At 39.7% G+C, this 127,872-nt stretch overlaps 3 protein-coding genes across 9 annotated transcripts; all 3 read left to right on the top strand.

Annotated features, from left to right (window-relative positions):
* Positions 1-18,431: 18,431 nt before the first annotated feature.
* On the top strand, positions 18,432-69,986 carry glceb (glucuronic acid epimerase b). Its single transcript, XM_034115993.1, is given in 8 exon segments — positions 18,432-18,601; positions 27,328-27,457; positions 43,513-43,618; positions 52,043-52,572; positions 60,274-60,374; positions 60,376-60,520; positions 68,251-68,543; positions 69,120-69,986. Coding segments are annotated over 5 exon segments (1,788 nt in total). The 5' UTR covers positions 18,432-18,601; positions 27,328-27,457; positions 43,513-43,618; positions 52,043-52,055; the 3' UTR covers positions 69,852-69,986.
* A 17,418-nt stretch (positions 69,987-87,404) lies between these two features.
* On the top strand, positions 87,405-94,415 carry paqr5b (progestin and adipoQ receptor family member Vb). Of its 2 annotated transcripts, XM_034115996.1 has the most exons (8): positions 87,405-87,620; positions 88,275-88,402; positions 90,495-90,700; positions 90,819-90,945; positions 91,758-91,802; positions 92,128-92,218; positions 92,981-93,125; positions 93,488-94,415. In XM_034115996.1, exons 1-8 carry the CDS (start codon positions 87,567-87,569, stop codon positions 93,766-93,768), a joined length of 1,077 nt encoding a protein of 358 aa, XP_033971887.1. In that variant the 5' UTR covers positions 87,405-87,566; the 3' UTR covers positions 93,769-94,415. The 2 variants fall into 2 exon arrangements, with proteins under 2 accessions (XP_033971887.1, XP_033971888.1); XM_034115997.1 differs by lacking the exon at positions 91,758-91,802 and having other exon boundaries at positions 87,408-87,620.
* A 387-nt stretch (positions 94,416-94,802) lies between these two features.
* On the top strand, positions 94,803-114,275 carry LOC117471167 (kinesin-like protein KIF23). 6 transcript variants are annotated; one of them, XM_034115969.1, is made up of 24 exons: positions 94,825-94,895; positions 96,111-96,177; positions 96,728-96,856; positions 98,321-98,426; positions 99,651-99,787; positions 99,899-100,011; positions 100,129-100,299; positions 100,570-100,611; positions 101,789-101,901; positions 103,374-103,495; positions 103,673-103,775; positions 103,902-103,981; positions 104,114-104,233; positions 104,626-104,785; positions 107,434-107,598; positions 107,771-107,937; positions 108,062-108,235; positions 109,161-109,364; positions 111,138-111,494; positions 112,512-112,745; positions 112,958-113,046; positions 113,272-113,332; positions 113,549-113,589; positions 113,721-114,275. In XM_034115969.1, exons 1-24 carry the CDS (start codon positions 94,882-94,884, stop codon positions 113,734-113,736), a joined length of 2,985 nt encoding a protein of 994 aa, XP_033971860.1. In that variant the 5' UTR covers positions 94,825-94,881; the 3' UTR covers positions 113,737-114,275. The 6 variants fall into 6 exon arrangements, with proteins under 6 accessions (XP_033971863.1, XP_033971860.1, XP_033971862.1 ...); XM_034115972.1 differs by lacking the exon at positions 100,570-100,611 and having other exon boundaries at positions 94,803-94,895; XM_034115971.1 differs by lacking the exon at positions 111,138-111,494.
* The last annotated feature ends 13,597 nt before the right edge of the window (positions 114,276-127,872 follow it).

Below are 127,872 nucleotides of genomic sequence, written 5' to 3'. Positions count from 1 at the left end.
TTGCTTGGAGTGGAGTTTACGAGTGGATCGTTTGAAAGCTTTTCTGAGAAACTTTTGAGATCAGTTGTTAGTTTTTCACTTGCCTGAGAGCTGCAGAGTTTTCTGGCTGGAGTTTGTTCACTTTCCCTTGATGACAAACACTGGATAGTATTGTGTACAAATGTTGGTTAACTTGCCAGAAAAGACAAACAAGATGTAAGATATCTTCTGTGTGTATTTGCCAGACTGCTAGCCTCACTATGCTGCCTGGAATCATGTGGGGAAACATTTCAGGGTGGTCTGCTTAAACTAAGGAACTTATCTTGAATACTGGAACACTAGAAATGTTTCTGTAACATCATTACCACTTGACACATAGCAGACTACTTCCTGATATCTGATTGCTTTGTTTGTTATATGAATTGACTCACAATCAGTTATTGTGTCAGAAATTGCTGCAGTGAAACCATTTTTGAAAAAAGGGTTTAACATGCTTGAAGCTGTTCATTGTCACAGGAGATTCATTCTAAATCCAAATTACCTCAAATGTATTCAGCTCATACCTCAAGTAGTTGCTGCTTGAGGACGCAGACACTAAAAGTACACGTGTCAATAATTCAGTTTGAATATTCTGATTTTCGATGCAGGCAGTCTCTGCTGAAAATGATTCGTGTTCTGAATTTAAATTGTAATCTTCAGATAGCAATACATCTCATTCAAGACAGAATCTGGAGACTTGTTTTTTCAGGAAATGTCCGATGGACACTCAGCCACTTCCATATTTAAACAATTTTTATGAATTCAAGCTTTCTGGTGGAAGTATAAGAATCACTGTTTTGAAAACACAGAAGTTATTTAAATGAATAATATACTGTACATTGCATTTAGAATGTCTCTATGAATAGCAGTTCAATGTTTGATCATGCAGTGTTAAGATTGTTCTGTCTTCTGTGTGGATGGTATAGTTCAGGGGTCGGCAACCTTTTTGATATGAAGTGCCATTCTAAAAAAATGTTTTGATCAGCGTGCCGACGATCGTGAATTATCAACGGGGGGGGGGGGGGGGGGGGGGGGGGGTGTTGAAGAGCTCGACGAAAACACTCGTGAAAAGTGACGTTTAAAACTCAGTTAATGTGGCTCATTCACTGCCGCTTCCACAAACAACAACCAACATAATTGTTACATTCAAATGAAGTACATTATTCAAGTTTACATTAACTTTGGATAATAACACGGGAGAAATTAGCGGAAGCGCTCTCTTTTCCTCTCTCCCCCTCTCTCTCTCTCCTGACAGCCCGTCAGTATCTCATGCAGCTCACTGATCCAGTAATGAGTGACAGTGAAGAATAAATATATTTATAACTAGTTCCAAAGGTAGATCAAATAGCTAAGTGTGTTAGGTCTAACTCTTAATGTGTGTTCTGCTCCGCTCACCGGTCCGTCACAGCGGGTGGAGCTGCAGGATTTCTGCTTCACACACGTTGCATACCGCTATTTTATTGTCTTTTTCGGACACCTTAAAATACTGCCAGACTGGTTAAGCGATTTTGGCGAGCTTGTTTTGCCGCACACAGAGAAAAGTGTCATGTATGTTACGTCTCGCGATCAGCCTTTTTAAAGAGAGTGGGGCTGCGTTGCGTGCATGGCTTCCTTCTGCAGGTAACGGGGAGACACGCTCTGGCGGCGGTCTCGTTCAGGATCCGAAAATAAAATAAATATTTTGTACACTTATTCCACTTATTCCTAGTGTGCCACTGGTTACGGTGCCGCGTGCCATTGGTGGCACGCGTGCCAGGGGTTGCCGACCCCTGGTATAGTTCATGTATATTTTAGTTTTTTAGTTTATTAGACAGGGACTATACAGCCCAGCAACAGATGTGAGGAACACCGGTCTTTAAATATCGGTCAGGCTCAGGGTAAAACAATCAATATAAGTGGAAAAAATTGATTTAGGATAAAAACAAAATAATTGATAAAACATAAGACTGTATGCATGTATTTTGGTATATAATAATAAACTTTATTTATATGGTACCTTTCATGCTAGATGCAGCCTAAGTGCTTTACAGAGTAAGACAAGATAACACATAAAGAGTGAGGAACATAATTAAAAACAAGTTATAAACAAACGGAAAGAGTTATACCACAGAACAATAAAACAATTAAACCACTAAATGTACCCAAAATTAAAAGCCAAATTAAACATATAGGTCTTTAATTCACTTTTAAAAACTCCAATGGAGTTTGCTGTTTTAAGATCCAATTGGAGGCTTTTCCACAGTTTGGGGCCATAAAAACAGAAAGCAGCCTCCCCAGACGTCTTGTAAAATACTCTAGTTACTTCTAAAATAAAGACATTGGAGGATCTCAGTGTCCTTGTAGGTTTGTAAAAGGAAAGGCAGCCACTGATGTATGTAGGGGCAAGGTTATGTAAAGCATTGTAAATTATTAAAAGCATTTACTTAAAATACTTAATAAAATCTGAAAGACACCGGTAACCAATGCAGTGATGCAAGCACAGTGGAAATGTGAACCCTTTATTAGGTGTTTGTTAAGCATTCTGAATTAATTGTAATTTCTTTAGAGATAGTTTAGTATACAGTCCCCTCCAAATCTATTGGAAAAGCAAGGCCAATTGCTTTATTTTAGCTTTACACTGAAAACAATTAGGTTTGACATCAAAAGATGAATATGAGTCAAAAGGTCAGTATTTCAGTATTTCATCTGGATCTGATAAACAACTGAGAAGATAGCACCTTTTGTTTAAACCCACCCATTTTTCAAGTGAGCAAAAGTATAGGAAAAGAGACTTAAAATAGTGTGAAACGTGAATAATTATTTAAGTATTTAGTTGCAAATCCTTTGCTTGCAATAACTGCATCAAGCCTGCGACCCATTGACATCACCAGACTTTTGTATTCTTCTTTTGTGATGCTTTTCGAGGCTTTCACCGCAGCCTCTTTCAGTTGTTGTTTGTTTCGGGTGGTTTCTGCCTTCTGTCTCCTCTTTAGGTAAAATGCACGCTCAAAAGGGTTTAAGTCTGGAGATTGACTTGGCCAGTCTAAAACCTTCCACTTCTTTTCCCTGATAAACTCCTTGGTTGTTTTGGTATTGTGTTTTAGATAGTTGTCTTGCTGCATGATGAAGGATCTCCCAATCAGTTTGTTTGCATCTCTCTTTAAATTAGCAGACAACATGTTTCTGTAGACGTCTGAGTCCATTTTGCTGCTGCCATCATGTGTTTCATCATCAATGAAGATCAATGAGCCCGTCCAGAAGAAGCCATGCAAGCCCAAGCCATGACTTTACCTCCACCATGTTTCACAGATGAGCTTGTGTGTTGGGGTCCTGAGCAGATCCTTTCTTTTTCCACACGTTAGCCTTTCCATCACTTTGGTAAAGGTTGATCTTTGTCTCATCTCTCCATAAAAATGTGGCCCAGAACTTTTGAGCCTCGTCTCTGTACTTTTTGGTAAATTCAAATCTGGCCTTCCTAATCTTAATGCTAATGAGTGGTTTGCATCTTCTGGTGTAACCTCTTTACTTTTGTTCCCAAAGTCTTATTCCGAAGTCAATCTGCTAACGGTGGATTGCGATACCTTCACTCCTGCCCTCTGGAGGTTGTTAGTGATGTTTCTTTACAGTTCTCACAATGTTTCTGTCATCAACTGCTGATGTTTTCCTTGGTCTACCAGTTTGAAGTCTGATGCTCAGTACACCAGTGGTTTATTTCTTCTTAAGGACATTCTAAATGGTTGTACTGGCTATGGCCAATGTTGGTGCAACGGCTCTGATGGATTTTCCATCTTCTCTCAGTTTCAAAATTGCTTGATTTTCTCTCATAGGCAGCTCTCTGGTCTTCATGTTGGTTACACCGTTTTAACTAAAAATGCAGTCTGCACAGGCAAAACCCAAAGCTAAAACTGAAAGTAGACATGCAGTGCTATCTATTGTTTGAATAATCAATGTAGCAGGGCACATGGGCAACAAAAAACACCTGTCAGTAACATGTTCCTATACTTTTGCTCACTTGAAAAATTGGTGGGTTTAAACAAAAGGTGCTATCTTCTCAGTTGTTTAACAGATCTAGATGTAAATACCTGGAATTAAAAGCTGAAATACTGACCTTTTGTCTCATATTCATCTTTTGATGTCAAACCTAATTGTTTTCAGTGTACAGCAAAAATAAAGCAATTGGCCTCGCTGTTCCAATAGTTTTGGAGGGGACTATATATATTGTGTGTATGAGTAGTCCATACATGAAGGTGTACGTATACTTGTGTACTTTTACAGTCAAGGAAGACTGACCAATAGGTGTTGTGCCATAAAATAATGGATGTGTGCTCTGTTAACACACGTAGTCAGACCTTTGATCAGGACTGAGTGGGCGTGTACACACTGAGTTTGATTGAAAAATCTCTCTCTTGTCTGTGCACATGTTTCATTGTTATTGGTAATAAGTAAAAATCCCATAGTAGCTTATTACTTTTTTCAATGAAGCCCGTTGACTTTTCACAGTAAAGTTATAATTTTATTGTTTTTTTCATTTGAACTTCTGTATTCTGGTCTCTATTGCAAAAGAGATCTATTTCTTAATGCATTTACTAATTAAATAAAGATTAGGCCTTAGCTAATGCTATATTGAAATATATGGGATTTTTTTTATTAAAAAAAACCCACTGTAGTTAAACATTGTTTTACAAATATTGCAAATAAAATTATTGTTTTAATTATTTTGAGGGCCACCTGTGTACATTGGATTGGGGAAAAAAATAGTGGTGAAGACTAAAAAATGTTCTTGTAAATGAGTTAACGTACCACAAGAGGGCGGTGTTTGTTAGGAAGAGAGGATATGGCCATGTTGACGTCTAGAAAATATCTGTTGTTGATGTATGATTGTATTGTGTATTAAATTACAATAGAAACACCTCACAAAAAGCCTCAGGGCACGACTGAAGCACATGTTTAAAGACAATAATACAAGTATTACATCTTTAGCTATGTTTATATTCCCCTGCTAAGAGAAATTAAACACATTCAGTGATCTTCAGATGATCATAAAACTCTTACATCTTTAAAACAAATGCATTATTCAATGATTTAAAGTGAACACATGGTTTTCGTGGCTCAGTGATGGTAGGGAGGAATATTTGCTGTAGAATAGGCTCTTCCACTTTTCTCCACATGGCAGCACTTTGTGCCTGTGGTAACCCTCATCTTAAGTGCTCACACACGGGTGCATATTTCATTAAATCTTTCTCATAATGTTACTTAGTTGTCAGTTGTAATTAACTCGTCTCACACCAGCAGACGCCTAAGAAATAAAACCGAATACCTTTGATTAGAGTGGAGGTTTTCCTCCATTGGAGTTTAAAGCAATTTGGCAGCTTTCCTGGGCAGCTACAATGTTTTTACAAGCAGAAATGAGGCAGGTGTGCTTATTTATACTGTGTTAAATTTAAACAGAAGCTGCACTGTCAAGACTTACTTATACTATGGAAGCACAAGAATCTTTCTGGTGTCAAAACAAGGACATAGACATGGGAAAATATTGCATTGATGTGGCAATAAAAGACAGAAAAAGTGTCCAGACTGTTGGTCTGTTGGTACATACGATTTATATTCCAACATAATATGTTCCCCAGTGGGTTACATTAGAAATCACTTTTATTATGAGGCTTTTTCAAACAAGCGAGTTTAATATTGAGTCTTAATCTGGGGCTGATATTGAAACCTACTTTTCCACGCTAAGATATTCTGAGATCACTCAGATCATCATCTCAATTGTACATGTTTTGCATGCACCCTTACACACCTCATACTATCTGGAGCTCCATGTTTATCCTGCTGTTTGGTACAATTAATCACCAACTCCTTAATTGCTCATTGAGATAAAAGCCAATAATGGAAATGCTAGATCGATTTAGCTTCATTGACCTGCAGAGCTGCAAAAACAAACCCCAACTAATGAATTCAAATGTCAAACAGTGCAGTTCACATGTTCAAACATGCTACTAGTGCTACTAGTTTAAAGGAAAGTTACACCAACCCTTTAAGTTAAAAGATAAATGATTTTAATTTACCAACATCCGGGAGTCTGTGTCATATTATGTGGATCAATTTCAAGATTGTCAAGATTTCAACGCATGTCCTCAGAAAAATCCCCTTACATTTATTGGCGTTCTGAATATGAATATAATGCCAACTGAATTAAAACATTTTTCTAAGCAAATAGTTGAATCTGTTTGAAATCAACTATATGTTTAACAGCATATTTAATTGGCATATTAAACAGCTAACCCAGGAAAAAACTGTTCAAATGCAACAAAAGAGTTGAACAAGATTTAGATCTTAATTTCCATTTCCTTTTCCTTTCCTTTTTCCTTTTTGGACTTCAAAGGGTCAAGGGTGTACACCTTGAATGTCAATTATTTACAACAGAACAACCAACACTACAACACTTACAACTAATATCAATTTCAATGAATTGTTAATAACCTTTTCCCCTACTTCAGGGGAGTGACATATGCAAAAATGATACACCCATGTTGGTTGGATGATCGCTTTAGCAACACACAAGGACAAGTTTCAAGCAACGTGATAGCTCATTGTTTGAGAAGTAGTATTGATATGCACATGACATACACTAATGGGTTCACACATAACGTTGGGGAGTTATAGCACAACGTTTTTTAAGCCATGTTAGTGGCATTGCTCTGTGTGGCAATGCACCACTTCTGTACGGACTGAAATATCTCTGCAACTGTTGAATCGATTGAATTTCGTGGTCCTCAGAGGACAATCTGAGTTTTCCTTTAGTAACATCAGCAGGTCTAGTTTTCAACATCTGTTTGATAAATTAGCACAAACGTCTGGTATTTTACAGATGATTACTCCTAATCACTTGAAATATCCCTTGACTTTTCATCTAGTGCCAACATGTTTATGTGCCCATTAGGTTCATGAAGAAATATTTGCAAAACTAATGACAATCCTTTAAGCATCAGCTGTTCTATTTTTGGTGCTAATTAGCAAATGCCAGTATGCTAACGCTAGGTTAACACTGTAAACATAATACGCTACCTCTTTAATCGTCATTGTAAAGTCATTAGTCAACTACCATTTTAAACTTACTCAAGCTACTTTAATTGCTTACTAATTTGACTGTTAATGATAGATTTATTTTTACATGACTGGTTAAATACATGGAATGCTGACTTCCCGTTGGAGGGGTGCCGTAGAGCAAGAACCCCCCAGAACCGCTCCAGGGGTGCGGCCCCCTGACGCTGTGCTATGACCCCTCTGATGACGCATGTGTGTGGTGTAATAAACAGAGGGAACATGCAAAGAGATGTATTCAAATTGCCTTGCGTGATTCACGAATAAAGCTTATTTTATTCTTCCTTTTTTAAATGTCTGCTGGTTCTCAAGGACCACTGGTTTGTGCCTACGGATCTATTTAATATGAGGGAAGAGTGTAAAGTGGTCTTTGTGAGGTGAGTATCCCAGTGATGTCTTTTGATTTCACTCAGTGGCTCAGTCCACATGAGGTAACCTTCTTTTCCATTTTTAGCAGCAAGGATAGTTCCTGTTTATCTATCGTTACGCTTGGCAGCGGGTGACTTTGTGGTGTGAGCATTCATTCCTTTATCCATAAAACAATTAGCTCTCTTCCTGCAGAATTGAACCGCTCTGCATGTGCAAGAACAATAAGAGCTGGAACAAAATGAATTCTCACAACCAAAAGCGTCAGTCGGCATTCATTATTCATATTAATTGATTCTGGCAGTTTGGAGACAATACCTTGTAATGCAACACGCCTTCCAAGACAGGAAGACGATAAACACACACTGATCTCCTCCTGTGTGCTGGAAAGGCTGCTTCCTGCTCATGTTGTTTCTTCTCACATCGACCTGTAAAGAGAGGTGTGACTCAGGATTTATTCTTCATGCTGGAGTGTGATTTGGTTTGCCGGAATCATGGTGCTTATTGTGCTTGTACATTTAAATTTAATTGGAATATTGTTCATGTTGAAACACCTATCAGGAACCAAACCCTTTTATGAGGAGTTTGGGTGTTGTGTATCACTTGTTAACCGAGCTACGGAGATCTTTTGTTTCACATCTGAAGCAGATTCAACACTTTGTTTTGTAATTCACTGCAATGCTATAAACATAAATTCTAATGCATCAACACATGAGAACAGTTTCCACAAATCCCACAAACACAAATTATTCTTGTGGGATTCTGAATAGCTTTTAAAAATCTTAATGGTGAAAATGAACCTGTGAAGTCTGTGTTTTCTCCATAACCCTTTCATTTAATCACATGGCTGTTAATCTGACAAGAGTAGAGGCGATATAATACAAACTTACATTTGGTAAAAGTAAAAGGGGAAAGAAAGAGGGTCATATGCATCTTGATGTAGATGGCAATGCACTCAGCATCACGCTGCAATTAAAATTTAATGAGGCCTCTCCATTCTGCTCAACTAGAGCAGTCAGATGTTACTGTGCAGACTCTCTGCTCTCCAGCCTCTCCCTTCCCGTCACCTGCTCCTTTTTTTACCACAAGCCTGCAATTTCACAAAAAACCAAATGAAAAATAATATTCCAGTATCTTTAAAAAGCTCTGATTGATCTTGATCTACTGTATGGAGACGGTGCTTGTGTTTCATCTGCTACAGGCAGATATTTCTTTATATTATCTCTGCAATATCTAGTGCACACAACACAGGAAGATTTAGACCTACCCCCCTTGGATTACTGTAGCTAATCAGGGAAAGAACACCCTTTCTGGTATTGATAGCATCGGAAGTTGTTCTTTAACCCTGAATACACAACCTGTTCTGCTTCATCCTTTTCAAACACACCTCTTATCTTTACTGTTTGCCTTTGTTCACCGTTCTGAGATTCTTTCAGTCACCAGTGTTATTGTGCATATAGATACTAACAGAACACACTTACAGTTGGTCACATCCATCTCTATGTCTATATAACTCTCACACACCCTCACACACACACACACACACACACACACACACACACACACACACACACACACACACCACACACACACACACACACACACACACACACACACACACACACACACACACACACACATTCATAAAAAACCTCCCAGCCTCTGCCTAATTATATTTCAACACGGTGGATGATGCATAATTACATATTTGCCGAGGACTAATCTGCTGCAGTGTCCTCGTGTTTATAATGAGGTGGAGGAGCATTTGACACAGATCTGATAATCTGGAATTAGCCAATCGGGAATTAGGCAAAGAGGCTTAATTACAAGTGACGAGGCATAATTTCATAAAGCAAGTGGTTTCTGCAGACTGTATTTACATTAATATTTTAGTCAAGCTAATGGCAAGGCAGCTCTATAAATAACGATTTCAGTTGAACAGTTTGTCCAGACTAAAATGTATAAAAAATTATTTGAGAGATTTCCGTGTCATTTTGTATACATCTGACACGTGGCCTCGCATAATCCTGGACCCATCAGCCTAATATGTAATGGTGATTCACAATTTAACACAGTTTTTGACTGCTGATTCCTCACTTCTATTAATCGGCCAGTAGGGCTACAAGTGATCAATATCTGTTTCAGTTGAAAATGCATTTATAGCATTCAGCCACTCTAATAATCCTCCTTATCTGGTCTGTTCCAGGCCCCTGTTTGGCCTTTGTCATTGCACAATAACTGACACCGATTTAGACCATAGCATCAGCAAATTAATTCAATACCAATATGTTATAATCCACTAAAGGTGGGATTCTTTATCTTATCTTCGCTGCCATCGTGTCTGTAAAAGATCCAGAAGGGACATTAAAGTGAGATTTAACTATTCTTTGTTTGGGAGGCAATGCACACCTGGCACTTTTCTGAGGGATGTTTTGTGGTGAAATGTCTCAACAACTATTGGATGGCCAGGAAATGTTGGTACATGTCTCCATGGAGCTGAGAGGATAAATCCTAATGACTGTGATCCTCATGTAGCTTCACCAGTAGGTCACTCAGTCAAATCTACTAAATGGATTGGTAAATCGTTTTGTAAAGACATTCATGGGTCACAGATGATGCAACTGATGCTCTGACTTTTTCTTCTATATCATCACCAGTCTCAACAACGATTGGACAGATTGTCATGATATTTTGCGCAGAAACTAATGTATTACTTTTATAATGTCAAACCCCTTGGTATTGACCAAACACCTTAAAGGTAAAATGACAAAATCTCATCTTTCAGTAGCATAGCTGTGTTTTTTTATTTGCATACTGTAAAGACCTTGTCGAAACAGCAGTTACATGATTGACATTCGTGAAGGCAACCACTTGTTCCTCTCAGGAAGAAGCACAATGTCCTGGAGGCGTGTGGCGTAGTGGATTAGTGCGTTGGTGTTCGGATCAGGGGGGCACAGGTTCAAACCCCACTGCAGTCAACATGTCGTTGTGTCCCTGGGCAAGACACTTCACCCCAAATTGCTCCTGTGGGGATTGTCCACAGTATTGAGTATGTAAGTCGCTTTGGATAAAAACGTCTAGTAACATGCAATGTAATGTCCTCAGTCTCCAGAGAGAAAAAAAGTTTCAGTTGAGTTACTCTTAAAAATAGCGACGCTGTGGGGATACATCAGACTATAATTTGTTCTGGTATAAAGAACTTTTGCAATTTTCACAACTCGTCCCTGTGTTAATGTTTTTTAAAGTCTGGGCCTAATTTGCATAATTCCCATTATCCCATAAAAGCTTCATAAAGCTTCTTTCCTTTCTTCCTGTCCTCATCAGTTCTTACTCCCCTCTCTGAGGGAAATGGTTTGCAAACTTTGTTTTATATAGATTATGAAGAAAAATGAATATTGGTCAGAACAGCCCATGTTTAGAACAGAGTTGTTGATTGTCCCATAGTGTCAACCCTCCCAAAATCTTGCATCATATACCAAAGTACATGTGGTGTGTTCTCCTGCTTTGTTATCATCATCAAGCTGTTTAGTGGTTTTCCAAAGTCATTCTTTGTGGAAATATTAATTTTGCATTTGATTTAGGAGATATCTACAATATATAAATTATGAAAACAACATAAGAACAGCAGATTTGATTGCCAATGGTCTGAAATCTTATTCTGTCCTGAAGCCATTTCTCCTTTAGTTTTTAATACATTTTTCTTGATATCTGCATACTGTAGTTTCAACAATGGCAGCTCTGTGAGTATTGGACACACTTCCTGTGTGAGGTAAAGACACAAGCAGCCATTGATAGAGAACATTTGATAGCACTGACATTCTTATTGATGAAAATGGATAAACCTGCCAGAAAAAAATTCATGATAAATGAATTCTGCCTTTATTGTTGAACAAACAAATGTAAGGCAAGGCAAGGCAAGGCAAGGCAAGGCAAGGCAAGGCAAGGCAAGGCAAGGCAAGGCAAGGCAAGTTTATGTATATAGCACCTTTCAACACAAGGCAATTCAAAGTGCTTTACAAAAATGGAAGACATTAAGATGTAAACATGTAGCATACATTACCTCAATGTCAGTTTGCTAAGAGAATCCATACAAATGTAGGTTTGTCCATTGAATATTTTATTACTTTATGCTAATCCAGGTTAACAAGCTGTAGCCTGGGGCAAAGAGCTTGTCATCAAACCATTTGTAAAAAACGAATCAGTGTAATTCCCAAAATATAAAAATAGTCCTACCAATAAGTACCTGTACCATTGTCATACTCATTGCAATGGACAATACAAAGATCATAGATGTTGTAGATATTGTCAATTTGATCCAAGACATTGACCATCCTGGCTATATTACCAAAAATGCAACCCGACCCACAGTAGTCTTGTCTGACGTGTGGGTGTCTTGTGCTAATATCCTGTAGCCTTAAGCATAGATGAGGAGCGGGCTACAGAGAAAAAAAAAGTGCATCCACGAACATCTTCCATTCCCCTTCTCTTGCAAACAAAAATCACTAGAATAAAAAGTGATATCAATATACATGAATGATTCAAGCAGCTGTGTGTGTTTTAGGCTCTGCATACAATTAAAAGGTAGTTAGTAGTCCAGGTCATCGGTGTGTATTGACTGGTCTGTGAGGGGGGTGGGGCCTGCTGACAATGAAGCATGGTTGAAGTGATCCTCCTACCAACCAACTGCAACCCCTTCCCCAACTACCAAACTATCCCCTTGAGATTATCAGCACAACTGTAACTGTTTTACTGCACACAACCCCCACTCTCTATTTCTGAGATTATAGATATTTTTAATATAGTGCTGACTGCTGAGGTAAGGTGAGGCAAGTTGACTTCACTGACTCCAGATTGGCTCTTAAAACAAAATCATGACAGGTTCCTTTTCGGTGAAACTGATTGATACAACATATGCATCCAATGAAAAGTGCACAGACTCAAATTTGTCAAAGTTCGCTTGAGCTCAGTGATGGATTGCAACTAAAAAAGCTGAGCTTTCATTTGGCTGTCAGGAGGAGCTGCCTGCTTCAGCAGATATAACCTCTTTAAAATGAGCTGCTTTATGGTGATTGCCACAGAAATATTAAAGGTACAATGTGCAATAATTGTTTTTTCAAATAGAAAAAAGCATGCTACCCAGCTAGCCCCAGCCCATCAGTTTTGTAATTCCAACTTTTCCTCGAAAGACAATAGTGAGTATAGCACCAGTCTGACCCATAGTCTGACCTCGGCCAAATATTATATTATTGTTATTATTATAAACAATACATTTAAAAAAATAAATGTTTTCAAGAAATATAAATCAGAATCAGAATCAGAATCAGAATACCTTTATTCATCCCACAGAGGGGGAATTTACATTTCAATTAAATAAATATACAAAAAGAACATAATAATAAATGACAAATTACGCATTAAAACACAAAAAGGATCAATGATATTTTAAAAAGATCCAAAATGGATAATTAGACAGCTGTGTTACTTTGACCATCGTTTCAGCAGTTTGCTCAAATGGGATGTATTGTTGCCATGCTGTAAGAAGTAGGATGTAGTTTTAAACAACCTTGGACGGTCCATATGGCACCTGTAGTAGAGGGGAAATGCTGCCCCTAATTATTTGGAGCAGGTGGCCAGGCAGTGCACATTGCACCTTTTAAAATACTCAATAACAAAATGGGTTTTTGATGGATATTTTACATGTTAAACAAAAGCAAGAAATCTTTTTCATGTTAGTTGGGTCAACAGCTTTGTCACGCAAGTGTTGAATTTAACCTTGATATAAAGGACTTTTAAATGACCCGCGATTTTGATAGCATTTAGGAACATTATTCTTACAATAGCACCTTTTGTACGCAATTTTATATGGACAGTCTTACTCCTATACCAGCTAACACATATTTATTTTTTCACAAAATGGTGTCATATCATTTAAGTATTACAATAACAATAGGTGTCTGATCTCTGATTCTGTTTTGTTAGCCGCCCTGGAGATGCTTATGAATACACTCACCTTCACAACTAGTACGTTTGTTCGCATACATTTAAAGTACGAGCAGAAGGCGTGGGAGTAGATTTGCATTTAAAAATGTATTTATTCTCAAGTACTTTGGTGTAAAGAGTTTGTTTTCCTCATTCATGAGCCAGCTTTCTATCCCTTTGTTTCTTCGGGTGCTTGAAAAATATCTATAAAATCAACACAAAACCCTGTCCCTCTCATGGTGTATTTCTGCAATGCTCTACTTAAAGTAAATTAAAAAACACTGGAAGCCACAGCACATGAATCTTTTATGACCTTGAGAGAGCCGCTAAAGTGGAACACAAGAGAAGCTCAGGCTCATGGCGCACTCTGCACGGTCAGATCAATCAAACATCGGGCAGACAGACTCATCTCTGTGAGGAATCTTAATCTGAGCGTCCGTGACTCAGTCAGGCCTTTCAGGAGAGACAGAGTGCTAACGTGCTGTTGTTACAAACTGATTTTATAAGTTGCTTTTGCTTAACTGCAGAAATGTAAGGATGTTATTTAACTGAAGCTTTGTTAAAGACAGTGTTTTCCACAAATCCTTTAAGATGTTTTTTTTACCAACAAAATGATGAGTTACATATTTAGACTGTGGAATAATTTCACTTTGGAAAAGACTTGTTGTTGTGTCTGAAAAGAGACTGATCTTCAACTGGGACATTTTGTATCTTGATAAGTGATTCAAAATCATTGTTTTGTATAATTCATTTACTTTTGTGCTAATCAATAACAGATGTACAATTTGTATAATGCTCAGTACAAAATGTTCCTAATGTACAAGGAAAGATGGTCTGTCAATGTCTGGTACAAACCAAAATGATCGATATTTTGTCTGATAAAAACTAAATTGAGCCTCATGTGAAGCAGATTAAGACAGAAAGTAAAAAAAAATGGTGTGCACAGTAATGTTAGTATTAGCTGAGACAATTTTGTTTAATGAAAGACGTTATCTTGTTGTCTGGCAAATCTTCAATTACTGTAACATTTTTTGTTGTCTGGCAAATCTTCAATTACTGTAACATTTCTTGTTGTCTGGCAAATCTTCAATTACTGTAACATTTGTGTAAAGGCTTACAGGTCTGAGAAAACTTGTATGTGCATGCCACAATGAAAACATTAACTTCCTTTAGCTAAACAGATCCCATCCTGCACAGTCTCTGTCTAACTTGACCGCTGCACCCTGTTAAACACTTTCCTACACTTATTCCCTTTTTTCTTATTTGCTGTTGATACATTTGTTTCAATGACATCTTGCAGGGAATTCATTTCTAAAGCAAATTGCATCCAGGCCTGTGTCAGTTATGACCCTTGGTGCTTTGTGTGAAAATTAGCATTTCATTATTTCCCTTTGCTCTCCCTTTTGTCCATTAGCAACACAACATTGCTGTTCTCAATAACTGAGAATGTAAATTAAGTTACAAACTGTTACCAATCTGAATGGTTTCTGAGGGTGTTTGTGCATTTTAAGGAGCTGTTAGAACACTCTTCATTAGTGCAAATGATATCACACTCTGAAAAGCTTAGTTTTGTGCAAAATATTATTTTGTTTGCTTGTTTTGGTTAACTGGAATCCCAATTAGGTGTTGCCTTAGTAACAGCTTCTCTTCCTAGGGTCTGTTATGTGAAGAGAACGTCGTCAAAATAAAGAACACAAATCACTGAGTGACATTCCAAGCTTTGGAAAAGAAATGGTTAGATGTTATCACATTGATAAAGCTGTATAAGAGAGAAGTTTATTTCGAATATCTCCATCCACAGTGACACCCCTACCCCACTCTATCTCTGTCCACATAGGGCTGTCACTCAGTTAATTTCTCTTTCATGTGCCTGGGGTTGATGTCAGATACGTAGAGCACCACATTTAAGTGGCGCAGCTATCTCCTTTTCCAAAAGCTGAAATGAGAAACAGACTTAGAATACCAATAGCCATAGATCAAATAATGGCAGGGATTTAAAGCGCCTTATCTCTCCCAGTCAGTCAGTTTTAGTTGGCGGCAGATCCAAAGACCCAGAGAGAGGACTGTGACCTCAGAGATCCTCCCAGCTACCCCTTTGGCTGCAGGGGACACAGGTTCACCTGCACACACACATTGCATTCAATTTCGCCTTTTTATTATATTTATTAACTTTTTAGAAGATGTTTTCTATTTTCTACTTATGCTGTATTTTGCCAATCCTCTACTGACAGTAATTTCCAAGAAATGTTCATCCGACTCATTCAGTTTGTGCAGCACTTTTAAGGAGGGAATTAGATTTTTGAGACAGAGCATTAAGCTTACTAATCCCTAAAAGTAGGACTGGTGTTTAAAGCTCTTTTTAAATATCTTTACATAGTCCACATTTTGAACGTGTAGGTAAGCATAGACTAATCTCTTCAGCTGCGGTGTGGTTGCATTTGTATTATTTATATTTTTTATTTTAAAGAGGCAGTTAATATCACCAAATTCCTGAGTTAGTCATGAGTGAGTAGGGTTTGATTGAGGACTTTGCTTGTCAACTAGAAATGAGAAATAAATTATCTGCTGACTGAAGATGTCTTTATCAAAAGCAACTCACTGATTCTCTTTCTTGTTATGTTACACTTGAAGGAATGGAATGGGAAATAGTCTGCTTTGAATTTCCTTTATATAATCCCAAATTCATTTAGATGAGTCTGTACTTTAGCTACAGTAGCACTACATGCTCCTTTCACAGCGCAGTATATTGCTTTGCAAAAGAGGACAGGATTTGCATGCTGTATGCATCAAATGAGCTGTGACATTTCCTTTTCATTTCAATCTCTCATCAGTTCCCATTATCCTCACAGCTGTTATCACTTGAAGTGATATTACAGTGTTTCAATAAATGCTGTTATGTTTCTCTTTATGATAAGCTTCTGGTTTTGAATTAACATAAGAACACACTAAGCTAAATCACAGTATCATTTCACAAAATTACAGTACACAATACATTACCTTCTGCAGCTCATCTTGTCTGTTCAATCAATAATTCTGTTCAGAGATTTCTACATTGATTTGGAAACCTTATGTCTCAAAATAACTTTCCAGTGGCTTTGGTTCCTTGTAAACATTACAGACAAGAAAAAAAGCTCTCATTAAAAATACACAGTCCCTATGTAAGTTGTTCATTATAAGTGCACAATCCTTGACACTGAAAATAAAGCTCTACATGACATTTAATTCCAGTTATTTTCACACAATGCTTGAGGAAAATATATCACCAGGGGTTTACTTTCTTTGTAACAGAGGAATATTAGAAGAAGACATATTAAAAATAATCCTTAAAGACAATTTCCGCACAAACAACCCAGTCAACATAATATAAACTGTAATGATATCGGAGTTCATACATGTACCTGACACAACAACCTTTCTGCTCTCTAAGGCTTTACATGTCATATCTAAATGCTAACAATGCGGTCGGACATCAATAGAGCCACACTACAATATGGTTAATCTAGACAATATCTTAGATCTGACTTACACCTTAATGTAACACAAATTCTCCTAGCTTTGAAGAAGTTTATTAAGTTTTAACCCTTAGATGCACAAGTGACTGGACCCTACACTCTTCCATAAGTGTGTTTTTATGCCATTTTTGTCATTTTGGTTAAGAAAAATCACTTGTATTTAGTATTATATTTTGGTTCACACTAGAAATATTTTTATATTACATTTTTCACTATTTAGAATTTTACAATTTTTTTTTACATTTTTGACCCACTTATGGAAGCTTGGGGTAGTAATACAAAATCTACAATTTCTTAAAATGTATACAATTTAAATTAAAAATGTGAATGGCATGATATCCAAAACATGTTTTTTGAGGAATAGCTGGAATATGAAATGATAAAAAAATGTAATTACAAAGATACTCTAAGAAAACCACCTCACCGGGTCAAAAAAGACCCACTTATGCAGGGTTAAGAAAGTTTATTGTGAATAAAGGAATGTCAGACATTTCTTTTGCAGCATATATTTAACAGAAAAAAAGTTCTAAAAAATACATGCAACATTTACTTTGAACTATTCCTAACAGAACACCAATGTGGTGAATCTCTACTTTTTAAATGAGAATCCTCGACAATATCTACAGCTTCCACGACAACCAGTCCTCTATGGGCCTGCATGAAAGTGCACCACTTTTCAAAGAGAGATGTTGCTGTCTTGCATCAGGCGAATGCTCCACCCTAAGTTCAGTTTGCCTGTGATAATATCCTCTACTTTTATTATTTTTCATGGTGTATTTCATAAGATTTGACATCAGCATTAGGAGGGCAATATCTTTAAAATCTACTCGTGAAAAAGACATTACAGCTCAAAGAAAGCTTGAAATTGCACTTTATGTAACACATTTCAGCAGTGTTTCCTCATTCCACTCAAAAAACACTGCAGCACACTCTGCCTGAATCTTTAAGAATAACATCAGACAAGAGCTTTTATTTTTTTCATTCTTTTTCAGGGTTACACAGAGGAATCGGTTAGATAGAATAAAAAGCAAAGGAGAATATGGGCCGGTTACCAGCTGGTTCAAATCATGGATTAATTATATATCCATGCATCTCTTTGAAATCACAATAAGAAGAAAAATCCGCCCTATTGGCCAAGGATTTGTATCATTGGCCCTCAGTGTTCTTACAAAAACAGAACTAACAACACAATGACACTCAAATCAAGAGCAGCAAAGCCAAGCAAACAAAAACATATCATCTGCAGAAGGAGAATATAATCTTAATTTATCCACTGAAGATCTGTAATCAAACATTTGAATTTTTTGTATTTACTTGAATTGTATATTCAGCCTTTTCCACAGAGCAACAACCATGGCACAAACAAAACAAATACTTGGCTCCAGTCGACACATTTGATTGGTTCGTACATATCTCCAAGCTCTCGTCCTATCTCGCGATACGGCATATGCTTCCACTGAGAAGCAGACCCTGAGCTGTATTCAGTCGCTGTTGTGGCTGAGAGGCAGCACACTCAGCCAGTCTCTTTAGTTGATTCAGCCTGAGGTAACACAGGACTCTTTTAAACTCACCGACCAACCGAAAACAACTACTTCTGGTGTCCCCTGAACAAACTCCCGCTCTGTAAGACAGCTTTTATTCTGCAGGTAAGGTTGCTAATGTTAAGTCTTGTTGGCTCCCTCTGTCCAGACACTCGTATGCAGTGCTGCTAGCTGATATGTTCACAGTTTAACATCAGCGAACATTTAAACCGCACCAGTCGTGTGTTTCCTATTCTGTCACATGTTATTTTTGTGAAGCACTTAACCGATAAACGTCTAATACAACCTCAAGCTTGTCGGCTTCATAACGGAACCGGAGATGGAATGCAGGAACTTCAAAGCTCTGTGTTGACTTGTCTCTGGAATGCAATACCTCTGTTAGCTTGTATGCTAACGATACATCTGCTTAGTATAAAGTATGCTGTTGGCTGGCTCACTAGCTAGCTGGCTAGGTTTTCCTGCCAGCTCATCACCAAAAGTATCACCGTTTACTGCATTACTGTCATGCTGGACAGGTTGTGAGGATGTGGCTACGCGAAGAAGTCATGACAAGCCTTTTTTTTATGAATGGACCAGATCAGAAACTGAAAAACTTAACTTCTGCCACCGGTTAGCTAACGTCCAGACATCTTTGGGTTTTAAATGCTGTTGTTTTTCAGTAAAGATTTATTTTCAACTCTCATGACGTGAGCCGTTTCAACAGAATAGCTACTTTCCATTGCTGGTTTACTCAGATACTCATCGGTGGAAAAAAGAAAGATGTATCTCTTTCTAATGTGCAGTAACTTCTCCACCATTGTAAGATCTGTGTGCCACGCACTACTGTAGCTGTCCTGTTATTAGGTTGAAGACCACTTTTGTGCAATTGTGTTTTTGGAATTACAGCAATCATAGATGCAATGACCCTCGATTTACTTTTTAAGAACAACGACTGCATACACTTTGAATTGTCTATTCACACTAGACCTTTGCAGACTAATCCCTTTATGTTTAGGTATTAACGACACAGCTGTTAACAAAATGCATTGTTTAGGATCCGATTTAGTTGACATTAGGCTATTTAAAACATATTGACATTGAGTTTCGTTACCATTTTGCAATGCATACCAAAGAACATAAAATGAGAGCTATATTCCTATTGGTAGTGTTGTTTGTGTGCTTGATGCTTGATATACGTGGTTTAATAACAATACTGTTTGCTTAAATGTACTATATGTATGTAGATTGTTCAAATACAGGTGTAATGTGTTAATGACTGTGGATTAGGATTACAATGTTCCGAATAACAAGCAATGAATTAACCTAATGGAAGATTTAATGGTATATAGTATTTATTTGAAATGAAAGGAAAACACAGCTTTTTTTTTTTTTTTTTTTTAAATAGCTTTAATAGGAATATAAAGAGTGCACCGAGTTTGAGGTATATGGTAATAATCCCTTGTCAGTGTGAGCGGCGAGAAAAGCATTGAACACTAAAAGCCAGTGGGAGGAAGGAGCTCTTCTGGCACTAATGGTGCACCTTCGTTGTGTCAGTCTAATGCTGGGGTAGGAAAAGAGGAAAAAGCTATAGCCGCAACAAAAAACGGTTTGCTTTCGACTTGTGACAGAAGTGAGATCATTATAAACTTAAACAGACTTTATTATATTATACATCAAATATCGGCTGATTGGAGTTTTTCAAACATTAGCACATTAAACACGAACAGTTTTGATAATGATCCCTTTTGATGTTGTTGTTATGATTGGTTTGTGAGGGGGACAGTTTACAATAGAAAAATATTCGTCATTGTAAATAAGCTCGACTGTGTATTGAAGAGATCTGATAAAACATTTCCCATATGTTTATTATATATTCTAAAATAATGTGATTGCAATAATCATGGTATATTAGAGGAGAGTTTTTTTCATTTGTTTTAGTTGCAGTGCTTTTTACGTCTGCTGCACTTGCTCTGTGTGATCTCTGAATCTGTGAACTTCTCCGTATTGTCCCGTATATCTCTTCTATCAAAAAGCGAAATGTCTAAAGAGGTACCTTTATGGCTGGTTTAGGCCGAAGTGCTATTTCAAATTGTAATGATATATGTTGCACATTAGGTCTTTTTGCAAACTGCTATGATTTAGATGTTATATGTCAAACTGCACCACTGGCTATACCAAGTCGTTTTTTATTACTGTGGCTGACTGTCAAATACCTTAAATAGTTCATATTTTGCTCAAGAGCCAGCTGAAACTTGTTTGAAGGTTACACTAATTGAAATGCCTACGTCTTTTCTCCTACATGCATTAGTATGTGTAGCCCATATGCACAATATTTACATGATATAAATCAGTTCACTTTATACTCTGACTTTTGAAATTGTAATGTATGCCATAGTCTGATTACATATCTGAACTGTGTTGGACTTCTAATCTGTTTTTGCTAAACCCCATTACACACCTGTATGCTTGCTTAGTCGCTGAGTTTGTTTAGCATGTAAGTGTCTGGCAGGGGTCAAGACTAACTTTGTCCGCATTTGGAGAACATCAAGCATTACATATATTCTGGTTTGTGCACCTTCTGTTGGTTAAAAAAAACAAAACCTTTAAAAATAGTATGTTTGGGGTCAGCAGTAATCATAGTATCAGCGCAGAGGCTGCTCCACCCAAATGAACCAAAAGCTAAAGCTTGAAAAGTAACAACACTTAAATAAATCAGTAACTGAGAGGACAGTTGTCAACACACTTAACAACATTGCAATTAGAATGCTGAAAATTAGGCTTTTGCTAATTCAGAAACAATATATTTAGTTAAAGTTTCGCTTTGCGTTCCACATCAAGCCATGCAGTAGGAAATTATTCCTCATACTGAAATGCACCATTTAACTCTAGGGTTAATAACTACAGTACAAAAGTTCCTTGCTGTAAATATTGAGCAATACCGTCGGATGATTTTTGTATTTCTTCTTAGTTTTAGGGGCTTCAGTTAACTGGTTATATGTGGTGTGATTATCCAGACCTATTTTTTCTCCAGTCATAATCAATGACTTTATGGCAGCCATTCTGTCAACTTTGGCAACCAACATCGATCGGTGGCAGCCGGCCTGGTTACCATTTCTAAAAGACGCTGCTGGGCGGATGCAACGTTTTGTGAAGCGGATGCAACGTTTTTTCCCCTGGTGGAAAGTGAAGTGAAGACTTATTTTAGAGACGGAAGCGAAGAGCGGTTGTTTTAATTGTATGAATAAGAAATGCGTTTTCATATATTTAGGTTGAACTCTTCAAATTCCTTGGGGACATTAATATGTTTTCCATCGAGACATTTAGCACTATGATCAAATTCAAGTCATTGATGAATTGTGTCAGTGACTGGGAAGGCTACAATCATCTTAATGAGCAGCTTCTGTCTGGATTTAGTTTTCATATTTACATGCTAGTTACACTGTGTTCATGATGAGTGTTTTTTTGTATCCAGGCGGGTAATTACATGATAAAGATACAATTAATGTAACATTTTACTTTAACCATGTGTGTTCATCGTACCGTCAAACTGTTTTACATCACCATAGATAATTTGTTTCTTTTAGTTTAGTTATGTCATTTGTTTAATACAGTAAATAATTTGACATTCATTTTCTGAGGTTCATTTAATACGAGTATGGTGCTATAGCAGTTTTAAAATACATGTTTTAACTAATTTAACCCTTTGCTTTTTCCCTGGTTTGTTTTTTGGAGGTTGGTTTTGCCGAATTACTGCTTTAAACTACTTACTAACTAAAGCTGCTTATAATGAACTGATGCACTAGATTGTACAAGGTGGGTACAGGGGAAATATCTGTAGACCAGGTTTATATAATACTGAATTCAAAATAAATCTCAATTAACAGAAAGAAGAATAAGAACTTTGAGGATGGTTTCATTGCTCGGCCTCCCGAGCTATCAGGCTTCCAACAAATTTGCTATAAAACAAAACCCTGTTCCATAGAGTGTGTATTTGTACTCTTTCTGAGTGGTGGCAGATTGCAATAACACTGGCAGAAGTTGGCAGCTTGCTAATTAGGCTGTCAGCTAATCTGAGCACAGAGTTGATAGGAACACAGAGAAAAGCAGAAGACAGCATAAGCACTCTGCAAAATACATTTGAACCCTATTGCATAGTTAGTACAATACTTTATTAGAAGAAGATTCTGAATTAAACTTGGAATACCAGCAACAAATTTATTTTAGACCCAAACAAAGAGCTTTGAATCCATAAATCTTAGCACCTGCAAAGTGATCCTTTAGTCACTGGTATTGATCAACAGCTCTGCCCGCCTCTTTAAGATCTATTAAGGCCATTTCCTACTGTGGTGCAAAATGTATCTTTTCAAAACTGCAGAAAGCAGCGTGTTGGTTGTTTTATCTAGTTTCACTTTAAAGTTCTGCTCTGGAATACTTTATTATATTAGAATAGGCGCGTTCACACCGGAGTACTTTTACCCTTACTTTTCCCGTTTAGTTCCGTTTTTTTTGCGAATTTTGCGTTCACACCAAAAAGAGTACTTAGTTCCGAGAACTTTTTTTTTTTTATGGAGTGATGAGGAGGTGTCGGCGTTCTGGCGATTTACTCGGAAGGCTTCAGCAGCTTCTACTGAAGCCTTCCGAGTAAGTCCCCAACTCCGGGGACTTCCGGCCGGGAACTTCGGGTGTATACGTGAAGTGGTTTGCGGCCTGCCAGTAAACCCAAAGCAGAAGAAGAAGAAGTGACGTCAGTGGCTTCATTTGCGTAATCTTCCCTCAGGGAACTTATTCCGGTGTGAATGCGATCTGTACTTAGACCCCATTTACACGAGGACGATACGGGTTGTATCTGCATAGTTTCTCTTGCGTATAGCCCTTTGGTTTACACGAGGCCGTAACAAAACGATAGAAACGGACCCCGCAAACGATAACAGGTCCCAAGGTGGATAGATCTGCAAACGGAACGCTCTGGGGGGTCAAACGGCTCAGTGTGTAAGCCTCTATACGATCATTTTCTGATAACGATGAAATAGCCCCGCCTCCCTCTCCCCACGTCTCCTGCTCAGAGATCAGCTGCTGGGCTATCAGAAGAGGGGGAGGAAAAGAGAGGCTCATTATTCTTATATTATTATATAGAGTCGTTATCAATTTGTTTTAAAGCTCAATAAATAATAAAGAAGACCTCTGACCGGCACTTTCCTAATTTTGTCAGGAAGATTTTAACTTTAACGGACATGTTGACCGGTGAAAAAAAATGTTAACGGAAACTCTGCCGCACGGTTCCCTCGTCCCTTGGAAGAGGCGGAGAGGTGGGTGTTTTTCATCTGCTGGTGAACTACCGGAGAGATTTACAGCAGGAACACACGCCGTCCACCGCGGAGAATAAACAGAAGGGCAACCATGCTCCGGGGTCTTCTTCGCTGCTTTTGGTGTATTTTGTGGCGGCAGCAGCGCCACTTACAGGCCCGGCATATGTACTACAGCGTTTCCAGCGGTCTCGTGTGAACGGACACGTTAATTGAGCCGAATGCGTGTGAACGGAAGACTTTTTTGAAAACGCATACGGTGCGTAAACGCAAACGTTCCCGTGTAAATGGGGTCTAAGTACGGCAAAGTACTTGGTGTGAAAGCGGCTATTGTCACTGCCTATTGTGATGAGCTGTGTGTTGGTGTTGGAAGACACTTAGTACTTCGGTTTAGTCACACCTAGTCCCCCATATAACAGCTGAAGATGGTTCCTCTGACAATGGCTTCATCACACCATCACACCATCACACCTTTTATGTGCATGCTTTCACATATAATTATGTTTGTGGTCATATAGACACACAGCCCTGTGTACAGCTCTGATTCCTGAACATGCTGTTTGTTGGGTGTCTTTTAATGGCAAATTCTACTTACAAAATGTAAACCGAATCCTCATGATTCTGTGGTATTATCACAGTTCTAGTCTTGAACCTGTGATTCCCCATTCAGTTTATCACCTCCAGAAAATAATAAACATAGGGCCCTATGTAGTGTTATCTGCTGAACTTGCCAGAGTGCTGTTTTATGTCTCTGTCCTTTGATTTGTCGTTGATATATGTCCTTCCAAAGCCAGGACGATAACGGTCGTATCTGCTACAGTTCACTATCAGATAGACGGTTCGGCCACACGAGGCCGACATGGAAATGCAGAAAACAATAACGATAACGGGTCCCAAGGTGGGTAGATCTGCAAACGAAACGCTCTGGGGGGGCAAACGGCTCCGTGTTTACGCCTATACGATCATTTCCTGATAACGTTGAAGCAATAGCCCCACCTCTCCTGCTCAGAGATCAGCTGCTGGGCTGTCAGAAGAGGGGGAGGAAAAGAGAGGCTCCGTTTTTTATTATTATATAGAGTCGTTATTCATTTGTTTTAAAGCTCAATAAATAACAAAGAAGACCTCTGACCGGCACTTTTCTAATTTTGTCCGGAAGATTTAAACTTTAACGGACATGTTTACCGCAGAATAAAAATCTAACTGAAACTCTAACTGCCGCACGGTTCCCTCGTCCCTTTGAAGAGGCGGAGAGGTGGGTGTTTTTCATCTGCTGGTGGACTACCGGAGAGATTTACAGCAGGAGCAAACGCTTGCCTCGGGGAGGGAGAAAAAGAGCCAGAGCGTCCACAGCGGAGAATAAACAGAAGGGCAACCATGCGCAGGAAGTCTTCTTCGCTGCTTTTGTGGCAGGACTACAGCGCCACTTACAGGCCTGGAATATGTACTACAGCGTCTCCAACGCTTTCGAGCGGTCTCGTGTGAACGGACACGTTTCTGGTGCCTGTTGCGTGTGGACGGACGATTGCGGTCCGTTTGCGTTATCGTCCTTGTGTGGCTCCAGCCTTAATCAGCACATTTCACCACACTGCATGAAACAGTCAAGTGGCCTTGTGGCTGAAGTTCTCTCTTCTTGTTTCAAATGTGTGGTCCAAAAAAGTCGAGGAGTACAGGACAGAAAGCAGTCAAATGGTAGCAGGGTTTTATATTGAACTTATTTTGTATCCCCTTTCTGTGGTACTTGTATTGCAAAATAGAAACCAGACATGCAACTTTTAGCATGCCCAATCTTTTGCTGTGTGCACTGTTACTAGTTTAAACACTTGAGACCATTGCTCTTTCATGTGCTCTCTGAATGTCTACAAATACAGCAGTCCCTATTATTATACTGTAATGCCTAAGCATTTTACCAAGTCTAAACATGTCTTATGCAACAAGAACCAAACGCATAAACATCTAAGTCCAGGCTTGATTAAATATTTGAATATGAGCATGACGTCTTCTACCTACCAGCTTGAATTCCCAAAGCATTGGTCACTTTGTGGTACTTGTCCCTGCATGGTCTTCTGAGCAGCATCTGATGAGAGGGGGTCAACACAGCTTCAGTATGAATCCATCCCTGCTTAAGCCAACAGATAATGTGGTCGTCCTTGATAATCAGGTAGCTATTACTTACTTATTTATTTAGTAAGACTCCGAATATTCCAAATTGTGCCTTAAACTCTCCATTGGTGAATATTATACATTTTGGATGATGCAACAATTATGTTCCTCAGGTATTTATGCAAAGCAAATGTAACATTTATTTTTAATCCATGTTTACAAGACCTATTTTTGGAGTGTGTTTATCATTATAATTTAGCTCTAAAGGTCTGCGTAAAGCTCAGTCTTTTCTCACACTCTTGAGGCTTTCCTATCTGTTTTCTACCAGCAGCAGAAAAAGGGGTAAAGATGCCAAATTATTAGCATTGTAGGTTTACTGACATTTTTGGGAGGCAGATAAGATTTGGCAAAAATACAATACCATGAGACGATTGGGATTTTTAAGCCGGTACAGATTTTATTTTTTATTTTCTTACTAATCTATCTATCCCTTAAATGTCTTTTGTGTTAGACCATTGTTGGCAATCTTGCAAATTACTGATCAGGACTGCTTTATTGCCATATGGCTTCAGGTGATTTTTGCATCAGTGTGATGAAGTAGCTTGATTTGTCAAGTACTTGTTTTACATGACTATAGCCAAAAAAAGACTGCCTATTTTATTGTTTCTCAATAAAATTTCCTGAAAATTCCTTAGAGACATTATATTACTATTATGTTATATATACTATCCATATTGCCTATACTTGGTAGCCAAAGAGAGATTATCCGATGTGAGTTGTTGTGACTGATCCTGCAGATGGCAGCTCTGCTGTTGCTCTGTTACTTGCAGAAGTTGACCAGAAAATCCCCTTTAAATTAACAATTTTCTTCTTTTTGTCTATCAAATCCCACAATCTAGCATTTTAGAGGTAAAAGCTGCCATCTTGTGTATGTTGGTCTTTTATTGCTGTGATTTACTTGAATCACTTGCTGAGTTGCTGTTGGGTATTGATAAAACAGGCTAGTTTTATATCCACTTTACACTGAGATCCTTTATTTAGATAGGATTTTATTCCCAGCCGTGGATTTACCCATCTGGGCCTCTTCATTCCCCCTGAGATCTGATAACCTGTGCAGGGAGTTTCCAATTTTTATAAAGAGCCAGTCAGATAGGAAAATTGTCAACTATAGGTTGTCTTCAGCAGCAAGAAACACATTTCTACCACGTGTTTTAAAAAAATATGACAACTGTAAAATGTAACAGTCTTATAGATTGAAGTTAAATAGTTAAATTGTTAAAACATTTACTTTCTAAAGAGTAGTTCTACTGCTAAAAATGTGGACACCAAACCACTCCTAACTTGGACCTGCTTGGTGTCAACTTTCCTTTAATGTGTTGACGAACAAAGGAAACGAATAGAAAACTGCTCCTTAAGCTTGCCTAAATGTCATTGATGTCTCTCCTACAGAAAGCAGTGTGCACCACTGCTGTAGCTGCATGAAGCTTCTCAGGCTGAGCTTTGTGTTTAAGGCAGCGGAGCCAGGTATCCCTATGCTTGATAATACGCTGAAGGACACATCATTGATGTTACTGAGCAGGTGAGGATCATCTCACAAAAACTCAACATTCAACTAGGATGTTTCACATGAATATTTTTATTGTTTTATGCCAGGACAAGATTTAACAATATTTTTTCCTTCCGAGATAATTGCGAGCAACTCAAAAAGTGGCCTTTTCATTGCTCCTACGAACACTTCTTGATCTGTTGGGTCAGGTGATTCTCCGGCTGATATCTCATAGTCTGGTCTTGACATTGGATTGCAGCTGTCCGTGTTAAAGTGTCTACCCCTATGTTGGTATGTCACAGGGTTTGCAGTTTTTCACCTGCCATCGCCTAGCCCCCCCGACAGCCCCCTCTGCGCCTCCTGAAAGGACAAAACTAAATATTTTATTTACTTTAATATGCACTCGTTTTATTTCAGCTCAGTGTGTTTATTTCTTTGCTGTCATTTAATGTGTCTCTAGTTTCTCTCCTCTCCTTTTTTCTCTCTTCTGCCATTCGCAGAGTGTTGGCAGCCTCTTGCAGTATCTACAATGTTCACTCCCAGATTCTCCCTATTTTTAGGGCACTGTGTCTTTACGATTGCAAACACTGCATCCGTCACAATGAATGTACCTTCTTCTATTGTCGACAGGTATTGTTATGCTTTATAAACGGCTTGGCTTCAGTCAATAGACCTTCATTGTTTTGAAGTTACTTCTTTCTGAGGACTCAAAAGTTCACAGCCCAACAAGCACTTCATAATGGTTGCTTTGTTAGTTTCTCCAGCTTTCATTCTGTGTTATAGTTTGGCAGTGCGTTGAGGGGTTGGATGAGTCCAGGTTCTCTGTGGGACACTGCTGTTGTAAACCCTTGCACTGTGACCCACAAAGTACAGCCAACCTGCTTCAAAGGCAACACGCAGACAGCTTATGTCTGCATACTTTGGAGCCATAACCCTCCCCCAGGCACGTTCCTCTATACCCCTCCTCTGTACTAAATACCAACCAGCCGCCTACAACAAAAGAATGGCCTTGGTTGCCCCTCAGTCACTCAGACAACAGCCATGGACATACGCTCCCATCTCATTGTTCTCCATACTTTTTGGCTTTCAGTGATCAAGTCTTACAGAAAAATGGTGTCTAACACTGATTTTGTATCGTGGATGTAGCCAGGATTAAGAGCTGATAAGTCCAAACAGGCTTCCCAAGGAGTTGTAACACTCTACGGGGAACACGGCTCTCTGGTTGGCTGGCTCATGATCATGTGTGGAGGGCTTGTTCCTTTGCCTCCTGTCCTTTCTGTCACAGTGTCACTACCAGAACCTATTAATAATACAATTTAAACTCATTTTAATCATATAACCTTTCAAAACCCAGTTCAAAAGTGCTTTACAATAAAGACACGAAGAGAAAAAAAGGCCGAAAACTAAACGCATGATACCCAGAGAGGAGAACAAAGTAAAATGTCCTAAACAACATTCATTTTATTTTTTTAATAATGTGGTTAGTTATTTAAAAGATGAGATAACGTTTCACCCAAAGTGTCATGCCCCATTCGTACACATCACACATTTAAGCTAATAATGTAGTGCTGTTCTTCTCAGCAACAACCATATATAGCGGCAGTCTGACTTGCAATAGTCTATTCAATGGCAGGGAATAGAGATGCCTCTGTGTTGAATCTTAGCTTATGTTCTTTGCTACGAAAGTTCATAAGACTTATTTGTTATACTGACAAGCCTCTCACTCACGATAGACTTCCTGTGTTTTTGCTTGTTTGTCAATTCCCCTCCATAATGGAATTGAGTGTTAAAAACACTTAACTTTGCCGTCTACTCTGCTGCAGCGGCGAGCAGCAACGAGCCTCGCAACGAGCCTCGCAACGAGCCTCGCAACGAGCCTCGCAACGAGCCTCGCAACGAGCCTCGCAACGAGCCTCGCAACGTCCCGACCAATCAGACCACACTGGGCTCACAGGGAGGGGGGGGCAGGAGCTCCAACAAGCCGTTTAGGGCAGAGAGTGAATACCTGGTGAATACACATACTATACAGAGATGCTGTATGAGAAACCAATGCGATTTTGGAAAATTGCACAATTTAAATCTATTCTAGTATACCTCAACAATGGAAATATGATCAGTAGAAATGGCCATGACATGGGACCTTTAACTTTGCCGTCTACTCTGCCCTTGGTTGTTGGCGTTTCTGACAATAGACCTTTTGTTGGGTTTTGTTTTTCTGCTTTTCTTTATGCATTTAAAAAAACATGTCTGTATTTTAATTCATGGCCATTGTGACTATGAGTCATACTGACAGTGGACTCACCACCTCTGTTGTAGAGATGTGCGAAACATGGACTCCGGCAAAAACAGCGTCTCTCGAAAGGTTGCTTCAGTTTTACATAACGCTGAAACTCATCTTTTGGTCAGACCAAAAGTAAACACAAAAAGAACCCCCCGGTTTAGTTAACTATATAGAGATTCACTTCAAAGACGAGCCAAACCGAAAATACCTGAGTAAAATGCAGTCAGTTCTAAAGATAAAATTGTACTGGCACTACAGTATGTTTCTTTAAAAATCTTCCGGTAGCTCGCGTTGACCCATTTAGAAAGTTCACCACTTCAAAATAGACCCACATCCATGTTTGGCTCTGAATAAATACATTATAGTTTTATTAAGTCTACTTTCCTTAACCTTCGTTCAGTATGAATTTATTGCATGTCATTTCAAAGCCATATTAAAATTGGTACAACAATATATATAACCAGGAACAAAAACTCGAAAAAAGATGGAAAAAGCACAAAGACGTAAAGCAAGAAGACCATACATACAAATATTTCATTAATATTGAGACAATTTATCATAGAGCTGGAACGAGTGAGATAATCGATCGGCAGGAGATTAAACTGCAGCAGTTGTGATACTCATTTCTCAAGAACAAGTGCCAAACCGGCTTCTCCTATCTGAAGATTTGCAGCTGTGCTTTGTCTTGTATGATAGTTAACAGAATATATTAACACTTTTGACTGTTTCTCAAAAAAGCAAGTATTAGGATGCTTTCTTTCACATCTCTTTGTCATTTGATAAACACAATGATTGATCGAGAACATAATTGTTAGTTCCAACCCTACTTCATCACAGCTCAATAACCCCCATCTGTCACACGAACATTAAAGTTGGAAACAGTAAAAGCTCCAAACGACACTGACTTCTGCATAATGTAGGAACACATGCACATCTGAGCAGTTGACTGTGATGTTGTCGCAGCTTCGTTGAGGACAGTCACAGTGATGCTCCCATGCTAAAAAAAAGTGTGTGCTGCTATACTGTGATTTGTTTTATTTATTTATGTTTTTTCGTAAAAGCAGGAAGGTAGTTGGCAAGAAAAAGAATTGAAGCCTACAAATGACGTTATATTTCCATCCAGTTTGACGATTGAAGCGATCAGTGCATGAAACTTGTGTAGTGAAATGTCCCTGGGCTGCCATTTCACTTCACTCTCATAAGAGCCATCCACTCTTACTACCCAATATAGAAAGATGTCTTAGTTAATTGTTTTAATAGCCATCTCTACAACTCAACATACTCAAATACTGCAAAACTGAGCCACTCTGAAAGACCACTTATCTTTCCTGAACAAAATTAGCCTTCCACCACCCTCCTTCGCTTTGCCTCAGTGACATTCAGACTTGATTAGGCTTGCAAATGAAGTTTTCCTTCTTTTAAGGTAGGAGGTGCGACCTTGGCCCCAGAGACCGGTTATGTCTTTATTGGATTGGCTGGACATATTAAGCTAGGATTTCCCAGCAGAGTTTGGCTGCAGCCAACAAACCTGCGTCATCAGCACTTGTTTCAGCTGTTCTTCATAGCTTTTTTGTAGCCTCTAATAACTTGAGATAAATATTAACTCCTTACGGTCAAAAAATCCCCTATTTGTTAGTTGATTAAAACTACCTAATCTGTTAGCCACTTCACTCAATACAGCTTACTGACTAATGTCAATGTAACAAAGCTATCCTTTTAAGTTATTCTTTACACCTGAGCTTGCAGTAGTATGTAATTCATAGACTGAGAAATGTTATATTTTAAGTAAGGCTCCAAAAACATTTCATGGTTATCCAACATTTTGAGTTATACAGAGTCTTATTAATGTGATCAAGGAGTAAGCCATTACATGATTTACCAGCAGACATTTCGAACTGTCATCAGTTTCATATTTTAGGGTCTATCATCTTGTCGGATAAATTATGATGTTGAGCTAAAATCACTGCCTGGATATCTTTTTGCCCTGAAATTAAGCCTACCCAGTATTTGACTTCCCTTTGAACTGAATAGAAAAAATATCCTGAATCTGTTAGAATTGTGTATATTAATATATAAAAGCACTAGTACTAATTGCAGTTTTTGACAATGTCCTAAAACACCGATCGAATCTTATCTGGTTAATTATCTGATTTCTGGAAAGTTTCTTAAGGGTATTTATTGACTTTTTCCGATCATAGATTAGCTAACTTATCTTCCGTTTCTGTATTCTCTCCTACAAAAGCACAGGACTTATTTTGTAATTTCCGAACAGAAGCCTCTTTGCTAATGAGCTATACTGCTCAAACTGGCAGGACAACGGGGATTTAAGTTGGAGCTAACTGGTTGAATTCAGACAACTTTATTTAAGCTTTACAATGACATTTACAGCACAATGGCTCAGTGGTTAGCTCTGTTGCCTCACAGCCAGACAGCTAGAACCTGCTGGTCTTTGTGTATAGAGGTAACCTTTCCCCCCCGGTTTTCAGTGGTTGCTTCTGTTTCCTCCCACAGTAGAAGACATGTAGGTAGGGTGAAATGGAAACTCTCTATTGCCTATAGATGCCCCTCGCAAGCATCACACATTCAATAAGAGATGAAAGCGTTATTCTACTTGGAAGGCTCATCAAAGTCCCAGATGAATGATGTAAATCAGTGCTGGATGTGCGTGGTAGAGGAGATGTAAAATGTCCTTTTGTTATCACATTTTTGAGTAGGCTTTAGTTGATCAGTCAAACCAAAAGAGATTGCCTTCAAAAGAGTTGAAGGTATAACATGTCTTTTACATCATACTGGAAGGCTGGGAATGATTTTAGAATGTGTCTTTTGATGGGTCAGAGCACATTTTAAAGCCCTTCTCCTTCAAATTAGTGATTGATGGAAATATTCAACCCAAGATTCAGTCACTTTTTAAGTATTGGCCAATCCACAAGTAGAAGCCACAAGTATACATATACTGGAGTGTTGAACTAGGAGACTAAAGCTGTTAACGATCATTTATATTTACATGTTAATTTAATCATTCCTCTTTCACTTCTTTTCTATCAGCCTTCTCATGAATCCCACTGAAGTCTTTAACCCTTGGGAATGTGGACTGCAGTAAAGGGAGTGTTGCTGTCTCTGTAGAGCTCCACATATGAAGAAGTGCATCTGAATAAATAGTCTTTGCTGTACCATCAAAGCACATGTCTCCTCTGCTCTGCTTCCCCACCGCCCGCACCCCCTGTATACCCCATCCCATGCCTGAGCAGCACATTTGCCATTCAGCTCAGCTCTGACAGCCTGTGTAGGAAATGACAAATTTGATGGACCATGGCTATCTCAATGTCATATCTTCAACCTGCTTTATCCATCTAATGTAAAAAGGACACTGATAATTCAACCAAGGGAAGAGCCTTGTTTTTCTGGGATGATATAATGGAAAGATATGATGCATATAGATGGGGTTTTATAGATAACGATTTCTATAGATAAAGAAAAAAAGTAATCAGGCACAATGGTCACTTAATAGATTTCAAGCTGTGGTTTGTTGTTTAGGGCTTTGTTTAATGGACCTTTGGACTCGCTTCTTTTGCTTTAGCATCATTACCTTCTACAGAGGAAGGTTTGTGTCGTCAGGTAGTGAATGAGATCATTAATGTTCAGAACTGCAGTAAAGACGAGCATGCTGCACAACTCTGTAGGTCTCTAGCTTCTCCATATGTAATACACATTCAATATTTTACTCTGTAGGAGTAGAGATTTTTTGATACTCATGAATCATTATTCATTTGCATAATAACTGACAGTTGTGGTGTTGCAACACTGTACATTTTGCATCTATAAAATACAATGCATTGCATTGTGGCGTGAGTATTAGATGGTTATGCAATGTGCACAATCTTTTCAATCCATTTAAGGAATTTTAAAGGGCACACAGCATTAAAATAACCCTTCACAATTAAGCCAATCAAATAGCGGAGTGTAAATGTAGTGCACTTTCGCTTACTTTATTCGCTACACTAAAAGTGGTGTTATACTGTACGTCATTATAAGAGGTGTTTGTCTAATTATTTATCCCCCCTATTTACTTAATTGAGGTTGGCAGAATATGATAAAACATCTCACAATTGAATGCAATCCATTACAACACAACTAATGGCATCAATGCTAAAACGTATACCTAAACAGACTGCGGCAAAATGTATTAATTATATTTCATTAGTTTGCACAGGAGGAGTATAAGATAACAGGGACAAATTTCAGTCACAGCCTAAAATGTGTTTTCCATGTTGCCTTCACGAATGTAAAATAACAGTACACAATAAAAAGTGCTGTCCTTCTTAACCTGAAATTATGTTGTAAACAAGTCTTCCGGATGTCTTAATGGCCACCAGGCAGGAAAACAGGGAAGTGCCACGCCTCTGCCGAAATCTATGCACAGAAAACATGCATACCCCATTTTGAACACATTAACTAGTTTTCTATTAAAAACCCAGCATGTGCTTGTGTGTATCTCGCACACTCTTCTTTTAATGTGTTCCCACTGTTCTGAAGGGCGAGCCAACGGGGACATGATGGGAGAGAATAAGATCCTTTTACCTTAATTAGCACTGCATGGTTTAGTTATGAACACTATAAACTAAATCATTGATTACCTTTTTATGTTTGAATGAGATATCAGTGTTCATAATAGAATAAGGGAACATTTGATGTTTTATTGATAATGTTAAATAATAATTTGGGTGCTAGAAAAAGCCATATTCATGTGCTATAATTAGTGTATTGGCAGAAGTATTGATGTGCCACCACGTAATTACGGTTGTGTCATATGGCTAAAAAAATCGGACAAAAGGTAATATATGTTTTTATTTTTGTTGAGTTTTAGTCGTGAACCTAACTTCAACAGGTTTACCTGGCCCTTTATCTATAATGGCCACAAAATGAATGTGTATGATTACATTACAGCTAACTAATCACACACAGAGAGAGAAAGAAACTACTTCAGACTCTTCTGAAATGTTTCCATTGGACATTTGGACCGTGGCAGAAGTGTTAAAGCCAAGCCACATGGACGTTCTTGGTTACAAACTGAGTAACATGCTGATAGACTTGTGAAAAGTGTCAAAGACTTGACATGGCCTTGTTTTACAATCTGTAAAACTAGAAAGAGATTTCCGAATCACCAAGTATAATAGCTTTAATGCCCTTACCATATTCCTGTGATCATAAAGACATTTGACTGAAGGATATACTGAAAGGAGAGGAAATGGTCTAAGAGCTACAGAGACAGCTGTAGGACATTTATACAAGAGCAATTACAGGGTAGAGAGAAAATATAAGATGGACAGAACACTGCCGCCCTGACTGGAGTAATAATTTGCTTAGAAAGGCCACTTAAAGGTAACTCTGTGGATTACAGCAAACACAAGGTCAGCTAGAAAAGCCTTTTACCGCTCTCAATGCCAGACAACCTGGATTTCTGGTAAAATCTTCACTTTGTTGAACAAAGGTGCTTTACATATTATTTCTCAAAACAGACCTTGTTTGTCTTGACTATCACTACTCTGCATCACAAAGCTTTGGGTTTTCTTTCCCAAATTAAATATGCAAGTCTATGTTTTTCTATTCTATTAAAACCTCAAGGGCAACACCCTATTTTCGTGATAATGAAGGGAGGCTAAATGTTATCTCTTTGCAAATTGATGGTTAATTTTCCCACTGTGCCATTATTTAATCAACATGTTTGGCTTGGAGTCACACCAAGCTAAAAGCACAGTGTGTGTTCCTTGAATCTTTCATCAGGAACTTGCTGTTCCTGTAATTATTCCTGCAAAGACCGCTGGTGAGCCCATAATTACATTAGGAACCTGACCTTAGATTCCTCTGGAGAGAATCAGATGAGACGCTTCCTCTCCCACACTGAAATCATAACAAAGATGCCTCTGCCTGCCTCTGCCCCCTCCTCTTCTTCATAAAGCCCACGTCACACTGTCCCGAAATTGACACCAGATGGACACACGGTAAAGGAAATGTTCAAATTCGGCTCTGATCGTAACATCGGGCCATTCGTGAGGGCATCTTAAGCCATCGTATGACTTAGGCTCCGGCAGCAACTTCGTGAGCGGTGGCAAACAATTTGCCGAAAGACCTTGCGAAGGTTCATTTTCGTGTTGAATTTGTGTGTCCATTTTGCCCTTCGTAAGGCCATCCGTGAGGGCATCTTGTCAAATCGTGTCATCTTCGTCTGATCATCGGTGCCATCGGGCATTTTTCGCCTCACGAAGACAATACGAAGGAAACAAGAAGCTGCCCGATTGTCTTAGGAAGGCAACACGACTACGTGAAACCCTCGCAATGCCGTCGTGTAGCCATCGTATTATAGTACGATGACATCGAGATGGGACCACGGTGTCGGCGAAGACAGCCGAATTTGAGTAGCTCAAGCATTTCCCATGTGTCATGTAACGTGGACATATAAAAGGCCAGCCTCAGAGCATCTTCCTCAGTCAGTCCTGAGCAACTCTCCAGAGCAGAGGCGTGTGTAACTCCCAAAGCTTCAATCACAATTAATCACAATTCAGTTCCTGCAGAATGGCATACTTTGATGATGAGACAAACAGGAAAAAGAAGGCAGCAGCATTGCTTCTTTTGATGCACCTCAGAGAACATGATGAGCAACTCTTACAGGCCCAGCACCTCCTCTTACAGGTAAAAATGGTCTTATTTCACTTTGTCATTTCTTGCTATTTGTGACCTGCTCTATCGAAATCAGTAGCAGTGATGATACCTGTATTAAGCAGGTGAAACAGGAGCATGATGACACGGTGTGCTATGTTTCCTTGCAGATCGCTTCTCTGGTTGTTTTATTGCACAACAAAATCGTGTAAACATAGGTTTTATACCATCGGGAGGTCACGTGACGCCTTTGTGACCTAGTTCGAATGCATCGTACTCTCAATACGATGTCGTGTAGCCATCGTGTGTCCTGCGGGTATAAACTACTATAAAAATTCACATCTTCGTGTTGCCTTCGTGTGTGGTTCGGGTGCCATCGTGTGGCCTTCTGTAGGCATCGTACTTGCTTTGGCTGTTGACCAAGTTCGGGGCCATCTTCGTGCGAAATTCACAATTCCATATTCATGTGTCAATTTCGGGACAGTGTGACGCCAGCCTAAGGAAACCGTATCTAGACATTCCCACACCTCTCATTTCTGCCCCCTCACTCCCAGCAGAGGATAGACCCAGAACATTTCAGTACATTTGGGTTTCATATCTACAGACTTTTTTTTTTTCGAGTAAGGAAGCTGTGGTGCCAGGCATGTCATTTACTTATTAATGCTCTAAATGTGCTCTGCATTTGGACATTTCTGGAAGTGAGACAACCACATTACTTGAGTGTGTCTGTTATGAGAAATGACCTGAAACATTATGGTGTCCCACTTTCCTCATTTTTCTATTTATGTCTCTCCCGTGCAGTCTTCTCAGTCAGATAGTCTTGACATTTTAAGAGTGAGTCGCTCTCATTGAGGCATTATGATATATGCATATGCGGAATTGTGAGAGGAACCTGATCCTCCCCCCTCTCTCAGAAGCACTTTGTTCCCCTATCTTTATTTCTTCATTCTGTCATATCTGCTAGAGATTGAGAGATATATACCATCAAAGCCTTTTTTGAAGCTTCCCACTCTCTTGCAAAATCCTTTTGATTTCCGACACCATGAGCTGCTTAATATTCCAAACTAGTCGGTGGCCTTTTCAGAGAACTAACAAGGTTCTGAAGATGCAAGTCTTGTCTTCATGTGAAAGGCAGCTGGGGCACAGCCCTCTGCTTTTTCGGAGCTCACACACCGAGGTGTCTGTGCTGCCGACAAGTTCACAGTTGTTCTCAGATACACAGAGGCCGGCTGGAGATGTTCTCATGTCAGGTGTCTCTGTACTTGTTCTACACGAGCGGCCATCTTCTGGAGTCTCAAAGACAAAATATATTTTCTTGGACATTTTTTGGTTGGGGGAGTTGGGAAGTGACAGTTTGTTTTGGTTTACTTGGGTTCAAACAGACCTGATTCATTTAAAGAGATTAAAGATGTCATCAATTACATGATGAACTGGAAATTAATTAGCAGCTATTTTGGTATTTCATTAATTGTTTTAGATTTTCTCACATTCACTGGTTCTTGTTTCCCAAATTAAAGATTTGCTGCTTTTTTCTGTGTTCAAGTGAATGCTTAACTGAATGCTTTTGGTTTTTGCAGTCCCTGTCGGACAAAACATGCAAACTCATCCTTGTAAAATACTGCTTGGTTTACCCTATTTTCTTGAACTCATTAGACAAAACAAATTGATTTGTGATGAACAAAAATAAGTTCCATCCATACACCATTTAACCAAATTATGATTTTTAACTCTAGGCTTGCAGCAACATGAAACATCTGGGGTAAATTAAGTCTCATGTGAACGGAAGGTTGGTGGATATAAGTTTACAACTTTTCTTTTGCATAGTTAATGAGATAATAAATAATTCCTGCGCCTTAACCGGTTTAGTGCTGATGCTAAGGGTTGTTGTGTGTGTATGTTTATTTTCTGCTTCTGTGACTTATTGCTGGAATCCGATGGTAAAGTCTTTCCATTGCCAGCCCCTGCCTCCAAGCATGAAAGCAGAGTTCACTACAGAGAGCACCGAGTCTTGACAGACACCAAGGGTATTTACTCAGCTTCCAAAAACTTTTAAACTCTGCTTTACTTTCATCTTGCCTCCCACTCCAAGTCATATTTTTTCATCAGTTTTTTTTTTCCCGTGAAGAGTCGTATTGCTAAGCAGGAGTGGCTCTTGGAGACGCTTCATTTTTCAAGTCCCTGTGTTTGGTACTGCGTTAGCGCCCTGCCTCCGCCTGCTTCCCCAGAGCCTGTTAGTGCTTGTTGCCTCACCCTTTAAGTCTGTCACTCTGAACTGATATTACCATGATCTATTGCCTGAGTGCAAAACGCAGCTTTAAGTGTATGTTTACCTTAAGAGTAACTAACTTATGAAGCTACGGGTGTTGTGTGGAAGTTTTTTATAGTGATTTCACAAATGGAAAAATTGTTTCTGCATGGGAAAGAAGAGAGCAAACAGTGAGTGAACAGCTGCACCCAATCTGGGCGTGAGATGCTGCAAAACATTTTCACAGGCACAAAAAGGGAGCGACACAGCCCCTTAAATATATGCAAAGCACCACCAAATAACTTCAGAATCGACTGTCTACATCCCTGAACACTTGTGACAACCACAACGCATCTCCCAGCATGTGATGCAGACCCACTGAAACCCTCTTTGTTCTCTAAATCCAGTGTGAAAATTACCCTAATGTGTTCAGAGTTGGGAGAGGTTGGCAGTAGGCCCGGTGCTTTGGGAGAATATGCTTAGCATTGGGGACTATCTTTGGGCCCCCAGGTTTGTAACTTTTGTAAGGGGATGAAGTGAAGATTTTGGCTTTGTATTGATTTTTGTTCTTGCAAACTTCTTTGATAAAATTACCCCAGATTGTCTCCTTTTTATTGCTTTTGACTAATCTTTATGAACCTGTTGAGTAGTAATTTAAATGTCCTTTTCCAAAGGTGTATGTTTTATGTTACCTCAGGTCAAAAATGCATAACATCAATTGGCCTGAAAAGAGACACTTTTATCACAGATTATATCTTTTAAATGCATCTTTTTGTTTCTTTATTTTAACCTAAACATACACAACAGAATATACCGCACACAATCTTTTTGACAATTCTTGATGTATGAAAGAACATCACTTGGCAAAAGAGCAGGCATCATTTATCCAGCAGCTGCCTTAGCACTGGCTTGTAATAAAACTGCAGAAATAAGTTGATTAATTAATTAAGAAAAAAAACCTGCAGATTAATTTATAAAAAAGTTGTAGGTTGCAGCCCTAAACTCTAAACTGTGCCACTGGTTTGTGTGTGTATGTGAACAGGCAGAGTTGATGAAATGTGAGATAAGAAGTGATCACATTTAATCAGTTCGCTCCGGCTCTGCAAGCAGAAATCTCGATTGATTGAGCTCTCCACTTTGCAGACGTAGACTTCTTGGAAATGGCTTTGGGCATCAGATGGTCAACGATTGCTGGCACCATGGTGGCATCAGTGGTGCGATCGTTCAGTGTTTGGCCAGCCATTGAGTCCCTTGAGAAAATGTACGTATAATGAATGCCCAACAGATGGGTCTCCATCTCTCTTTTTACCCCAACTACAAGTCTTGATAGATGGCTGCTTGTGTCAGGATGGCAGCAAATGAGGAGCAACTAGAATAATTAATGACCTAATATCATTCACAGTCAAGCTGCCATAAAAGAGATATCCTCAGCCTAATGTTCAAAATGTATTCACAGGAGAGAGCCATAAAGTTGATGTTCATGATTCATATGCGAGTTGTCAGCCCTTTGCTTAAGAAAGGTCGATTGAATGGGAGAGTTTGTAAAGGCTATGAAAATGGTGTCAGCGCAGTGTTAAGCTCGGAGAGCCACATGCTAAGCCACCTTGAAGAGGAGCTGGAGTGTTTCTTTCAACACCCTTGATAACACACCCTTAAGAGATTAAGTCTATAATTCATACTTGGCCCTGGTTCAACTTCAACTTTGTAAATTAGATGTCTTTCATAATGTTTGCGAATATGTTTTTTTTGTTGCCATAGTTATTCTTAACAGTAGTTTACACCTCTGAAACAGAAGGAGCTTATTCCTTGTAGAATATGTAAGTAATGTTGGACCTTTCTATTTTAGATAGATAGATAGATATATACATACTTTATTGATCCCAATTTGGGAAATGATTGTGTTACAGAAGAAGCATCAGTGTGTTCAGACATTAAATTAAAACACCATCATTCGTGATGATAAGGAACATGAAGTCCTAACCAAAATATTTTTTTTTACATATTGTCAATATTATACATATGTCATAACAAAAATACAATAAACAGGCAAATTAAAAATCTAATTTTAAGAGTCATTTTTACTCAAAAATATCTTGCTATATGCAGGTTTTTGTTCCAGGTTATTGGTGAGCAGAGTTGCTAATCAATCACCTGCTGCAGACAGATGCTGATGCATTGCGTCTCATTATGAATGTAGTTACAAGATGTCTAAACAGTCACCTCACTCATTAAATACATGGCCTTTGCGGTGTGATGTATCACCACTGCATCACACAGAGCTGTCAGTGTATTAGGTTTAACTTGGCTAAAACTAATGAAGTCTAATGCATCAATTCTGCAATAAGTCTTACCTCGATGAACAATATAATATTCTGCTCTGAAGCTGCTCTTTTACCTGAATCATCATTTAGGAGGCTGTTTGTGATGTTGTATTTCATTATACTTATAATGCTTTCTAATAGTAACAGCGCCACAAACTACATATCCCAAAATGATCATAAAGTTAAATCAGCACTTCTTTTAAACCTTTTCAGTCAAAACTTTACAAAGGTAAGATGTTTTGCAGGTCTCTTCAATGCATTGTACCTGAAAACGGAATGCTTTTTTTTTTTAAATGTTGTTGCTTCAAACATATCAGAATCAGAATCCCTTTATTCGTCCCACAGAGGGGAAATGTGCATTTGTTACAGCAAGAAAAGAGCCAAAGATAGCGTAATATTAACCAAGAAGCATGCATAAAAAAAATATGAAAGATACAATTGTCTTTTTGGAAATTACAACATAAAAAATTATATATGCATACTCTCAGATAAATAAGTGTATCTCTGTTGCATTCGAAGAGAAGTGAAGAGATATTCTTAATTAAGAACCATAATGGTACATTCACAGACTCAGCTACAGGGACTATGAAGTGTTTAGTAGACCGCAGATAGCCCTGCCTGTGTGAGGGTCCGTTGGTTTTACACAGATGATCATTATTTTGAATGGCCCAACATAACAGCATGCATAAAATAATATGTTATTCTTGACTTCTTGATTGTGGTCTCGGTATAAGTGCATGCCTTTTCAAGTGCTCAACTTCGATGTTTCTTAAGCCTACACCTTTGGACAGAGGAGATATCGAGAATGAAATGTCGCCTAGAAAATGCAAAGATAGCAGGAGCGGTGCAGGATAAGCCCCAGGAATAATGAGCTGCTCTGGGCTGATGTTTACTCTCATTTTCTACTTCTCCCCATCTGCCTGCAGCACACCTGCCTGAGAGCAGCATCAGTACGCCCATACAGGAGCCGGGGAATATTGATTAAGACTGCTGACATTTCTACTTCTTTTCACTCCGTCTGGGTACAACATGTGCTGTTTTAGAGATGAGGGCAGGTTACATGAACACAGAGCATAATTACATCAGTAAAATATTTAATTTATCTTGTTTTTCAGAGCTTCTACAGTACAAATCGTATATGCGTAATGTATCTACAGGGTTAAAATATATATTATCTTAAATCATTTGCTTATTTTGCAACAGGTGGAGCACAGAAAATCTGATAAGAGACCAAAAGACTGGAAAGCTTTTTGCTCATTCTGTAGATACTTATATGTGGCACACAAGCTGTTGCGTGTTGATGGCGTGTAGATGGAGTTTTTGTCCAACTAGGCACCAGTACTCAGTTTTATTTTACTGTCACCAGTATGCATTATTTTATAACATGTTTTGTCCATTCCTTCCTGCCCTTTTCTTCACATTCTCTCTACCTACAGTACTTCCTCTTAAAGCCTTGTAAAACTGAAGGGGTCCATGCACTCACAGAAGGGGCCCAGCTGGTTCTATTTCTACAATATCTAATTTTAGTGCTTTGTCAATACGCACATTTCATAAAAAAATCTATATTCTCTATTTGATGTGGCGATTTAGCACTTTCTTTACTTTAATAGCCTGTTTCAACAGGGGCTAGAAATATATTGGTGAGATTAATTGCAGAGTAAAGTGTCCGTGTCACTCTCAGCGCATTTGCACTGATTGATCGGTTGTACATTAATGATCCTGCTGTCAGAAATTCTATACATTTATCGCGGCTGCAATTACAATTATCAATTTGTTTCCTCATCTCATTTACAGAGCATCAATGTCACAGAGTCTATGGATTGCTGTTTAAGGTTATAATCAGCTACAGTGGGAAATCATTGCAATTTTTTCTTTTCAGATGTCTTTTTTCCCTTTGAATAATCTGTGTTGAAAATCTGTGTGTGCAGGAGAAATCAATCATAATTAACCTCCGGAAACATTGAGTGTGGTAAAGGTTTCCATGTGACGGATATTCAGCCTTATAAGAAGATGATCAGATTACTGTTGATTTGATTATCCTGTATTATTGTCTAATTCTTTAAATTGAATGAGTATCATAAACATGCAAAAGACCAGCAACACTGTTTCTAATTTTCTGCTACTTAAAAGGTTCAAACAAAACAATCTGAGAAGGAAAAAATACGAATGTATTGAACTGCTCCTAACTCATAGACAAACAACTTGACACGAGCGGGAACAAGAAGACATTTTAATTTAGGAAAAAACACTAAAAAGGGAATCAATGGTCCAGGGGCGCAAGCCAGAACTTCAGTCTTGTTTAATGACAAATGATAATACTTGAGTAATCTTATCAACTTCAATACAAGTTTAAGAGATCATTTATAGATGAATACGAAGGGAAAAGATGCTAAAATGTTAAATACAATATCTTTAAATGTGTAGGTTTATATTAAGGCAAATATGCAGTATCTTTTAAATCACATGCCTACACTAAGATTGTCTGTTGTCCATGCAAACAACAGATTTGTATTGATGTTCATGTACCTTTTTTATAAACCTTTAAGCCACGATAATTGAATTACTCTTTCTCCTCTGTCCCCTTTAGGTGCTGAGCAAACGGCCAGCTAAAAGTACGAGCTGTGGAAAGACTCGGAGGTGAATGACGACAGAATGTCAAGCCAGTTGACTGTTTCTTTGTGAATGGATTAGAGGTCAGTGTAAATCTCATTACAGAATAAATAACAAAGTGTATCAAAAGCACAACCTCTTCTGCATGCCAATTTGTCTCTGTTAAATCTTACATTTTCTGCATGCTCTAATGTCTACCGTGGAAAATGGCCCAGTCTAGCTTGCACGATGAAATGATAAGCGTTGATGTTACAAGTCCCCCAAAGCCCTGCATTCCTCCTCTCGTCATCACTGAATCATCTTTGGTAGAACGAGGAGAGATGGACCTCTTTGAACTAACGGGGTTCATTATCTTATACAACACGGGTAAATGTGTGTGTGCATGAAGGGGCACACACCCCCATACAGCACTGTTATATTATCTGGATAATAACACACCACTATCGTGGCTGATATTTTAAACAGCTGTGTCACGGGGTCAGTGTGTTTTTAATCATCTGAAATCATCAACAACCAGAGTGTGACATAGTGTTCAACTTTCTGGGTATCATATACTCATTACTTACATATGGCACAATTTATTTTACAATCTGTTTAACAGTCATGCTTTAAAAATGTACATAAATGCAACATGGATTGCAAACATCCCCCTTTAAAATGATTCGGTCAGTTATTTGCTTGCTCATTAAATCCATTTCACATAATATTGAGTGATCTGATTCTCACTAAAGAAAGAAATAGCAGAGATATTTAGTGCATAAACACAGTAATTAGAATGGAGGGATAATTAAACCTCAAATGAACTGTTGTACGGTGTCATTTCCTCCCTGCTGGAGATTATTCTGTCTGTATTCCAGTTGCAGTACTTTTATACCATGTGCCACTAACTTCTACTAAAGCAGGATTGCTTCTAAGCTTTTTACCATCCTTTGCCAATCCCTGTTTCTTAGATCCACATTAGTTTCCTGGTGTTTGTAGGACAAGCAGCTGGCACGGCTGCCTCTAAAACGATTCAGAAAGGTCTTGTTTATATGTCTCTCTTGTCTCCTCTCCATTTGATTAGGAGTTTGCTTAATCCCTCAGTAGGCCTCAGTTATAAGCTCTTTGGTAATGACCTGCTTAATCCTCCTACTAGAGATAAAACGCACAGGCGCATTCACTTCAAAAGCAGTTTACTCACTTCTCGTCTGCCTCTAAAAAAAGCCCTATTATCGAGCAGTGATGCAACTGTACTTCTGTTGTGTTGGTTTCGTAATCTGAGCATCTGCCTGTCCTTAAGGTGACGGAGAAAGGCAGGTGGACATAACCGATTATAGACCAAGCTCAAAATCACTGCATTGTGAACACATTTGCCTTTGTCACTCAAAAACAAAATGTTGGTTAGTCATATAAAGTCCCTTTTTAAACAACTTTTAAAAGTGAGAAGTGACTACTCTTTGTCCTCAATGTTATTGTAAACTGAATATTTTTAGGTTTGCGGCTGGTCTGCAACAAGTCATGTGAAGGCGTCACATTGACCTTTAAGAAAAAGCAAGTGCCAAAATAAGTCATTGAATAATTGAGAAGATACTTTCCAAATGACTTTGTTATGAGAACAAGTGATAGTTGCAGTATTGGTGTCATTCGTTTTGGAGACTTTTAGGATCATTTTAGCAACACTATTTTAAAAACGAGTCCCAAATAAATACATCGAAATAAAAACAGTCTTAAGTTAATTCATAGAAAAATAGTATTTCCAACCAACCATACAAGCTGTGTTCACATGCCTGCACACAAATATAGTAATCAATTGATCTCACTATTGATAATACTATATTCAAGTTTGTGATTTGCATTGAAGTGACTGGTAAATTAAAGTTTGATGATAAAGCAAAATTGCATCTTTAGAAGATGCAAAACACGACACAATTGTGTATCACGATGTACTTTATCACAATCTGATTATTTTAAAGGACAATAAATAATTCAGTCCTAATTATGAACGTTCAAAAAAATTATAGCAACTCTACGTGCATAAATGGCTGTGGCATAAAGATGAAAGCTGTTTTTCCTCCTGTCAGTTGTTGCTTTGAATTCACCCTGAAGAGCTGAACGGTATCATACTCAGAACCACAACAGAAAAACACACACACACACACACACAAACAGAATCCCATCTCCACAGGAGCTAACATGGCTCACAGCTTCAGCATAAGCGGATAATTTAGAGGCAGTCTCAAACCTCTACCTTACTTCACCCGTGGAGAGGAGCAGTGAAAATGTCAGGAGTTTAGTTAGGGCTACAACACCTGCATCTCTCTCATACACCGGGCTTCTGCTCCAATAGCTCCCCAAGGGTGGCTCACGAGCACTCAGCTTTTATTGCTGTGATGACTGCTCATGATTTTCACGCCAGAGGACAGCAGGATATAAAAAACAACTCCATTCACCCATCCCTCCGCTCGCTGCAGCTGCAGCTTCCACATGCTGTAAAGACGAACATTCGGCACTGTAGACCAGGATAGAGATTAGCAGCTGGTTTGACTTGAAGTGCGTTTAACAAGGTCACAATGCTGTTGTAGACATTTCAAATCACAAGTCTCTCTTCAAAACATCTTTTCCCATCACTGTAAAACAATCGTAGTATTTAGTGCCTGCTTGAGTTTTTTCCCAGCCTTGTACCTGGGGCTTTGGGGGATAAAGACATACAAATATTTGCAAGTGTTGTCTGTGTCAGGGAGAATTAATACGCATATATTTAAGCCAGTGGATCACATACTGCATTTTAAAAAGCTACATTCAGGGCACCCAGAGGTTTCTCATATAGTCCATCGCAGATCAAAGGCAACTGCTCACAATCAAAGTCCAAAGCCTTTGCCGATCTGCAGAAGCAGCAGAAAAGACCTCGGGAATTCTGTTTTTCAGTAAAGCTGACGTTCTTTCACGGAGCTTCTGCATAGCGCATAACTGTCAGCAGTATTATGTAGAACTTGTCAGCTAGAGACCATTAAGCTTTTACAGAATTTCATTGAATTTGCAAGCCGTCTGTAATTGTTAGCTTTCTACACAATTTGTATGTAGCTTTTAGTAGTATGAAACACAAAGACAGTGCCCTAAACATTATTTTTTTACACGAGAACTGCAAGTTATAAGTATTGTCATCATTGATTCATCTGGTGCTTCATTTCTCAAATGCTTAATCATTTAGTCCATAAAATATATTAATGATCACAGGTCTGATCAACAGTATAATGCTAAATGAGGCCACATGGGTTAGGGTTTCTGCCCTTCCCTCCTATCTTTATGTTAACAAAAACATAGCCACACAAACTCTGTGAAAGTGTGGCATGCCTGTAAATAAGTCAATTGAAGAACAGTTTAAAAAACACATTCCAGGATTGTTTTAAAATGTCAAAATATTTATTATAACTTCCCTTTAAATAGCAGCTCAGTGAACGCCAGGTCGTTCATCTTATGCTTATTCTGGAATTGGAAGAAATCATCTAGCCCGAGCTTCCCTAACATTATTCCTGCTCATAATGAGGGAGGAGAAAATCACACGATGTAGTCACATCTCCACATTTTATGTCACAAAAGTTGAATACGAGTATCTGGATGCAAAAAAAGTACTTGATATATTTAATTAAAAAATCTCACGCCAAAGCTTTTTTGAAATGTGTTTTTCTGCCGTGTATGGTTTGATCATTCAGGTTTTCACAAAGAATATGCCAGCATGGAAAAATCTAAATCCTCAACATGTCCCTGTTATTTCAGACACTTTTCAATTTCCTGAGGCGGGACACTGGGAGCACGTAAACTGAAAAGCTGCTTTTGTTTTCAGTGCCTTTTTCCTTAATCTGTCAACCATGGAAGACTGTTATTCCCCAACACGATTGTCCTTCACCTTCTGTCCAGTTGCTTCTGTGTCTTTTATATTTTATATGTCAGTGGAGTCTTCTTTCCAGATCAAAACAACATTTTTACCAGAGGGATTATATCTGCAACACCTGCTGAGTCGAGCTGATAACAAGTGGATTACACAAATCCATATCTCATAAACAAGTCCTCATACCTTAAAGATAAAAAAAAGATACATGAGTCTGGTTCAAAGCCTTTTTCTGATCTTTCATCTCTGTATAGATCATCTAAAAAAACATACTTAAAGGTTGTGGTTAAGGTAGGAAAGGATTTACTTTCTGAAATAATATAAATAAAGTGGGTGATGGTAGGTAACTGTATGATTACATTTCGACACGTTGTGTTCTCCACTATCCACTGACCTCTTCCCAACAGTTTCTGTGTTCATGTAACACAACACACACATCCTCTGTGTGCTACAGCTCATTCAACAACTGAAAAGGTTGCTTGTCAGGAAAACCAAACACAAGTAATCATAAACTTTCAACAAACAACCGGTGCTGTTGTTTTTCTGGGGAGAACAGACTCCAATAGATGTAAATGAATTTGGGTCAAAATGCATCAGAGACAAGGCAGCCACTGTATGAGCAACTAGCTAAATGCCACTTGTTTGTCTCGCAATTAACTCATGCGTTCGCAGATGTGATTTCCAAACTTCCTCATTTGTGGAAACACATTATAGAGGACATTAATAATAGTGTTAAATGTCATTGTTTTTGTCAACCAATTTAACAGCACATACAACAACATTTTACAATGTTATATGTTGGATAAAATAGGAGGTTGTTGGCTCTTCTGCTTAACGAGGGATTCAGACCAATAACAGCGCTGCATTAAAACGCAGGGGGCTGTGTTGGTGGGGGGTTGGCTTTCCAAGGACCAGGAATCCAGTTGGGTGAAACGATTAATGCTTTTAAAGGTTTATCAGATGCCAAAACCTTTCCTATGCAGTTAAGGATTTTACAACTCTGTTAAGTCTTGATGGCAGCAACTATTATATCTTTCGTCGCTCTAATCACAAGCTAAACTTGAAGGGCACTCGAATAACGTAAACCTCCGCCAAGTCCATTTCCATAAGTGAATAATAATGTGTGTATCCACCCATTGATTTGGATATGCTCCAAAATGTAATGGTTTATTTCTTGACCTGTGCTTCACAATTCCACCAAGTTTCATTAAAAGAAGGCCTTCAGTTTGTCTGTAATCATGCTGACAAACCCAAACAAAAACAACTTCCTTGGCAAGGTACCAAAAACGTTCAGGTTACAAGTCCACCAGGAATGTGGGCAGGCGCATATTTGACCAATCTTTCGAATAAATATTATTATTTTTCGGACTCCGTATTGTTAATACCAGTTTTTTTACAAGCGTCTGGTTTCATTGCTGTCCTTTAATCTGTATATCATGTTTTCCCCATAAACTCTATTAAATATAAAAGGGATTCAAATAATATGATCAGCACAAAGTATAAATCAGCCAAGTTCAGACTGCTTTCAACTCCCTGGTTTAGAGCCCGCACCGGTTTACAGGCTTAGTTTAAATCAGGTTTAAGATGGTCTCAGGTCCGAGTTCACTGTCCCGTTGCTACATGGCTACGAGATGATCAGTCCCTATCTTTTCAGTTTTTGTCGTAATAACCCATTTTTAAGTGTCTTCCAAATACATAAATAATTAATACATACATTTTTATTTCTCCATTCTTCCCAAAAAATACAATGTTCTTCAATGTAACAGTCTCTCTCTACTGCACGGTCTCTCTTCTCTTGCTCTTCTTTAAATGACATTCTAGTTTTAGTGGAAGTTTCAACCTCTAGAGCTAGTTTCAATCAGGTGGTTAACGGGGAAAGGCTATGACTGTGCCAGCATAGAAAGATATGATTTTGAACCAAAAACAAAAGGTGAGTAACCCTTTTCAATGGAGACATGACATTCCTCTTCCCATGTGCCTAATGTTGTGTGTAAATACATTCTTGAAGGGACATGGCTTTAAACTTGTCTTGTATTCAGTGCGTGGCTTTACGATACTCTCCGTACTGCAGTGCTTAAGCCCATGTCTATCCACCTTGAGCCTGAGCTCAACAGCAGCAACGAATCACTATAAAAAGAACCAATTATTTATAGTCGCTTTGTTGACAAGGGACGGTCCTACTTATCTTCCAGGGTGCAGTCCCCAGGCCCTCTGCCACGCGTTTCCAGCATTGTCAGAGCTCCTGTACGCCCAGTCCTTCATCACTGCACTAAGCAGCAGCAACATTTCTCTAAATATCCGCGATGTAAGACAATCATTAATCAGAGATGCAGGTTGTTTTTCACCATTTACTGGAACAGTAGATAGATCTACATTTTTGGTCTTTTGAAAAGGGTTTAGTTTTCATATGGGAATTTTCCTTTTTGCATATATGGGTGGACACGCGAAGCCCCATTCCTACAAAATCAAACTCAAAAGTCAGTGTTTAGCTTTACCAGTTGACATCCTAGAACTTAATATAGCAGGAGGGTATTTTTCATCTACAACTTGCACTTCCTCAACATATACTTGTTGAAGCAGTTTTTAAGTTAACTTTCCTATGTAGTAAGAGACATTCACTTTGTTCAAGAGGCTGCTAGCACTATAATTTGACTCTGCAAAGCTGTAGGACATTTCTATCTTCCAATTAATGCACATTCATTGAGCTGACCTTTGCTAGTGTCTAGTTTAAGGTGGGATATTGAAACGAACTTGGGGAATAATGATTTATCTCCCCCTCCCTCTTTCATCAGAGGACCGGAGTGTCGTCAGTGTAATAGTGAATTCTTTGAGCAGTGAGCTGTAATTAGTGTGGAGGAGGCGACCTCGGTGTGTGTATTGATTTCCAACTGGCTTGGTGAAAATGCCAAAAACACAGAGGACATGAAAACATGGATCAGGACTGAGTCATCCAGTTACGTGTCTCTTTGCATTGTTAGAAGTCTTCATTTATATACAATTAGGCCATCGACAACCTATAAATAAAATCGGAGTTTGTGCAATCTGAGCAAGTCATAACACTCCAATATTAAATGTTGAATGCTCTACCTAAAGTTTAAAAAGAGTCCAGAACATTTCCGTGAAAATGAATAGGGGTATAAATTGAAAATGCACAAAACATATCATCTGATATAGACGGAATATAAACGATCATGTTGTGACAGTAACCTTTATGTAAAGGAAAATGTTCGGGTTTGGAAATGTCAATATACATTTTAATTGCAAGTTGGAGTGTAGACCTTTTGAAAGGGTAATTGGGACGATGTAAGGGACCTGGGCTCAGCACTTAAAAACAATGTAATAGTTCAAGCTTTAGTGGTGCCTGTTGGTCGTTTTTGTATTACCGTTGGACATAGCAGGGTCTGTCTCTAATTGTTTTTGCCAGATAGAAGAGTTTCTGATCAAAAGTGAATTCCGAGCGCCTTCAAACAAGAAGTAAAAAATGAAGGACGAGTAGATTAGACTAATTGCAGACGAGGGTTGTTTGTTGGTTTACAAATGAGAGACATGCGCACATGCTGGCAACTAATGCACAGTCCTAAGCCTCTAATTGGCTAAAAACGTGCCATTTAGTGGGACGGACCACACTGAGTGGCGCTGGTTTCCTGTCTTCATGTGCTTCTGACTCATTTTCATCTAGACAGACTTCTCACCAAACAACAGCGAGCAAAAATGTGTTTTTGACACAAATTACAACTTGTCATCTATTTTGAGAAATGTTCTCCAAGCAGCATTCTCTTGGGTTTATGTAATTTTCCACGAAATAATCACTAGATATCACTTGCACTGTATGCTGTTGCTCAGTGTAATTTCCATGTAGCTAATTTAGATGTTTATTTTGGTTGTTCTGAATTATAATTGATTACTACTGTCCTTGTTTAGTATAATCACTATTATTATGAATCTACTCTCACTGATATAGAAAATAAAATTAATAGTAAAAGAGCAGTGTGGTTATGTCACTCATACACTTATCGGTCTAGTCTAGTCTAGTCTAGTATGGGATTAACGATTCCCCAGCTAGATCTCTCCTGATTTATTTGTATATGGATGCATGTGCATAACAAAGACTTCAAACATGGCCCGGCTATAACACGATGAAAGGACATATTCTTCGAAAACGATTTTATTCAAAGCCTGACCAAAACTAAAACTGACACTAAGTGGCGTATTGAAGTCTTAATGAGTCCGTTTCCACTGCTAAACATTTGACTCTTTGTGAGATTCAGACCCATTGTAGCTGAAAGAACAAGCTATGCACTGTGCACACTGTGTTAGTCCAAATCCTCCCACAATAAAAAGTATCTTGTAAAGTCATGGCTCCAGGTCAGGGGTAGAGGAGTAATATGATCTGTGAGGTGAAGGCAGATTCAACAGATAAGATGTTCTTCATGGATTTTACGTCACTGTATTTACATTTGCACCTTTTTCCCATCACATAATAATGATTAAGTAGGATATGATGAGTCAATACTGTTTAAATGGCTTTAAAAAAAAATGTCTTCAAGCTCACGGTGCTGAGTTATAGATTGCATGGTAATGGGCCCGACATATAATCAATGCTACATGCTTCTAACGTATCCCATGTGTTTGTGTCATGCAGGCGAGCTGTCACCATGCGCTGCCTGGCTGCTCGGGTGAACTACAAAACCCTCATCGTTATCTGCGCCCTCTTCACACTCATCACTGTGTTGCTATGGAACCGCTGCACCAGTGACACCTCGCTTCACTTCCTGCCCCGTGCTGCCGTGGTGGCTCCAAGTCCCAATGTGGGGGATGCTAGCATCAGCAGCCAGCAACACCCCCCACAACCCCCGGAGCCCCCGCCTGTTGTCGGTGTTGCCGCGGGGATCAAGTATGAAGAGATCGACTGCCTGATCAATGATGAGTCTACAATCAAAGGCCGACGAGAGGGCGGAGACGTTTACCTGCCCTTCAGCTGGATGGAGAAGTACTTTGAGGTGTACGGCAAGGTGGCGCAGTACGACGGCTACGATCGCTTTGAGTTCCAGCACAGCTACTCAAAGGTTTACGCACAGCGGGAGCCCTACCACCCCGATGGAGTCTTCATGTCATTTGAGGGATACAATGTGGAGGTCCGCGACCGTGTCAAGTGTATAAGTGGAGTGGAAGGTGAGACTTTTATATATAATTATCTTCTTTATATAGATATTTGGTGATACACCCTTCTTCGATATTACATTTTCACACTTACATACTTACAGTTTGAGTCACTGTACATCTGAATATTCACATTCTTTAAGAAACTTCTACGATCTGTCTAAACGCCTAAAGATCTGAAAGAGTTCTTGCTCTTGAATCCATGCTTCTTGAGAAACAGTGTCAGGTGTGTGTAGCAAAGATCAACAGTCCATCTCATAGGACGACATTGCTATCACTTTGACAAATAAGAAGAGGATCTAAAAAAAAGTGAACGTGATCATAGAACAACTTAATTTGTTGCAGATACAAATGGGTTCTATTTATAAATAGTATTTTCCTTTTTAGGGTGCCGAAGCTACCAAACTATTGGTTTTTCAACTTTGAATATGTCGATGTGGAATATACGATTTACTTGAAAAGGTCGTTTCTAGCTAATCTAAGGGATCATCCATCAATGCTTGATAAACAAGCTAGATCAAAAGCACATACTCAATCTCTGCCAACCAAATGCTATCAGTCTTTGTTTACCGCTACCAAACAAGATGTGTGTGCGTTCAAACGGTGTCTTTCCTTTACTCAGACACTCATTTCTTTGAATAGATATTGTATAGATATCTTGCTGGACGTTTGTTCTCCCTGTTACTTCACACTTTGAGTCTAACCCTCAAAGTAATTTTCTCGTCAAGGTTCCTTTTAAAATAATGATCAGGAAGGATCAATATCTCATTTTAAAGGCTATTAGTTCAACCATATTGTCATCAATATGATTCTGTTCCCAGCTCGCTTGAACAAATGACCCTGTATACTTTACTTCAATTGCAAAATAAATATTCATCATTTGTGTTTTATTGTCACAAAATATGGCAAACCGTAAAAAGAAACACTATAACACCGGCAACTTAAAATACAGAGGTCCTTTTTAAATTCTCCAAAACGTTTCCTACAGATTCAAACATGTTATCAGTGAAAAGGACACGCTTTGGATAAAAGCGTCTAACAAATGGCATGTAAGTAAAACAATCTTAGTTGTTTTGCCCTAGCCTATTTCCTCTCAGGAAGCAAGCTTTTGTTTGATCTGGGAGATGTAATAAAAGGTGATATATTCACTGGCAAAGTGTCAGTTGCTGAGGTTAGCCTGATGAGTAACGAGGCAGTGTCTCTGAGAGCAATTTGCCAGCAGTAAATAGGTATTTTTGCAGAGATGGATTGCACAATTTCCCCGCATTGGCTTTTTTTAGTGATACAAATCTGCTTTTCCGTTTATCCCACCAACAGAACAACACACAGTAGTTTCCTTTATAGTAAAAACTTGCAAGAAGTATATGTGTCATGCTTTCAGAGGCTTTGATATTCATATGGATGCAGAGAATACCAAATTACAAGGCAGGTCATAAAACACATAGTTGATTACTTCCAATGAGTTTGGCTGATTTTCAATAAATGTATTCCTTTTTTTCTGAACTGCAGTCCTACTAAAAGACCATCTGTAACACATGTAGGGAGTAAATATAGCAGGAAATGGGTCAGACAGTAATCCAGCCAAATGTGAGCAGTGGGGAGCCGAGTTATTCTCACCCTCTCATTTCCTGCACACGGTTTCTTTTAGTACAATATAGAGGAAACACTTCTATGGCTAGACGCTTGCATGCCCACTCACACACTTTAACAAGGTTCATTAATTAAGCCCAAGGCTCTTTCCTATTTAGCTCTCCTCACGCCCAAGCTTACACGCCTCTCTTCAACTTGCATATTTTTATAGGTGAAAATAGCACTTTATTAATTAGCTTGTCACAACCCAAGTTACCAAAGGGCTTACACAAGGTCATGGGAGGATTTCACTCCCAAAACACCATGTTACCCATGGAACAGTTATTTAACCCTCAGGATTATTCATTAAATATGGTTTACATCGCTCTAGCCTCTGCCATATTCTGTCAGAACATGATGTAACTTGTGTCAGGAGTCAAAGCATTTGACACACACTTAAATTAAGCAGTCAATCGCTTATTTAAAGGCACAATTTGTATGATTTCTCCCTTGCGATTTCTAGAAACAACACTTGCAATGTGGTACCAGTGTGTAAAAGCCTTGCCCAGATTCACTCTAGTTTTGAAACCTTGGCTTTTAGCCTCGCTATATTTGAGTTTTTTCTTCGTAGCTTCCTTTGAATGCATACTTAAGATCTAACACCTGGTCTTATTACAAGGCTTGACGCCTAAAAACATCTCAGACACACAAAATGAAAGGAAAAGAGAAATCAAGGCAGAGCAGAGTTGCTGCAGATACAGACACCATCACACACTCTTAGTGCGTCATAAGTGAAGAATGACAGGTATTATTTTTCTATTAAACTATACATTGATTCTAAAGAAAATCCTACACATTGTGCCTCTTAAACTGTGATACTTTTGGGATCCAAAACAATCTTTAAAGGGGACCTATCATGCAAAATGCACTTTGGTACGTCTTTTATACATGAATATGTGTCCCCGGTGTTCCAGGGAACTCACCAAGTGTCAGAAAACACAACCCTCTCTATTTTCCTCCATACCCAAATCTCTAAAAAAGGGGCTGCAACGGATCTGATAAAAACTGATCCAGATTTGAACACTTTCCTGACGTCAGGACGGTGGCGCTACGGCTATTGGGCCAACTCCACCAATCAGGAGGAGACAGCCACGGCCATTGCCGTTCGAAAGCGCTGGAGACGCCAGAGGTGGGAGTAAGTCCTACATGTGCAAGTCATGAGCAAGTCTCAAGTCTTGACCTACAAGTATCAAGCAAGTCCCAAGTCACTGTGGTGAGAGTCAAGCAAGTCAAGTCAAGTCATTGCTCAGGTCAAGTCAAGTCAAGTCAAGTCATACGAAATTCTGATGAATAAGCCCAGTTTCCCCATTTAAATCAGTTAAAAGACAGTGGTTATGAAAATGGATTTAACCCACACTATGATCTTCATTACATACACAGTTAATCATTTGAAATCTAATTTAGACCGATGACAATCATATTAGATTAATATTAACCCTAGAACTGCAGACAATATAGCTAGGACTCAATCAAAAAGTCTGTTAAAAAAGGCAGAATTCCAGGTAAGAAAATCGTATATGGCATTTGCCATTACACATATTTAATTTAAATGTCTGTTAACACTAGAACCGCCAACAGCGTCAGCACCTACATAGATATCATTTTCAAATCATTTAATTTGTTCCTCTTCATAATTTCCTTATAAACTAAGTAGGACGATTTAAAACTCACTTAATTGGGTTAATTTAGAAATGGCTTCAGTTTATCATCATAACAGATCAAAAAGTTCAGATTCATTTTACAATAAATCAAGGAATGATGACAAACTACAAACAAAAACAACATAATTAAAACATTTAAACAAACTACTAAAAGTAGATGAACTACATTATTCAACAGTTTACAGTAACTTCTGATAATAACACAGGGGAAATAAACGAGGCATCTCTTTTCCTCTCTCTCTCTCTCTCCCTCTCCTGACAGCCCGTCAGTATCGGGGTTAGTACAAATGAATCCCTTGGTGGTTCTAGTGTTCATTTACCGTTTTGTCTTCTCTTTGTAATGCTTAATCGATTTGAAACCAAGTCTAACGTAGCTTAAACTTAACGTTAGCTTTCTAGCTAACACAACACATTCACGCACCTTTCTCTGTGGGGTTTTTTGTAGTGACGAATGAAGTTGGATGTTGTGGTGGTCGTGTCACTGATCTTTATGCTGCAGACCCTGCATACCGCTGTTCTCTTCTTATTAGCGTCATTGACAACATAATCCTTGAATCCAAACTTCACTATTTGTGGAGTAACGCTAGCCGCTGCCATGTTAACTGACAGTCCTGCCGTCTAGTGGGTTGCCAGGTTTGCGCGCACGGCGCTATAATCACCCAATCACATTTTTCGAAAAAACTAAACGTAATATCTCACTACAAAAACAAACGCAAATATTTAATTTTAAACAGACAAGTCCTTTCAAGTCATCTGTCTCAAGCTTAAGTCAAGTCTCAAGTCATGAATACCAAGTCAAAGTCAAGTCAAGTCTTTTATCAATGTTAGTCAAGCAAGTCTCAAGTCCAAAAATATGCGACTCGAGTCTGACTCGAGTCAAGTCATGTGACTCGAGTCCCCACCTCTGGGAGACGCTGTAGTACATATGCCAGGCCTGTAGATGGTGCTGTTCTCACTGAATCTGCCCTTGCAAAAACAGAGCTAAAAAATGTCAAATTGAGCAAAATGAGGCATGGCTAAAATGCATGATCTGTTTGGTATTTTGAAAAAAAAAAAGTATAAATATGCCTGATATAGGTATATTCCTACACTATATTATTCAAATATAGCATGATAGGTCCACTTTAAATTGAGAGCGTTTCACATCATTCCTCCTTAAAATCACAACCAGTCAGAATACAGAAGTATGCTCTCAGGGTTTTTTCCTAGATAGTCATAAAAAAGCAGGACTCTGTGTCATTCCTTGTCACAAATCTTGTAGAGCTTGTAGTTTAATAGTCGAGGGTAAGGAATGGAGATCTTACTTTCTCTTCTTGCAGCAGTGCTTCCATGAGACAAAGAACAAAAGTTGAAAATAATGAAGCTCCAGCAGCCGGAGCGCTATCATTAGTGGACGTAGTTAATCCTCTGTAACAACACCCTCTTAAATCAAACTCTGTCTCGTTTTATGTTTCTCTCGCTTTTCCTTGAACCATCTTTATCTTCACACATACACTCAGAGCCCTAAAACACATTCGTTCAACTTAATTGGTTGATAAAACACATACTGTCCCTAACACTCTTGGTGCAAATGTATATATGAGGCGTGATCCATCAAACACCTATACACTAAAGGCCCTGACACACCAGGCCGAAATCGGCCGTCTTCGTTAGTCGGACGACGAAGCGTGCCCTGTCGCCCAAACACAATTTGGTGTGTGCCGAACCGTCGGCCGTGACACGCCTTATTTGGCCGACGCATCGCCGATTCAACATGTTGAATCGGCCGTGCGTCGGCCACAGGCAGTTGGACCAATAAATCACTCTGATTGGCTGTTCAGCTAGCGAAGCAGTGCATGAGAAGCGAAACGGTTGCTTGAGAATGTCTTCCACAAGCAACACTCCAATGGCTGATAGCTCCAGTACCGCACAAAACATGTTTTTGATGGACGAGAGTGAAAATGGAACGCACACGCTATTTGTTGTTTGTTTAGATCACGCAGTCTGTTCTTCTTCTCTGTCTTCCGGTTGTTGCCTCTGAATGACGAATACACACTACCGCCGCCTGCTGGTAAGGAGAGTTATTGCCACTCACGCATGCGCAGTTCGTACGTGCTCGGCTGAAGTCTTTGCGGTGTGTTCCAGTGCGACACATGGCCAAGACGCAGGAGAACACGGCGACGCAACAGTCGGCGTCGGCGAGTTCTCTGGTGACTGCTTGGTGTGTCAGGGCCTTTAAGGTGGATTTGGATGAATAGTCTGTCAAACCAAGACACTGTGGCATACTGTTGGAGTTGCAGCTTGGTCACAATGACTCCAAATCACAAATATATTTAAATAGACAACATCTCAAACCAATGAATAAATAAAACTTCAGTTTTCAGGCATTATGCTTCATATCTATCCATTAGGCTTCGTGTATAACTTTCGCTTTTCAAAAATATGGTGCGAGTTGTTTTGCTTAAAAATACTTCAGAGAAACTGGAAGTGGCAAAGAACAGGTTGGTTCCTAATTCTCAGCACAAATATGGAAGCTTTCATGTCACGTTATTCATTTTGGTTTAATATTAAACATGTTGCTTAATGCCCTTTAATGTTTACTCACCTTCATGCAGATGTTACAGTCTGCTGACCTACAAAAACAAAGCCTGCATAATAATAAGATGGTGGAACAGTTTCCTGCTATAGAAACTTCAGTAGGCTTAGAGCCTCCTGTAATTGGTAGAAGACCTAGTTTTTCAGATTGTTAGAAAAGTCAGCTCTCTGGAGTCATGACATATGTTGAGGCTTAACAGTCAATTCCACATGGATTACTGGGTGTTATTCAGTAGCACGGCATTACAGTGTTGAGATTTTGACAGTCATTTGACTTAAGTTGTCTTGGGAGACGGCAGTAACGAGGCAGGCAGGGAGACAAGTCTGGCACTTTCACCTCGAGGGGAGTTGCATTGACATCATCAGGGGAAATGAAATGGCAGATCTGACGAAGAGAAACAATAGCTAGTAATAAGTCAATGTTTGTGTAGTTTGTGTTGTTTTAAAATCCTCTGATTCTGGACCATTCATTCAAAGCATGTTCTCGAATGCAAAACACATCTATACCAACACATGGCATTCTGTGTGATTGGTCTATCCATTTAAGCTCTTTGCAAAGGAACATGTTTAAATTCAGAATGACTTCTGCTCATCAGTGTGACTCTACAGTTTAGAGGCCATGATTGTTTTGTGTAATGAATTTGGTCTGTCTGAAATAATTCTTCACAGTAATGCACATGCAGTCCATAAGAATGAGGGGATCAGGAGTGGACGGAAGTGTTGGTTAAGCTCTCGCAGAAAGGGTGAAAAGGGACTTAGTGTTTAAACAACGCCACGAACAACGGTAGATGTCCCAGATTGGTAGGCAGATGTAGAAACAAACTCTACGTGTGTGCATATTCACAACTGTCAAACATTTATTACATTATTTATTAATCATTGTTTTTATCGTTTTTTTCTAATTGTGTTCTTTAAAGAATGAATGATGTAATATAATATGAAGCCCTAGACAAGCCATTACTAGCTAAAACTCTCTCAATGTTCTTATATTGTCCATAAGGTAGATTGAAAACCCTCCTTTCGTCATAAAAACAAAGTGTGCTCTGTTATGTCAGTCACTGTCACAGCCTGAATCTTTGTGTGAAATGTGTCATATTAGGAAAAGAGAACATAAGTGATCACCTCAAATGCAGTTGTTATTATTTTTAGAGGAGCAGGCACGTTATTACCTCCATAGTATGAGTGTGTTATGATGTTATTCTCCGAGGGACAGGGTGTAGGTTGCACATGTGCTCTCACTGTCAAAGGTCTTTAAGTGAACTATCTGTTAATCAGACTCATCCTCCTGCCTAAGCTATTTCTGGCTGCGTGAACAGGGAAGCTCGCCTCTGGTCAAATGCAGTAGATTAGCTTGAATATTACCACACCATCCAATCATTCACCTTAGCTGGCGCTCTCGGTTTAAAAAAACAAACTTTTCCTGCTTCTTTTTTGTCTTCCGTGTCTGCATTTATAAAATAAGCCCAGATCTCAACCTTTTCAATATGCTCGTTCCGTTAACTGGAACGTTTTTAAATGTGTGTGTTTGATATTAATATTTATTGTTAGCCCAGATTTATTGTTATGACCGTGCTTATAACCTCTATGTGACACCCACTGCACCACAATAAGCTGTTATGACAACTGCTATCTCAAAAGGAGCATTTGCTTGAAATAGACTGCAAAGAGCCTAAAATAAATATCTTCTTTTAACAAGATGATCACATTATTTAAAGCATTGCACTTTTGAAAAGTAATAATTAGAAAAAGAAAACCACAGGATTAAATATCTATATTATCTTGCATACAGGAAGGTAATAGTCTATATTTATTCAACATCATCCTTCTCTACCTCCGTCTTTTCCAACAGGCGTGCCTCTGTCCACACAGTGGGGTCCTCAGGGATACTTCTACGCCATCCAGATCGCTCAGTATGGCTTGAGCCACTACAGCAAGAACCTGACGGAGCGCCCCCCCCCACGTGGAGGTCTACGATACGGCCGAGGACAGAGACAGCCGGGCCAGCTCCGCCCCCTGGAGCGTGCCCAAAGGGTGCGTCCTCAGCCGTGTCCACGACAAGACCCGAGCCTCTTCCGTGCGTCAGTTCAGTGCTCCAGGTATGTGAAACTTTCCATGAGCGTGCACAACCTCGGGGCGCGGAGCTTATCTCCTGGTAACGGTGACTGTAGGAGACCTGAGATACAGCTACACCCTCAGGGGGGGTGATGGTCTGCAGTGAGTCACAGCTACAGCGCGACCATACACACTGTTAGAGCCATTTTCATTTTGTTATGGTCTGAATGTTAGGCTTAATAATAATATAAAGATTAAACTCTTAATTAATCATGTATTTTTGTGAGTCACACTATGGTTTAAAAGATATTCATTTAAGGCTCACTCATTTGTTATGAAATGTGCGTCAGGTATCACGTGCATGGCTAAATGCCTATATATGGCAGGTTAATAGGACACAGCTGATTGTGATGAGACGGCGAAGCGGTAAAGTATTTTGATCGTGTCCTTTTTGTTCTTTTTGGATACTGATAACTTTTATTTACTATGAAGCGAAGAAATGTTTCCTGTTTCTATGCCGTCTGGACCAATGAATAAAGCTCATCTGATTCAACAACGATCTCCGCTAAATTTGTTTGAAAACAAAGAGAGGCGCGTCAAAACCCACAACCCCGACAGAGGTGGCTATTAAATGTAGACAAGGATTAAAACGCCACCACACACCAGGGCTGCTCAATTAATCGTATTTTAATCGCAATTACGATTTTGGCTTGCAATGATTATGAAAACAACATAATCGAAATAAAACGATTATTTATTTATTATTATTATTTATTTATTTTAATTTTCTTTTTTTACATTTTTAATTTTATTGGTTTTTCAGTTGAATTATACTTAAAGTTCAGGGTAATCAACTGTTAAAAACATACTGTTCACATTTTGTTTTTCAATAAATGGATGTTTTCAAAGTAATAGTTTTTAATAATCGTGATATCAATTATTGACCCAAATAATCGAGATTATGATTTTTGCCATAATCGAGCAGCCCTACCCCACACACAGACTGCTGGTTGACAGTGGACCCACCACACAAGGAGAAACTCTGAGAATGTGATGATTTAAGAACATCACTCATTTCATCCTGTTTTGTTCACTTAGTCAGACATTGTCAATGCTGTCTACAGTAAATGCGTTCACGCTGGTCCTACAGGCACAAACACCTCCCGTCGACATTATTTCCACAAGAGACTTTTATCCAGCGTGAATATCAGCGGCTGAAATTAATTCATCAGCTGGAGCCAATTACACTTAATTGTGTTTGTTGGTCAAAGGACAGAATAAATCTCTGGCTGTTAGAGCTCTTTGAAAGCCATTGTGCCATATGGGCTTTAATGACAGATATTTAACCTGTGCCTTTTTGTGGTTCAGGAACACGTACAGTGTGCCGAGTCTCTTCAGGGGAACAATTAGTTGATCGTTTCAGACAGGACATAAGATGTCAATCTTTGAAAACTGTGTTTCAATATTTACTTTCACCATCAAAAAATGCTAAATATTTCCTAAAACAGATGGAGAATGCAGTTTCTAGCAAACCGATTAAATAGTCCATTTGTTTCGGACACAGTTGGTGTTCTAGTGAGCATTTATGGCAGCAGTGTATGTTAGATTGACTGTGAAAATAACAACATGTTATAAAGATACACGTCACCCGAAGCAGGCAGCTTTAACATTATCAAATGTGATTTACCTGCATTTAAATAGTATAACTCGAAGTTTGATTTTAAAGGGGACCTATCATGCAAAATGCACTTTTGTACGTCTTTTATACATGAATGTGTCCCCGGTGTTCCAGGGAACTCACCAAGTGTCAGAAAACACAACCCTCTCTATTTTCCTCCATACCCAAATCTCTAAAAAAGGGGCTGCAACGGATCTGATAAAAACTGATCCAGATTTGAACACTGTCCTGACGTCAGGACGGTGGCGCTACGGCTATAGAGTGGCGAAGTCCCTCCCACTTACTTCCGGGGTATGGGACCTTATTTCGGAAAAATTATGCATTGAAGTCAATGGGGAGAGAAAACTTATCTTTCGATCCCGTTTGAATTGTGCCATGAATTACACATATGATGTTTGTCAATCTTAAAAAATCATTTCCATGTCAAAAAAGTCACAGTTTGTCTTAAAACTGTTGAAATATAAGACTTTGAAAAATACGAAACTAGAAAGACTACAAATCCCAGAGTCGCGTAAGTGATGTCACAATTGAGACACTACGATACACGTATAATACCGTATATATACGATCAGCGCCATATAGATAGAATCTATCTATATGGCGCTGGCTAAGATAAGATAACTTTAACAAGATGCCTGTGTGCTTAGTACCAGGTTGTTATTATACCAGCAATGGGTCTTGCTTGTTCTTTCGCTTCCCGTCTGATGAAAGAGGAGTGTGTAGATCAAGTTAGCTACCTAGCTAGTAGCTAGCACGTTAGTTAGCATTACAGCCTTTTCATTTTTATTAGCCTTAACATGAAGTAACATTAAGTAACCCAAAATGTTAAACAGTAAGAGTAGTAGTCATATTTCGTGAACCCTTTGAATAGTACTGTCACCGGTGTGATCATTCTATAATACACAATTTAAGCCCGGGGGAGAAATGCTAACGCTAACGCTAGCGATCTTCTCTACTTCATGCTATCTGCACAAATGGTTGACATTAAACATTAAAACGACCGGGCAGTTCAGAGAGAATCAAAGGAAGGCAGGCAGGCAGCTTTGCATGACATTCTTCAGGACGTGTTTCATTGTGGTGATAGTGTGAGGGTAGCCAATCGGTTTGTTGACAGTAGTGACGGCCATCTTGGTGACGTGTGTTGTTCTGTGAGACCAGAGATGTAGTTCATTGAGCGGTTCACACAAACAAATGTGTTACTTCACAGTTTTACGACACATTTTATTTTTTTTGACTTGCAAAATTATCTTTTAAATTGACAAACATCATATGTGTAATTCGTGGCACAATTCAAACGGGATCAAAAGATAATCTTTCTCTCTCCATTGACTTCAATACATAACTTTTCCGAAATAAGGTCCCATGGAGGTCCACCGGAAGGGGAGGGACTTCGCCACTCTATTGGGCCAACTCCACCAATCAGGAGGAGACAGCCACGGCCATTGCCGTTCGAAAGCGCTGGAGATGCTGTAGTACATATGCCAGGCCAGTAGGTGGTGCTGTTCTCACAGAATCTGCCCAGAGCTAAAAAATGTCAAATTGAGCAAAATGAGGCATGGCTAAAATGCATGATCTGTTTGGTATTTTGAAGGAAAAAAAAGTATAAATATGCCTTATATAGGTATGGTCCTACACTATATTATTAAAATATATCATGATAGGTCCACAGTGAACATGTTTCATCGACCCATTTTCAGTTGCAAATATATAACAAGAGCAACATAAAAACAGTATTTGAATAGAAGTACTTACAAGATAAGACGTTTTGCTAATAGGCCCTGTGTAATAAAACGGTCTGAAGCAATGTTCCCAAGTCCAAGGTATATCTAAATGTATCCACCTCAATGGCTTTGTATCTATGCTCACATCGTACTGAGGGCACTCAGACTGTATAGTGGTTCCTTGTGTGCAGCCTTCTTCTCCCTTATGCGTCCAGAAATGGCTCCATAAAGAGGGAAAATATGAAATGAAAAAGGAAAAAATGGACCGTCTCCCTCTTCACTCATAATGTCCTTTTCATTATGTCCCAAACGGAATTGTATTCAGGGCTGCTGTCTGTGTGTGTGTGTTTGTATGATGGACTGAGCCAGATAAGATTTTAAAGAGTGCAAGTTTTCAAATCACAAGAGCGAGTTAGAGTTTAATATGGTGAACATTTGTATCACCAGCTTTAATGACTGTCTCATTACTCAAGGGTTATCAATTCATGTTCATGTTGTGATTTTGCTAAGAAGAATAACAATCATGGGCCATGGCTACTGCTGGTAAATATGCTGCAGACAGACCAACAGAGTGATGAGTTTTTATACATCATAGTCTGGTGGTTTACCTCACGTCAATTTCAGACTAGTTTACAGGTAGATGACAGTCAAGTGCAACACTAATAGCTGCTGAACGTTGTGAGAAAAACCAAGTTAATCTACTAAGCATATGACTTTTTACATCTTGTAAATATCTTCATAAATATATGAATATATGTGTTAAATCTGTCATATTTCAACAAAATCTCTTACTCAAATGGACATATTAGGGGGGAAAAGGACCAGAGGACCTCAAAAGCAACAGCAATATTTTACAAGTATGTAGAAGCAATAGTTGTTTGATATTTCTTGTAATATATTCAATGCAGCTGCAACAATGGTCTGACAATTGCAATTGCTTATTTTCCTGAAATTGTTCAGCCAATAGGCAATTTACAGATGTTGTTCTTCTATGTTGAACATGTCTTAGTGATCTAAGTATAACTCTTAATCAAATCTGACTGTTTATTATCATACAGCTGCGAAATGACCAAGGCGCGGAGATATTTTGCAGAGTTATTTTTGGATTTGGAGAAGTCAGAATCTTGTGCTGACTGTGAGAGGTCTTTATTCTCCTTTGCTCTCCTGCTGATATTTCCAGGACATTCTTTCTCTCTTTGTGTGTGGGTCCTTTTGTTGAGCTGCTGCCTCTCCTGTAATTTCCCCCTCCTCCTAATTCCTCCGCTTTCAACCTATCATCATCGACAATTTATTTTCATTCCGACGCCGCACACTTTTCTCTCTGTCTCTGCTCCTCGCTCACCGTGCCTCACAGCCTCGACTTGCCATCATCTCTTTCCTCGACATCATCATGTTTTCATCATCACTCCTCAGCCTTCCCTCTGCAGTCTTCATTCTCCATTCATCTTGGTCATCCATCTCCGGATTTCAGTCACTTTTCCACCTCTCTTTATTCATCTCCACCCCCTTATCCCCCCCCTCAGCCCTCTTGAGCTTGCTAAACATTGCAATCATATTACGCACTATCCATTTAAACGCCTTATTCTGCTCTGTGTTACAAACTTTTCCTGTTTTCTTCATTTTCTGTCAGTTTATCTTTCCGTATCTTCCTCCCTCCACTCCTCTTTCTCTCTGTTAGGGTATTTTTCCTCCTTATTTTATCTAGGGCACTGGTGGTGAACAGCCTCTCAAATCAAGTGGATCAATCGTGTGTCCCCTGATAATAACCTACCATCTACCATCTGCACATTCTCACACAGTGTCCTCCTCTGAGCACCTTTTCTTTTCTCAATCCCCTCCTGGAAATGCATTTTGTTCAAACCTGTCAGAATAAGCGAGGTGATCTGTGTATGGAGAAACAGTTGAGTGACAGCCGTCAACACAGGCAGTGCCTTTTAAGAAAACAGTGTTCACCACAACTGGAAGTTTTCATTTTATTGTCTCATAACATTGAAACAAAGTAGACTTTTTTTGACACTTTTATAAAAACCAACTGGAGTGGTTAATAACGATGTTGCCAATCATTTAAACTGTTTCCATTACTCCCTTGCAATAATAAAAAATCCTGTGAATCGCGGACTACTAATACAATTAGTTAGTTGTCTTTTGATTCTCATCAGTGTCAAAAAGACTAGTAACTCTACTTTCATACAACGTTGTAAGACAATCAAACATTCTGTGATGAATCAGAAACTAATATCAATTTAGTTGATGGACATTCACTTTAATTGCCTGCTAAATATGTTATATTTTAAATTGCTGTCTATTTCCAGGCCAATATGCCAATGATTTGAGGATTTCTGCATATTTAAAGTGGACCTATCATGCTATATTTGAATAATATAGTGTAGGACCATACCTATATAAGGCATAGTTATACTTTTTTTTTTTCAAAATACCAAACAGATCATGCATTTTAGCCATGCCTCATTTTGCTCAATTTGACTTTTTTTAGATCTGTTTTTGCAAGGGCTGATTCTGTGAGAACAGCACCATCTACAGGCCTGGCATATGTACTACAGCTACTTTCGAACGGCAATGGCCGTGGCTGTCTCCTCCTGATTGGTGGAGTTGGCCCAATAGCCGTAGCGCCACTGTCCTGACGTCAGGACACTGTTCAAATCTGGATCAGTTTTTATCAGATCCGTTGCAGCCCCTTTTTTAGAGATTTGGGTATGGAGGAAAATAGAGAGGGTTGTGTTTTCTGACACTTGGTGAGTTCCCTGGAACACCGGGGACACATATTCATGTATAAAAGACGTACCAAAGTGCATTTTGCATGATAGGTCACCTTTAAGTGTTGCACTGCTGCCGCTACAACACAAGCAATTCACCCTGGGCTCTGGGATATTACAATGGGCATTTGCTCTGTCATTGACAAAGAAAAGACATTCAAAATATGATTTGCTGATTAATTGATACAAAAAAATACTTTTTGTTTGCAGCGGAACATGAAGACTTCCCAAGCGGTTTAATAATGTTCGTAGGCACTATATGCCGTGATGTAGTTACTAGAAGATGTTAATGATTAATAAAAGACTGTTGCTTGGATTCTTTTGGTCTCCGCACATGCACAACACGCACTGAACATATGTTTGCGTCATGCTCACTCGTGTATACAAGCATTGTTTTGACGCTGACGTATGTGCAGCTACATGTCGTCTGTGCCTGCTGCCTGATTGTTAACAGCAGAGCAGAGGAGGTGGAATCTCGTCTATATTCCCTGCCCATCCTTTATTGATGCCAGAGTAATCACAGGGCCAGAGTACAAATCCACTTACTCTCTGCATTGCCTTAAGTAATGGATTTATGAGTGCATTAAAGAGCTGTAGTCTTGCAGAGGCCCCTGCCAGACTGGCTCTCTCCTCCATTCTCCTCGTGATCAACTGTCTTTGTGTCTGCTTCTGCTTCCTCAGCTCAGTGTCATGTGGGATCTGATTCTCAATTGTCTTCTCAGTATTGGCTCATTTTCACTCTCTCCGCTCCTTGGCTGGCGTTAAGGGCACTTGAGGCCACCCATCCTGCCATTATCCTCCTTTTTTCTTGACTACTGCATTTTTCTCTTTACTCCTTCGGGGACCTTCATTATAAACGTTTTTTTTTTGTTGCTGTGCACACCACGTAACAAGGGCAAAGGAGAGATGGTTCCAGAAGCTGTTTATGGTTTAGAGAGTTGACATGCATTCAGAACAGCAACTGAAGTGGCTGGCACTTGAGTTGATGGGTATGGGAGCAGTGGCAGTGTGAAAACTGAATCTCTCCTGAGTTTCTGACTTGAAGCTTTGTGTGGAAGAGATGTGGAGATGCAAATGGAAAGTTTCTACAGTCCATCAACTTCTTCTTTCACTCTTTTTTTCCATCTTCCGACATGTCTGTTTTTTCTTTTTTTTATTCCTTTCTGTCCTTTGCCTAATTAAGCTCTGTGCGCAGTGACTCATCCGTACCATACTCCCCATGAGAAGCTTGTCTCTGCTAGTGTTCAATGCTCTGACACACAGACACACACACACACACATAACGACAGAAGAAAAGAAGGTTTTTGACCGCAGAATGTTTCTGACTGTAATTGATCATTTGAGAATGTGACTACAGACTGAGTTTGGGGAACGTGGGAGATAAGACAAGCTTTCATTGAAACACAACATCAATGGATACAAAGTAAAAAGCTTTCAGTCAGTCTGATAAAAATAGTCCACTGTCATCCGGTAATCGTCTCAAGTTTATAAAATCAGTCAAATGAGGTTAGTCAGGTTTTTCCAGACAAATTCCACTGGAAGAAATGTTCCATCTTCACCTTCAATTTAAGCACTTAACATGTAACCTCCCCCCACCACAGAGTCCTCAGAAGGCGTGTCCCTCCAGCTGGGTAACCCCAAAGACTTCATCCTCAGCTTGGACATCAAGTTCGTCTCCAACGGCAGCGTGTCTGTGATCCTGGAGACCACGGAGAAGGGCGCGCCGTTCACCATCCACTACGTGACCAACACACAGCTCATCGCATTCAAAGACCGGGAGATCACGTACGGCGTCGGGCCGCGCACCGCCTGGAGCACCCTGACCCGGGACCTGCTCACCGACCTCAGGAAGGGCGTCGGGCTGTCCAACACCAAGGCTGTGAAGGCCACCAAGGTGAGTGACTGCCAGACATTCAGGGTGGACAGCTGATGAGATCTAATAAACATGTAGCTGCCCCAGAGTGAATGATTAGTTTAATAACAAACTAACTGCTGTATCTTAATAATTCAGTGATGTTAGTTACAAGTAGTAAATGTTTTGTGTTTCAGATCCTCAAATGTGAGGAAATGCTGTTTGTTTTTTTCTTCTATTCTGACGTTTTTGGGTTTTGGACAGAACAATGTAGCTATTTTCTGACATTTTATAGACCAATATATTCATATATTAATCAAGAAAACAAACAGCAAATGCACCCAGTTATTTAACCTCTTGAGCCCTTAACGTGTTCCTAGATATGTAATAATAATTAGTTTCACATCTTAAATCTACATAACAGTTGGTGGTATCAACAAACTAATACCATTATGATTTTAACAGATATTGAAAAATGTGTAAATATAGATAAAATGTAGATTTTTGTAATAATAGGTTATTCCTTATTTTGTTAATTCGACACAAAACATGATCATAGAGATTTAATTCTTGCCAAATCTTCATTCCAGTTATAATATTACTTCTTTCTGTTCTCAGATCATGCCCAGACGGGTGGTGCGGTTAGTCCTCCACGGGCGTGGCTTTGTTGACAACGTCACCATCTCCACCACCGCCCACATGGCCGCCTTCTTCGCCGCCAGCGACTGGCTGGTGCGCAACCAGGACGAACGGGGGGGCTGGCCCATCATGGTCACCCGTAAACTGGGGGAGGGCTTCCGGCCCCTGGAGCCCGGCTGGTACTCGGCCATGGCTCAGGGCCAGGCCATGTCCACCCTGGTGAGGGCCTTCCTCCTCACCAGGGAGCAGGGCTACCTCAGCGCTGCCCTCAGGGCGGTGGGACCCTACAAGGTGCCTTCAGCGCAGCACGGGGTCAAAGCTGTGTTCATGAACAAATACGACTGGTATGAAGAGTACCCCACCACCCCCAGCTCCTTTGTCCTCAACGGCTTCATCTACTCGCTGCTGGGCCTCCACGACCTGACTGAGACCGCGGGGGAGAAGCTGGGCCGGGAGGCGGGGCAGCTGTTCAGCCGCGGCATGGACTCTCTGAAGGCCATGCTGCCGCTCTTTGACACGGGGTCTGGGAGCATCTACGACCTGCGCCACTTCATGTTGGCCACAGCGCCCAACCTGGCACGCTGGGACTATCACACCACGCACATCAACCAGCTGCAGCTGCTGGCGTCCATAGACAACGCGCCCGTCTTTAAGGACGTGGTGAAGCGCTGGAAAAATTACTTAAAAGGGATTCGTGCGAAGCACAACTAGACAAACTGTAACACACGTATAGCATACAGCTGATAGAATGACTGAAAACAATGAATATACTGAAAATGATAGAATGTAAGGCAGTGATGGTGTGTGTGTGTGTGTGTGTGTGTGTGTGTGTGTGTGTGTGTGTGTGTGTGTGTGTGTGTGTGTGTGTGTGTGTGTGTGTGTGTGTGTGTGTGTGTGTGTGTGTGTGTGTGTGTGTGTGTGTGTGTGTGTGTGTGTGTGTGTGTGTGTGTGTGTGTGTGTGTGTGTGTGTGTGTGTGTGTGTGTGTGTGTGTTGAGGTTCATTAAGCCGCAGCTCGACACTAAAAGTTCATTGTATGCTCTGCTGCAGGTTTAATATTACCTGCAACACTGACTGTAGCTCTCCTCCAAATTATGCACAGACCTATTTTCAGAGTGTTTGTGTGTGTGTGTTTGCGGGTGTGTAAAGTAACAATATATGATGTTAGAGAAAGATGAAACTCTTTTAGTTTGAGTCATATTTCCAACGTTCTTTGATGCATCCACCACTCCTCTCCAATTGTATTTTTGGACCATTTTATCCCAGATTTACAAAGGTTATAGAAACAACAAACTACAACGTATATATTAGTAACATATGTTATGTTTTGGATGACATTTTGGATTGAATTCCTCCACTGCAACCTTTTCTATTCCATAATCCTCAAAATGAAATTGATAATTTAACGTTTTACATCAAGACGTTTTCTTTTTACACCCAAGTTTACACTTTTAGGTAAGATAAATTAGTTTGGCTTTCATGTCTTTACAGAAAAGCTTCATGTTTACCACCGGTCGTCTCCCAAGTCTTTTTCTGACTCTCTTTCCCCTGAAACTAATTACAAATATTCGGGGAAGGATTAAGATGTAATGTCTTTCAAATACATCTCAAGTCATTAGGTGCCTGCCAGGCTGCTATGAAAAAAATAAACACAACAAAGCAACATTTCTGATTTCAGATGGTTAAACCTACTCCACTACAAGCACCTTGCTTCCTACCCACAATTCCCCTGTGTTGAGCGGAGCAGAGCGGAGCAGAGTGGCCACATCCGATCAGATTCGACTGCATCTTCAGTTATGTGATGTTGTGTTTCAGGGACGCGCTGCCACATCATGTTCCTGTTACACTCCCTCAGATAATTAATAATGTATCCTAATTAGCCGCTGTAATGCCGTTACCTTCATGTTTTAATGTTTTAATACGACAAACTGTGTGCTACCTTTCTCGGCTGAGTGCAAGCCTCACTAAAGTCTCTCAGTTGGTCACAAAACAGTAAATAATTCATGTTCTACTGCAGACAACAGCTACAAATAGTTAGTTTGAGTTTTAGAGGTTCACTGTCTCATTTGCACAGTTTTGAGTAAAAGATAGAAATAAGTCTGGATTTTGATTTAGTCAGTTAACCAGATATATTGAACTTGACTTGAAGTGGACGAGGGTAATTTCTTACATACTAGTAAGATGAGCCTTCTCTCAGTAATGTTTTACCTTTACAGATATGTTCTTACTATTCTGACAACAGATATACTTGGGCACATTCAAATGTTGAATAATTGACCTGGTAAAGAAAAATACAAATAAAGTCTACTAAAGCATCCTGGAGATCAGTTTAAGAAAAGGCCCAGTCATTTTGAAGCTGCCTTCACCTTATAAGCAATATATACTTTGAAACAACTATGATATACTTTTCTTAAACTTGATTTAAATGACACATTTTAGCCTCTGATGAATCGCTTGACCTGTCGTTGTGAGACATGAGAATCTTCATATCCCTTTTTTTTCGCTTGGTTTGAACATCAGCACCATTATCTAAACTTCTATTCATTTCAATTCCCCGCTATTGACCTTTATTGGAAAGCTCTTGTTCTATAGCTCACACTTCCAGATGATGACTGCAGGAATCAAGTGTAGGAGGTGGGACATGCATGTGTTGTATTCAGGTAGAAAAGAGTCGCAGCTGTCTCGCTAACATCTCACTTTATTATAACGTTTAAATAGACAATGCCAGGAGAAGTGAAGGTCGGAGGCTGTCAGTCCCAGCAGGCTCTCAGTCCCAGCAGGCTCTCATTTAATCTCTGCTTTCGGAGGGGGGGGGGGGCATGAACTCAGCGCTTTTAATCTGAGCGCTGACCTGTTGACCGCTGTGCGAGGAGAAAGAAAGCTCGCCAAGATACTAATAATTCACCCGGCTAATAGGAGAGAGCTGGAGAGCCTGAACACACAGGCGCTAGTCAGGGATGAGTCAGCACTCGCAAACAAAACAAAGTGGAGCCTCAGCATCAATAAGGCTTTCATCCATCTACCTGAAAGATTATTAATGGAGCAGAATCAGACCGCTTTGTTCTTCAACATGTGGGGATGGGACATTTTCCTCTGGTCATTTTCATGTAAACTTGGAGATGAAAACAGTTCCTCTGCTTTCAGGTTGTTGTTGTTGTTGTTGTTGTTGTATGAGCTTATAAGACTCAATCAAAGAAGCTTTCAATCATTTCAATGTTACGTTGGATAAACACGAAGTCATACTTTAGATCTCATCTTCTTTTCTTCGTCTCACAGCTTCATCTCTATCTTCAATTCCTGGATTCAGAAATCGTGAAATAGTGTCAGTATTTCCAAGTATTAGGGCCACAAAACGAGAATTAAATGAAGAAGTTGTAATATTTCAAAGGTAAAGTCCTAAAATCATCTGGAAAATAGTAACAATATTGTGAGGAAAACTTGTAATTGTGCAATTCAGTATAGTGTATATATGCTGTATCGTTGAGACATTACTACTTAAGCTACCCAGTTTAATAATCATATCCTACATTTTGTTATCAAAGCAAAGCATGCTATGACTTTATTCCTGTATTTACTTTGTGTCTTCAACCATGTCTTTCTCTCATAACATTATGCCTTTTTTCTCCAGTTTACATTTTTGTCAGATTATCTTGATTTTTCCAATCTTGCATAGGTTTACACTGTGGATGGAAGGAATTATTGTAATATTCAGTTTTTTTTATTGAAAAGACAAACATCCTAGAGAAGAGGTATGAGTGCACATTTAAAACCTGTTTTGTTCCTCATTTCCTGGTGGTATTTTCGTCCCATGAACACTTCAACAGGAATGGGAGTTTTGTGAGTGAATAACTGTCATTATTTTGTTTATACCAAAGTCATGGATTCAAGTTTATTTGAATGTTTCTATTTTTGTGCAAACCGGTTTCAATTTAGCATTTACTGATGTAAGTATCTTCGGAGACGTCACAGAGAGACACTGCCTTTTGAGAAATGTTGGTTTTTCACATGTAGGTTGAGTAGATGATAGTCATATAAGACGTGCTTATCGTAAAGGGGATGTGTGCAAATAGAAATAGCATTTAGTCAGCTACTGTTTTAAAGGGAAAAGAACCAGTAGCTGCAAATATCTATACACGTTTTTTTGTCAGTTTCATCATTTGTTGGTATAATTTGCAGAGGAGTGAGGTGTTTGCTAGATAGTCAAAAGCACAACTGGCGTTTATTCTTTTTTTTGGTTGCGTATCTTTTGGATTGCTTTGTTTTTTTCTACGCTTAGGACAATTAGCAAGGCCTTCATTAAGAAAGCTGCTGATGTTGTTCTCTGTGTTAAAGGTATGACAGCTTCTTTTTCCTCATTTCACTCTTTATTTTCTCTGTGTTTCCACAATCTGTTCAACAAATGACCGGTGAGGTCAAATGTGATTTATGCAATAAAATGTTTACTGGGGTCGTGAACACCACAGGAGACCCAGATCGGATGTAAAGACTTTACAATTCAAGCACAATGTGCAAATGCTACCATTTTTTAGTCCAAGTAAGAGAGTTGTTTATATACAGAGTAAATCTTTGTGCTTTAAAAATGTGCTTTTTAAAGGTGTACAAAATAAATGCATTTTTCTTATAAACTGCTCGACAGATCTCTTCCTCACAATCTGAATGCATCTTCTTTTTATTTTAATCATTGATCTTTGATTTTTTACATTTAAGAAAATATGCAAAAGAAATATGTTGTCCACCTCCCCAATAGTAAATATTAACAGATTGTCTTTGTCTTATGTGATCAAAAATATGTTAGTGTTTTGTTGGTCAGAGAAAGCAAATACTTTGAAGGCGACATCAAACTTTTGATAAGTCTTTTATATAATTATAATAATAATGCATTTTATTTACAGAGTGCTTTTCTTGAAACTCAAAGACACTTTACAGATTACAAATTCATAAAAACATAGTTAAAATATATCAAACACAACATTAATTGCAGATTAAAAGCAGTTCTGAAAAGGTGAGTTTTGATTTGTGATTTGAATATTGTGAGATTGGGGCAGTCACGGATGTGTTTGGGTACATATCCTTACATGATATCCTTCAAAATCGAATCCCCCCCCCTGTATTATTTAATGATGGGACTAATTATTAAACCCTCTCTCCACTCTCCTAATAAGGGGCCTCAAGTCATTGTTAATTTTACATTTTAAAGAGGAGGTTGATTTTAAACCATTTCCTGGTTAATTATTTCCATTGCTGTTATCCACGTGGTCCTTCCCAGATATGAGTGTATATATAGAGTTATTTCAGGTGATGTTTTGCCTAAAATCCCACGTCTAGGTTCAGCTGCTCCTGTCCATTGTTGAGCCACTCTCTCTGCAGTAACAGTTTTTTCTTACTGAACGTCCTCTCTGGGAAACTGCTCAGAAGAAAAACAATCCTGATAAATAATTGATCCTAATTAGGCTATTCTGATCCGGAGAGGAGCCCAGACACCTGAGAAGGACTGAATCTCCTGCCACCCGCTTGCATTTTTCATTACCTTCTGCTGTTTATACTGTCCAGTCATAATTTCTCCCTCACAGCCACACATTCCTCTTCTTCTCTTCTTAATGACACAACCGTCCCTCCTGACAGCCCGTCTGTCTCCCCGTCCTGTAATTAGCCCCACATAAACCGATAAGCTGCGTCTCCTCTCGGCCCCTGTGCGCCCCCCCCCCCCCCCCCCATCTCATGCCATTCAGATGCCTTTGAGATGGCCCTGATGACATTACAGTGAATCCTCCGTCCTCCGCCGTCCGGAGGCCACCCGCTTCACGGTGGCCATAAATTTACCCACTTGATGAAATTAACACTCCGTTGAACCCTGCAGTATTTGATTTGCTTGTGTGTTGTTAGGGGGTCTCATAGGAGGAGGGAGAGGATGTGGAAGCATCCAGTGAAAACTAAACCGATACACCTGCATATGACCACTGTTACATCCCTGCAGGTTCCTGAGGTTTGTGATCTGGTTGAGAGACTCTCTTACAAAGTTTGAAAAGTTTAATATTTTGTGGGAATACAATTTCCTCTTTACTTAATTTTTTTAAGAATATTTGAATTGCAAAATATTGGTGTTTAAAACAATGCATCAGTAAATAAAAGCATAACACATTTCAGCTGATAAAACAACATACAATTGTAGTTATTTGGAAGATTTGTTGCATATCAATGTAAAGGCATGGTGCAGTGTGTAATACAGAGATAAGCTCCTCCCTTCGTCTCCACAGTGTTCCTGCAATTTATTTTCACACATGCAGTTTATTCCTGAATTGATCAGGAACATTATTTTCATTGGGTTATGTGTGATATAGAGCAGGGATCCGATTATTATTATCATTGATTGTAGGCATTAATATTTGTATGGATTAAACAAACCAATTATGAGCTTTAAAGTATTCATTTTCTCAGCATATAAGGGAACAAGGATATTTTCTTAAATGTGGAAGAACATCTTTAAAACTCTGCCTCATTATCCGCTACCTGAGCAGTCTGCTGTAACACTTTTCTAAATCAGCTCTGCCTCCAGCCATCACTTCTTATCGGGTTTCATTTGTGCTATGGAGCAGACAGTGTTATCACATTCAGCTCAGTCACATCCTCTCTTCAATTAACACCAGACACAGAGGAACTGTCATTACACCCAAATAAAATATAAATATCCTGCTTCAGTTTCCAAACCTGGTAATTGCTGTGTTTTGCTCCTTTGTGAGCAGCTTGCACACTAAGGTTTTTTGCAGTAGAGAGAATAAAAGTCTTGGAAAGAGAAATCAGTAACCAGAGTCAGACATGCTGTTACTGGAGAACAGCGAGGAGACCGAGCGGCAGGGGGGGAGGTAAATAGGCAAATGATATAGAGATGTAAGGAGGAAAAGCAAGTCTGCGGTGGGGGATCAGCAAGGAGAAAACGCTTTGAAATCTGAAATTCCTTAGAGAAAAAACAGTGCCTAGAGTGTAACAACTATTAATCAGGTTGACTATTAATAATGTATTGGGGGGGAGACACAAATGACACCTCATCAACCAAAACACGAGGGAGGCACTAACTATTACTACTAATAGTAGTAATAGTACTAACTCCTGTTACCACACAGACACCACAAACTCACACGTTCATTATTATCATTATCAGAAAGGTATGAAAGTGATTGTTTAATGAAGGGAACCAAGAAGAGAAGAAAAAAAGATGATTGGGCATTTTTATGATTATACCTGAAATTGTATTATTTACTGCTTTTTTATTTTTATGATGACATATTTGTAGTGATGAATTGCAACAATGTACAATTACATAACTACTGAACTTCAATACAAATTTGATATAGCCGGACCAGGTTTGTCTTTCTTACTTCCATTTAAATGCCCCAAAAAGATTTCCCTAAGATTCCCTTTCAATGAGTGATGGCAGCCTACAGTTGGAGATGGGACTGGAGGGACATTACTCTCCCTAAAGTAATTCTGTTCAGAAGATAATAACTGTCAAATACATCTTCTGCACTTGAGACAACCATTCCCATCCTGGGGTTGGTTGTCTCTAAAACACTGGGGAACGAAAAGAACATGGAGGTTCAACAAGAACCCAAAATGTAAACATGTTGTAACCTATAGCTATTTAAGAAAATACTTAAAGGTCTCCTATTGTACTTTTTTTAGGCATATATTATAGGTCTCAGATATATAAAAAACATGTCTAAGTGTTGCTCAAAATACCAAACAGATCCCCAATTCTAGCCATGCCTCATACCCCTCTATTTTAGCCCTGTTAGAGAAGTGCTGATTCTGGGTCTGTAGCTTTAAAAAAAGAAAGAGGAGAGCTCATGCAGGAGAATCAGATACTCAGCTAAGTGCTGCCGTGATTAAACGCCATCATGTTCCAAACACATCAAGGATTATTTCTGAAACAGTATGGAGCTCAAATGCTTTTTCTCTCACAGGTTTACCACAAGGTGAGTACCTTTTTTTACCCTGCTTTTTTACACACTCTCTCCAGTACAGCGTTAGCTCTGAGTGCTAGCGATGCTTGCTAATGTAAACAAAGACCATATTACTTCCAAAACACATCCTGCATCGTTTCTGATAGCAACGTTTCTGATAGGGCCGTGGGTGTAAAGCCAGCCCACATTTCCGATATTAGGTCATGACCACAGCAAATCTGGATCAGCTCTGTTGTACCCCCGTTTTTGAGATGTGGGTAAGGAGGAAAAGAGAGAGGGTTGTATTTTCGGACCCTTTGTGAGTCTCTTGACACACCGGGGACACATATTTATGTATAAAAGACATCAAAAAGTGCATTTTGCATAATAGGGGACCTTTAAGTATAGCTCTGCCTTATACTTTTTAATGCTAATGATTATTTTATAAATCCATTGTATATAACCCTAGAAGAGAAACACATACACGTGATTTTGACATGTAAACCACTTAAAGCACTCTCACATCACTCCTGAGTTGACCCTACAGATGACCTCGGGTTACAATCCTGAACAGTTTAGTACCAACTTTTTTTTGTTGTTGCTTTGCTACAGTATTTCCATTTGACGCTCATGGCGCCTCCACAACATTTCAGAGGGACATCTTTTACTGGAGAGATTAAGATTTGCCATACAAAATATACAGTACGAGAATCTTATAAAATATGATTTACTATTTTGTATAATACTACCCTACAATAAAATCAATAGTAGAAATATGCTACAACTCAATCAACTACAACGTTAAAATGTCATAAAAACCGGAAAAACAGTAACAATTAAAACTGCGGTCACAGTCGTGCGCAGTTGTGGACGGGCCCTCGCATCTATGCACCTGTCGGGGAGGGTCGCCGGTCGTCTCGGCGTCGAGTCGACGCACACGAGTCCTCCGAAATGAGCCGTTTGTCATTTCTCTAATTTTTGCGTCCTCGACTTCTCGGCCCTCCATCAGCAACCCGGAAACGGATGTCGGCGCGCCGTCTCGAAGGAAAACAAATGTCTCTAAAGGCTCAACGAGGATCGATTATCGAGGAGGCTGTCTGGAGGATACGTAACCGAGGATACACTGATTTAGAGGAGAGAGGAGAGAGGAGTCTCTCTGGAGGAGCTATAACCGAGGGTAACAGCCAACAGTGATGTTTAAGAGAGGCGTGACGCATGGCTGGACTTATGTCAACGAAGCACAGCTCTGCAAACTGTTCCCGTTGTGATTATAAGTTATAAGCGTGCGTGCGTGCGTGTGTGTGTGCGTGCGTGCGTGCGTGCGTGCGTGCGTGCGTGCGTGCGTGCGTGCATGCGTACGAACCTGTAGGTAATGTTAGCCAAAGTTGTGAGAACGTTCCCCGCTAGCTGGGGAGCCCCTCTTCCAACACACACGAACGCCCACATGACCAATGAGGGCACGAGATAAGTTTGTGCACAGATGGAAGGCTGACAGGCAGGTCGGCCATCCAGTTATTTTAGCCGGGCCGGTTAAAATGATTGGTCGTGCTTTTTACAGCGCTACGGCTTCCACAGATGACATTTTTTTATGTATTTATTGTCAAAGCATTTAATATATTCATTGCTATCGGGATGTTAAGAGCATTCCATGGAATATAACAAAAAGTGTTTCTGAAATAAATGACATACCCCACCTTTAATCAGAATCTGCAAAGTAACTAAAATAAATGTTGTGGACTAAAAATACCAGGTTAACCTCTGAATTCTAGTCGAGTAGAATTACGAAGTAACAATAAATTGCATGTTGTACATGCTGCTGTAACAAAAACATTTCCCAACTTGGGATCAATAAAGTATATCTTTACAATCTTAAGATGATCGATGGCTACTGCCATATTTGCAAAATTTGCCTCTGAACCTTGACAAGTGCATGTTGCAGGCTTATCAATTAACAACAGGAGGGGTCACAGACATAAGACCAGCTATTAAAGGGCCCATGTCATGGCCATTTCCACTGATCATAATTACATTGTTGAGGTATACTAAAATAGATTTATACTGTGCAATTTTCCAAACTCACATTGGTTTCGCATACAGCATCTCTGTCAAGCATGTGTATTCAGCAGTATTCACTTTCTCCACTAAACGACTCGTTGGAGCTCTTGCCCCCCCCTCCCTGTGAGCCTAGTGTGCTCCGATTGGTCAGCTCGGCCACTCGTTCTGATTAGTCAACCACCAGAGAGGCTGCGCCCATGTCTAACAGTGCTTTTCCCGGCTGCTCTCAGCGTAACATCAGTCTTATCATGGCGTCGGCACAGCCGTATATTTTATATACATATATATTTTTAACTGTTGTTATAGAAGAGTGTGACGGCCCCAGGGCCTTTGTCTTACGATGGGGTGGAGCTGAAGAGGCTAATCAGCACGATCACGGACACCTCCGGACACTATGGCCCCAGTCTCTCTCCAAAGCGGCTGCAGGAAGACTAACTCTGCGATCCTCTCAACCACCTATCTGCATTTACCACAATAAATGTGCCGTGGTTTTGTAAACTCGTGTATGTCTCCTTGTCTTTGTGGCCTACGAGCCGCTCATAACAAAGAGTAAGTTATTTTTACCCGTTATAAACTACTACTGTTTGATGAGAAATCAAATCATGGTTTGCTATATATGAATTCAGGGAAGAAAGGATAGGCCTACTAAGTATTTCCATTAAACTTTATTTTTAGAAATGTACAAAATGAACATAAATATACATATATACACGGTATATCATCCATTCCTCCTCCTTGCATCTTGCCTGCGCACAGTCGGTGCGGTGCCTTTTAGCACGACGCCTCAGTAGTAGTAGAAGTGTCTTTTAGCACGTCATGGATTGTCCGCCAGGATCTGGCTGGACGAAATCAAATGCAAATCACAAAATATTAGAGAAACTTAGTTGTTTTAGATTCGTTAGTAGTAGTTGTGTAATGAACAGCTTGCCTGCTAATATGCTAACCTAGCTTTGTTTACCTTGGTAGCTAACACGATATGAACGTTAGCTTGGAGGAAAGGCAACTATAATGCAGTGTAATAAAACTACTATGAACAAAAGCTAGTGGTTCATATTAGGCTAGCAATAACGTGTTTATAATTGCAATCGTATACGGGTATTCTGCTACCATACAATGTAACTTGCATGAATACATTGTTTTGCGCTAGCATACAGCTAGCCTCGTTAGCTACATGCAGTATATGTACGGTCACAATGTACGGTAAATCACAGTACAGTATACTGTATGAGTATTCCGTGTGTGTGAATGCAGACATTCTCCTGCCATGACAAACATGTAAGGCCATCTGCTGACATTGTAGTTGATATATTTAAACGCTAGCAACGTAGCATCACAAAAATGTTTTTCTGACCAAAACTAGCTCAAGCTCCGTGTGTTAGATCGCTACGCCAGCTATAATGTAATTACGTTTCGCGACTGACCGGCAAATCACCCGCAGTATACTGTCAATAGGTATTTTGTGTGTGAATGCAGACATTCTCCTGCTATGAGATACATGTATGCAAGGCCATCTGCTGATATTAGAGTTGATATATGGAAACTCTAGCAACTTAGTTAGCACAGTTAGCACTGTGTCAATGGCTTAGCAGTCCAACACAGTTTACACATTTAAACAGTCTTGTTTGATAAATACACAAATAACAATGCAAACTTACAGGTTGTATACCCAGATCTTCCCCTGCTCCAAACGGTCCAAACAAGCTGTGCATATCCGGCCTCAAACTGGGCAATGTTTTGGAAGCTTTCATCTGTGAAATGCCGGTTCTTCGAACCTCTGGAGGAGGAACACGCCGCTGCTGGTGTGGCCATAGCTCTTCGGGATTGGTCCATTTCGTTCCGGGTACCGCATGACATCAGGCGGTACCCGGAACTAAATGGAAGACTCAAATGGGCAGTGACGTATCTCCAACGAGGCGTTTTGGGGAGGTATTTTCTGTGTTAGAGTTTTACTCGCTACAGGGTGTACTTTGAGGGTTTTGACTCTGCACACCGTTTACATGCATAAAAACCTTCATAACACACAAGGGGACGGGTAATAACCGGAAATGCATGACATGGGAGCTTTAAATAAAGCTCTTCTGACCTTAGCTGTCATGTGGGTATATTAATGCTGCCCATTATAGACACAAGCAATTTTCACCCATTTATTAATGATATGTTTTAAATTTGATAACACCAATGTGTTTCCCTTCCCCTAAACTTCCAGGGATGTATACAGTTTAATACTGGCAACTTCTAATTATGGGAAATACGAAAACGTCTTTTAAAACTACAATTCCCAGACGTGCCATAGATAGAACATGTTGCGAAACACAATTAGCCAGCATGTGTAGTTCTGGGGGGAGGGGCTGGACCCGTTCGAGTCCAGTTTTGGATAGTCTGCCGTGGTTTCATTCCATTTCAAAGAGCTGTTTGACGCTCGGCGTAACCTTGGCGCACTGCCACTCCAACATCCAAACACAGAGCTTGAGGACTAATCACGGGGTTTGTCAAGCAAAGCGGATGTTGTAGTCCCAAACGATAGGTGAGGATTATGGGTAGTGTACTGTCTTCGGCCATCCTAAACTCAGAAAAAAACTATTTGTTTCTCCGAATCGAAGGTTAAAAACACAAAAGCATTGTACACAATTTAAACCAATCAATGTTGTGTAATTAACAAGGATAAACTGATAAATACATCCGGTTTTATTATGAAAACTTCGAGACCGGAAATACTGTTTTCACCCCGTGAGGGTTGACCAAGCCCCCAGGAAGTGCGCCGGACACTGAGGAAAATATTCGTTGTGGCCAAACGGCGGTACTACACTTCCGTATCAGTCGCTGGGCCCGGAAAGACTTTTTCCCGTTGACTTACATCGGGAAAGAGACGTCTGTAAATCGTTGGATAATTTCTTTTAAACTAAATAAACTACCCAGTATGAACATTTGTATAGCCCTTATTAAAAACATTCGGTCCTCAAGTTGTAAAATGTGCTAATAACGTTATTCTGAGAGTTATTTTCCTCTGCATTATGAACGTGGATCTAACCCACGGGACCGCGCCGCCCGGCACGTTCATGTGACGTGTTCCGTACTACATGAGTTTTACCTTTACCCATGGATGCACAATAAGAACGGATTATATGATTATATGGGTTCGTGACGTTTCGCTCTCTCAAAAGTTGGGCCATTTTGTCTTCATGCGCCAATGAGCAACTCTCGTAGGAATGAACGAGGTCCCGCCTCCCACGCTGTTTCCAGTTCTTATTATACATCCATGGGGTTGACGCCAACTTTACATGGACGCTGCCGTCAATAGAAATGAATAGGGGAAAGACGTAGTATATGTTCTCCTGGCGAGACCTCAAATCATCTTCGTAATATCTATCAAACTACACATCCACTGGACCTGGATTCTAAAAGTACAATATACACTTCTCACTAGAAATCTAATCAAAAAGCATTTTAATGGCCAAACTATTCTACAATTTAGGATTTTCCAGAGAGGGTTTGTGAATATACAACCCACCGTAGCGTTTGCAGTCAACGGGAGCATCAGCCCATATGCCGCAAATTGTTGTTTCTTACACGACCAATAGAGGTGCTAAACTTTAAAACGTGACTATAGGTCTTTATAAGCTGCTGAACAATCAACCTATTTGGTCGTTTTTTGGAAGAGGACAGCCTGAAAAAAGCAGTCTGAATTATTTATATTATAATAGTTGATACGGTTACATGCATGCAAGAAGCATTGTCAAAGTTGTAGATGGTTAAAGGTGGAACCAATTAAAACTGCTGAATCTACAGAGTAACAGCTGTCAAATGTAGTGGAGTGTAAATTGGAAATACTCATTTAAAGTACAGGTTACTTCCCATCACTCTTTATATGTACATTAATAATTGCTGTTCGTTCTCAAATGTAATATTTGTGCTATAATCCTTTGGACAATCTTAAAGTCATCTGAGGTAAACAATGTGCTCCCTATATTAAAGAAAGCGATGTTTGCATCGTCAGCAGCCACTCAATGAATGCTTAATGTGAGAAGCTCCTCAGTACTTGTGCTGATGTTACACAAACATTCAGGACTCAGGAGGCTCAGTTTGGCTCCAATAGTACAGAGTGCTATGGCCTGAAGCGAAATGTGTTACTTTTCTCATTAACAGTCGATAAAGGAAGCACGCAGAGCGACAGGACCTTTCTATCCCTGCATTGTGCTCTTTAATTCACTATCTGTGCAGCCCAAGGTCACAGCATGATAAATTAATTCCTAGAAAAAGAAAATCAAAAGCAAGTCTTAAGAATCTAAGTATGATGAGTATCTAACTGGGTACGTTTGAGGACTCAATTAAAGGTGGGGTATGTAATTCATTTCAGAAACACTTTTTGTTATATTCCATGGAATGCTCTTAACATCCCGATAGCAATGAATATATTAAATGCTTTGACAATAAATACATAAAAAAATGTGATCTGTGGAAGCCGTAGTACTGTAAAAAGCACGACCAATCATTTTAGCCGGCCCGGCTAAAATAACTGGATGGCCTACCTGCCTGTCAGCCTTCCATCTGTGCACAAACTTATCTCGTGCCCTCATTGGTCATGTGCGCGTTCGTGTGTGTTGGAGGAGGGGCTCTGTAAGGAAGTCTGAAGGAAGAGGCAGATTTTTTCCGGTTCTAGCGCACTCGAGCTGGTTTCTCCAAAATTACATACCCCACCTTTAAGTTTAAAAATAAACCACTAACAGACATTTCCTTCTCCGTGTACATCTTCATGATTAAAGTGAGTACCTGTGCAGGGCCACACCTGTGCGGCTTCTCTGTGAGAGCACTGCCCCCCTGTGGTGAGATGGAGTAGTAAAAGTGTCAGCAGGCACAGGAGCAACAAGGACTTGTGACTCAGATTGTATTCTCATTATTATGTTTCATTCATATAGATGGATGGCAAAGTAAAGGAAACAAAATGTGTCCCCTAAAAGTATTGGATTCTTCGTAATGATATTTCCTCATGCCTTTGTTGAAGTATCTGCATTTGTGTTCATAAATAACACTGATACATTTATTTTATTATTATTTCCTTTACTGTTGAGTATAGTGTGTTTAATCAGGTCATAACCCTGAAACCATTAAATTGGTCATTTTGGATTTCAGAAGACCAAGTTGATAAGACACTGATATAAAACACACAGCTGTGAATTATTACTCAATAGATGTATTCATGGACAGTAATTAGGTTAAATTAGGTATGTTATGGCTGAGTATTTCGATTTTATACATGATTATATTTCAGGGGGAATTATATTAATTTTACAAAATGTACTTTAAAGCTTTATTTTTAAAGTATATTATAATTTTACATAAACACATAAACTTCAATTCAACTTAAAAATAAGATATGCTGTTTCATTGTAGATTTTTCTTATACAACAGTTTTACAAAATAGGAGGGAAATTAGACCTACTAAATATTATTACCTGCAAATAATACACACAAATAGCTTGGAGTTAAAGCAGTGAATGTATGTTCTTTAAATATTATTTCTGTTGACCTCCCAAGGTCACATTACTGTTGCTTTCGGTGAAATCGATCTCTAACCTCTGGGTCAGAAACGTGAAGCACATGCACAAGTGGCTTAAACCTGCATCATTTCTAAAGCCCAGAAGGGGGCGACAACATGGGTTGCATAAGATAGTCATGACATATGCAGACATGATATACGTCTATGAAAAAAAGCAGCAGGACAGAGGTCCAGAAAAGTTACATATATGGCATAAAAAATCTGCTATACCTGTGAACTAGCTGTTCAAAGTTAGCTAAACCAGCCATTGCAAACCAGAGCTGTTTGAATCAGTTGTGTGAGTAGCGAAATGTGCTATGTCATTGGGTGTAAATCACGCCCGACCTGCATTCTCTTGAACGATGCTGATACTGGGGGTGTTTCTCAATCGCGAGTAAAGCCGCTGCAGAGCCACTATTTCAAGCATACTACGTCATCGAGTGCCGCCGAAGTACTGTTCCAATCACCAGCATACTTGGTAATCTACCGAGCCCGGCGTACTCCGTTTGGAGAAATATCGAGGCTGCACATGAGTAGACTCCGCGGTCTTAAAATCCCCACAATGCTTTGCGCACGGACCAATTTCCAAAATCTGTGGCGGAAAATGTAAGGCGGGGCCTCTCATATGACGCACACCTGCACACTTGCTAGTCACTTCCTTCAGAAGCTAGGCAAGAATCCTTCCTGGCATTCTGAAAACGAAGAGTGGAACAGGCTAGCAAGTGTGCAGGTGTGCGTCATATGAGAGGCCCCGCCTTACATTTTCCGCCACAGATTTGGGGAAATTGGTCCGTGCGCAAAGCATTGTGGGGATTTTAAGGACGCGAAGTCTACTCATGTGCAGCCTCGAAATTTCCCCCAAACCAAGGACGCGGCCTCGGTGGAATTCCAAGTATGCTGGACATTGGAACGGTCCTGCTGCGCCACTTGATGACGTAGCATCCTTGAAATATTGGCTTGGAAGCCAATATCCTCGCGATTGAGAAACGGCCACAGTTCCTCAGAGCACATTTCTAACCCCTCCCGACCACACCCATCAGTAATGCTGCAGTGTGTGGTCGGGTGGGGTCAGTATAGTGTAACAGTCCTGAAACAACCTGAGAGGGCAGTGAAGCTTCGTCTTTCAACCCCGTGTTAACAGATTTGTTAAATGTAGTGTTGTGAGTAGGCCATAAATGGTCACACCAATTTTAAAAAAGCAACACTTTGAGATAACTATAAAACGAAAAAGGTTTGCTTATATTTTCCTCTCAGCTGAGACTTTTTTCACCATATTCCTAGAAATTCTTGTCACTTGACCTTGTTTTCTATCCTCTTGGCTCCCCCAGTTCACAGCGCTCTGCACTTGACTGTGTTTACCCTGTGGTCACATAATGTCTTACTGACTTACATATTAACTAACCGACTCCAAACCAAGCCAAACAGGCTTTTTTCTTTCAGCTCTGCTCCTCTGAGAGAGCTGAATGAGATCCCATGGTGCTCTGCTGTACTACAGTAATAGGTCATGGCACTGAGCTGCTGTGATTGAAACTAACAACAAAACAAGTTGGGTTACTGGAATAGTTTTGGAGTGAAGCACAGCTAAAGGTTTTGAGATGTCTTTGGTGTTACAAAATCAGAGTTTGAACTAAGGATTAGCAACATGCTTTTAGAAGAGTTTGAATGAACTGAGGGCTAAGCATTTCATTATAATTTAGGTTTTCTATCAAACGAGATAAAGCATTGATTTCTCTTTTATCTTCAGCATGACGTTCAGTTATATATTAGAGAGATCAAAACAAAAGAGCATTTGTATCAAGTGATGTCACCAAAGTAAGACCAAACTTAAACATTTCCTTTTCCTTTTTTTATGACATGAAATCTCAAACAAATCACAAACAGCATTTCCTTTTTTTATGACATGAAATCTCAAACAAATCACAAACAGCATTTCCTTTTTTTGACTTCCTAATTCTTCAGTGGCGGAAAGGCAAATTTGTTTTCATTGCATCGGAGTTTGAACAAGATAACCTGCCGGGGAGGTCTGCAGGGCGTGCCGGCTGCTGTTGGCATGTGTGGGCAGACGTGACACAGCAGTTTAACCAGGAGAGGAGCAAGAAAGTGCCTGAAAGGAAAGCTGTTGACTTATCATCCAGACCAATTCACACCCTTCAGTCACATTGTGAGGCTTTATCTGGACTGGCTGAAACTCAGACAGCACTTGTTAGGTTCAGCTCCTCGGCTGAGTTTCTGGCAGGAAAATGGTTGAAAATATCAGCGCCAGTTGCCAAACGTTAATGCAAAATCACAGCTCTGAAATCCTTTTGATCGATCCCGCCTAACTGGATTGCCTGTCATCTCTTTGTGTGAGGATCATGCAATAACATTATGGAGAGCTTTGCTTCAGAAACAACATTCCTACTGTAAATGGTAATCTCAAGGTGTGTTCTAGAAGAACTTGACTTCTACTTATAGAATGGTCTTGTTTGTTTGTTTGTGTGTGTGTGTGTGTGTGTGTGTGTGTGTGTGTGTGTGTGTGTGTGTGTGTGTGTGTGTGTGTGTGTGTGTGTGTGTGTGTGTGTGTGTGTGTGTTTTTTTTGTGTGTGTGTGTGTGTGTGTGTTTTTGTGTGTGTGTGTGTGTGTTTTTGTGTGTTTTTGTTTGTGTGTGTGTGTTTTTTGTGTGTGTGTGTGTGTGTGTGTGTGTGTGTGTGTGTGTATACATGCCTTTCTGTACACCTGTGTGCACATACCCTTTACCTCTAGAGAGGCAGCAGGAGGGGGAGGAGTGGCACAGGTATACTGGATATTCTCACTGGGTTTGAAAAGGGAGGGCAGCATGGCAACACACACCTTTAAAGACAAAGACACGCGCCTCCACTGGCCTCACTACTGCTCTCACTCTGACAGCAGCAACAGGAATAATCATGTTCAGCCTCATCAAATTACCGCAAGTCTTCACCATCAATCAAGTGCCCAAAGTAAGTTCATCTTCATTTTATCTTTACTGAACATTTATGACACTTTGGCTTCCACACACTGTGACTCAGTTCAGGTTAAGGTTGGTAGGTAGACTTAAATAACCTTAAGTCACAGAAAGAAAACTGTCACACCTTTATTTACAACTTGTTTTTATTTCTAAAATCTTATTGATTAGTTTTACCTGTGAATGCAGGTTAAAGTTTAACAACTGCCAAAATAAGGTAAATAAGTATTCTTAAATCAGCTTTTCTAGCTTTTTAAGCTCATAACCCCCGGTGAAACAAATCAATGTCTTCTCACCAAAGTTTAGAGAGTGATTTCTCCTTCACAGATTGTTTGATTTGCAAGATATTTACGAACCATAAAAGGTTCAAGTTAATTGGTTATAGAAGAAATATATATAAATACATTTCAATGTATTTATATATATTTCTTCTATACCTTTAGTCACCTTATGACCCGTCATTTTTATCTTTGGGGGGATCCCACACCCCGCTCCCAAACTTGCAACACTTGGTCCACTGAGCATTACCTGATCTTATGTATTTGCAATGTATTTGGAGATTTATTTTGTGCCCAGAGCAGGAGAAATGTATGTTGTAACAAACTCGTCAAACTGGCTGCAGACTAAACTAAAGGTTTTCTCTCTAAAGGTTTTCCACGAGGACGGCATCGTCTCTGGATACCGACACCCCCACAGCTCAGCCACTGACTGCATCCTGAGCCTCTTCCAGCTGACCAATGAGACGCTCAACATCTGGACCCACTTCCTACCCACCTGGTACAGATGACAAATATTCTTTCCTTGCTGCTATGCATTGCAATTATAAATCGCATAAACATGTGTTTGGAAGACACACATGTGACACACCTGAGGGCGTGTACAGTTTTTTTTCCTTTTGAGCTGTTGTGAAGTGGCTTAATTTATGTAAGAGGTTACCACTCATCAACCAAGAACAATCTTAATCCCAGAGAGGAAAAGTGTTATCCCAAAAAGTCAACTCCCTACAGAAGAGTTAGTAAGTTAAAGTATCTTTTAAAAATCCTTAGTGATTTTGAATTTCAGCTGGGAGAGTTTTCTTTGTCCTGCTTCGTGTTGAAAGGACTCTTGTTCAACTTGTAGGTCAGAGAGTATTGCAGAATCTCATTGTGTGGTTTTATAGTTCAGTTCTGGTACATTACCGTCTGAAGACTACCATTAATTTTTACAGCTCATACCCACAGTTACAGTATCTGTCTGCTCGGCATTCATAGTGTATGTCAGTGAATACATTCCGGCGAATATTTATTACATAAATGAACTCTTCAAGTAGTTAAATGGATGCCGGGAGAGCAGCAGACTTTACATACGTCAGTAATAAAGCCGTTGGATATGGTAGCAACAGCTTCAAGTAATATGAGAAGGATTATACATGAAGACAGTGTTTAAGGTCATCCATCCCAGCAACCATGTGGGTGCAACAGACCTCCTGCAGTGCTTTCTAGTGTTTGTGCAAATGTACTCTCATAGTACAGCTGCATTCATACAGTTGATTTATTCTTTAATCAATTCATAATTCTACTTACGCTTTCTGTTGGGAATATCCCCCTCATCAAATTAGACATCTCCAGGAAGCGTTGTTTTCACTAGTTTAAGGAAAGTTACAGTGGATGTCTGTTTGGAAAAGAAAGGACTGACTTTATTGTAAGTGCACACATCGAACAAAGACATTTTCTGTGCAGCTCCTGAAAAGGAATTCAATATTCCATACAGTCACACACACACACAGTTATTGCACACTTCCTTTAGTTCACAGCTTTAGTGATGTGCTATGTAATGGTATCACAACCTTTGTGACCCTTGTATGATCAACTTTTATGTTACCCATACAAAACAGTTAGCGTTTATGTAAGGTTACATTTTAATCTAAGATTACACAATACCTGCTTCTAAAATGTATTAAACTCAGGAAGACTTTGCAGTTGTTTTCTCAGCTTCTTAATTTTTACCTAAGATGCAACCCCTTCAGGTGAAGACAGGGAAGTTAAAGTGTCAGGAAGAAGAAGGAAAGAGGCTGAAGCTATTAAGTGCAAGAATGAGGATCATTTTATTTATCTACCGACTCCACATCTCAACACAGTTAGTTCATTCTAACTGAAGCTCCATTAAAGCAACACGTCAGCTGCTCAGCTTCCTCCCTCAGCTTAGCATCTCCTCTCTTTTGTGACAAGATTGAAAGTAAAACACATGATTTAACTCAGGCAATTATTTCATTGTGCATGTCTGTGTGTTTATGTAGAGTAGGTCTCCTGATGTACTACTGAGGTTACTGCTCCCATGAGCCCTGCTGAACTTCCTCCTGCTGAGATTAGTTGCTTTGACTGTATGGTTGACGGAGAAAGTGTGTGTATGTGTGTGCGTGTGTCAGTGTGTGTGTGTGGTGTGTAGGGTTGTTGAGCATATGCTGCGGTCACATGGGTGTTTGTTTGTGTCTTGGGGCTCGGTGTACCTACAGGCAAGCCGCTAATGAGCAGATCTGAGCTCGAGGCTTTCATATGAGTTGTCTCAATTAGTTAACTGCTCAGTGACGGGGAAACGCACAAATAATGTTGATTTGTTAATGAGATGTGTGGAAACAGACACACAAGGCAAACTATAGCCCCTGATAACATTCACTTGGTGTGGTTTGTGTGTTTTCTTTTTTATATCAGTCATGTTTAGACATTCATTCGCTTATCCTTTTTGTATTGCTGCCAAATGCTTGACGTTGGATATGATGATTAGGTTTCCAAAAGTGATTTTAAATGACAGAATTGCGACAAAGACACACACAAAAACTCAGAAATGCACCATCCAATATAATCATCTCGGTGTTATTTGTTTCTCCCTGCAGGTATTTCCTATGGAAGACAGGGACTGTGGTGCTGATGCTGACAGCGTGGCAGGACCTCTTCACCTGGCCTCTGGTCATCTTCCTGCTCTCCTGCTGCTTTTACCCGCTGGCGTCCAGCTGTGCTCACACCTTCAGCAGCATGTCGGAGCGGGCACGCCACATCTGCTTCTTCTTCGATTATGGCGCCCTTAGTTTCTACAGCCTGGGTAGGTCCACACACAATGTTGTTACCTTGATTCAAACTGGTGGGAATAATTGCATTCAGTTTCGCTTAACAGCACAATGCAAGTTTACAATTGCTTACTGTCGTGTGTCCTGCTGCAGGGTCTGCAATCAGCTACTCAGCTTATGTTTTCCCGGACGAGTGGGTGAACAGCCTCTTCCACCAATGCTACGTCCCCATGGCTGTGCTCAACACTGTGGTGTGCACCGGCCTGGCCTGCTACTCCAGGTATGTTGAGATCAGTAACTTTACACAGAGAATAATCAATCTAAATGTTTTCAATCAGAACAAAAGTTGAACATAATGAGCCTGCATTTTCCTGACAAAAAGCTAACATCAGTTATCCCCAATTTTAAGTCACAGAGCTTAGCGTTTGTTTGTCTGAATGGTAAATGACTGAAGGCTTGTATAGGAAGGGGTGAGTGGGGGTATTCAATTGTTTACAATCTGTAAATGCAACGCTACATCCTGCCAAATCCTGTACACTGTCTCTTTAATTAAAAGTAGCAATAGTACAGTGTAGAAATACTTACTAATGATATTACATTAATAATCTGAATATGCAAAGTAATGTGTACCTAAAGGTATCAAATAAATGCAGTGGAGTAAAAATACTTTTACAATGAGTGGAGAAGATATATAAGTAATCAGAAAATCTAAAATTGGATATTGTACCAATGTTTTACTTAAGTATTTTGCTTTTCACCACTGTCCTATTGTATGGCATATTTTGTTACTGGTTTCAGATATTTGTGAATTCCTGTGTGAGATAAATCCCACCATACCTTGGTTGGCAAAAAAAGCAAGACTGGGTGAATGGCTTTCATCAAGATCAAGAATTATTTTATTATACAATGAAACTGGGAAATTGGGAAATCAAAACTTTGTGTGACCTTTCTCACCCATTCAGTATCAATACAACACCCTCTATACTCAACAACCATTGTCACATTCTCCGCACTGTTATCTCTTCTCTGAATGATTGTTTTCTCAGTATAACTAATTTATTGATCTTTCACTCATCTCTCCCCGCTGCTAAGGCTTGGCTTACCATTTCTGCAATATAATAATGACATCGTAAAGAGGTAAAGACAATGCATTTGGCAAGAATTCTGCTCATCCTATAGTTTCACTATTCCATCTTAATGTATGTTGATTGAGCATGTTGATTTAACACGTGTGAGTATTGACATGTCTTCAGATGGACTTCATCCCAGAGACATTGTTGACTTTCATGAGTTCTCTGTTACAAAGGGTGCACCCTATCGTGACTACAGTATAGAGACAACCCCTAAACTGATTCCCCAATTATATTTTAGTTCCAGCTGAGCCGGTTAGCGTGGCTGAACATGTTTTTTAACGGGTTAAACTGACTGTGTAATTAACAACAAATTATTCAATTCTTTTCAGATTTCCTGTGAGTCCAAAGTTCAGCAAATACCTCCGTGTTGTTGCCTTTGCCTACCCCTACCTGTTTGTCAACATTCCTCTGTTCTACAGGGTACGTCCACATCTCTTTACCTCACACATGTGTCTTTACAAAAGACAAACCTGAAAGGATTTGTGTCTCTAAAGTGTCAGAGATAAAACTCATATTTAACAACATGGTTAATCTTTAACTGGAATGACATTTTCGCTAAACATTAAGGACCTACATTTTTTTCATTCAGGGCAGATCATCGACTCTAGTGCTCAATGCTTACACTTTCATATAAATTATAGTGTGTTAATGCCCATGGCAATGGTTATTTATACATTCATATCATCTGATATAATTTAATCACTGTATGAGCAGCAGGTTTGCATTTTTTAAATGCACATTGGAAATTACGTTGTTATGATATTAATCCAGTCTTACAGTGAAAAAGTTAACATTTTATTTTTCAGCATTGAGACAGGAGGCACAGTTTTATTGTTAAAGATGCATTTATTGTCGTAGTACTGCACAGGGTTTAGAGTTGTTTAATGTTTCCAGTAAGGACTCAGGATGCTTGCTATTGCTCCTTGGAAAACGCTAACACGAACTTAGATAAAAAATGTTACCTTCTTAAGTGTCTACATACCTTTCATACATGTCCTATTGATTCTAATCAGCCTGAGGTTTACTTGTGAGGAAGTGTGGTACTCAAGTGCTACATTTCAATCAGTTTCATGGGAGAGAGAACTAGCAGCTACTTTTTAAAGGAGTTTATGCCTCATGGTGAAGAAAATAGTAATAATGGATGTAACACTTTAATTTGTTCTGTGTGTTTTTTATTTACAGGTGTTTCTGTGTGTAGGAGAGGGCTGTACAGACAATGACACAAACATCCTCCACTGCAAACACATCGCCTTGGCTTTCCTCACAGGCTTTCTGTTTGCCACACATTTACCTGAGCGTCTGGCACCTGGCAGCTTCGACTACATAGGTACAAGGAGCAGCTATTGATGTCATAAGCTTTGGTTTATTTTCCCAGTGTGACAAACACCTACAGAGAATTACCACATACGTCTGTTATTCCCCTCAGCACTAAAATTAGATCCTCATTATTTGCAAGAAGTTCTCAAAACCAATTAGGAAAAATGTGAAGAAACCTTGAACAGTAAATTGATTATATCAATACGTTTATATAAATGATTATGTTCTAAACCTGCAGCATTATTTAACAAAATAGAAAATGATACGGAAGGTTAATTTTCTAAACTTGAGGGCTTGAATGTACTGCTACTGTTTTTCACTTTGACATGTCAGTGTGCTGCTTTAAAAACAACTCGACTGCTCCCTCTGCAGGTCACAGCCATCAACTCTTCCATGTGTGCGGTATCCTCGGCACACACTTCCAGATGAAGGCCATTGAACAGGACATGATGACACGCAGCCCCTGGCTCCTTCAAAACTCCATACCCATCACCTTTTCCAACTCAGTGGGTGCAGGGCTGCTCTGTGTGGTGGTGAATCTGACTATCATCATCCTCTTCAGTCTACCTCTCCTCTCTGCTCCAGTCTGTAAAGAAAAGCAACATTATAGTGGTCTGAAGAAAGTATCAGCTAAGAGTTGCCCCTGCTGCTGAACCTCTGGCTCCATAAGCAACGGCTAAGGATTCCCAGCACTTCACAACACATGCATTGCAGACATGTCAAAAAGAGTGCAATAGGGGGACATACAAACATTTTAAAGAAGACTCCTGAGCAAAGAGGAGCTGATCTGCATTAAAGTTATGGTGGTGTTTGGTCTACAGACATCATGGGATGATTGCTGTTACATGAGTCAGTAAACTTAAAATGATAACTTGCACAAACTGGAAATTATCTGTTTAAAAAAATACAAATGTAGGATGTTAACTACACTATGAGGCACTGCTGTATATGTTTATAAGCAATTTGTTGCCATGTCAAATTAAAAATGCTGACATCACTGTCAATTTAGTTGTAGTGATGCATTTAAAGTGCTTGTGAGTGCATATGCACATCATTCGCATAAGACATGAAACGTATTGACAAGGGAAGAGAATTTATGAGATGCCTTCAAAGAAGCAGCTTAATGAAGTTAGATTGAAATGACTGTTAATGTATTATATGTAACACAGAGTAAATACAGAGTAGTTTATTTCCCTCATATGATGGCTGTTTCTGTCCCTGTATAATTTGGAAACGTGCCACATTGTGCCTTAATGATGCAAAACTGAAAAGTATTTATGTGCAATATTATTTATTATTGTTTTTCAAATAAACCTTTTACCAAAAATGCCTTTCGTTTTTCTTTTTTAAAGTAACAGTCAACACAACATGAAAAACAATCTTTAAACTATCTTTACATCTCCCTCATGCATTTGATCTTCTTTGTTTTGGTTCTTATGTGATGTTCTTTGTTTTTTTTAGATATAAATTGCTGTTGCATATATACATATTAGGCGTTAAAATTATATTTTTTCAATATGTTCAACTGAAATATGAAATTCTTTCTACACTTTATTTTAATCTTTGAAACATGATACAAAATATATGGATTCAGCCAAGTAACATCGGGCTAGATGTTAAGGGGCGGGACTTCCGCTACTGACCGCCATGTCTGCTGTGTGATTGGTTAAAATATATGACACTCAGGGAAACGTGTCACAGAGGGAATTTTCAAATCGAGAAGAGGCGCTCTGTGTTCAGTGGAGAGGAGTATAACAACACAAACAATGCAAAGACCAAAGTGAGTATCACCGTGTTTTTATATTTATATTGAGCTACCTAACTGGCAAACAATGTACAACTTAGCATTGTGTTAGCAAAATGAGAGAGGTATATAAGGTATTCTGCTAGCGCTTGTTCTGTAGTAAAATAGTATTAGCTTCTCATGTTAGCATAACGTTAGCCCTCGTTCTAGCCTGCTGACGTTAGTCACTGTTGCCAACTGGTCAATATCGGTGTATGAGAACACTAACATTAAAGATAATATTACACCAGTTCTTGTTGTAACTCTGTGAAAGAGAAAAACACGTAGTCGAGCTTTGTTTATGTTAAATGTAAAGTGGCAAATGTCAATGTTCATGTTTTTTCTTCCGTTACCTGTGAGTTGTCGTTAGCTGGTGACACCTGAGCTAACATAGCTAGGCAGCGTAGGTTATACGATAGGACGGTTTTAATATATACATATCATAGAATATACTATCAGTGGTGTTAGTAATTAAGTACACTTTTGTGGGATTTGGACTTGAGGGTACTTGAGTATTTCATTGTTTTGCTACTTTGTACTTTTATCCCACTACAATTCAGAGGTACACGGTGTACTCTACTACTAATCCACTAATTTGGATCAATAATGTGAAATATTATCAACACTTAAATAAGACTTTAGTTACACCTTGAGTAACATTCAGTATACAATGTCATTAAAACTAGCTGCACCTTTACCAGCTTTGATAACACATGAATGCATCTATAATAATAATCAAAACATATAATATATATTATTCTGAGATGGGCAAATCTGCATAATGAGTACTTAAACTTTTGATACTTTAAGTATATTTGCTAATACTTTTCTACTTTTAATTGAGAAACAATTGGAATGCAGAAATTGTACTTGTAACAGAGTATTCCTATACTCTGGTACTTCTACTTTTACTTAAGTACAAGATCTGAGTACTTCTCCTACCTCTGAATATTACACGGACGCCATATGGCCTTAAGTATGCTGACCCTTTTGCCATCCACATCAATGTGATCACATATGTACTGTTTCGGCCTGGTTTGGCCTTCGTCCCTCAGTTAATATGAAAAAAGTATATCTAAGACCATAGTGTGTTCCTGGCTCTGTGGAAAGTTGTAAGTGTCTAATAAATGTAATGTATATTAGTATTATTATGTCATTTAGCATATATGTTTTTCTGTTGACCTTGATTCTATATTTCTGTATCACTTGCAGCAAAGGGAAGACTCCTCGGAGGCCTGGCCCTAAAAAGGCAGCCAACATAGATAAAGATCCTGTTGGAGTAAGTGAACACTGCTTACTTTGACATTCCTGAAACTTAAACAATGTCACCCTAAAGTTACAGTAAGAGGGCTGCTTGTGTCAAGCCCTCATGAGACAACCACATAGACAATTGACCACAACACTAAACTAAAACTGAATTGATGTTGTTTTAATCTAATGATTCTTACAGTCACAACATAAAATCACATTTATGTCTGAAATGGAGGCGTGTGGCGCAGTGAATAGAGCCTTGGTGTTGGGATCAGGGGGTCACAGGTTCAAACCCCACTGCAGTCAGCATGTCGTTGTGTTCCTGGGCAAGACACTTCACCCCAAATTGCTCCTGTGGGGATTGTCCACAGTATTGAGTATGTAAGTCGCTTTGGATAAAAGCGTCTAACAAGTGACATGTAATGATCTAACAAGTAACATGTAATGAACTAGACATGTATGGACTTTATCTACAAACATGGAGTTTGTGGCAACATCATAGGCTAATTTAGTCTTACGGTTTGGCAGTTGTGGTGGCTTCATCACACTAAACTAAATCTGTTCTTTCATCTTTGTAGGTATACTGCCGTATTCGTCCACTCGGAGCAGAAGATGAGGAATGCTGTCTTGAGATGATCAGCAACTCCACTATTCAGCTGCATGCTCCTGACGGCCTTAAAGCCAACCGCAACGGGGAATACAAAGAGGTGAGTGTGCAAAGAATAAGGAAATGCACCTGATACATATATTTCTGTTGACCTTAGAAATACCAGCTTTCTACTAAGACAAGTCATTTTGTGAAATGACTAGGGGTGTTGAAAATAATCGCTTCTACGATGCATTGCGATGCGGACGTGGACGATCCGGTATCGATGCAGTGACGGAAGATAATCGATTATAGCGTAGTAACGTTGCTTCCTGAAAGCGGGCCGCGGCTTTACTATAACGTTTTTTTTTCTGTCACTTTAATATCAAATCGGTCGGTGATGCAGAGATCAGGGAACAGACGTGACAGCGGCACAGCGGCACCAAACACGGAGCAGTCTGCTTTATCCACCAACACAAGAACACCAGTCCAGAACCAACAGCAGAAGGACCCGCTCTGAATCACTCCGTGTCGCTGCGGCTCAGAGACACAAGGATTTATGTTTTTCAAAAATAATTGCGTTACAATCATGTCAGGTTTTTGGTGGATTTAATTAAGTCTTGGATTGCAGAGTATGAATGTCCTCTAGCAATTTTCAGACGATATATACGTGTGTAAAGTTTGTGAAGGCAGGAGGAAAAAAGCTTCCGCGATCACGTCTCCTCTCTGTTCCTCCAAACCCCGCCCCCTCCCTGAAAATAATGAGTGACAGGCTGATAGTGACCCGATAGAAACTTTATTATTCACTTAATCACTGATTGAGATATAATGAAGCTAACTTAATCTCATACATTCATGGGATTTATGTAACAGTAAGACAGAGAATGTAAGTGTGCACCCACATGCACTATTTTTGTTTGTATATGCTGTTGTAAATACTCCTGTTGTCTGCTGTGTTCAGACTCAAGTCCTGTGTGTGATGCCACATTCAGGACATTCAGTGTCCTTTTTTTAACAGAAGACCGTTGCTAGAAGCTGCAGCTAGACTGCAGAAGCATTAGTTTTTAGTTTTTGAGGATGGAACAATTTCACACACATAGGGAGGCTAGACCTATACAATTAATTAATTTTGGTTTATAAATTAATGTCAAGACATTTATGTTATTGATTTCTGAAGCACTTTCTAAATAATAAAAAGAGAGTTCATATGTATTTACTGCATGTATGCATTGATGAAAAATAAGCCATGTGCAGTAATATAGAAAATTGAGGATGCAGCGCATTGGTATGCATCGTTGACAGGATAATCGTAATCGAATTGTGAGACCAGTGAAGATGCACAGCCCTAGAAATGACCCACATGGTTTTACAAGTCCGTTGTATGGTTATTTTTCAGCAAATAAAAAAATCATACAGCCGTACTGAACAAATCCACAATTATATTTTAGTAACGCTTTTTCAAACCGACACCTGAGCCTTTCTTTAACAGGTTTAACATATTATTATTATTATAATGCAATGTACTACATTTTCTGTTGAATGCCATTCACATGTTCTCTTTTTGTTTTTGTTTTTCATCCTTCAGACACAGTACTCATTTAAAAAAGCATTTGGTATTAATACCAATCAACTGGAGTTGTTTGAGGATGTTGCCAAGCCTCTGATAGAGGACCTTATTCATTGTAAAAATGGTAAGTTCATTAAAGTATGACGTATAAAATGTGCACCGTACAGAATCTCATTAATATACCAAATCCCCCCACAACCCCCCCCTCACCCACATCGAATCCTGTCTGACTGCTATAAAATCCTGGATGGCACACAACTTCCTCAAACTCAACACCAATAAAACTGAACTCCTCCTCATCGGCTCCAAAACCCCCAACCTGACACTCACCATCGATGGCACCCCTGTTTCCCCCTCCACCCAGGCACGCAACCTTGGCGTGATATTTGATCCCTCCCTCGAGCCCCACACCCGCCAAGTTGTAAAAACCTCATTTTTCCACCTCCGCAATATTGCCAAACTCCGTCCCTCTCTCACCCGCCCCGCAGCTGAGCGACTCATTCACGCCTTCATCTCCTCCCGCCTGGACTATTGCAACGCACTCCTCTACGGCATCAGCACTACATCCCTCAATAGACTTCAGCGTGTCCAGAACGCAGCCGTCAGACTCCTCACCCACACCAAATCATGGCATCATATCACCCCGGTCCTCAAAGAACTTCACTGGCTCCCCGTTTCACACCGCATCCAATACAAACTCCTGGTACTCACCTACAAAGCCCTCCACCACCTGGCCCCCCCCCCCTACCTCACTGACCTCCTCATCCTCTACCAACCACCCCGGTCCCTCAGATCCACCTCAGCCGGTTTGCTTTCCATCCCCAAGGCCAAACTCCGGAGCTTTGGGGACAGAGCATTCTCTGTGGCAGCCCCGAAGCTCTGGAACTCCCTCCCCCAAGACCTCCGTGAGTCTGAGTCCCTCACCCTGTTCCAGTCCCGCCTCAAAACCCATCTCTTCAAGTCTGTATATCCATAAGCCCCCCCCCCCTCTCAACCAACTTCCTCCTGACTGCTTTTCTGTTTTGTTTTTTGTTTTTCTGTTTTGTTTTTGTTTTTTGTTTTGTTGTTTTATTGCCTGTCCTTGTCTGTCTACCCTTCCCCAAATGTAAAGCGTCTTTGGGTTCGAGAAAAGCGCTATAAAAATAAAATAATTTATTATTATTATTATCCTGGTGCGAAAAAGGGAAATAAGTTGAAAACAAGATGATTATTCAAGTACGATTGGGATAACATACTCATCACACACAAGTTTTAATTGACCGACATTACATATAATTTTACCTGCAAAATCAGTCCTAATTGTCTGTGTGAACGGTGGTTATGTGATTGTAATATTCCATGTGCATAGGTCTGCTGTTTACGTATGGTGTTACTGGAAGTGGTAAGACCTTCACCATGACCGGATCACCTGGGGAAGGTGGACTGCTCCCCCGCTCTCTAGACATGCTCTTCAACAGCATCGGCCCTTTTCAGGCCAAAAGATTTGTAAGACTTTATCCATTCATGTTTTTTTTGTAGTTGATCTCTAAAAAAAGAGCTTTACATTTTCTGAGAAGGTTGGGACATTTATATGGATGTTTTTTATAAATCCCACAGGTGTTTAAACCAGATGACAAAAATGGGATGGAGATCCAGGGTCAAGTAGATGCTCTCCTGGAGAGACAGAAACGAGAGAGTCAGCCCACTGTGCCCAAAACGCCATCCTCCAGGTAGCTATTAGTATCTTTATTTTTACTTCTTTATACTATTTATGGTTTAAAAAAAAAAATGGAAATTAGAGGGAAATGACATTTTAAATGTAATGCTGTTCTTTTGGTTTATTTTAGGCAGAAGGCTGACCCAGAGTTGGCTGATATGATCAACTCGGAAGAGGCGTGTAAATCTGAGAATGTGGATGAAGACTGCTGTTACAGCGTTTTTGTGTCCTACATCGAGATCTACAACAACTATATCTATGATCTCCTCGAAGATGCTCCGTTTGACCCAATCAGACCAAAGTAAGAGGCAGCATTTCATATTGGCGTGAGCTTTTTTTAAAGGACTGTCTGAACAACAGTTATTTGTTATTATTGATCTGGCACTGTCATCAACTAAACCCACACAAAGAAACACTACTAACGTGATCTAAAGATGTTTTTCTAGTTGTAGTGCACCAATATTTGTGAGTGTGTGTGTATCATAGACACTTTGACTGTGCTCCGTGTATCTGCTGAATAAGCTAATATTTGAAACACTTTTCTGTTGACACGATGTCCTGTTTTTGTCAGGTGGTTCGCTGGAGGCACTCCTGTACGGAACAATGAGTTCATGTATGTGGCCAGTGAAAGTCCATTACTTAATTATTTAACTTGGCTGTAGCTGCTGTCCCATATGTCGTCAGTGCATTTCCACCCCATTAATCCAAATCCCTGTAAATAGCATAAATGTAGCTGTTTAGCTTTTTGTCATTTTGGTGTCTTCAAGGACTCCCTGCTGTTGCTCATATGGCGCATTTCCATTGCAGCGCGTAGCTCGCTTTAAGCGTGCCGTGTCGTGCCGTCTCCTTTTTTGGTTGTGCTTCCACTAGGCCTCGTTCCGGCGCGGCACGGCGCGGGGCCACTTTTTCCCCTCTTTTCTGGCCCTAGAAAATTGTGGTTCTATCGGGGCCAACAAACAGGGCTGAGTATGCTAAACTAGAGAGAGGAGCGCTGGCAAGAGGGCTAGAACTACAACAAGATGGACATATTTGACCGTGATTTAATTGTAATACACGTTTCAAAATGATGCCGAAGTAACAACATACTGATACCGGTTAGTAAAAACCATGAATTAATGCTTTGTCAAGTCTGCAGACAGACGGCAGGCGAAAAACCTTTTAAAATTCGTGTTTTTCTAGATGGAGATTGGCTAAGCTAACGCAGTATATGCCCCGACCGTCCACACTCACAACAACGGCCTATACAGACATAAATAAAGCAGCGACTGTATTCACCATGACACAGGCAGTCTGTGGTGTGTACTTGTTTAACTTTTGTCGAGTTTCTGAACATATATAAGGAGCTGTGAGCTCTGAGTGCTCACAGCTAACGGCTGTGTTGTGTTTCTGGATTTCTCATTGAAGATGACGTCACGGCTCCGCCTACACTGCGTTACTATAGTAACTACCCCAGTTCCTAAACTGTAATGGAAGCGCAGCATGAAGTGAGTCGGCCCTGTTAAGGCCCAACGCGGCCAAGCCGTACCGAGCCGTACCGAGTGTGGCCGAGGCCGACCGTGTAGTGGAAATGCGCCATTAGTGTAACAACTGAACACATCCCTGAATGGCTCCAAGCTTGTGTGCATGAATCTCTGTACCCCTGAATGTGACCCCCGGAGATTGTATTTTGTTTTTATGTTATTAGTACTAACATCATGTTGTTTTTTCATTTGAGCTTTTGATGCTTGTCTAACTAAAAGGACACATCATACAGTTACAGTATGTTGACTATTTGTATTAACTTGTTTCAGAGCACCTCAATCCAAGATTCTCCGCGAGGACCAGAATCACAACATGTATGTGGCTGGCTGCACAGAGGTCGAGGTCAAATCCACAGAAGAGGCTTTTGAAGTCTTTTGGAAGGGTGAGTGCATGGTCATAATTACTTGCTTCTTTAAATACTTTATTTGATGTATTTTATTAAATATTAAACTGGAGTTGTTCTCTTTAACATCTACATGCTACCACTGGCTCAGATAATGAAAAACAACAAAATAAGTTACCATAGCTATGCGGATGACACACAAATCTACGTAACAATTTCACCAGGAGACTATGCTCCAATTCAAACAGTGAGTAAGTGCATTGAACAAATCAATGACTGGATGTGTCAGAACTTTCTCCAATTAAACAAAGATAAAACTGAGGTAATGGTTTTTGGAGCCAAGGCAGAACGTATAAAAGTTAGCGCTGAGCTTCAGTCTGCAATGTTCAAAACAACAGATAAAGCCAGAAATCTAGGTGTAGTCATGGACTCTGACCTGAGTTTCAACAGTCACATTAAAACAGTTACTAAATCAGCCTACTATCACCTAAAGAACATATCTAGGATTAAAAGACTAATGTCACAGCAGGATTTGGAAAAACTTGTCCATGCTTTTATCTTCAGTAGACTCGACTACTGTAATGGTGTCTTTACAGGTCTCACTAAAAAAATCTATTAGAAAGCTGCAGCTGATTCAGAACGCTGCTGCTCGAGTCCTCACTCACACTAAGAAAGTGGATCACATCACTCCTGTTCTGAAGTCCTTACACTGGCTTCCTGTGTGTCAAAGAATAGATTTCAAAATATTGTTGCTGGTTTATAAAGCTTTGAATGGTTTAGGCCCAAAATGCATGTCTGACCTACTGCTAAATTATGAACCATCCAGATCTCTCAGGTCTTCAGGGTCTGGTCAGCTTTCTGTCCCCAGAGTCAGAACTAAACATGGTAAAGCAGCATTCAGTTATTATGCTCCAAATATCTGGAACAAACTCCCAGAAATCTGCAGGTCCGCTGCAACTCTTACTACTTTTAAATCCAGGCTGAAGACTTTTCTTTTTGTCGCTGCTTTTAATTGAACTATTCATATCTTAAACTGCACTGTAACTTTTATCCATGTATTTTTTCTTTTAATGTTTATTTTATTATCTTTTCTTTTTAATGACTGATTTTAAATGCCATTTTCTTAATGTCTTCCATTTTTGTAAAGCACTTTGAATTGCCTTGTGTTGAAAGGTGCTATATAAATAAACTTGCCTTGCCTTATTGCATGAGGGTTCCCCCGACGCGCAGGAACATTCTGATTGCAAACTTATTTCAAACTGTTTTTTATTCTTAACTTTTGTATCTTCTCATAATGGAAACTATAAATATTTGTTAACACACTGATTATGAAAGAGTTGTACTAAATGTCTGTATTGCATAAAATGAGGCAGGCCTCATGCAGGCCAGTTTTGACCATAATCAGAAAGTCATGATAGATTTACACATCAAGCGGACAGGATTCAATCTGATGATTTATCAAGGAATTATTGTTTCCTGTCACTGTTAATAATGCTCTTTTGTGTCTCCAGGACAAAAGAAGAGGAGGATAGCCAATACTGAACTCAACCGTGAATCCAGTCGCTCCCACAGTGTGTTCACAGTGAAGCTGGCCCAGGCTCCACTCGATGCTGACGGAGATCACATACTACAGGTGTGGTGCAGCTCCAATATTACATGGTTATTATTTATTTAAAGCCAAATTAGCCTTTCTGGTTTTAATTTAAGCAAATCAGGCTGTGACAAAAAGCAGACCAAATTAGTAGAGTCATGTGTTACGCACTATCCAGGCGCTATTTGGTGATGCAAACCGCATGTTGTTACATTGCAGGACAAAAACCAGGTGAATGTGAGCCAGCTGTGCCTGGTGGACCTGGCAGGCAGTGAGCGGACCAGCAGAACCAGAGCAGAGGGAAGCCGTCTGCGAGAAGCAGGTCGGTTTATTTCTTAACTATTGGCTTCTGTCTGAAGTCAACAAGAGGCACTTTCTGTGTATCTTCACAATTTAATCGTATGTTAATGTTTGGCCAGAATCATCTCTAGTAATGTCTCATTTACAGGTAATATCAACCAGTCTCTGATGACCCTGCGCACGTGCATGGAAGTCCTGCGTGAAAATCAGATGTGTGGAACTAACAAGGTTGGTGTTTGTTAATTATTGTATAATTTGATTTAACTGTTTTATCTCTTTTTAGTGTAATATTCTTCTATATGTTTCATATTGGTCACTTTACAGTAAATGCAGTTTCACAGAGCCTTTATTTTCTTCCAGATGGTGCCATACAGGGACTCTAAAGTTACACATCTGTTTAAAAACTACTTTGATGGCGAAGGAAAAGTGAGGATGATTGTGTGTGTAAACCCAAAGGCTGATGACTACGACGAAACTATGGTGAGAAACAGTTTGTGTTGCAGAATGGCTTCAATGTAAATATTTGTCAAATTTCAGATTCTCAATCTCAATCTTTATTTATTTATTTTATATAGCACATTCTCTTTAATCTCACTTGCTTTCTCAAAACAAATATGTCTTATCATTTGAAAGGCTGGCTTATAATCGCAGTGTCTTGCTTGACTTCTGTCAAACCACGGGGGAACATTTTACAAATTAATTTAAAAGTTATAAATATATACTTAATGGTTTTATTTTTACCAATGGTGTCCTGACAAAATACAGGCTAGCTCAAAGACTACTTTTGGCACTTTGAAACTTCTAAAACGGCTATGTGCTTTAAGGACATTTTGAAGTGTTTTTCTAATAGATTTATATTGTATGTGCTGCAGCTGGTGATGCGCTTTGCCGAGATGACCCAGGAGGTGGAGGTGGCGCGGCCCGTTGACCGGCCAATTTGCGGCCTTACTGCAGGACGCAGACACAGAAACCGGGTCTTCAGAGATGAGATGACACGTCGCATGGATGAGAGAGGAGGTCCAGGTAGTGCAGGTAAACCCCCCTCAAATCTCTTATACTGTCTTCATTTAACTCTGTACACTTATGGTGCATTTCCACTACAGCGCGGAGCTCGCTTTAAGCGTGCCGAGCCGGGCCGGGCCCGTTTTTGGTTGCGTTTCCACTTAGGCGCATTTCCACTACAGGGCCTCGCTCGGCATGGCTAGGCCTCGTTAGGCCTTGTTAGGACTGGCTCACTTTATGCTGCGTTTCCATTACAGTTTAGTAGCTGGGGCAGTAACTATAGTAAGGCAGTGTAGGCGGAGCCGTGACGTCATCTTCAATGAGAACCACAGAAAAACAACATCAGCCGTTAGCTGTTAGCACTCAAGCTCACAGCTCCTCATATCTGTTCAGAAACTAGACAAAAGTTAAACAAGTACAAACCACAGACTGTCTGTGTCATGGCGAATACAGTCGCTGGTTTATTTTTGTCTGTATAGGCCGTTGTTGTGAGTGTGGACGGTCGGAGCATACTCTGCGTTAGCTTAGCCGATCTCCATTTAGAAAACACGCATTTTTAAAAGGTGTTTTGCCTGCCGTCTGTCTGCAGACTTGTCAAAGCATTAATTCATGGTTTTTACTAACCGGTATCAGTATGTTGTTACTTCGGCATCATTTTGAAACGTGTATTACAATTAAATCACGGTCAAATATGTTCATCTTGTTGTAGTTGTATCCCCCTTGCCAGCGATTCTCTCTCTAGTTTAGCATACTCAGCCCGACTCAGCCTGGTTGTTGGCCCGGAAAGAACCAACATTTTATGGGGCCAGAAAAACTGTGAAATAGTACCTGCTAGCCGGAACTACGCTAAGTGGAAACGCAACCAAAAACGGGCCGGGCACGGCACGCTTAAAGCGAGCTCCGTGCTGTAGTGGAAATGCGCCATTAGCGTAGTACCGGCTAGCGGGTACTATTTCCAGATTTTCTGGCCCCATAAAATCGAGGTTCTTTCCGGGCCAACAAACAGGGCTGAGTATGCTAAACTAGTGACGTCAACACTCTCGACTGCTGATTGGTCAGAGAATCGTCACAATCGTTGCGCGCGAGATAATCCCTAGCGTCGCATATACCTAGCGAAGCTTGCAGCATTTTTATAAACAGAGGAGCTACACAAATGGCAAGAAAAAGCACGCCGTGGTCAGTCGAAGAAGTGACGACGTTCCTCCATCTAATTGCGGACGACAAAATCCAGCGGGAGCTCGACGGAACAACTCGCAATTTAAAAGTGTTTCAGGAGGTCTCTGCACTGTTGTCCGAACGCGGATTTTCGAGGACTTTCCTGCAGTGTAGGGAAACACTAAAAAAGTTGAAGAGTGAATATCGCCTAGTCAAGGATAACAACGGCACGAGTGGTGCGGGTAGGAAAAACTGGAAGTGGTTCGACCTGTTGGACGCTATTTACGGCCATAGACCGGCTAACGTTAGGAGCGAGGGAGGTCTGGACTCTGCAACTGCGTTACTTGAGTCCCTGCATGGTAAGCTTTTGCTAACGCTCTGTTATTTGCTTGAAAGCGTTGTGTCCCTATCTATTCTAAAGCTCACTTCTAACAAAGAAGTCTATTTTATCCTTACATTTATGTTCGACAACCCATGCTTTTATGGAGCCCCGAAGAGCTACATAGCTAGCTAAGGCAGATAGCATTAGCTAGAGCTATTGTTTACACTGCGTTACTATAGATACTACCCCAGTTCCTAAACTGTAATGGAAATGCGCCATAAAGTGAGCCAGTCCTAATGAGGCCTAGCCAGGGGCGGACTGGGACAACAATTCAGCCCTGGAAACTGACCCAGTCCGGCCACATGAAATGCCAAAGGGGGGTGGGCATCAGAAAAAAAAGACAGTACTATTAGTTATTAGAAATCAGTAAAACAGTAAACACACAAACATACAGTAGCCGACTATTTGTTATTAGTTATTAGAAATCAGCTGTTTATTAGGCTGCATTTATGCAGTTCAAGGGATAATTCTCACCCACCTCTTGCTCTTGCCCTGCACTTGTATGTGCCAGTTGAGCTGGTTCTTCCACCAGCTCAACTCTCTGTCCCTCATCATGAACGCAGGAGGCTGGCTGTATATCTGAACTCGCGCTCATTCTCTTCATCATCTTGCACTTGTTCTAAGCTGCTGCTGATAGTGCTTGTAGCACCGCTGCTGCCAAAAAGGTCTGTCAATTTGCAACATTTATATGCTTCACCTGCGAGTGACTTCCCCTTTTTTTCTCTTGCCTTCTCGGCCCCACCTTTTTCTTTTCGTTTTCTTGATTTTTATCCATGTTTTTTCATTCTCCCCGTCTGCCGCGGCGTCTAATCCCTTCTCTTCGTGTGGCCGGTCTTTTTTCTTCTTCGTGTGTGATTATTTGACAGATAAGAACCACACAACTGCATTAGCGGCCGCTGTCGGCCGTCAGCGCAACTTAAATGATGACGTTAAACAATTTTTTTAAAAACGACCGGCCGTTCTGTGGTTCTCCAGATTCTACAGATGGCCAGTCCGCCCCTGGGCCTAGCCATACCGAGCGAGGCCGTGTAGTGGAAATGCGCCATTACATGATAGATTTGCATTTCAGAAATGTATCTGTTTTAACTTCAGATAACTAATCTAACACAAAGTTGTCCATGGCTTGTTGTTATTCACACAGTAGATGACACGGCTCTGCTGGATCAGCTGATGGAAAGCCTCCCAGCCTTGCCTCGCTGTGATCTGCTGGACCCGGCCGATGATCAGACGCTGCCCCGCCTGATGGAAGTCCTTGAGAGGAGACATCGTGTCCGTCAGATGATGACGGAGCAGTTCAACAAATCTGGTACAGGCCCATTCTCCAAACTACTGGTCTGGTTTTTACAGGAACAACTTTATTTCAGATTTTAGGCACAGGGTCTTTGTTGTCATTGAGTGGATATTTAAAGATCAATTTGTAACTTGAAGAAAATCAAATCAAACATTAACCGTTTGCATCAATCATTTTTCTCCCACAGCCAGTACACTGAAGTCCATGCTTCAGCAGTTTGACAGTCAGATCAATTCAAAGGAGACGTTCCTCCACGACCAACGAAGCAAACTGAGCGAGAAAGAAAAAGTCATCAACAGTCAAAAGTCTGAGCTGGAACGATTAGAGAAAAAATCCAAAACACTGGAATACAAGGTGTGTCCTTAAAAACCTCTCTTATTCTACCTTGTTCTACGTGTGCTTTGCATAAATTTAACATGCTTATAAAATGAAAGATTTGTATAACTTATTTGTTACTCCCACTTCTTCTCCTCTTCAGATCGATATCCTGCAGAAGACAACCAACATGTATGAGCAGGACAAGCGCTCCCTTCAGCAGGAGCTGGAGACACGGGAGCAGCGGCTGCACAGAGAGCTGACGGAGAAGAAGCGCATGGAGCAGCGCATGCAGGGCATGGTGACAGACACCAAGCACAAGTGGGAGAAGGAGTGTGTAAGTGGACTTATTGAAAGCAAGCCTACTATTTTTAAGGTTGGAGTATTGAGCATTGCACATACAGTACTTTATGTTTTAGTAGGATTTATATGTATGTTTATGCCAGGATGTCGACCGTCTGTGTATTGGCAGCCTAGAATGGCATACAGTCACTGCTCAAATAAGTTATAGAGGCCACACCAAAACATTGATTGACGGTTAAACTGAATGTAGAGGGATGTACGATACACGAGTCAAACCACAGCTTAGTAATTACTGGCACAGTTTACAGCAAAGGGCAAACCTAAAGGGTACTATTGCATGCCACTTTACATTATTCACCTAAGCTGGTCTTCAAAGTTACACTGTACACACAACCAATGGGCGATTATAGTACTTTTTGCCATATTAGGTATGCAAATATTAATGGAAAACATTTATTCACTGATCCTGATATCCCTCCACGAACTGATACAAGAAGCATGTTTTTGTTTATACAACTGAACGTAAAACATATAAACTGACAGGTTTTTATAAAAGTATGCTTGAAAAATAATAAATCCCCCAAAACAGTAGATTACTTATACTCACTTTATTGTATGTTTGCACCCTAAACTTTTTTTATCAGGTAAAAAAGTCTCGGGTACATGAACTAATAATTTGGTAAAAATTCAATCCTTTCATTTAAGAAACAAGAAATGTGAGCCATAATTCCTCTAGATTATTTTGTCGTAAATGATTAGATGATTTGATAATTCTTCAGTTCAGCAACAGACACCCTCTTCCAGCCGACCCGACCGAGGTTGATCAGACCTCAGCCTGTCTTCAAGTTGCATTTCCTACTGGCCCCACTTGTCACCCCTTTTCAGCCAGAGCCATCTCGATGCTCTCTCTGATGCCTCCACGTTGTTCTTTATGTTTCCTGGCGTCTTCTTCTAATTAGGAGAGGCGAGTGAACGCCAAGCAGCTGGAGATGCAGAACAAGTTGTGGGTGAAGGATGAGAAGTTGAAGCAGCTGAAGGCGATCGTGACGGAGAGCAACAGCAGCAGCAGCGGCAGTGGGTTCCCATCTGAGCACCCAGAGAAGCCTGAGCGGCCATCGAGGGAGAGAGATCACATGAGGTCTGCCTCGCCATCCCCCCTTCAAGTGAGTCACTTACTCCAGGTCATCATTCTCTTATGAAACTTGCAGGGTGCGTACGGGTGCTGGAAATCCTTGAAAATGCTTGAAATTGTACGAGGTGTTTTCAAGGTTTGAAAAGTGCTTGAATTTTGGGAATGGTGCTTGAATTTGGGATAAAGTGCTTGAAATTGTAAATGCTTTACTTCGCTTTTTAGATTAAAAGAAAATAAAGAAGTCTGAGCGCGCTTAATTGCTTCGCTTTTACATAAAACAGCTCCGCTCCGGCCTTCCCGCGCAATGCGCGTGACCGGCAAGTGTTTTTGTTAAGTGTGTGACCTGGGCATTCTGATGAGAGTGATAGATGACAGTATGCCAGGAGGTTGCCGTTTCAACGAGCGTTGGCTAGCAGAAGACAAATACAAGCCATGGCTAAGACGAGGGTCAAGCGAAGCCCAAGAGTAGCCTCCTGCAAAGTGTGCAACAATAACGATGCGAGAGTCTGCGCTGACGAGCCACGCACCACACGAAAGGTACGCCAGAGTAGAGCATTTTAGATTAGGCTATCGTTGCATGTAAAATACATGACACTTTTCTCTGTGCGCGGCAAAACAAGCTCGCCAAAATGGCTTCACTAGTCTGGCAGTATTTTAAGTGTCCGAAAATGACAATAAAATAGCGCTATGCAACGTGTGTGTGTGAAGCAGAAATCCTGCAGCTCCACCCGCTGTGACGGACCGGTGAGCGGAGCAGAACACACATTAAGAGTTAGACCTAACACACTTTGCTATTTTATCTACCTCGAACAAGCTAAACTAGTTATAATTATATTTATTCTTCACTGTCGGGTCGCTCATTACTGGATCAGTGAGCTGCAGGAGATACTGACGGGCTGTCAGGAGAGAGGGGGAGAGAGGAAAAGAGAGCGATATCGGTATCGGCCGATACTGATTCCGGCGATCGGCTCCAAAATTGGCGATCGGAGCATCCCTAATAATTGTATATGATATGTTTTATAATGATTGATCATGAAAGTGTTCTCAAAGCTGGTAAAGTTGCAGCTAGTTTGAATGACTTTGTATACTACAGAGTAGCTTGTGAATTTACTCCAGGTGGAACTAAAGTCTGATTTAACACTTGATTATATTTCACATCATTCATCCACATCTGTGAAGTAACTAAAGGTATTAAATACATGTAGTGGAGTCAAAGTACATCATTTACCTCTGACTTGTGTTTACTGCCAACCTAAAAGTACCTCAAAAATAGTAATCAATAATGTATTGAAAAGTTATTTGGCTGATTGTTTTATATTGGCTCAGCCAGGTTATATGGGAGGCCCAGTCTACGTACAGATGGGTCACACATTTTGAAATATTAAACTTAGTTTTCTTTTCTAACATTTTTAATTTGTCATCCTCATGTAGAATGCTATTATGAAACACACATTTGGTTGTTTATAGCATAAAGAACATCTGATTTAATGTGAGGTAGGGAAATAATCATTTAAGTATAAGTATGTGTATATAAATATGTAATTTACAACAGCTGTAAGATGCTTGAAAATGCACCTTGAAAATGCTTGAAAAGTGCTTGAATTTGACTTTGGAAAAGGTGTAAGAACCCTGAACTTGACTTAATGTGGAACATGTGCATGCCACTAATTATTCATGTGATAATCTAAACAAGATTTCTACTGTACACCGCAGCTTCTTCTCTGTCACTCTGTTGTTGTATTTGTGTTCCTCTCGAGCTCCTAACATCCACAATGCTTGGCCCCATTCCCTCATCACTTTTCAGGACTTCAACCAAACTCCGTCCCACCAAAATAGAGCCAATGTTAGGGCAGCTCAGGACCCTCACTCTACTTCCTCCTTTTCCTCCACCACCACCACCACCTTCTCCTCCTCCACCTGCTCCTCCTCCTCCTCAGTCTATCCCTCAGTAGCCTCCTGCATCACAGATTGGGAGCACAAGTGCCCTGTAGACTCGAGCAGCAAAGCTAGGCAGCTTGGGACTCCCCAGTGCAGCAGCCGGACCCCCGGCCCATACCAAGGCGCCAGCAGCGTGGGTCGCAGGAGGGGCCAGCGCTGGGCCACAGACACTGAGGCCCCCGCCCCGACCGTGTATGGGCTCGACCTAGAGGCAGGCACCAGGGTTAGTGTGTGTTGGAGCCTAGATGTACCTAAGGATGTTCAGCTTGTAGTTAAAGGCTTGCTTCGTTGTAGTGTTATCAGTAGTTGTCTGCTTGTTTAGAAATGCATCAAGTGGGAGCGCTGCATCAGTGTCGGCTGGTGTTCCTCCCGACTTTAAGACAGACTGACCCATCGTGCTTGTGAATCGTCTTGCCTTCCTTGGGAGCCCCAGTAGTAGCAGTAGTAGTTTGTTTGTAGTTCTTTCTGTTGCTTGGTGCACTCTAGAGAAGCTTTTCCCTCGCACAGTTTTTTTTTTTTTACGTATTTCAGTAGCACCACTTAATTAAAAGGACAAACACTGACATTCTCCACTAAAATAAGCACAAAAACAGCCTTACATTTCCTTTTGATTTGTTAAATTATTGTCATATCTAGTCCTAGTTTCCAGTCTATTAATTGCCGCAAAGAAAATAATATTTTGTCTTACTTGATTAATCTGATTAGCAGGGCCAGGCTAGCTTTCACCATCACCATATAGAAATCAAAAGTTCCATCAACAAGGGGGCCTTACAAAATAACAGTGGAGCTCCTTATTGACCTGCTCATGTTATAGTATACCAGATGCCATTTTAACAACAACGAGACATCACTTGAGCTTTTGATACATCCACAACCTGCAAATCACACTTTTCTTGCGCCGCTTTGCATGTTTATTCCTATCCACTCTACAGGGCTGCTTTGGTTGCAGTGTGTTTTAGTTACTTTATGAAAATTGGTATTACTGGAAGGCCAGAATATTGTTTGGGATGTCATTCCAGAAGTGCTACATTATCATATGAAAATACTTATCCCCCTAAAAGAAAAATATTATGGTGAATTCTCTAGTACATGCACCTGTCCCTTTCGGCCTTTCAGTAGTACATTTATTTTCAACACTAACACCTTCTCGTGATCAACACTCACCACTAACCCCGTAATGGTCCCTGGTGTCACATGTGAATAACTTCCTGGTTTGTCTTTCTCACTCTGGGATCACCAGACGGCCCCTCCAGTTCGTCCCACACACAGGCGCTCACACTCTGCGGGTGGGGAGAAATGGGTAGACCACAAACCTGCTTCTAATTTGGACCTAGACACTGTCATGCAGCCAATCATACCCAATTCAATCAAGGTGTCGACCCCCAACGAGAAAGCTCTGTCTAAATGCCAAAAGTATGTGCTTAGACATCAAGAGCTTGCCTCAGACGGGGAGATCGAGACCAAATTGATCAAGGTAAAATTACATAATTACTTAATTTGAGACTTTGACAGATTATTTTATATCTTGCATGACTTTGACTTAATCACATTGTGTTTGATTTCAAATTCAGGTCCTGTTTTTATATTACCGGGACACAGCTAAATGTTTTCTCTTAATTGTGAGTAAGGGTTTTGTTGTGTATTCTCCTTTTGTGTGAGTTTTTTTTTTACTTTGAACTTCCACAGGGCAATGTTTTTAAGACCAGAGGAGGCGGACAGGCTGTGCAGTTCACTGACATTGAGACACTAAAACAAGAGTGCGCAATGGCATCAAGGTACAGTATTTGCCCAAAGTACTACAGGTTTAGATATTTCTGTAAGAAACAAATTGATAGGATAAACATTCTGGTCACTTATGTGTAGTTTTACTCTTAAACTGAAAAAAGACAGACACAAATTATTTTTGGCTTAAGCTCCTCCTCCCAAGACTACATCTATTGTGAGTAATTTGTAAAAGAAAGTTCAAGGTTGGCCAATCATTCTCAAATGTTTTGTTTCAGTCGCAAGAGGCACTCGGGGTCTGGAGATGGAGCAGCTCATATGGAGGACATAGAAAACAGGGTAAGCTCTTAATTGAACACACAAGGCATCAATATGATATTGCTGTTCAACTTTATCCTGTATGTGTGCAATTTACAACATGATTCTACTCGGGTATCAATGATTAGGGTCTGTAGCTAACTATCTTTCAAAGAGAATTCCTGATTTCATATAAATTGGATCATTTGATGTCTGTGCAGTTATCTTTATTTTCTTCATCTTTTCCCCTCCCATCAGGCTCCAGTGCCCAGCACAAGTTCAAACCTTGGGTATCAAAAGTAAGCTAATAAGTGTGTGTTTGTGCCAAAAGATTGTTAACCATGTAGTGTTATATAAGAGTCCAGCTGTTGCATTGGGTTTTAAATGAAGGTTATTGAGGTTTGTGCTCTTATTGTTTCCTTTTTTCCAGACGCAGAAAGCCTTGAGCTGCTGTAAATATGAAGGATTTTGCCTGACTGGGAACAGTGAATGGACCTGCATGTGGAAACTATGCATCTTTTTGAGTCACCACATTTTTCTATTATGACTGCTTTTAGTACACATTTTTTGAGTGCTATTTATTTAATCAATCTTAATGTGCTGGATTAGTTTGGTTTTTTAATGTAGAATTATTACTTCTTAAAGATATGGATACAAAATATGGCTCAAAATGAGTATTTGGTGATAAATGAAATAGTTAGCTTTTGTACCTCTACCCAAAGACTAGATTATTTGAGCTTTAGAATACGATTTTTTAAAAATGTACTTTTAACTTTTTTGCAAGGGTTCTTCATTTATAGGATATTGCACTGATCATATCGCCGATTACAAAACAAGTATAGAACAGAGTTTTTTTTGTTTGGATGAGATGTTAAGTAACTTTTGCTGAAATCAATCTCTGAATAACTGTAAATAAGTATTATGACATATTTTACTTCAGTGTATCACAACAACATGTTTGCTGGAATAAAATGCATTCAAACAAGTGTTGTCAGAAAGGTTTCTTTATCCAAAATGACAAAAGAAGAACAAATAGGCAAATTAATGCTATTTATTTAGTTTGTTGTTGTCTGTTTTAAATTATAAGGATATTTAATCGTATAAAGTAATGAATTATGTCCATGTTGTGCCTAAAAGTATACCAATTAATATATCTTGAGGGGAAAGGGGAGTCACTGTCAACAACTTGTATTTAGAGAGTGAACTCCACGAGCTACAGGTCAAACACATTTCCTCTGACTTTCTGTCAAAGCCACAGTGACCCTCTCAGCCTGAAGTCAAAGGCTCACTTTAAGGCTAAGCACACAGTTTGCATTGCTGACAGGTTGACATGTTATTCCTGTTTGTGCAGCGTTTTGGCCCGTCAACAGGTGAGAAATGTCTACTTCTCACTACACAACCGGATAGAAACACACCAGGAGCTCTGTTTATTTTTTCTCTCACCTCTGCTAAAAACCTGTGAACCTGAACTCTCCGCTTGTGTAAAATTCTACTAAGATGTTTCTAATGCTTTAAGGGTGTCAGTGTTGGGTAGAAATGTATGAAAGACAGATTGATATAAGCTTCTGGGAGCAGTTTATCATCTTCTGTATGACGAGTGCTAATTCTGAAAAAAACAAAACCTTATAGAACACATCCAATTCTTTTATCCTTTTTTTTTTTTTTTTACATTTCTGGGTTGCTTTGGTTATGTTTTAATGGCACAGAGGTTCAATTGTTCGAGTTTTATGTGCTTTACTTAATTAATACTCGTAAGAGAAGGACACCTCAGTCTGACATTTGTTAGAAATAAAAGTAATCTGAATATAACTTGGCACAGACGCGTCACATTTAGTAAAGTCATTTAGATGATGCCATTACCCAGAGTAACACTGCTGTATTTCTCACTTGTAAAGCATATTAAATTCACTGTTCAGCAGAGGCGACAGGAAATATGTAATTTACAATGTGAACAGCAGGTGGAACTAAATACCTTCAGGAAGAACATATATAATTGTTGAAAGACCTTAAAAGAAGCTCTTTCAACAACTTACTTTCCAGACCTGAAATGACCCATTAATGAAATGAGTTTGACTGTGGAGGTGTAATGCTGCGTACTGCCTGCCACTGACTGTAGACTATGGATGTATTATAAGAAGTAGACAGCTTGGTGCTACCCAGAATGCCCTGCTGCCTCATTGGCATCATTTCACAGTGAATGCGTGGACAGCCAGGATGACGGGGTCACTGAACTGCTCTTCTGCCTGGGTGATGGGCTGTCTTTAATGTATCTCAAAGATTGACATTTCCAGCATTTACACTTCACATCAAATGAAGCTGAAACGTGTGCGTGCTAATGGGTAATGTGCACTTGGCAATTTGACTATGAAAGTCAATGGGTTACTGCAACTGGTTGATCAAATGTGATCATTTTCTTTTTCCATTTAGAGCCTGCTCAGCATGAAACCATGGAGATTGTTTGCTCACCTCAGACTTTATTACAATAACCTCATCGGTTCTTGTTGATAGTGTTTGGTTATTTTTTAACACATGAACATGTTGTAATACTAGTGTCTTATTCAGTCATTAAATGGCTTTTACACTATTTTACAGCAATACTGAGATTTTCTATTGCTTACATATTGGTGAGGATGTTGTATATTTTATGTCAAGTAACCGAATGTGTTCAAAATCAGAATGTGCACTACTGTCCAAGTATGTTTTACACATTTACATTCATTTGTAAAAAGGATATTTATATAAATTTGGCAATTTACAATGTCTATATACATTTCAAAACTGAGTCTGTAATTGTTTAACAAGTTTACCAATAGTGCAAAGGGGGAATATTTTAGTGCAAAGAGTGCTGGGATAAATACTGAAGGGATAATATAGTATTTAGTAAAATTAAATATCTTTCTTTAAACAAACATGACAAATAAAACCAATACATACTTTAAAAAAGTATGTTGTATTCCAATATCTTACATCTCCTGATGACAGCTATGTACTTTTATACATAATAAAGCTATAAACAAGTATTTAATGAATAGACCTATTGACCCTTGTTTCCCAGTATGCTTACAGAGCTTTTAAAATAACAGTGTAAACACTTCTAAAGGCTAACACATTAGCTGTCATCTTAAATTGCCAAATATTACTTGGTAATTTCATTCTGTGTTGTTTGCTGACCACATGATGTCCATCCTGTCTCGTGGCCGTATCGGTGTGAGCACCAGTTGGAAGTGGTACAAATGTGGGAAACAGCTATCAGCCAATCTCATCAATCCTTGTGTCTCTAGGCTTGCCTGTGAAAATATTGACCCTTCCTTCCCCCTCTGTTTAAGTAGCCAGCCTTTAAGCAGTGTCGGAGCAAATACCACATGACAGCACTGCTTTACTAAATGGCTTCTTTAACTCAAACACTCGCTAATGGCTGCTTAAACAGGCCTCCTTATCCATGGCTGTGTGTTTGCTTTGGTACATTGTATTAGACCGGTCACCTTTTTGTGTACTGCTGGGTGTGAAAGTGTGAGATTACAAAACACTGTATTTGATGTTTGAGGCTTTTACGGTGTGACACAAGTGTGATGTGTATACACAGTGTGTGGTGTGTTTTGTAGGATTGTGTACACACACACAGACGTGTTGAAGTAAAAAAAATAAAGTGGAAAAACAAGCATGCTGTTTAGTAAAGGATGTGGTGTGAAAGGTTAATTGTGTTTCAGGTGATAAGGAACAAGATCAAACTGGGTTTGTATTATATTTTTGGTAAATGCAGACTTTATGTTACACCAGCCAAACATAACAAAATAACTACATCTAGCTAACTAATAATATGGTCGATTATCTGCTTGTGGGTATAACTGTAGGTCACAAAGCCATCAACTGGTATGTATAAGCTCCATTGTGCACTAAAATAATTACACCTGCTTTGCGTTTAAGGTCATAGATTTTGTATAAAGATATTTGGAAAATAACATACAGTATTAAGATGATGTTTTGACAGGTTTGTTTTGTTTGCCATGTTTGTTTGTTTAATTTTTTCATTTTGGTGCACTCACTTACTTGTGAGCCCCACAGTTAAACATAATTAGTTTAGTTTAGCAAGAGAAGGTTTTATTTAAATACATCATCAAACATTGGGGCCTTTAAATGTGGAAGTCCCTGATCCATATAAACCCCCCTCCTTACGGGCAAATGGTTTAGTCCGCACCGGCTGCAGTTTGACGTTTGAATAAGATCACAATATTTGTATTTGAAGTCAAGTTAGATAATACAAAATATATACGTTAGGAAGAAATTTAATAAGTACAGAAAAGCAACACATGACACATTCAAGTCAGAAAAAAGGTGAGCCCTAAATGTGAAGTTAATCCTTCTAGGTTATGTCAGATAATTTAAAATAGGCCTGATGATTTGTGTTGGTCTGTGACGGCTAATTAGCTAGTTTTATAGTACGAGTAAAGTACATGTACAGATATGAATGACATGTACGAAAGAAACAGGTTACTAGCTTTTAGGATAGTAATGATAGACAACTTTGTGACGTGAAGTGCTGAGGCCACAGTATTGTTTTATACATTTAAATGCCATTCTTATATGTTACTCATAGGCAAAGTGAGCAATGTTCTGAAAAAGCATGGCCGAGACCGAAGCACCTGTTCCCGACCATCTGAGGAGGCTACTGAAGACAGAAGACAAGGTAGGAAGATTCACCAGTGTCCTATGTGCCTTTTTTAAATGCACTGAATTAGAACTGTGATAAAAGAAGAAGGAACAATGTTACCACCTTTTAGGGACAGTCCATGAACCAAGTTGTTAGGGCTACTTATGTATGGCAACAATCATAATAATGATTATTTTGCTCAATATTGAGATCACAACAATTTTAGTTATGACCTGAACATTTCTTAATCATTCTGTATTGTGCTTTAGCTTTGTCTCACATGAACACAATGGTGAGGTTAAATAAGGTAGCTGTGGCTGATTGGTACTCTATTCGTCTTTTGTATTGATAAGAGTCATTTAGACCAGGGTGTTATGTTTCATCTTTGGCTTTTTACAGTAGTGTCTGTAAATATGAAGAAATATAGTTAATGCCAGTGTTTTGGTTTAACCCTATAGTTGTTCCAAATTACACTCTGTGCCACCATTGATTGTCTTAGAAAATATATGTTAGGTCCCTTCCAAATCCACCCCCCTTCTTTCCACCTACCTCCTGTGTCTCCTCCCGAGTCAACAAACAGTGTTTGTGCAGCCGTTTGTGTGTGTGTACATGTGTGAACATGAGCGAACATGAGCGTGCAGAGTAAACATTGGTGGTTAGAAGCTGTACTGGGTTCCCTTGTTTCTCATTTAATTTTCAGGTCTCACCTCAGTTGTCCATATATTGCCTTACCTTACGTTGTTAAGTGAAAATCAACACAGTTTTATCACTTCTGTTCTGTGATAGTAAAACAAATGCGTAGCAATTGTAAATAATGTTGCACTTGGCAGAGATGGGATTTAACCAATGGGACAATTTTTTAAGAAACGACAGCAAATGCAACCTCATCCTTATAATATTTATTTATAAACCACTAAAACAACATAATTTCTGTTTGTATTACATTAACTGGCTATGTTTATGAACCACACCGAGGTAATAGGCAGGTAGTAAAGAGATGATGGACAAACAAGCATAGACTGTTTAAAAATATATATACCTGGGTGTAGTGTCTGAGACGTCACCCATAAACTGCTGAAGAGTCCTTATGGAAGTTGCCGCTTGTGTCTATCTAATCTATGGACCAGAGTTCGCTATCAGGTTTAGGCGAAGACGATGCTTTTTGTTAAAAAAAGTGACCACCTGCTGTTTCATGTTTCATTTTTTTAAATATTTAACTAAGATGATAATCATTCCTTCAACGTACTTCAAACTGAAACTATAACTGTTGGAGTTGAATAAGCTGTCAAAAAGCGAAAGCCCTGGCCAAAGAAAAAACCGAGAGCTCAAGTTCTTGTGGATGCTCTGTGGGGTAAAAAGGTTTCAGTCAAGTTACTGAGATGTTGTTACCCCAAGTTTAATCTTGCACTTTGAGATGCCTAAATAACCATTAACATCATGCTTAAGTCGCTATCAGCATACATTGTAGGGAATATGAGCATTTCTTGCTGTTGCTAATGATTCAATGTCATTTTCAAACACTGTTCCAGGATGAGAAGTCACAGTCTGTAATACTTGTTGCTGTCGTTTCTTTCTTAGTAACCTAAATACTTAAGTGTTTTTTTTCAAAAGCTGAGTATTTACTGATTTAGGTTCAAATCAAGTTTAATGTCTGGTAGTTCTTCATTATGTCTAGCTTCCCAAACATTGTCTAACTGGCAATGTTTAAAAAATCTGACACAGCAGCAAGATGAGTCTTGTTTATCACAATAAAACGTTATATATTATACACAGTGAGGCTGCAGGCAGTTAATGTCAGACGCATTCATATTCTTGCCTATTTTTTTATGTTCCCTGGGAAACTCCCCTAATATCTGGATTTCACAGTTTGAAAGATCAATGCAGGGTCTGTGTGTGAGGTAAAGCTATAACATCCTCCAAACACTGTTGAGCCTGTTTACCTGCTTTGCCTGTTGATCTTGCTAAAAGCCTCTCACACCCCCTTAATACGCACACACTCTTTCACACACACTCTCACATACACACACAGAACATGAGTGTGTGTACCCAGTTTAAACACACACATTAATAACAACTGTAATGCCATTCTCTGTCGAGTGCTTTTACAGGTTCAACATTGACCTTAGTGTTTAATCTTCCAGCACAAACGACCGTCACTTGATATGCAAACAAATCTTTTGTCACTGTCCGCCAACTCCTATGTTCTTTCAAGGCGAAAACAAGGACACAGCTCAGAGTATTCTGTGTCCTGAGATGATTCAAATATTTAACTATTAATAATATAAGCTATTATCACATATTGTCAGTGATTTTATGGCATTATGATATGTCAAGTGAAACCAGCACAGGTCTGAATCCTTATGAAATTCAAAATCATCGACATATTTTTCATCAAAATGTGTACACATTTAAACTCAATTTACCTCTGTCATTCAGATTTGTGTTGTTCTCTTTTAAAATGAGTTTTGAGGTTAATGTCGGCCTGAAGGTGAAGTTGAAAGATGTGTCCTGCTTTCTGTCTGCAGAAAAGGGGTGACCAACAAAGGAGAGGTTGTGAGGCAAAGACAAACATCTCTGTTTGCTGAAATATGTTGTCAGCATTTGTAATCTCTTTGTGGTGTGTTTTCCCGAAAAATTAGGGGATTGACGCCTATCTTTCTCACAAAGATATATTTGACTTCCAATTCCTCTTAAAATACCTGTAGATAAGGATCTCTTAGCATTCACGATTTCCTGTAATTGCCCTTTTAAACACACAAAGCTGAAACATAATGCAACTTAATGAATAATGCTTTCCCATATCACAAAGGAATTGGTTAATCAGTTAATTATTCTTAACTTGAACTGCACACACCGTCCCCTGTGTTATCAGCTGCTGCCGTAAGATGTCACTGTGGCCCGCTTATTCTTGTGCTTCCCTTTTCACCCCCCCCCCTCCAAACCGTTGCCCCCCCCTTCCAATGGGAAACAGATGGGAGACCTTTGCCGCGGGCTATTGCCAAATGGAGCAAATTGTCATTTCAACGTCTGCAAGCTCTGTTTATTCTCTCCAAGCTTCACCTCCACCCCTCGCACCAATTTGCCATCTGATGTGTTCACCCCTTGTTTCCGATCCAGACGTGTCATTTTGATTTGCCTTCTTTTGCTGATTAGAAGACATTTATCATCTTTAGCACCAAATGGGAAGCAGACATCACCCATTACTTTCCTGTAGGGCTGCTTACGGGGAGTTGTTATCATGCCATGCTAACTATATTGTTAGTGTGCTGTAAAAACCATGTATCTCCAAAACAACAGATCTTAATGAGCCAAGAAAAATATGAAATACTTTCGATACCTTTTCAGGTAATGAACACTGAAATAAGTCAATCTGAGAGAAGACTGCTCACATAAACATACAACTAACGGATGCAAGAGGAGATGTTGCCTTATTTTTATACCAGACCATAGTAAATAGTAAATAATTAAATAAGCACATTTCAGTTTTCACTATGCCTCAAAACTACATGTGAGCCATAGAGTGGGACTGACAGAACATCATTTTATCCAGGGGAATGTTGTATATTGGCATCCTGTATTGATGTGTCATTTTATAATTGTAAATTGCTGGTCATACAATATGTATATATATTTTTCAGGATTTAACCATTCAAGTCAGGCACATTCAGATGCAACCACACCGTCTTTTCAGTGCAACACGTTCACCTTCGTCCTTATTCGCACCGACTCTCCCCGCAAACTTCTGCTTCTCTTCATACTCCTCTCTATCACACACAGATCCCCTGCTCTGTTCGAGTCCCCAGTCTGGAAGCTAGCACTTCGAATGGAATATAAATGACATCATTATGTAATATTCAATCTGTTGCTGCTGCAATATCCTATTCCACAGATAGCCCAGCACCACCCACCCCATATGCTCCGGCCCCGCTGGTCTCCTGTTCTTTTTCATGGAGAATATTAAAGAGTTATTAAATTAATCTGTGCTCGCTGGCGCATGTTATTGCAGTGCAGAGATTTGTAGGGCGCATGAAGCCGTTAGACCGCACCTTAAGCTGATTTATTAAGAGGTGCCAGGGAATCACCAAATAGACCTGATAACCTGTTTTATTTTGCATAAGTGAACACTTTCCCTCAAATCCGCTTATGCCCCCCCCCCATTTTTATTAAATCCGAGTTAAGCTATTTCTTGTGTTTTTCTGTGACCTGTGGCCGTGCAGCGTTATCGTCAGTCGCTTTGTTAATACTATTATGAGAGCTAATAATTTAAAAAGGAATGAATGGCACAAGTCATGCTGGTGAAGAGTATAAGATGTAATACTGCTCATATGATGGAGTTGTATTTCATCTTGTCTTTACTTTGCTCTCCAATTTGCATTTGTTTAATTTGTCTTGTCTGGTGGACTGAGTGATTGGCTTATAAATTATTTAAAGCGGTGTTTGAATCTATTTTCGTCTCACTGTACGGCAGCACAGATGATGGGAAGTGTGTGCTAGCTATAAAAAAAGTCTAAAATAACAGCACAAAAGATAGAATGCTGTTAAAGGTGGGGTAGGTAATTCACTTCAGAAACACTTTTTGTTATATTCCATGGAATGCTCTTAACATCCCGATAGCAATGAATATATTAAATGCTTTGACAATAAATACATACAAAAATGTCATCTGTGGAAGCCGTGGCGCTGCAAAAAGCACGACCAATCATCTGAGCCGGCCCGGTTCAGATGATGGCTTACCTGCCTGTCAGCCTTCCATCTCGTGCACAAACCTATCTCGTGCCCTCATTGGTCATGTGCGCGTTCGTGTGTGTTGGAGGAGGGGCTCTGTAAGGAAGTCTGAAGGAAGGGGCAGATTTACTATAGTACTTTCAAATTCTATCGCTCTCGAGCTGGTTTCTCCATTCTCACCTACCCTACCTTTAAGTAATCTAATAATGAACCTTATGAAGGACAGTTAATTTGAATTTCACGCAGGTGGTTTTGCAATACCAATTTCCTTTCAGTTTTCTCACCTGCCGCTCACCGAATGAAGGAGTATACAGACACTTAATGTGCAGGATAGTAAAAGTGATATTTATTTATTTATTTTAATCGGTTATTTGGTAGGGACATTGTACATGAATGAACACTTAAAACAATAAGTGTAAATATGCCGGATTTAGCTTTGAGCTACTTTCCATCCGCAGTCCCTCACATAAAGCATTTAAGAAAATGAAATTTACAAACATAGCTAATATACAAATACATGAAATGCAAGAAAAGTGCAAAAAGAGCAAGAGCAGCATACACAAGTATTTATGACATGGTAATGCAATATAGCAGCAACGACATATAAAGTGCAAGAGAAGATACAAGAGACATCAAGTGCAAGAGGAGATACCCCTGTGTTAAAGTGCATTTAGCGGTGATTACACGTATGTTTGTTTCTCAACCATTCTTTGAGTTGACCTTTAAAGCTATTGAGAGTGGGACAATCCCGTATCTCAGTTGGGAGGCTATTCCACAATGAGCTGCCTTTAATGGAGAGGACATTTTGTCCAAAAGTGGTCCGTCTGCGGTGGACTTCACAGTCTCCTCTGGTTTCTGACCTAGTGCAGCGTCCAGTGTGTTTTCTGTGGATGAATTCCCCTAAGGGAGGGGGGGGCAGTCCATGTAAACATTTATAAATAAAACACATACTTTTAAAAGACTTACAATTGTCAAAACTCAATAAATTGTGTTTCTCAAGGATGGTACAGTGGTGGTATGAATTAGGCTTTCTGTCAAACACCTTGATAGCTCTCTTGGACAGCTGTTCTATGGGTTTCAGGTTTGTGGCAGAAGCAAACGACCAGTTTGTCAAACAGTATTCAATATGGGATAGAATCATACAGTGGAGGTATGACTTTGCAGCACTGCATTTAAGAAAGGTCTAATTTGTTTAAAATGTTGCAAGTTGAATTTAATATTATTGGATACTTTCTTGATTTGTTTCTTAAAAGTCAAGTTCGAGTCCAGTATGACTCCAAGATACTTGAAGTGGGAGACTAGTTCTATTTCTGCTCCGTTTAAAAACACGTTGGATCCTTCAATTTTGACTGGTCGTTTACTGAACATCATGCATACTGGGTTTTTTTTACGTTTAACTGTAAGCAAATGTTGTTCAGCCAGTGTTGAACCTTGTCCAAAGCTTTTGAGCGACAAGATGAGAGAATTTCAGTGTTCTTCCCGTGTATAAAGGTGATATAAAGACAGCTGGGCGTGAAAGATGGCGCGGCCAAACAAGTGCTTGTGTTTCGTGCACAGCCAGGTCCCTGTGTTCTCTCGCCCTGACAGAATCAGCAGATTTAACACTCCCTGATTCCACCCCATATTCCTAACCTCATTTATCAGAGTGTATGCCAGCAGTGTAAACATTTAATCCAGCGTGAGATTTTTGGGCTCCTTTGGGTCAACAGTTTAGCTGTTGCTCTTTTTTTTTCCGAGCCTGGAGACAAAGTCTGCTTTCAATTATTTCTGCAAAATTGCTTTACAGGGTCCATGCATGATTAAATATTCATTATGTTAAACTAAGCACTTTCTTTGTATATAAATCCATATTAGATTTGGCTGGCAGGCTGCCTGAAGCCACATGAGAAGGATTTCTGCTGCAAGAAAGCCTTGGACCTGCTTAGCAGCTCCTTTCTCCTGCGTTTGTTTGTTTTTGTTCTGATGTTAATGACGATTTGTTGATATTTTCCTACCTTTCTTGTCCTCCTGGCCAGGCACACACAGGCCTTCTCAGTTGGGAGGGCTGTTGGAATTTTAAAGTGGGCATGGGAAAAATAAACAAGCGTGTCAGTTCGTCTGGCGAGATGGGACAAAACAACTAGACTGTCTGAATTAAAGCCATTTGTTTATGCATCTGTATCTCAAGCGCAACTTTGTGTGTTCAGAACGAAGATGTGTGTTTGCGTTTGTACACTGCAGGTGTTTGTACAACGAAGGGCAGGGGGTGAGGGAAGCAATTCCATTTCAAATATAACCAGTTTCCCTGAAAATATTTACCTAATATTTTTCTCTTTCCAAGCAAAATTGACCTCTTTGATAGCAAAGATTGCCCCAAAGACCTCATGGAAAATAAATTCAGGAGTATTTGAAATTCCTGAGTGGATTTGCCAGGGCTGCCTTGCGTGAGCCCATGTTTATTTGTTTTCCAACTGCAGGAGGGATCAGGGTTGTGTTGACTCAGAAGGTATTTGGTTTGTCTTCTGTTACAGACATCATGAAGGGGCTCTTACTGCAGATGGTCAGAAATAGGACAAACGTGAAGCAGCTGTGTACTCTTGTTTCCTCTGAAGGAAAAAAAGGATACTTGTCCTTCAGCCAAGTAATATGTTTCACAATTTGCTACTGTGGTATTGGTCTTATATGGCTTTTTTTCATCCTTATTTTCACTAAACCAGTGTCCAATAAGTGCAACCACTTCCCGGGCCGCCTTGCCTTTGGCAGTGCAACCTGTCCCGCTGGCCCTGCAGTGCGGCTGAGGAATGCATATCATCTTTGAATGAATTGGACAGGCACTGACCGCAGAAAAGAGAGCCTGGTGTTCTGTAGAATAACATCAGAAGAAAAGGAAAATGTAATAGCAGAGGCATCAGTCCTAACCTCCACGCTCCATCCACATAAGAGGGATGTGTGCCAGACCTTGAGAGGCGGTGGTATAAGAAGGTGGAGGACTAACACGCAGATATGGTGGGTGGCCTCACACAGAAACTCATACAGTCTGAGAGTGTGTAGTGTTTGTAACGTAACACTTTCCCTCAGCCTCACACTGAACAAAAAGAAAGGTATAGGAACTAGCATGACATAATGAGTTCCCCTCCCAGCAAAATACACACAAATATACACACAGTTCATATTACTAAGCTCTCTTTCACACACAGGCCATGATTGACTCTCTGTAACATGAGCACTGAAAACACAACATTCAACACACGATGTGGTTCAGGCTCACCACATAGATACATCCTTGCATTATTTACTTAATGCTTGTTGGGCAGTGCTGTAAATGCGTTGCACCCTGTTATTACATTATAGCCTTTATGCTTAAAGATGAACTGGGTCAATTCAGTTTGTTGCATTACGGTTGAATTATTATTTAAACTCATACTGAATTATATACATTTTTAATTGTTAGGTCGGCTAGAAACATTCCTCACCAGTCAAAATATTATGAACACCTTTTAATTTAAAGTTGCAAGTATTTTAATATTTCTTAAGTTTATAGGTGCACTTTATGTAAATTATCCTATGTGGATTCAAGTGTTTAAAATGAATATTAATTAAGTTAATAATGATAAGTTATGTGATGCATAGGAAATTGTTTTAGACCTGAATAGTTTTAGTAATTGAAGCAACCACAATGCTAGTTAATTAACATTGCGGAATTTGATTTCAGTATTATCACTATTTCACAAGACACATTTAATTAAGAAATTGAGCAGAGCAGCATTAAGTCAGCATTGTTTATACTTGTATGCAGATTATACTTTTTATTAATATAATTTTTTTGGCAGGTTACCTTAAGTTAAATGAGTCTCACATGACGGAACGTCTTTCAATGTCGCAGCAGAACGGCAACCTTTCTTAAACGGGTTTGGGTCAGACAAGATCTCCTTCCTGCCAGTTCTAGTGTTTGTTTTCCCTCTCATAAAGGATACAACTTAAACACACAAGGGAGAAAGGTGTTGAGAGTCCTATCATATGTATATGCATATGTAGGTTGAAATGAAAACTAGCCGAAAACTACATTCTCTGCCCTTTTTGCATGAGAAATTGCTTAAACAATGAATTTATTATTGAAATAATTGGTGATTTATTTTTCTTTCTATCGACTAATCTTTCTAGTATGTTGGCTGACTACTCCATAGACCTTTAACATTCATAGTATTTGGATGGTGGGTAAAACTATTCAACTAATATTCACACACATGTCTTAGAGCAACGCACCGCTTCCTGTCACCTTTACACTGATCTGCTGTCCTTCACTCTTGAAGTTCAATAAATCATCGTAACCTTAGTCCATTATGAAACCTTGCTGACAGGAGATGACTGACGCCTGGACTGAAGAGGGCAAATGGAGAACAATGGAGGAACAAGGGCTTCCCCATTATGAGAATTAATCTAATGGCAGCTCGGAGCTGAAAGCAGGCTTTGTTAATGGGGCCTGTACAGTCAATTATCTTAATTGTTCCATTTACAGAACCTGCCGCATGTTCACGAGCGGCCGCTGGAACCTGAGGGATGAGCTGAGTCACTCTCCATAATTGTAATTGTCGATTGATTCACTTATGAACATCAGGGTGGCCATAAGGAGGGTGAGGGTGATGGCAGGTCGTTCAGGGGCGGTTACTGTGACGATGAGAAGAAGATGGGGGTTCAATTTAAATTCTTCTCAACAGATGATGACATATTTGTTATTTAGTCAGGCTAAACAGCACATGGTTCAGTATCGACCAACCTCAATACGCCTAAAGCTATACGTTTTCTTTTCTTTGAATTGCTGTGCTAAAGGGTCATGCTAAAAAAACAACTCTGAAGCTATACGCTGTTACATTTTCATCCATCTGGTCCTCCTGCAATGTCTATTACCCCTCACAGATTGCTCCAAGGATGCTCCTGCAACTGGTGTCGAACCAGAGGAATTACATCCATAAATCACATAGTGGAAGATAGATTATTTTCACCTGCTGCTCTGCTCTGATGCGCTGTCACTGTGAACATCACAGACCAATCTCCAGCAACACCCATGCCCCTGATAGCAAAGAGCCTCATCGCAGGGGCCCGCTACGGTTGATGGAGCCTTCAGACCAACCCCGCTGAGTGGGGAGGTCTGACTCTGCAGTCCCTCCTTGTACCCACAAACTCTGAACTTTTGAAACACACTGTCACACTACAATCGCTTTGAGAAACGCAT

The sequence above is a fragment of the Trematomus bernacchii genome, unplaced genomic scaffold (genome assembly GCF_902827165.1).
Source record: "Trematomus bernacchii unplaced genomic scaffold, fTreBer1.1, whole genome shotgun sequence".
Taxonomy (NCBI): domain Eukaryota; kingdom Metazoa; phylum Chordata; class Actinopteri; order Perciformes; family Nototheniidae; genus Trematomus; species Trematomus bernacchii.
The sequence above is the reverse complement of the archived record's forward strand: the minus strand, read 5'-3'. Positions and strand labels throughout refer to the sequence as shown.

Bases quoted from the DNA above. Each gene is read 5' to 3' on its own strand.
- paqr5b (XM_034115996.1), top strand. From the start codon at position 87,567: ATGTTCAGCCTCATCAAATTACCGCAAGTCTTCACCATCAATCAAGTG. The intron at 87,621-88,274 runs GTAAGTTCATCT...TTCTCTCTAAAG, and splicing joins CCATCAATCAAGTGCCCAAA to GTTTTCCACGAGGACGGCAT. The intron at 93,126-93,487 runs GTACAAGGAGCA...CTCCCTCTGCAG, and splicing joins TGGCAGCTTCGACTACATAG to GTCACAGCCATCAACTCTTC.
- LOC117471167 (XM_034115969.1), top strand. The intron at 107,938-108,061 runs GTGTGTCCTTAA...TCTCCTCTTCAG, and splicing joins CCAAAACACTGGAATACAAG to ATCGATATCCTGCAGAAGAC. The intron at 112,746-112,957 runs GTAAAATTACAT...GAACTTCCACAG, and splicing joins TCGAGACCAAATTGATCAAG to GGCAATGTTTTTAAGACCAG.